The sequence below is a fragment of the Microtus pennsylvanicus genome, chromosome X, assembly GCF_037038515.1.
Source record: "Microtus pennsylvanicus isolate mMicPen1 chromosome X, mMicPen1.hap1, whole genome shotgun sequence".
NCBI classification, from domain to species: Eukaryota; Metazoa; Chordata; class Mammalia; order Rodentia; family Cricetidae; genus Microtus; species Microtus pennsylvanicus.
This window is the reverse complement of record NC_134601.1, coordinates 2,623,099-2,767,277: the sequence shown is the minus strand read 5'-3', so window position 1 is coordinate 2,767,277 and position 144,179 is coordinate 2,623,099. Positions and strand designations below refer to the sequence as shown.

Below are 144,179 nucleotides of genomic sequence, written 5' to 3'. Positions count from 1 at the left end.
TGAGCCTCCACACCATTTTCTACTCTCTCTCCCTTCCTCCATCTCTTCCTCTCCACCCCCTCTCTCTTTCTCTCTCTCTCGTGTGTGTGTGTGTGTGTGTGTGTGTGATGCTGGAGACTAAACATGGGGCCTCAGACATGCTAGTCAAGCACTCTTGGCCATGGAACTGTGCCTAGCCCTGTGCATTTGCAGTTTTGACAGACACTGCCAAAGTGAGTGAAAACTATCACGACCTGCTTCCTTCCTCCATTCCTTCTTTCCTTCCTTGTTTTTAGTCATGGTCTCATATAGCCAAGGATGGCCTGGAACTCTCTCTATATGAAGATAACCTTGACGTTTTGATCTTCCTGCCTCCCTTCCCAAGTGCTGGGATTATAGACATGTACCATGCTCAGTTTATGGGGTGGGAACTGGGATTATAGACATGTACCATGCTCAGTTTATGGGGTGGGAACTGAACCCAGTGCATGCCAGGCAAGCACTCTATCCACTGAGCTCATCCCTGACCCTACCATGATTTTTTTTAAATTATCAATTACTGATGGATGCTTCGGCTGTTTCCCATTTTTTTCACTTATACAAGCTCAGACTATGAAGCACATCCTCAGAACTGAATATTTGCAAAGATCCCTGGTTATTTACAAGGCAGAGAAAAGATTATAGAGAAATGAGGGTAGAGGTGTAGCATGTAGGGAAGAGTTAAACTGAGTAACACACGAAAGAGAAGCAGGCAAAGGATGGAGCTGGAAAACACTGGAACCAAATCAAAAGGACTGTGAACGGCACGCCACCATCATTCAGTCAGCTGATTGTGAGATAATTACCGGTCACTTTCTACAGGTCAGATGGCATTTTAGATATTTTGTTCACTTCCTGAAACAAAACAAGAAAATATTGCTGCCAGAGGGGGCTTCCATTCTATCAAAGAGAGGCAAACAATAAAAAGGATAAAAAAAAGGATAGGTAGGGGGCTGGGTAGGTGATTCAACGGGACAATCTCTTACGCTGCAAGCCTGAAGACCTGAGTTTGGAAACACTGGGCATGGTGGCGGCACCTGCAACCCCACTTTTGGGGGTGGCATGCAGAGAGGGGAGGAATCCTGGAACTCACTGTCCAGACAGCTTAGTCAAACTGACGAACTTCCTGTTCACGAAGAGTTCCTGTCTAAAAAAGTAAAGTTCAGAGCAATTAACCACGACACCTGATAGCAACCTCTGGCCTCCACACGTACAGGAGGACTGACGAAAGTTTGAGGTCAGCTCTACGTAGAATTTCAGACAAGTGTGGAATGTAGCTTGAGACCCCTGTCTCAAAGCAAAAGAGAACAAACATACAGTAACCACAGCAACCAAAACAAACAGAAAGAAATGGGAGTAGAAACAGGGATGAAAGTGGGACAGGCAAGTAGTAATTTACAATAGTAATTTTTACAATTTCAATGCAGTGCCTATCAGGATCACTGTGAGACTTCATCTTATTCTAGCGTGGGGGTGGGGGCGGCGCTGATGCTGTCTGAAGCAAGAACCTTGCCCATGTTAGGCAAGTCTGTACCACTGAGCAACACCCATAACTTGAATTTATTCTATAAGAAGGAAGTGAATAATAATTTTTCTTACATTTATCACCATCTCTAACATATCTACATATGCCGTGCTACCCAGTGCCTGGTGATTTTAATTCCCTGCTATAATTTATTTTAAAGGGAACTTCACAACACTCACATGAATGAAAACCTAGCATTATAAGCCATAAAGGTCTAGGAAGGGACACTGAGAGACATGCTTAGCAGCTGTCTGTTCTCTTTCTCTCAGAGACCACTTTGTAAATCACAAATGCTTGCTAAATTGCATGCTTATTATTTCCTAGGCAGCCTACTGTTTTACACACAGAAGACGGATCCATCTTTACAATAACGCTACGAAATAGGTAACATCATTGCATTGTTCCCATTTTCTTAGGAAGAAACCTGGGTTGTCTTTAACCTTCCTTTGCCACTGTTTCCAGCAAACAAATAGAAACAGTAATAGGGATCTAGGAGAGAAGCCAGTGTCTGCCCCATTTCCAAGCTTCGGCGAGGCTCTCCAGGGCAGGGGTGGGGGTGGGGAAGGGAGATGACAGAAAATCTTGACGATGTCCACTGCTGACTCTCCCAGTGACTGAGAGCTAAGGCAGAATGTGGCTTCAAAACACAAATGCCTCCCCCCCCACACACACAGAGTTACATTTACTGGTCATTTTAATTGTCCTGTGAATAGCCTAATTGGAATGTCCAAACTGATGTCAGCCTTGTTAGGACGGAGGTTTTGATTAGACGACACTGTGCTGCTGGAACACTGGCTCCTCTGGGAAGAGGCCAGAGCAGGGTAAATACTAGTTGAGGAGGAGGGCGAGCGGCTGGAAGGAAAGAAACAGCAAAGAGTAAGGGAGGGAGAAGCTGAAGATAAACTGTCCTGCTTATTTGTCTCAAATTCAAGTTTTTTGAGGAAGAATGCAACTAATGATAACACGTCAGAAGAGAGAGGCAGAAATGAGGCCCTATTTACCTCCCGAGGCTCACAAGGCCTAGGTACTGCTCTTCAATTTCCTGGGAATTCAGCCTGATATTTTAAAAAGGAAAAGAAAGACTTTGGGGGAGGGGAGGTTGCTTGTTTGTAGATAGGTTTCATATAGCCTAAGCTGGCCCTGAACTCTCTGTGTCACAGAAGCCAGCCTTCAACTCCCCCTGCTCTTATCTTCTACCTTGCAATTTTGTAGATTTTGGAAGTTCATTTTTTCTCCTGAGATAAGATTTCACTATGTTGCCCTGGCTTGCCTTGAACTCACCAAGGTCCGTCTGCTTCTTCTTCCTGAAATACTGAGATTAAAGGCGTGTATCACTACACCAGCATTTTTGTAGGGGTTGCTTTTTTTAAGGCTACATGAGTACCTAGCCTGGCCCTAAACTCACTATGCAGCTAAGACCAGTCCTGAACGCCTGATCTTCTTGTTTCTACTCCCCAAGTGCTGGAATTTCAAGCATGGCTACTCCATCCAACAAAAAAAGTCATTTTCATTCATGCAGTTAACACTAGACTTTGTCATACTAAAGCAAAGACTCTGGACTACAGGTACGCCTTTCTCTGGTTCCACTTATCATTGCATACTGAGAATTCCAGAGTCACCCAGGGTTCATTAAAGGCTTACAACCAAAGGTCAGAGCGATGCAGGAAGCCTGGAATGTGACGTTCAGTGCAGTCCTTCAACCCTCAGCTTATAAAGGAAAGTTATCCTTTGCATAGAGTAACTATTGTTCAACTGCTCAGAGGAAACTGGAGACTAAACAAAAGCTTCTCAATGAACTAGAAAAGCTAAGAGTAAAGGGGGTTAATCTTGGTACAGAGGAGGCATTGCCTAATAGCCTCAGATGTTATGTGTTATCTAGACCCTATATCATAGCAGAAAAAAAAAGACTGTTTATGATCAAAATCCCCAAAGACTTATCCTCAAAGTAAGGATATAGCGAGATTCCTTTTGCAGACAGCCTGGAGAGAGCAAGACTACACTATCTGAACCACAAACGGCTTCTTTGTGCTACTCCGCATTTGCGAGGCTCCCAGACAGGACTCAGCCCATCCTGGCACTTATGCTATCATTTCTATTTGTAAATCAGGATTAGAAGAGGCTTGTCACTTGGTAACATGTGCTCTACGTAAACCCTTAGATCTTCGCTATGGTAAAAACAGAGCAAGTGTGTCTGCTGTTTTATTTAGCTTTGTGTTTTAATTTTTTTCTTGTCACTGATATCCAAAGGGTAATGCCATGCTTGGTAGCCTTCCAGATGACCAACAGGACACTGGCAAGTATCTATGAGGTCAGACTCTTTTCCTGTCAGTAAGTTGGAGTTCAGAAGGCCATGTGCATGTTGAATATGTTACTGGGACTTAATTCCTCTTTAATTGGGTCTGATCTACCTTGAATTTCATTTTTGTTTTGAGATATGGTTTCATGTAGCAGACTAGTCTTAAGTCTACAATCCCCTGCTTCAGCCTCCCACGTGCTAGAATTACAGTACGTCCTACAGTCCCCAGCTTGGATTTTCATTGTAGAAGTATGCTCTCACCAGCAATAGTGGCATATATCTGAAATTCCAGCATTTGTGAGGTATCACCCTGCCTAGACTATATAGCAAAATCTATATAAAAGACAAAAACAACAAAAATACAACCAGGTGTTGTGTGACACATGCCTGTCATCCTAAACTTGACGAATCAACAATTTGAGGCCTGCCCGAGGTACTAGTGACTGTAGACTCATAAAACCAAAAGCCCATTAGCCTGTCATTTTGAACAGTGATGGATAACTGTGTTTAACCAAATACTAAAACCCAACACGTGCAAGTTAAATTATTTGACAAAAATATAATTGGATTAACAATTCTGATAAAATAAACATTGAAACATAGTTTGCTGCCCTCATTGATAATTTTCTTATTGCAAGTGACATTAGACACTACATCTTTTAAAATTTAAACCTCAAAACAAAAACATTGTTCAGCCAGATCGCTCTTGTGACTCTAATACTCGGGAGGCAAAGACAAGATTGCTCTAGAATTTGAGGCTAGTCTCTAATTGCAGGCAAGCCATGAATACATATGAAGACTGTCTCTAAAATACACAAACAAAACAACATCAAAACAAGTGGAATACAATCAAAACTAAAAGCTGCTGTTTAAATAATTTACTTAAGAACTATATTAAAGAACATTCACTGTGGGTGGGAATATAGAAAGGTAAACTCACACTGGAAAAGATAAACTGCCTATTACAAGATTAAACATATTTGATGACTGTGTAAAGATATGTCACTCTGATTGGTTTAATAAAAAGCTGAATGGCCAATAGCTAGGCAGGATTTTCAGGCAGAGAGGATGCTGGGAATTAGACACAGAGCAAGCAAGATGAACACTATGGAGATGAGGTAATAAAGCCACGAGACAAAAAGTAAATTAATAGAAATGGGTTCATTTAAGTAATAAGAACTAGTTAGGGACAAGCCTAAGCTATAAGCCAAGTTTTCACAATAAGTCTCTGTGTCATTATTTGGGAGCCGGGCTGGTGGGACAGAGAAAGACTCACTACAACCATTCCACTACATTTTTTACTAACGAGAAAGTAAAAGATACATGCATGGGTTGGCAAGATGGTTCCATAAGTAAAGGCACTTGTTGTCAAGTCTGACCTGAGTTCGATTCCTAGGACCACATAGTGGAAAGACAGGAATGACTTGTGCAGGTTGTCCTCTGATCTCCCCACACATGCCATGGCACAGAAATGCCCTGCCCCTCATACACAGGCACATGCACAAAATAAATGTGATTTTAAACAAGATTAATCCATATAAAGGCTTGAACACAAATTTCACAGAAGCTTTACTAGTAATTGCTCTGAAGTGAATGAAGAGACCAATTGTACCCCACATAGATTCAGTAATAAAAAATAATGAGCAACTGATACAGGAAACAACACAGATTCCAAATATATTATTCCAAGTAAAAATAACCAGATACCAAAATTACACACTTTATGATTACATATATCAGATTCTACATGATGAAAAGGAGGTAAATAAGTGGTTTCTAGAGCCAGTGGAGGGCAACCAGGAGGATAAATCTCAGAGGATGCTTTATGTAGCAATGGAAATGATCTGCATCTTGATTGTAAGCTTCAAATTGGTGAAGTGTTTTGTTGTGTTTGTTTGAGTCAGTGTCTCTTGTAGTCCAGATGGGCCTCAAACTCACTGTGGAGCCAAAGCTGACTTGGAACTCCTGATGTTTCCTCTTCCACTTGTGGGTTGGCAAACGTGTAACACAAATCTTATTGTTCTTAATAATAAAAACCCAGAGTCAGGTATTGGGGTAAATGCTAAAAGATCAGAGAAGTAAAGGAGCCAGCCACTAAAGTGGCTCGACTTTTTACCACTACCGAATCCTCAGACCAAAAAGGAGGCAAGATCCTGTTCCCATGAATCCTCAGACTGAATACCATGAGCTCCTGTCTCCTCCCACCTTTTATTTCTCTCTCCACCCAGCTATATCCCTTTCTATCTCCGGGATTAAAGGTGTGTGACATCCAAGTACTAGGATTAAAGGTGTGAGCCACTACCTCCCAACTGTTTCTCTTTTAGACTGGATCAATCTCATGTAGCCCAGGTTGGCGTCAAACTCACAGAGATCCGCCTGTCTCTGTCTCCAAAGTACAGGGATTAAAAGTGTGTGCCACCCCTGCCTGAACTCCATGGCTAACCAGTGTGGCTAGCTCCGCACTCTGATCTTCAGGCAAGCTTTATTTGTTACAGCACAAACAAGATATCACCACAGGTGCCACTATGCATGCTGGAAAATCCTTAAAGAGTCAAAATGGTAACCACCTTTCTTTTAAATAAACCTTATGTACTAAGCATTCTGTATATGCTGTGCACCTGTAGCGTGTAAGATGTGGCAAGTGCAGAGAAGCCGCTGCTCTCTGGAAAACCTGAGCACACGGCTCGGTGGAAGAGACTAAGCTGTGTGCTGTTTAGAGCAAGGTCACATCATTTAATCTGGCTTGGGGGGCTAACAACTGTATGAGAGGACTGATAACAAATATAAAACAAGTTTTCATTAAGCTAAAAAGGCCAAGAAATAACAATCTGGAGTACCGTGAACCCTGACAGTGCCGTCTTAGGGAGTACATCTCAATGGAGAAGACAGCCTGTCTTTATGTGCCTTGACTTTATCTAACTGAGCTCTCATGGGAATTGAAAGTCAAAACAACAACAACAAGAAAAAAAACTGATACCAATGACTGGGCCAAGGAGTAAAAAGTGGTGTCTGGCGAAAGGTACTCCAAATTCTATGGCCAAACTGCAGGGCATCCCTTGCCTTCCTTGTCAGTATGAAAGCTCCTTTTCCACAGGGCCAGGCATGGTGGTGAACTCCTTTAATTCAAGCACTCTGGAAGCAGAGGTAGGCAGATCACCATGGTTTTCCAATCAGCCAAAGTTGTACAGTGAGACTCTGTTTAAATAAAAAAAGTTCTAATAATCCTTTAATAAATCTAGGCAATTGAATCGGGAATATGTTAGGATTTGGAACATGCGCTCCACCTTCAGAAATAAAGAAATGGAGCATAATGAGCATGGTGGAATACACCTTTAATTCCAGCACTAGAGAAGCTGAAGAAAGAGGACCCTGAGTTTAGATCCATGGGCTACATGGCAAGATTGCATCACTATTTTTAAAAAAAAAAAGGTGAATAGATAAATTTCTTTCAAATAATTATAGGGTACAATTCAGAATAGTTATACTCAAGTGGACAATATAGATAATGTTGAATTAGATTGCACTAGATCTTTAAGGGACTAGAGATGTAGCAGTTATGAAATTCAAGGACAATGCAGAAATCAGTGTGAAACTAGACATGGTTTCCAAGATTTGATTAAAGCAATTGGTACCCAATTGTTACATACATATTTTTATATGTAACTGGAATTATATAATAAGGATATTTTCTTTCAAAAATCATGGAGTGTTATGGTAATTTCTGGGTGCCACACATTGAGAATATCAATACTACTAGAAAAATGACAGGGGACTGGAGAGAAAGCTCAGTGGTTAAGAGTACATGGTGATCTTGCAGAAGACAGGAGGTGATTCTCAGGCAACTCACACCACTATAGCTTCAGCTCCGAGGAATCTGACACCCTCTTCCAGCACCTGAATACTCTGTCTGTCTGTCTGTCTGTCTCTCTCTCTCTCTCTCTCTCTCTCTCTCTCTCTCTCTCTCTCTCACACACACACACACACACAGAGAGAGAGAGAGAGAGAGAGAGAGAGAGAGAGAGAGAGAGAGAGAGAGAGAGAGAGAAATAATACACACAGAGATACACACAGAGATACACATAATAAAGAAAAATGATGGGAATGGTAACCCAAAAGACAACTGATTTATAGAAAGATGGTACAGATTGCTGGAGGTCTGAGAGTCTGACTGTGGGAGTTCAAGAAAGGGCATCTCCCCATCCACAAAAATACCTTCACATACAATCTGTCTATATATAATATAGCCAAATATAGTATATCCATATACATTTAAAAAAACAAGATTCTATTAACCAGTGTTTTGTAACATTGCAGTCAGAAACATCTTTTCATGTCAAAACTTCTTTACACATCAAGTGATACATGATGACATCATCATTCTGAGAATGTGTGGCAGTTCCCACAAAACGATGGTGCTGCAACTTATTGAGCCCAGCATTTCCCAAGGAGTATTCTACATAGCACCATTGCCACAAAATGAGTGCTCAGAAACGAGGATGCAGGTTAAACAGTTTGAGCATGCTCCATACCACATCCGCTGTCTTGGGCTCTCACAGTGACATAGAGGCCAGTCTAGGCTGCGGGCAGTGCTCTTGTTACTGACCAGCCGCCACCTCTGTGGTAGACTAAACTAATTTTTCTTTCTGTTGAAAAAAAAACGGGCAGGTTTAACCCAGTTGATTGAACTGACTTGTCCCTGGACTCTTCCTAGGTAACCTCTTCTTAATTTGCCAGAATACTGATTTACTCACATTTCATACCTAGAGAAATGCTAAACTAATGGATTCCAGTGTTAGACACCAGTTTTCATTTTATTGGGTTTCTTTTTCTACCTAAAACTTACTAGCCATTTTAAGTACGATACTAATTACATTTACAATGTTGTATGACCACCAGAACTATCTATTTCTGAATCATTTCTATTATCCCCAAGCAGAAACTGTACTCATCGAGAATAACTTCCTATATCCCCTTCCCAGCCCCTGGTAACCTCTAATCTAATCTACCTTCTGCTATTATTAATATGTTTATTTGAATTATTTAATATAAGTAAAATTATATAACATTTGACCTTTGTGTCTGATTTATTTCACTTAATATACCATTTCAAGATTCATCCATGTTGTCATTTGTATCAAGACTCAATTAGTTTGCCTGGCCAGCCATCATTATTTGAATATAGATTTTTTTCAGTTGCTCCAGCACGCCATTTGTTTCTTGTTTAGTTTAATTTTGGTTTGTTTGAGGCTTTGTTTTTTGTTTGCTTATTTATTTATTTATTTATTTATTTATTTATTTATTTATTTATTTATTTATTTATTTTCTAAGGCTCAGAAACTCCAGCCTGGCCTCAAACTTGCTGTACTGTAGCAAGGATAATCTTGAATTCCTAATCTTCCTACCTTGCAACTGTTACCTGTGCTACCACAGCCAGCGGAAAGATCTCCAGGTGGCACTTCTGAAATGAACCCAGGAGAAGATTAGAGGAAAGGAATTTGCTGCTATGCCTCGGTAGCCTCCAGCCACCGACTTTTTTTTTTAAGACTCCAATACAGAGATCAACATCTTACCTTGAAGGCAATAATCTTACATTTCTTTCACATTTACAAATAATGATATTATAATGAGCTGGGCAGTGGTGGTGCATGCCTTGAACTCATGAGGCAGGCAGATGTGAGTTGGAGGCCAGCCTGATCTACAGCCAGCCTGATCTACAGAACTAGTTCCAGGACAGCCAGGCCTACACAGAGAAACCCTATCTCAAAAAAACCCAAATAATATTATAATGAATATGCTTTTCAAACCATACCATATTTTTGGTTTTTGAGACAGCTTCTCATGTATCCCAGGCTGGCGTCAAACTCAACACGTAGGCAAGGATGAATTCTGATATCATCACCTTCCAGGTGCTGGAATTAGAGGGACGCACCACTCTGTTTATATAGTGCTGGAATTAGAGGGACGCACCACTCTGTTTATATAGTGCTGGGGATTGAATTTAAGGGTTCTATATGCCAGGCAAGTTCCCTGCCAACCGAGCTACATCCTCAGCCTTAGCCTCATATTTTTCCCTAAGAAAATCTAGATTTGCTGTATTGGAGAGTGAAGAGAGGAAGTGACACACACTGTGTAGAACACTTTCCCAGGTGTGAGACTCCTTGAGTTTTCTTGTCAGCACCAGCAGGAGGATGGAGAGGGGGAGGAGGAGTGGAGCATGGGGAGGGAGGGGGTGGAGAAGGAGGCGGAAAAACTGAAAAACTGTTCACTGCTTGAATAGTTTTGAGCAATATCAAGCTTCCACCAGAAAGAGCATTAAGGAACCCAGCATAGTGAATTTGAAAGCCACTTTGCCCAGGTTCCCAACAGCTTCGCATTTTATTAACATTTGAAAAAATTCTCTGCTAATAGCAGGCGTGGGAATGGACTGCAAAGCAAGCTGAGGGGTGGTTTAGTTTGAACTGCCTTTGACAAGCTGGCCCCAGTCCTTTCCTTTCCCAAGCTCCCAGGAAGATAACCCGAGAAGCAGGGTGTGGTGTAAACCCCTGAGGAGCTTCTCACAGGTCTACTTAAGGCAGCGAACTAAGCCATTCTTTACAGAAGAGCACCACTAGAAAAGGAAAGGATAACTAGGTTCCTCTGCAGGCTAATGACATTTTTGAAGTATTTCCTTCCTCAGCACAGTCACAAGCCAGCTGTTTGCAACTTTCAAGTGTGTCCTTTTTTATTTGTGTTTAATGGAGACTTACCAAGCAAAGGCCCATGCCAAGAAATAAACTAAATTGACCTTAGAGGGCTTTTCTTCTAGCCGTACGGTAATTATTGAGGAAAAGAAAAGGCTCATTTGCTGGTAGTTTCCTCTTTAGTGCAGGAATATCAGGACAGCATTTTTATAGCGGATGGCACTTTGGGCCATGACTTTCCTGATTCTCTGGAACAAACAGACCAAGCATAACTCGTATTTTGTTTTCTCAAGCTGTAGTTACAGTACAAAGGAAATGTTATGGTGAGCGCTCTGTCCATTGGAACTTGTTATTAATAAGAGGAGCCTAAGAGGATCATTTATTCACACAAAACAAGAAACCAGGGGGAAATTAGCTTTCTGTATTTCATCATAAATCATGCATAATTTACAGACTAGAGGCAACTATTGATGAGGCTGAACAAAATTAGTTTCTTGTTGCCAAGAAGAATAAAAATATTCACACCAAAGCTGTCTAATTTCCGAAATATTTTTTAAGTGTTCTGAAATTTCGTGCCACCACAACTTTTGCTGTCACTGTAGCAAAGACGGAGGAAGATATTTTCACAGACTCAATAAAAATTTAAGAGGCAGAAGGGACCTTATAAACATCCAGTCCAACTCTATTTTACAGATCAAACACCTGAAGTCCAGCCAGCTGAATGAGTAGTTCAAGGCCACTCAGACCCCTCAACAGAACTTGAGCTACAAAACTCAGGACTATTGTATTAAGAATACATTAAGAATACAGTCTGGAGGCAAGAGATATCTCAGAAGTTAGGAGCTCTTGCTGCTCTTACAGAAGATCTGGGTGCAGTTACTAGCACCTACAAGGTCGGCTCATAACCACTTGTAATTCCAGTTCCAAGAAATGCAATGCCTTCCGGCCTCTCAGGCACCAAGAATGGATTTAGAGAATGTCCATACACACAGACAAAACACTAAGAAACATAAAATAAAACATAAAGACTACAGTCTGGGCTGGGTGTGGAGATGCAGGCTTTTAATCCAAGCACAGAGGAAGCAGAAGTAGTTGAATCTCTAAGAGTTCAAGGTCAGCCTGGTCTACAAAGCAAGTGTTAGGTTAGCTGGTGCTATATACATATTGAGACCCTGTCTCAAAAAATATAGGCTGGTCTTTCCTCTCAAAGGGATCTTTGTTACTAGTTTCCTTTAAAATCGATAAAGCCACAGAGATTTCCAAATTGTATGCAAGCGGCTATTGGTCAACTCATTTGGATCCATCTAGCAAGATCATTCATTTAGTGCCTTATTTCCGAGAGACCATGGTCATTAAGTTTCCTACTATTAGACATTAAGCACATTTCCGAGATTTCTATATGATGGATGATGAATCTCTATACCTACATATTGCAGGCTTTTAAAATCAATTCTGTTGACTTTGTTTGAGATAGAATCTCACTATGTGACCCAGAGAGGCCTGGACTCACTGTGTGGAGGGCAAGCTGACCTCGATCTTGAATAGTCTCCTGCCTCAGCCTCCCCAGGGCTGGGCTTACAGATATGCACTACCATCCCTGACGTTTTTTAAATCAGAGACTCCCTGGGAAATAAGTTATCTTTTGGGGGCATTCATATGGCTTCCTGGTCTTTTCTCAATGCACAGTTTCAACGATGTGACAACAAAATTTATCTCTATAATAGAATTTTCAAGCGCAACTTTGAAGATTTTAAAGTAATTTAAAACACTCGAGGGGAATCATAATTAGTTTCCCCCCATAGATATCCAATACCATAGATGCATTTTCATCATTCATTTATATATAGTTGCTTCAAGGTGAATTAAACTTTTTCATTTAGGCGATGAGATTAAGTATATCCTGTTGTGGGAGTACTAATAATTCAAGGAGCAGGGACAAAGATTAATGCAGATTAGAATCTTAACTCATGTGCTTTTAATAGCTTACTTGATTTACCTCCGTTCTAAGGAGCCAATGAAACAAGCCACCCAGCTAAAACTCCAATCCTCAGCTCTTAAGGTAGATTTCTAATTGTGAGAGTTGTTTAGCAAGAAAGCTAACTGTTGTGACAGCTAGCTCATTATAAGATTTCCAATTGTAACTGAAAGATAATCTTCTAGAATTCTTTGGATTTTTTTTTGTTGTTAATTGGTTTGTTTAATTTGGTTTGGTTTTTCTTTTGTTTTCGTCTCTGTTTTGTTTTGATGCCTTTTTAAAGAGTCTCGTGTAGCCCTCTAACTAGCTTGGGCTCCTCAGCCTTCTGTCTTCACCTTTAGAGTGCTGGGATTTCAGCCATGGGCCACTACTGTGACTCTCTCTCTCTCTCTCTCTCTCTCTCTCTCTCTCTCTCTCTCTCTCTCTCTCTTCTCTCCCCCACTCCCTCTCCATCTCCATCTCCCCCCCTCTCTCCAGGGCCTTTCTGTGTTGCTTAGGCTGGCCTTTCTAGCCTCCTGTTTCACTCTCTAGAGCACTGAATTCTAGGCATGCACCACTATACTTAGCATCTGCCTGGAATGCTTACAAAAGTTCCTTTATTGAGAGATTAAAAACAATTCCAAAAATTCCTTAATTTTAAGAGTAGCTGAATGCAGTGACACATGCCTATAATCACACACTCAGGAGACTGAGACAGGAGGGTGGTGGAACTCTGACTGAAAAATATACAAACAAAAAATTAGATTCTAAAGAGTCTATGAGTCCAACAATCCAATAAATTCCACCCCATCCCTCTATCAAATCCAGGCCCTTGCACAGTCTATACACATGATCCTAGCTTTCTAGAAACGAGTTATAATAATATTATAGCTTTCCTCCCCACCACCTTTTTTGGTGTTGTTTTTGAGACTGGGTCTCACTCTATAGCCCAGGCTGGCTTTGAACTTGCAGCAACATTACCACTTTAGCCTCCTGAGTGCTAAGATTACAGCTGAACACCACGCTTGACTCCAACACATCCCTTCTATGCTGCCTTTGAAGAATAAAAACCCTTTCATACATATATCTGAAGTCACATTATCATAGCCTGCCTCACGTCCTTAATAATTTGTACTTCTCACTTGAAGGTAGCAGTGGTATACAAGGTAGCTTCCTTGTATATCCCACAATTTTGAGTACAGAAATTATTCCCCAAAAGTCATCAAGTATTTGTTGAAAATACTCAAAATTGCTACTTTGGTTGATTTAATTATCACAAATTCTGTTGTTTGTTGCTGTTGTTGTGAGGCAGGGTTTTAGTAACTTAGGCGTTCCTCAGACTTTAGATGTAGCCAAGGATGAACTTGTGGTCCTGATCTTCCTACATCTAGTCTCCAAGTACTGGGAACCTAGGCATGTGCCACCATGCCTGGCTAGTAATCATAAATCCAACTTATTAACACAGTGAGTTTTCTTCTTTAATTTCAGTGAGTCATTCAGTAAACATAGATTGCTATCCGTTTATAAAGTTATGAGTAAGATAACTTAATTGAATACATATTTTAGGCTTAAGCATTATGCTTTGAAATATTTGAGAGCTAGGCTGAGCTACGTCCCCTGTTCCTGTTTTATACTTTTTACTAGTGCGTATTAGTTACACAAAATGATGAGTTTATTGTAACATTTTCAAACATGTGTGGAGTGGACATTGATATATCCATCCCCTTTATTATCTTCGCTTGTCCCCCTCACTTACATGGTTTTCCATCAACTGGCTTCCAATGCATTGTCATACTATCCCTAGGACACGTCACTGTGGGGAATTAATATGACAGTTCTTGGGATGACAAAAAAAGCCTTAGTACAACTTTTTAAAAAACTGAAACAGAAAACATTGTGTAGAGGTTACAATTGCTGTACTGTGAAAATCAACAATGAAAACTCATTTAAGGAATGAGAAGGTGCAAGTAGGAGAATCAATGCTAGCCTCGACTGCATAGTGAGTTTAGGGCCAGCCTCGGCTGCATGAGAGAGAGAGGGCAAAGGGAGAAGAAATAAATATTCTTCAATGTACAAACTTAAAAGGAAAAAGAACGGAGCACCAACTACGTTATCTTTGATTCTTAGCATATTACAATGAGTTGTGGCGTCCTTGTGTACAAACCAGTTAAAACTGGCTGGCTATGCATCACAAGACTACGTTACCAGTGCCTAGAAGACCAAGGCAAGAGAATCAAGAGTGCAAGATTACATGGCAAACCCAGTTTTATATGACAAAAAAAATTAAATGAAACCCCCAAAGAAATGAAAGAGCTACAATGTATTCCCCTAAGGTGAGAAAAAGTTATTGAGATAGCTGTTACTGGCTGGCAGGAAATGTTCTAGCTCCATCTCCCGAGTGCTGGGATTACAGGTGTATGCACCAGTAGTGCATTTGAGTAGTGGTCTCATTTTCCATCATTTTGGGATCTCTCCCCTCCTCCCTCCATCCCTTCCTCCCTTTCCCCTTGTGTCTGTATGTGCGTATATGCGTGTGTAGAACATCTGTGGACTCTAGCAGGGTGAAACAGCTGTTTGCATACCCATGACTAAAGATTGTGTCTTCCTCTGTAGGGGAAGGCCATACTCTCTGTCCAAGCACACAGCTTCAGGAGGGCCATATAGGAGCAGTGAGGGAGGAAGGGTACATACACTTAGCTAGATTATCTGAATCAGCCCTAACAGTCAACGTGTTAGCAGAGGTCACATCCTATCTGTGTGTTGTGAGACACACTAGTAAAAAGTATTAAATAGAAGCAGGGGACGTAACTCAGCCTAGCTCTCAAACATTTCAAAGCATAATGCTTAAGCCTAAAATATGTATTCAATTAAGTTCTTATCTTACTCATAACTTTATAAATGGATAGCAATCTATATTTACTTGAATGACTCACTGAGATTAAATAAGAAAACTCACTGTGTTAATAAATTGAATTTATGATTACTAGCCAGGCATGGTGGTGCATACCTAGATTCCCAGTACATGGGAACAAGATGCAGGAAGATCAGGACTGCACGTTTATCCTGGACTCATGTAGCCCAGACCGGCCTTAAACTTACTATATGGTCATATGATGGTCTTGAATTCTTAAACTTCCTATCTCCATCTCCCGAGTGCTGGGATTACAGGTGTATGCACCAGACTTGGCTTGTCAGTCCCCATTATTCACCTCGTCATTAGTCTTTACACTTGAATATAAAGCCTTTTTATTGCAAAATTTGTTTCCTTTTTCTTTTTGTTTTTTGTGACAGGGTTTCTTTGTGTAGCCCCGGCTGCCCTGAAACTCACTCTGTAGACCATGTTGGCCTAGAACTTAGAGAGCTCCAGCTGCCTCTGCCTCCAGGGTGCTGGCAAAATTCTTTTTGGAGCCGGGCAGTGGTGGCGCATGCCTTTAATCCCAGCACTTGGGAGGCAGAGGCAGGCGGATCTCTGTGAGTTCGAGACCAGCCTGGTCTACAAGAGCTAGTTCCAGGACAGGCTCCAAAACCACAGAGAAACCCTGTCTCGAAAAAACAAAACAAAAAAATTCTTTTTGGCTAAATCACCAATGGCACATGCGAACCTTTTGGTTTGTTGTTTCCTACATTTTCAGGAATAAACATGGTAGCCTCAATGAAAATATTTTGTTCACTTGTCCTTCACCAATTTCTAGAATACTGTCTCATTTCAGGGGACTATCAACATCACACACCATATCCATATTCAACTGAAGGCCTGGAGATGTAGTCCGGGGGTACCGCACTTGCCTAGTTTGTGCAAGGCCCTTGGTTCAAGTTTCAGTCCTACACACCAAAACGTCAGTTGCATCACAGATGAAGATAATCATATGGATCAGGGCCACTGTTGAAAATATCTTAGCAGCAGGGCATGGTGCCTCATACCCGTAACCCTAACACTTGCGAGGCTAAGACAGGTAGCTCGCTGTGAATTCAAGGCCATCCTGTGCCACAAAGTGAGAAGGTGTCTCAAATAATAATAAACAAACAAAAGTAACAGCACAATCATTTCCTCACACCTACATCAGAGTCCTATCATTCAATTCTATTCAAAGGTAAAATGGGTTTCATTAATGTTTAAGGTTACTTTCTGTTTCATTGGCTGAAGCATTTTAAACATGCTCTTAGCTTCATTTCATGATGGTACATTCCCATTGTTCAAAGTGCTACTATTAACATCAACTTATTTAAAGCATTTCCTTTAGATGTGAAACTTTTAACATCATCTTATTCCTATTTAAAAACCTTCAAGATGTTTTAAAATGGAAATAATTGGTGTTTAAAAAATACAAAACACTCAGTAAACACCTATAAACATGATTTTTTTTTTGCAAAAAGTCCTAATGTATTAAAACCTGTATTTAATTGAGTGAGGAACAATAGCCATGAGGATGAGCAAAAAAATCCACACAAATGAAAAAGGTGACATTTGTTGGCATTCTCTTCCCCACCCACACACTTTAATTAGAATTTAAAGTTGATCAGGGCTAATCAGGTTAAATACGACATCAGTTTTTATTCAGTTAGCTTTTATTTCTCTCACTATTTCTCTTCCTACGCCTTCCCAACAAATTAAACACCCAAGGATTCCTGTGCAAAATACACAGTCCTTGGATCTGTGGTGTAGCTAACTGCATTGATTTTCAAAATTGCTTTCATAGATGACGTTTCCCTCCTCAGTGGAGACTAGCAATTACGGAAAGTGTTATTTAAAACTAGTATGGCCATTAAGAACCTAATTTTTTACAGTACTGGAGACCAGACACAGGTTCTCAAGCCTGCTAGGCAAGTGCTTTCCTACTGAGCTGCACTTCTAGATCTAAGCACACAATTCCTATTTGCCTTGGTGGCTAATTGAATAATTATACTTCATTAGAATCTATACTTTTATGTGTTCAATAATTTCATTTGTTATTCCCATGAGTAAATTCAGATCTCATGTCTTGAGCAAAATCAAGGTACCAGGAATGGAACTTGGTTTAGAGTTACCCCCTAGCATGAACAAAACCTGGTTATTTTCTCACAGCAACTGAGAGGTGGAGGCAGGAGGCATGAAGGCCACCCTGGGCTACAGGAGACCTTGCCTCAAACAAACAAACTAAAAATTAAGGAGAAAAGTTTTCTATGTACTAATACATATGACTGGATCTTTAGCATAGTTTTTATTTGGAAAAACATAAAGTATTACTGCAATGAATTTAAGGGCACAGGAATCAAGCATGCAAGTTGGATAGAAAAGCAGATTGGGAAACTGAAAAAAAAATGCCAAATAGGAGATAGTCTACATTCTACTATACAATTCATTATTGATCTAACATTATTGATCTCCACTCCCCTCCCCTACCATATGGGAGAAAATCTTGAACTATATAAATCATTTAGCAGAAATCTACTAGAAGTAATTAGAGAGTATCAGAAAGTAATGGATTGTGAGGGCTTCTTTTAGCAGATATGTTAGAAGAGGATCCGACTAGCCTAGTGGTGGTGGCACACACCTTTAATCCCAATCCCAGCATTCGTAGGGGCAGGAAGATCTCTGTGAGTCCAAGGCCAGCCTGGTCTACCAATTCCAGGACAGGCTCCAAAATTACAGAGAAACCCTGTCTTGAAAAACGAAAAATAAATAAAAAATAAACAAACCTGTTCAAATGGATGTTTAATAATAATAATAATAATAGTGATAATGATCAACTGGAGAAGAGAATGGGGAACACATGTGGATATCAATTACAGGCTTTAACATGTGTGAGCAAGAGCTTGGCCCATTACAAAGAAAAATCCTGTCCCCAAAAGCCTCAAAAAAGAAAAAAGAAAGAGAAGGAGAAAGAAGATCCATCCTACTGCTATTTCCATCAAGAGTGCAAGTGTCTGGATTAGAAGTACAAGCTACTCGTGTTACAGAATTCAAGAAACACTGCTTTATGTGCACAGAACACAAAATCCATGATGCAAACAGTTAGTATTTAGTCATAAAAAACAGTTTCACCCCAAGGTCCAAATCAGGAGCAGAAGGAGAGAGAGCACGAGCAAGGAACTCAGGACCGCGAGGGGTGCACCCACACACTGAGACAATGGGGATGTTCTATTGGGAACTCACCAAGACCAGCTGGCCTGGGTCTGGAAAAGCCTGGGATAAAACCGGACTCTCTGAACATAGCGGACAATGAGGACTACTGAGAACTCAAGAACAATGGCAATGGGTTTTTGATCGTACTGTACGTACTGGCTTTGTGGGAGCCTAGGCAGTTTGGATGCTCACCTTACTAGACCTGGATAGAGGTGGGTGGTCCTTGGACTTCCCACAGGGCAGGGAACCCTGACTGCTCTTTGGGCTGATGAGGGAGGGGGAGTTGGTTGGGGGAGGGGGAGGGAAATGGGAGGCGGTGGCGGGGAAGAGACAGAAATCTTTAATAAATAATAATAATAAATAAAATAAAAAATTAAAAAAAACAGTTTCACAAGAGCCGTATGAGAAAAATCAACATATCCCTTCTATTTCTCTTTCTATAAGTAAAGCACACTTTGTGAGGCATGCTTTTTATTAAAATTCTCTACCAACTGTAGTTTGGGGTTTGGTCATTTTGAGTCAGACTTTCTTGTATCCCAGGCTCGCCTTGAACTTTCTATATAGATGAGGTTTATCTCGAAGTACTGGTATCACGGGTGTACACTGCTCATGCCGGTTTATGTGGTTCGGGGTCTCATGCTTGCTAGGCAAGCACTCTTCCAACTGAGCTACATTACCAACCCAGCTTTTTTGTGCGGTAGTGGGCACTGAACCTGAGGCTCCATGCACACTCGCCATGTTCTTAGGCACTGAACTACGTATAGTCCTAGATCCAAGTATGCATTTTTATGTTTCTCTAAACTTCTTAACCAAATGCCCATGCAACCCTCCTAAAAGTGTATCCATCAAACATTAAAAATACTCGCGCTAGGAAATGAACAAAAGTTGTAATAGTACTTTGTAACTTTTAAATATAATAATGTATTGTATTTCGGGATATATACAGTAGTCACAGGATACTTTAAAACAAAGTGAAAAGTGTCCAATAATTAGTTGTTTATAACTCCCATGTTAATACTCACCAAACATTTTGTTGACAGCTGGGAGGATTGAGGAGGTTGTAAGATGGTAATACCTGCAAATTTTACTTGGCTGATCTTCATGCTCCATTTTACCTATGACAAAACAGTAGGTCAGGGCAGATGTGTCTTCTGTAATGTGATTTGAATTGTGAAAGTAATGCTTGTTCATTGTTATTTATTGACTTGTCAAACATGGAACGTGTTAATAGAAAGGCAAATTTGAAGCCAGACATGGTGGTTCACACCAGAGGTTGCAGCACAAGCAATGCCATGATTTTCAGACGAGTGCGGGCTTCAGAGTGAGATATTTCATTACTTTTAAAAATAGCTGCCATTTTAATGGATACTGAAACTATGGTATATAGCCAACACAATGTATTATTCAGCTGTAAGTAAAATTGAAACCATGGTATCTTCATTAAAATGGATGGACTTGGGAAGTATGTTAAGCGAGGTGACTGAGACTCCAAACAAACAAACAAAAAGCATATGTTCTCCCTTATATGTGCCTCCTTGGCTATAAGGTACAGATGTGTACATCTGAGCAGGTGTAAGTGTGGTATAGTATACGATCTAGAAAGAAGTCCAAGAACGGACACTATTAGGTGATGAGAACGAATGGAGCCAGCAAACTCTGGATGCATGACTTCTGAAAGCAGATACAAAGCTAGATTCTAACATTGCAATGTCTTTGTAGTTTTCTCTTTGTGTGGTAGATAGGGAATGAAAATGTAATTGATAGATAAGGCATCAGTCCTAAGGCACAGCACCAATTCTTCAGAATGGCCAGTTTTGACTGTGATTAAAGTTTGGGACTTGGCAAGTGTTTGAGTGCTGTGGTGGTTGGAAAGAAAATGGTCCCCAAGGGCATTGGCACTCTTAAGAGGTGTGGCCTAGTTGGAGGAAGTGTGTCACTGTAGGTGGGGCTTTGAGGTCTCTTTTTTCTCACGTCAGTAGATTTCCTGTTGCTAGCACATTTGCCTGCATGTTGCCATGCTCCTTGTCATGATGATAATGGACTGAACCTCTGAAATTGTAATCCACCATCTCAAAAATGGTTTCTTTGTAAGAGCTGCTATGGTCATGGTGTCTCTTCACAGCAATAGAAACCCAAGCCAAGTGCCTTCCTTAAACTAGCTACGTGATGTTGTTATTTTTGGCTTTGTTTATTTTATATTGTGAGTTAATTAGAACAAAGTGATTTATTTTTAAGAAAGTACCATTTTAGTATTAACCAAGGACTATAACATGACTATTTATTTTTTCATTCATTCATTATTCATTCATTCATTTTGAGAGTGAGTTCACTCTGTAGCCCAATATAGCTAGAACTCACTCTGTAGGCCAGGCAATCTTGGATTATAAACATGTGTGATTATACTTAGCTTAATTTTCTAAATAAAAATTATAACTAGATGAGCTCTCTTATAGCACAAAATGAACAGCATAAACATGTTCTAAAATACTGACCAGAAACATTTGACTAGAAAGAATGAATAACACTGCTAGGCCAGGGGTCTAACTCTGTGGCAGAGCATTTGCCTGGTATAGGTGAGGCTCCATGTTTAATCCTATTTCTACATACATAAAAGCAGAGTTGCTACAGTCATTACCTTGATGTAAGTGTTAATTTTTGCAGTTTGCATTCTTATAACAGTATCGTCCCATGAGAAAAACTGATGCTAGTGTCCATGCCATCTCAAGTAGAGTACATGTGAATGATAGATCACTAAAGCCACCACTTCAAAATGTCCCAAGAAGGGCTTAGACGTATTGTGCAGGGTAGGAATATTTGCCTAGCATTCGAAAGGCCCTGGATTCAATTCTTAGCAACACAACAAAAGTGCCCGTGAGATAGAGATTCAATAGACCCTCTTACCATGAACCCACAGCTCCTTCAGCACTAAAGAACTGCCTGATCCTGTTCCTTTCTAGACAATGCCTACACTGCTATAGAAAAATGACCCGTTTCTCCCTTTTTACTTAACTGTGAAACATGGAAAACAAGAATGCATTCCTCATAAAAGAAAATGTGAAATAAGCTTTGGTAATCTTAGCATTAGTTTAAAAGGAGTATTTTACAGCAGTCTAGTTTCTTCAAATTCCCTGGACTTGCCAATTGAAGCCTTGGCGGCTCTTGATTACCCTCGGGGAATGAATTGCTGCTTATCACACACACTTGAGAGACCAATCTTAATCTCATGTTCTTGTACTTTCCAATGTCCTCATTCTTTTTTAACAGTTTCCCCACCCAGAGCCTTCTTTTTGATTTTTATATCATCTTTCCCTGTATTTCATTTATCTTGAAGGGCTCCAAATCAGACAGAGGTTGTTTCCTAGCTAAATATTAATATTCCAAAATACACTAATGAGATTATATTTCAACTTACCTGCTGATTTTGATCACCAATGACCAAATTAATTTTGATCAGATTTGTATGGCACGTGCCTGAGAGAGTCTGACTTAACATACATACTATGTGGTATATGCAGAATTGACTTTGGAATTCCCTTAGGGATACACAAACAAATAAGACAGTTGTCTGCTAGAGTAGCAAACCCAAACAAGTTTATGAAGTGCTGAGGATTGAACCCAGAGCCTCATGCATGCTAGGCCAGGATTCTACAGCTCAACGGTACTGCTAGACCCTAAGAAAAATTGTAATCTCATAGAATTCTAAGAAAAAGTCACCATGTAATAAAATATTTTGTGTACAACTATTTTTCAAAGAATTCTTAGACTGTTGGCATATTTGAATATTTCTCTTTTTTGAGAAAATATCTCATTCAGTAGCCAAGGCTGGCATCAAATTTGTTATCTAGCTGAGGATGACCTTGAAATCCATACCCTCCTGCTTCTACCTCCAAAAGGCTGAGGTTATAGGCATGCAGGCACCGTGCACAGCCAGATTTTACCTAGTCTTGTTCTTAGAATATAAAAAGCACATCTGAGTTGGGTACATTGTCAGGAAGAATGTCATTAACTATTCTAAAATACATAAACCATTGTGATATATGCCAACCTTCTCCCTATATTTTTCTTCTCTTTCTTTACCTTAATTGATTTTCACAAACACAATGTTCATTTCCTTCCTACTTACCCTTTCTCCCATCAACAGTAGTTAAACCTGTACAAACATGTAGTTCAGTAGTTGTATTTACAAAAGAAGAACATAGCTTAGCGAGATTAACACTGGAAAGTGTGCGGTGTGCTGAGCTGAGTATTTCATTACATTCTCCAATGCACAGTTATGAAGAAGTCTACAATTTTCAATATGCCTTTAAATATATTTCTGTTGGTAAAAATGAAAGACCTCCAGTGACTTATCAAACATATTTTAAAAATAAATGCTTTAAAAACAATTTTTGAAGGTTAGAGCAATTCTTGGCATTTAAGAGCACGCCATGCACACGCAGAGGGACAGAGCTCAGTTCCAGCACCCATGCCAGGCCACTCACGAGCACCTGTGACTCTAGCTCCATGGTCCTGGTGTTCTCTTCTTGCCTCTGAGGACAGCAGTCACATGCATATACTTCCCCACAGATATGCAGAACGAGAGGGAGAAGTAGAAAGTGTGTAAATACAGTCCTCTCAGGGATGAACTTCCAAAAAATTAAACATTTAAAATTTAAAAAAGTTTTTAGTCAGGTTTGGTGGCAAACACTTTTAATTCCAGCATTTGGGAGGCAATGGCAAGTGGAACTCAGTTGGAAGCCAGCCTGAGCTATGTACCAAGTTCCAGGCCAGCCAGGGCTACATAGTGAGACTATGGTCTAAAAGAATAAAAACAATAACAATAACCAAGTTAAAAGGAAAAAATTGAATAATATTTGATATCAGCTAATTTTACAAAATAATTCAAAGTCATATTTATTTCTTACCAGAATGTAAAGGTACCTTTCCTTTTTGATGTTTCCAGAATGCTTGGTCTAACAGTTCTCATGGTCCTGTGAATTCCAAAATAAAGTCATCATGATTATTACAAGAAAACTTTTAAACAAAATCAATTGTGATCTCATTATAAACACTTAAGTCTATGTACTAATGAGAACTCTGTGTACTATATAATATCACATCACTGCATTGCCCTTCTCTAAATATTAATAGGAAATAAGATTAAAAACCAAAGTTCTTGCAGTGCTGGGGATGGAACCCATGACCTCTTGCATGCTAGTCAAGCACTGTGGAGCACTGCCACTAAACTGAAGAGCCCCAGAGATATTTTCTTTCAAGTATTTTAGAAAGCTGCGGGTGTCAGTCAGTTGCCAGAGTGTTTTAGCCAGATGTTAGATGCTCTGGGTGTAAACCCCAGCACTGTGTAGACTAGATATGATGCAGCACACCTGTAATTCCAGTACTTAGGAGGTAGAGGCTGAAAGATCAAAAATTTAAGGATATCCCCTGTTACAAATTAAGTTTGAGGATAGCCTGGACTACATGAGATTGTTTTTACAGTAAACAAATAAAGTGCTATAGATACTTATGAATAAATTTGAACTTGGTCAGAGAAAAATTATGGTCAAACCAGGGTTAGTGGTTTGCCGAATTCACTAGTTGGTCACTGGATTTTTATGTTTCGGTATATAAAATGATAAATTAAAACGAATGATATTTTAGTTTCACTAAAGCAAAGTAACTTCATTTTTACAGAACTTGAAACTCTACTTTCCTTTAAGCTATCGGAATACTTACTTGGGGGCCTGAGATAAGTTCAGTGATAGAGTGTTTGTCCTGCACGCATGAGACCCCGAGTTTTATCCCCAGCATTGTGAAAAAAAATTTATTTTACAAGCAATTTAGTATTTTCAGACAACATGAACTTAAATAGAAATATTGTCACATAGCCTGATAGGGCAAGCCTACCATCCAAGTTATCAAGAGCCAAACCAGGAGGATGGCAAATTCAAGGCCATCTGACAGACACATTGAGTTCAAGACTACCGTGGGCAATTTATCAACAGCCTGTCTCAAACAGTAAAATGAAGGCCAAGGAGATAGTTTACTGGTAGATTGTTGGAGTAGTATGCACAAGACCCTGAGTTCCAGCTTTAAGAAAAGGAAAGGAAAAGAAAGGAAGGAAGGAAGGAAGGAAGGAAGGAAGGAAGGAAGGAAGGAAAGAAGGAAAGAAGGAAAGAAGAAAGAATTTGAAAGAGAGAAGAGAGAAAGAAAATGGTCACATATGAGTTAGCCATGGTGGTTCACACCTGTAATCCCAGTACATGGGAGCCCAAGACAGGAGGACCATCACAAGTTCAAATCTGACCTGAGCTAGGGAGAAAGACCTTGTCTGATCAAACAAAACAAAATAGAAGCAATAACAAAAAAAGCTGAAACCATCACATGGACCTGTGAATAAGGCTTGAAGGCAAACCACTGCAATTCACACACATTTGCAAGGATGGAGAAAAATCCCCATTAAAACCAAATTTGAATACAGAGTTTTAAATCACTACTTTTCTCAGTGGCTTTCTAGGGTATGCTGGGATGATGAGAGAAGGCTGAGTAGAAAACATCACAAGGGAATTAGCATGAGGATCACTCTCAATCTTTACTATGACTGTAATTATACAATTGTATGTCATTCCAAAATTAGTCCAACTATATATTAAAAAGCTGCTGGATTTAGTTGGTAGCAAATAACATGTTTAAGAAATGAAAAAAAGGGTAAAATATTTCACAGGTCACTTTATGTTTGTGTTTGAAACAGTCTCACTATGTAACCCAAGCTGGCCTCATACTTGAGATCCTCCTGCTTCAGTCTTCTGAGTACTGAGATCACAGGCATGTGCCACTCACTATGCTTGACAGAAAAATGAACCCACAGAATCGGGTATATACAGTCATATATATTCCCCTAAAGACTTGAGTGGGTGACTATTAATATCCATTAACATTTCAAGGGACATAGGCTTTTAAGCACTCCTTTCTTACCTTCCCAGGTTCCTTGGTGAAAGAAGCCACTGGAGAGATATGAATTTGTTTGATGCTCCTTATAACAGATGGTTGCATGGTGGTGGTGTCATTCTGTGTAAAGAAGAAGTGTACAATTGCAGCACTGGCTGCATGCCATTCAAGCCCTTGGGAGAAATGACTGTTGATGAGCAGGGGAGTACTTAGTACAGGATCACAGTGCTACAGTGAGGGGCTCTCAGCACAAAATCAGTGGGGAACCCAAGATTCGTGTCAACAAAGTAAGAGCACACGATCTTTTGGAGGAGAAAACCACTTGGTCATTGAGGTGCTTACTTAGTACCCCCAAAAAAGCATTGTGAACACTCAATATTGAACAACATATACAATATACTCAGCCCCTTAAATTAATGTTTTCCTTAAGGTTGGACCTGAAAACTATAAACTAACATACATATTTGTGCTTGATATTTCATTTGTATCGTGATTCTCACTGAATTGTTTTTGGTCCTTTCCTGCATAGTGTTACTCTCATAATTAGGGATTTTAAAATTCATTCTTTTCCAAAACTGGAATCAAGTTAAACTTGTATAGTATGTGTTCTCTTCCAACTCCCAAAGCTCAGGTTCTCTTATTCACTCATGCCAACACCTAAACTAATTAGAATCTGCTTAGTTAAGGAACTCCAATAGCATCTACAAACTGAAGCCCGAAGAAGGCCAAGACACCAGAGGTTGTCTCCTCAGCTCCTCAGCACTCACCTGGCCAGTGACTTCAAAAGCTACTCTCAAATGAGTACCAGGTGCCCATCTAAGGCATCTTTCAAAGGAAAAGATGTCTTCCGCTAATAACCCATTTCCACATCTACTGACTTCTAAATCTAGAAATTGACATTAACCAGACTCCCCTACTTGAATTTCAGCTCAATTCTCGCTTTGTCATGGATGTTCACAGAAAAGAAGAGTAAAAGTCATACAACAATCACAATTAAAGACTGTTTGTTCAAACTGTTAGTGGAAATATTACAAATTATTGAAATAAAGGTCATATTAACCCAGTAAATATACTCCTTAACACTCTAACCTAGAGAGAATGCCTGCACTGATTAGACCAGGGGTGAGTGGCTGGCCTCCCAGCTGGACAGAGCAGTATCTAGGCCCTAGGCCCCAAGGCACACCCCATGCCCCTCCCCCACCCATTGCAGCCACACTAGCCAGTCAGCAGGAAAGGCTCCTATGATCTGGCTTCTCCACCACCCCCCCCCCCATCACTCTACCTCCCAAACCCACCCATCAGCCCTGAACTTAGCAGCTGCCCGAGACTCACTGCCTGCACTGATAGGACCAAGAGGCACAGACACTCCTGCACTGACTGGAGAAGATGGGTAGACACCAGTGCAAGAATACATTCAACAACCTAAAGAGTAATATGGCACCACCAGAACCTAGTAGTTCCACAACAGCAAGACCTGAAAAATCTCAGCGTAGAAGAAGCAGGGGAAAATAACCTTACAAGTAACTTTGTGAAGATGAGAGAGACCTTTAAAGAGGAAATGAAAAACTCTCTTAAAGAAATCAAGAAAAAGACAAACAAAAAACTGGAAGAAATCAATAAATCTCCTAAAGAAAGCAAATAAAACCAAGAAAAAGCAATCAAACAAGCAAAGAAAAGAGTTCAAGACTTGAGAATTGAAATAGAGGCAATAAAGAAAATACAAACTGAGGAAATTGTGGAAATAGAAAATCTGGGAAACAATCAGGAACTATAGATTTAAGCATAACCAACAAAATGTAAGGGAAGGATGAGAGATCTCAGGAGTTAAAGATACTATAGAGGAATAGATTCATTGGTCAACGAAAACATTAAAGCCAACAAAGTCATAACACAAAACATCCAGGAAATCTGGAACACCATAAAAGGACCAAACCTAGGAATAATAGGAATAGAAGAAGGAGAAGAATCCCAGCTCAAAGGCACAGAAAATGTATTCAACAAAATCAAAGAAGAAAACTTTCCCAAATTAAAGAAGAAAATGCCTATGAAAGTACAAAAAGCTTACAGAACACCAAATAGACAGGAACAAAACAAAAAGTCCTCTTGCCACATAATAATCAAAACACTAAATATAAAGAAAAAATGTTAAGAGCTGTAAAGGAAAAAGGCCAAATAACATATAAAGGCAGACCTCTCAGAATTATGCCTGACTTCTCAATGGAAATAATGAAAGCCAGAAGGTCCTGGACAGATGTGATGCAGACTCTAAGAGACCATGGATGCCAGCCCAGACTACTACTATATCCAGCAAAATTTTCAGTCACCATATATGAAGAAAATAAGATATTCCATGACAAACCCGGATTTAAACAATACCTGTCTACAAATCCAGTCCTACAGAAAGCACTAGAAGGAAAACTGCAACCCAAAGAAGTTAACAGCATCCATAAAAGCACAGACAATGGACAATCCACACCAACAGATTTCAAAGAAGGGAAACACACACATTACTACCAAAACATAGTAGGAATTAACAATCACTGGTCATTAATATATATTAATATCAATAGACTCAATTTGCTTATAAAAAGACACAGGCTAAAAGAATGGATATGAAAACAGGATTCATCCTGCTGCTGCATATAAGAAACATGCCTCAACCTCAAAGACAGACAATATCTCAGAGTAAAGGGTTAGGAAGTCTTTCCAACCAAATGGACCTAAGCAGCAAACTGGTGTAGCTATCCTAATATCTAACAAAATAGACTTCAAATTAAGGATAATCAAAAGAGATGAAGAAGGACATTTCATATTTACCACAAGAAAAATCTATTAAGATGAAATCTCAATTCTGAACATCTATGTCCCAAATATAAGGGCACCCACATATGTGAAAGAAACAATACTCAAGTTTAAGTCATACATCACGGCCCACATACCATCTTACACCTGTCAGAATGGCTAAGATCAAAATCACATAGGACAGCTTATGTTGGAGAAGATGTGGAGTAAGGGGAACACTCATCCATTGCTGGTGGGAGTGCTAACTTGTACAGCCATTTTGTAAATGAGCATGGCAGTTTCTCAGAAAATTTGTTATCAATCTACCTCAAGATCTAGTGGGCATATACCCAAAGGATACTCAATCATACTCAAGGACATTTTCTCAACAATGTTCATAGCAGCATTATTCATAATATTCAGAACCCAGAAACAACCTAGATGTTGCTTAACCAAAGAATGGCTAAAGACAATGTGGCACGTTTGCACAATCAAGTATTACTCAGCAGTAGAAAACAATGACATCATAGGTGAGGTAACCCAGACTCAGAAACACAAACACAATACTCACTCATAAACAAAGGATAACCAGACTACAATCCACAGCTCCAGAGAAGCTAGGTGACAAGGAGGACCCTACAAGAGATGCATGGATCACCCTGGGAAGGGAAATTAGACAAAATCTCCTGGGTAAACTGGGGATGAGGGGAGACAGTAGATGGGAGGGGATGGGGGAATAAGAACATGAGGGAACGGGAATGGAATGGTCAAGTTGGGGAAGGGATGGAGTGGGAGAGCAATAAAAGAGAGATCTTGATTGAGAGAGCCACTATCGGGTCAGGGAGAAACCTGGTGCTAGGGGAATTCCCAGGAATCCACAAGGATGACCCCAGTGAAGACTCCTAACATCAGTGAAAGGGTGCCTGAATTGACCTTCCCCTGTAACCAGATTGGTGAATACCCCAACTGTCATCCTAGAGCCTTCATCCAGTAACTGATAGAGCCAGATGCAGAGATCCACAGCCAAGCACCAGCCTGAGCTCTGGGAATCCACTTGAAGAGAGGGGGGAGGGAATATATGAGCAGGGGAGGTCAGGATCATGATGGAGAAATCTACAGAGACAGCTGAACCAAGCTTGTAAGAATTCATGAACTCTAGACCAACAGCTGTGGAGACTGCATGGGACCAAACTAGGCCCTCTGCATGTGGGAGACAGTTGTGTAGCTTGGTCTATTTGGGGGATTCCTAGGAGTGGGACCAGGTACATCCCTGGTGCATGAGCTGGCTTTTTGGAGTCCATTCCCTATAATGACATGCCTTGCTCAGCCTTGATGCAGAGGAAAGGGGCTTAGTCCTACCTGCACTTAATGTGTTGGGCTTTGTTGACTCCCAGTGGGAGACCTTACTCTTTCGGAGGAGTGGATAGGGAGTGGGATTGATGGGGAGGCGAGGAGGGACAGGAGGAGGGATGGGAGGGAGAACTGCGGTTGAAATATAAAATGAATAAAGAATAGAAATTTAAAACCAACCAACCAAAACAACAACAAAAAAACACTCTAACCTACAGTTGCTAAATTATATAGAAGGGAATACAAATGTTTTTTTTTTTTTCACCTAAGCACCTTAGCACAAATGAACTTGTGTGTGTGTGTGTGTGTGTGTGTGTGTGTGTGTGTGTGTGTGTGTGTTTGTGTGTGTGTAAGTGCATGCTCCCACATGCACACATGGAGCCCAAGGTCAAATTCAGATGTTTTCTTCAATTACTTTCAACATTATTTTTGAGACAGGGTCTCTCATAAATCTGGAGTTCACGAATTCATTTAGACTGACTGGCTAGCAAGCTTTAAGGAACTTCCTGTCTTTGTTCCCAACCCCTGCCAGGGCTGATATTATAGGCACACACTACTATGCCTGCGTTTTTTACAGGGGCACTGGGAATCAAACTCTGGTTCTCATGCTTGTATAGCAAACACTTTACCAATTAAGCCAAGTCCTTATCCTCAACCTTTTGTTAAAGACAGGGTCTCATGTAGCCACGCTGGCTTCGGCTTCAACTTCTGGACGACCTTGAACTTCTGATCCTCTTCTAACTACCCAGTGCTGGCAACAACTGGACTTTTCTTGAGTTAATCAGTAAAGAGAGCAAGCCAGTCCATTGGTCCACAACAGAGTCAACCTCAGGAAGTATCTCTTTCTCCGTGTTTCTCTCAATGTCTCTCTCCTCACCGTGTCTCGGTCTGTCTGTGTGTGTCTCTCTGTTTCTGTGTCTCTGTGTGTCTCTCTTTGCTTCTCTGTTTTCCTCCTCTGTCTGTCTGTGTCTCTATCTCCCACCCTCATCCTCTCTATATTGTCCAGGCTGACCTGGTATTTCTAGAGTCAAAGCAACCTCCTGTCTCTGCTTTTCCAATATGGCACCTGTAGAGAGACTTCACAACTCCCAGGTACATCTACAGTTTGGGGTCAGAAACTATTTCAGCCTCTCTTTCAGATGATGACATTATTTTTATGGGTACAACCATACAATGTTTCTTTTGAAGGATCATTTTGCAATTGTTGTGCATATGTGTGGACCTGAGTGAGTTTCTGTGCATCACATATGTACAGGAACCCGCAGGGGTCAGAAGGGGGTGGCAGATTTGCTGCCACTGGGGTTACAGGAGGTTGCGAACTGTCATGTGGATGCTGTTGACACAACACTATATTAGTGAAAATAGAAATTTTCTACAAAATTAAACTGTGAATACTGTACCATAGTTAGATTTGTTTCCCAACTCTGAGTTATCTGCATTGCAGTATGCATCTCCCTGCAGAAGAAAAGAAATTATTAGTGTTGTAGTGAGCCCATCTGAAGGAGAAGATACAACCGCACATACAGATGATCAAAATAGTAACTCAAAGTATGACACTCACCGTTCATGCATTGCTTCTCTGCTTGCTATATCCATCCTTTCTTCCTGGAAGGTAAGGAAATAAGAATAAACCAAGGGCCCAACTCCTACTGTTGTACAAGATTTCATTTAGTCAAATTTCACTAAGATGTACTTCATTGCTATTCACTAGGCTATGGAAGAGCGCCATTGCTTCATTATAAACAAATCTCTCTACAAGTGGCTGGTACTCTACTCTGTTATCCTACACATTACCACAGCAGTGGTCCATTCCTTCTGCATTACAACATATCAAATGCACAGAAACTGACTGGATGAGAAACTGTACCTGTCAGGAGCCAGAAGATTCACAAGTCCTTGCTTTTCTCTGCTAGTAGTACTATGATGGCCTTAGTCTATAGCACACCAAATGTCTATCAGTATGGGTTTAAGTAAATGATAGGAGTTAAAGATGATTTGGATCAAACCATTGAAGTTCAAGATATGTATTATAGGGGTGGTGACATGGCTTGGTGGTAAAGGTGCTTACCATCAATCATGATGACCTGGTTCTATTCTATTCTATTCTATTCTATTCTATTCTATTCTATTCTATTCTATTCTATTCTATTCTATTCTATTCTATTCTTTTCCACATGATGGAAAGGGGAGAACCACTGTAGTTAGTTAGGTTTATTTTTTTATTCATTTGGCTCTTTTAAGGGGACCCACCACCCATCTCCCAAATAAATACATACAGAGGCTTATTCTTTCTTATAAATACCTGGCCTTAGATTGGCTTCTTCATAGCCAGCTTTGCTTAACTTAAATTATCCCATCTACCTTTTGCCTCTCGACATTTATATTTCTCTATTTCTGTGTATCTTTTCTTTCACTCTTACTCCATTGCTTGCTGTGTAGCTGTGTGGCTGGCCCCTGGTGTTCTCCTCCTTTTCTTGCTCCTCAATCTTCTCCTCGCAGATTTCTCCTCCTACTTCTCCTCTCTGCCTGCCAGCCCCAACTATCCTTTCTCCTGCCTTGCTTTGCATTTAGCTCTTTATTGGACAAATCAGGTGTTTTAGACAGGCAAAATAACACAACGTCACCGAGTTAAACAAATGCAACATAAAAGAATGCAACACGTCTTTGCATCATTAAACAAACGTTCCACAGCATAAACAAACAGATCAATTCCAAACTAATATTTCTTAGCAAATCCGCTCCCCCAAATTGTCCTCTGACATCCACACTTGCACCTTGGAATACTCCCATCACATGAGCTCACACTAAATCAATCAATCAATAAATAAAATATAATAAAAATTTAAAGCATGCATTACATAAGTGAGGAAATGGATTGTTTATATAAGATAGGCGCTTAGAATATTTATCAAAGAAATAACAAGTATTAGTGAAAATCTGGAGAAACTATAATCTTTAGATATTGCTCTTGATAATAAAAATGGTTCAGATTCTGTAGAAAAGTCCCCAAAGAGATGAAAATAAGGACTCAGACACTTTTATAGCAACATTCATAACAGCACCACTCACAAGAGGTAAACAATCTCATCATGCGGACAGGGGGAAAATGTGCTGTGTCCACACAAAAGAATGTTGTTCAGCTCTCTATAAAAATGAAGGTATGAGTTCGATATGTAGTTCAGTGGTAAAGTGCTTGCTTAGCATGTACAAGGGCCTGGGTTCAACTACCAGTACTCTAAAACAATTAAATATTTTCTGCAGCATGAATGAATCTTGAAAACATTATGCTAAGTAGAAAAGGCCAGTACAAATATTACATATTATTTGGTTTATATGCAGTACCTAGAATAGTCAAAATTCATAGAGCCATAAAATAGAATGGAACTTACAGGATGGGGCTGGGGTGATTGTGGTTATTGTTTAAATGGATACATAGTTTCTATTGCGCATGACAAGACAGTCCTAGAAACAGAAACAATTGTCTAACATTGTGAATGTCCTTAATATCATTAACTGTACTCTTAAAAATGGTTGAAATGGAGCAAGGGTACAGTTTGGTGGCAGAGTGCTTGCCTACTATGTGTGAGGCCCTGTAGTACCAGCTGAGATACCAGGGAAGCTGAGGCAGGTAGATCACCCAAGCTGGGGAGTTCAAGACCAGCCTAGGCAGCACAGTGAGGCCTGGTTTCAAAACAACAAAATTCTACAAACCTCTGATTCTTTTGCCTATTTTGGGGACCCTTTTTCTTCTACTGGGTTGCCTCAGCCAGCCTTGATATGAGGGTTTGTGCCCAGTCGTATTGTAACTTGCTATGTCATGCTTGGTTGATATCCCTGGCAGGCCTGCTCTTTTCTGAAGGGAAATGGAGGAGGAGGAGTAGATCTGGGGAGGAGGGAAGTTCGGGGAGAAGGTCCAGGAGGAGTGGAGGGAGGGGAAACTGTAATATTTATATATGAGAGAAAAATAAATACAAAAAACTAATCCTACAAAGAAATCTTGGACAGAAGATAATACTAGTAATGTACATTTGAAGTAAATATTACAGAAATGATGAAATATTATAAATAGGAATTTGTATTTACTATCACTACTGAGCTTTTATTAATGATGCTTAAGAATTTCTAAAAATACCATTTCCTTTTTATCACATCCTTTAGCATTTTTTCTTTTTGTGGTGGAGGGTGACATATTGAGACAAAATTTCCTGTAGGTCAGGCTAGCCTCGAACTCCTGATCTTCTTGCCACCAGCTTCTGAGCATTGGGATTCCAGGCATACACCACCATGGTCACTGTAATTTTGTGTCTATAGTTTGGTTAGGTCAAGGATTCATACAGTGTGCTAGTACAGTGGCGTATACTTGAAATGTATAAATAAGCATGGCTTTCTATGTACTTTGTAGGCACGTATACTCACAATTTTTATTGATGTTGTGTGTGGTTAAAAAAGCTAAAGGGTCCAGGTATATCGCTGTATGGTAGAGTGTATGTTTAGCATTCACAAAACCCTGGGTTTAAACTAAACAGCAAATAAATAAAGAAAGAAATGTAAAGATAATGGTCTGTAATGTGAACACTAAATGTCTCATGTAACTCAAAGTGGCCCTGAACTCAACACATAGCTGATGATAACCTTGAATTCCTTATCTGCCTTCTTCTGTCTTCCAAGCCCTGAGATTCCTGGCCTGTGGTACCACCTCTGGCAGCTTACCTGTTTTGCTTTAGGAAAGCACTCTTGAATTAAAATTTTTCATTACATGTGACTGTTTTAAGAATTACAGAAACAGCAATTCGGATAAGAATGATGATGATAATGATGATAGAGGGGCAGGGAAGGTGGTTCATGACGCCTGCCTCCAAGCCCAATGAGGGACCTTTTGTTTGCCAGGACCTACACAGAGGAGAGAGCTGGGGTCTACGTGTTGTCGTCTGAAAGCCACACACATGTCACGGCACATTCATATATACATCCAGAAATAATTAAATAAATCCAATACAAATCATTCCATTTCTAATGAGCAGCTGTTAAGTTTTAAAATCCTCTTACTTGTTTGATTTGGAAGATTCGGTTGGCAGATGTACGAGTGCGGGAAGGCAGAAACTGAAAATTAAGATATAACAGTCAAGCTTGCTTTAATGTTTCCGATTCATAATTCAAAATATGAAGTTAATGTTAATAAATACTTATTGAGTGCCTAATGTACAGTAGCAAGGGCATTTGTTAACTTCAAAGCTGAAAAAAATGAAAATTGGATCTTGACTAAAGCATTGTGCTATTCAGAAGTCTATATATGTCAAAATGAAACAGTTGCTAACAGAAGAAACACGAGACAAAACAGCAATAACATTTTTGTGTACTTTGAAATGAATCTGTTTTTTTTTTTGGTTGGCCCTCATACCCCTCATATAGCTGAGCCCCTCCACTTCTGAGTGCTGGGATTTCAGGGTACACGACTGCACCCAGCACCACTGCCAGCTTTTCTTTCCTGAGACACTAGGGATCAATGTCATCTCAGTTCTCTTGCTGATTTTAACTAAGCACTAAAGCTTAGGGAGGGGTGTTACCAGAACAAAAAACACTCACACCGTTATTAAACCAGCAGCGAAGCTGCCACGCATTCAAAGGAAACATGAACAGAATAATTTCATCAAATATCCTAGAATCTTGCTGGCAAAGAGAAATTTTCATAGCATGGGTTGGCTTAAGAGCAAACACTTTCAAGTAGTTTCCAAAATTGTAGCCTTCGTTGCTAAGGTACTTGTTGCCTAGGTCCTTTCTCTTTTTCAGAACTGCTCTCTCTCTCTCTCTCTCTCTCTCTCTCTCTCTCTCTCTCTCTCTCTCTCCTTTTTTTTTTGTCTTGTCTCAAAGCTTAGGAAAACCCATGAAAGAGGAGAATGAAAGAACAAGGGAATTTAAGGCTAAGTACAGACACAAAACTTAAAATTCCCCTCAGAATGTATCTCTTCTATCTGTAGCCTGCTTGTTTCCTGAAATGCTTGGTAGTGAATGTATCTTTAACTAACTCACAGTCTGTTTTGGTTTTGTTGGTTTTTTTTCAGTGCTGGGGAATCAAACCTAAGGTCTTGGGTAAGACAGGCATGTGGTCCACCTGGGCTACCTACTCGGCCCCATTATATACTAAGATCCCAGTAAGTGGAGCATTTCGAAACTATCTAACGAGTACCTATTGTGTGCTACAGCACTTTGCTAGAAGCCAAGAATCCAGAGGTACACCTAGTTAGAAAAACCCCACACCGGAGGTCCTCACAGGCCTCACAGAGTAGATAGGAATTCTTGTTTTTAAAATTATCTTATTATTGTTAAGTGCATGAGTGTGTGGCCTGTATGCATATAAGTATCCAACACATGTAAGTCTGGTGCCCTGGAAGGTTAGAAGAGAGCTTTGGCTGTGCTGGGACTGGGGCTACAGATGGCTGTGATCCTCCATAACGGTATTGGGAAATGAATCCAAGTCCTCTTCAAAACAAGCAAGTGCTCTTAACCACTGAGCCAACTCAACAGCCTGAGGTAGGAATTCTTTTTTTAAAAAATTATTCAATTGACATACCAATCACAGTTCACCCTCCCTTCCCCGCTCCCTCTCCTCCCCACTTCCCCCCAACCCATCCTTATCCACTCCTCAGAAAGAGAGTGGGGAGTCAACAAAGCCTGGCACTTTAAGCTGAGACAGGACCAAGCCCCGCCTCCCCTCATCAAGGCTGAGCAAGGCATCCCACCATAGAAAATGGGCTTCAAAAAGCCATCTCATACACTAGGGATAGATCCTGGTCCCACTGCCAGGGGTCACACAGATTGGGGACTGCTCTAACTGTCATCATAGAACCTTCATCCTAGAGCCTTCATCCAGTAACTGATGGAGGCAGATATAGAGTTCCACAGCCAACCATCGGGCCCAGGTAAGTAGTCCAATCAAAGAGAGGGAAGAGGAATAATATGAGCATGGGCGCTCAAGATCAAGACAGGGAAACCCACAGAGACAGCTGACCCGAGCTACTGGGAGCTCAGGGACTCCAGACTGACCTCTGGGGATCCTGCATGGGACTGAACTAGGCCCTCTGCGTTTAGGCTGTAGTTTTATAGCCTGGTCTGTTTGTGAGAGCCCTGGCAGTGGGACCAGGATCTATCCCTAGTGCATAAGGGAGGAATTCTTTTCTTTTTTCTTTCTTTCTTTCTTTTTTCTTTTTTCTTTTTTTTTTTGAGACAGGGTTTAGCTTTGGAGCCTGTCCTGGAACTAGCTCTTGTAGACCAAGCTGGCCTTGAACTCACAGAGATCCTCCTGCCTCCACCTCTCCAGTGCTGGGATTAAAGGCATGCGCCACCACTGCCTGGCTGAGGTAGGAATTCTTAATGTGTACAGAAGGTATTCCAATGAATAAGACAGAGGCATGTTCCAGGCACAGAGAAGCTCAAGGTGTTGAAAACTTACTGGGAAGAAGTAGCAGGAAATAAAATTGGTGAGAAGTGACTGGAACTGGACTTTACACTTTGATCTTAATAGAAAGCAAAGTATAGGTTTCTCTACACTCTTAAATCTGAAAGGTCTTTTAAACAAGCAAGCTATGTCTGCTTCAAAAGGTTAAAAAAAAATAGCAGCAATATGTAGGAAAATTCAGTAGCACAGACACAGAGAGCAACAATTAATAAATGGGACCTCCGGAAGCTAAGAAGCTTCTGTAAAGCAAAGGGCACGGTCAACAAGACAAAACAGCAGCCTACAGGATGGGAAAAGATCTTCACCAAGCCCATATCAGACAGAGGTCTGATCTCCAAAATATACAAAGAACTCAAGTAACTTGAAATCAAAACAACAAAGAATCCAATAAAAAAAATGGGTACACACCTAAAGAGAGAACTCTCAACAGAGGAATTTAAAATGACTGAAAGACACTTAAAGAAATGCTCAACATCCTTAGTCATCAGAGAAATGCAAATCAAAACAACTCTGAGATTCCATCTTACACCTGTAAAATGACCAAGATCAAAAACACTGAACTTATGCTGGAGAGGTTGTAGGTGAAAGGGAACACTCCTGCATTGCTGGTGGGAGTGCAAGCTGGTACAAGCACTTTGGAAATCAGTATGGCAATTTTTCAGAAAATTAGGAAACAATCTAACTCAAGATCCAGCAATACCACTTTTGAGTATATACACAAAGGATGCTCAATCATGCCATAAGGACATGTGCTCAACTATATTCACAGCAGCATTATTTATAATAGCCAGAACCTGAAAATAGCCTAGATGCCCCTCAGCTAAATAATGGATAAAGAAAATGTGGTACATTTACACAATGGAGTACTACTCAGTGGTAAAAACATAATAACATCTTGACATTTGCAGGCAAATAGATAGATAAAAATAATAGAAAAAACATCCTGAGTGAGGTAACACAGACCCAGAAAGACAAACATAATGCATACTCCCTCATAAATGGCTTTTAGAGATAAAGCATCAAAATATCAGCCTGCATTCCATAACCCCAGAGAACCTAGACAACAAAGAAGACCCTAAGAGAGACACACATGCATCTACATAAAAAAGAGAAAAAACAAGATCTGCTGAGTAAATTAAGAATGTGGAGAGGGGAGGAGGGGAGAAGCAAGGAAGGGAGGGAAGCAGAGAAAATTGTATAGTGCAATAAAAAATTAAAAATATTTGGGAAAATTTCAAGTGAAGGAAGGGGGATTAGAAGTAGGGTCTAAAAAGATAGTCATATATAATATAATATAATATAATATAAATATTGGGTGTGATGGTGCACACCTATAATCCCAGAACTCAGAGGCTGAAGCAGAAGTATGGGAGTGCCAAGCTAGCCTGGAACACATAGTGAGATTCTTTTTGAAATTAATCTTGCCCCTACTGTACTATATTTATTATTTTGGAGTGAAGAAAATAAAGTTTTACTTAGTGCAAATATGTGCTTCAAATAAAAACATTTAGAGAGAGCTTAGAGAGACGGCTTCACAGCTATGAGTGTATATCGCTCTTGCAGAGGTCTTGAGTTCAGTTTCCAGCACCCAGGATGGATCGATGGCTCACAACTGCCTGCAACTCCAGATTCAGGGGCTCGGTGCTTAAGAGCACTGGCTGCTCTTCCAGAGGACCTGGGTTCAATTCCCAGCACCCACATGGCAGCTCACAACCATCTATAACTCCTGTTCCAGGGGATCAGACAACCCTCACACAGACACGCAGGCAGGCAAAACACCAATGCACATAAAATTAAAATAAAAAAAAACCCTTTAAATCAAAAAAAGAAAAAATAGACAAGGAGTGAATGTCCAATGGACAGAAAGTATAATGGGGACAAAATCCAAGTGTGAGTGGACCCTTGTAGGAGTAGGGGACAGAGAGGAAAGGTTTAAGGTAGCACCTGATTTGAGTTGGGCCTTGTAAAAGTGAGGAGTTTGGCAGCATATCCCATAGAAAAGTGAAAATGTTTGTAATATTTCAGGCAAAGTATATTAGCCTGATGCGCAGCCAGGAAGGGAGAGAAAGAAGGGAAGGCTCTGTTGCCAAAAGCATTGAAAATGATGGAGAGTTTTATAAGCTATGCTCAAATTCTTAATTGCAGAAAAATAATCTATTCCAGAGGAGCAAGCAGCAGGTTATACCTAGCATCACTATTTATTAGATTGGAAATGGGCATAAGCAGATATTGAGCTCTAAGCATGGCTAGGATGGATGCAGACAAGGAGGCCTGTGACAGCTGTTAGCTAGTAACTCAAACCAGTCTTTTCTAATCATGTTCTTGGCCTGATGTTTCAATAGGAGAGGGGGGAGGGGAGGGGGAGGGAGGAGAGAGGAGAGGAGAGAGGAGGGGAGAGGAGGGGAGAGGAGGGGACGGGAGAGGAGGGGATGGGAGAGGAGGGGACGGGAGAGGAGGGGACGGGAGAGGGGAGGAGAGGAGAGGAGAGGAGAGGAAAGGAGAGGAAAGGAGAGGAAAGGAGAGGAAAGGAGAGAAGCAGAGATGGAGAGGCAGAGGCACAACACAGAGAGATTTTTGGAGACAGAGTCTCCTGATGTAATCCCAGTTAGTCTGGAATGGGCGATGGTGGCGCACGCCTTTAATCCCAGCACTCGGGAGGCAGAGGCAGGCAGATCTCTGTGAGTTCAAGACCAGCCTGGCACACAAAGCTAGTTCCGGGACAGGCTCCAAAGCTACAGAGAAACCCTGTCTCGAAAAACAAACAAACAAACAAACAAAAAAGATCAGGTTGTGTTTGAACTCACCTCCTTTTGCTTTCTGAGTGCTGGGATTATATGCAAGCACCATCAAGCCTGGCTTCACTTCCTGAGCCATCTCACTGACCCATTTGCTAGTTTCTTGATGCCTGGGATCATTCTATCTTCCAGAAAGCTTACAAAATATCTTGCTTCTATAATTCAAATTACTAGAAAGTTCACAGTATGTGATGTGAAATGTCAATGTTTGTGAGATTTATAATCTAATTAAAAAGTCATGGTAGCATGAACTTAAATATATACATCTCCTCTATATAGAAATTTCACACTAGCTGAATTATCGTTAGACATTACTGTGGGAGAGGAGAAAGGGGTGGAAATTACTCCAAACTCATTCTAAAAGACTTCTTGAAAGATGTTTTTTATTGATACTTAATAGATGGTGACGAGCCAGTTTAGTTTGAGGAAAAGATCTAAAGTTTTTTATTGGAAAACTTTTATTAGGAACTCACAAAAAACATTGTGTTGAGTAGGACGAATGTGGACCTTTAGAACCATAAGGCACTGGAAGACTTTTAAAATAGATACATAGAACTTAAATATTTGATTGGATGGCTCTTTTAGTAGTACCAGTGTGGAAAAACAACTAGGAAAAGCAAGAACTCTGGAAGTAAGTCTCCCCCAAAGTTAAGTACTGCAAATGGTGCTTGCAAGGAAATTGCCTTGTGTGGTTTTTTTTTTCTAATGTGAAACAAGATATTGAAGTTGAAACAGAACAGGGTTGTAAAGCTCAGTGCTAATAGGCCTTGCTTAGCCTGCACAAGGCCCTAGGTTCAACCATCAGTAATGAAGTCATTTTCTGAAGTGCTGATAAAACTCTATGAGTATCTATCTTTTGTGTAAATTCTCACTGTGCCTTTTTCCCTAGTCTAGGGGGATGAATTCCTTGGAAGGAAGCAAGAGGATCAGGGCCAAGAAGTGATGTCATGAGGGTGGAGCATGTGCATGTGTCTGGATTTTTCAGGGAAGTAAGTGGAAGGGGCTGGAGTGTGTGCTAGCTAAATCTGGTTCCCAAGAAGTATATTCACTGAAGAAATTAAGAAGAAAGGCTGGGATTGATGTTTCTTTTTTTTTTTCAAAAAGCACAGCTATGTATGGTGGCCTATGAATCTCAGCACACTAGAAGTTGAGGCAAGGTCCTGAGTTTGAGTTCAGCCTACATTACATAGAGGTAAGAGAGATAGATAGGGGACAAATTTAATGTGTATGGATATTAAAATTTGTAAAAATTAATTTTGATATGTCCTAGTTTTACTATTTTTAACCCATTTCCTATTGCAGTTGCTACAGATAAAAATGCTGAGACAATCCTGAAGGAAGAGTTGTAGGCTATGTTTAGAGATCGCTCTGCCTGGTTCCAGAAATGACTCAAGGAAGCTTATATTAGTACTTAACAGGAATTAATATGGGCTGCAGACAGAGCACAGAACAGTGCCAGGAATGAGATGATCCACTTGCTACTAAGGGAGCATAAACTGATTTGGAGCCTGTGATGCCCAATGTGCAAAGCTACTGTCCCATCAGACAGCTCTGAGAGTTGTACAGTTAAAACCTTTGTGCCCACTGCTAGCACATGCCTGAAACTCCAGCACTTGGCAGAAGACCTCAAGTTTGAAGAAAGCCTGGGCCACACAGATAAAAGGAAAATAAAAGGAAAAAGAGGAAAGAAAAGAAGGGAGGGGGGAAGGAAGGAAAGAAGGAAGAAAAGGAAAGAAAAGAAAGTGAGTAGGTCAATTAGGAAAACCGACACACTCTTTAAGGCATTTTACTAAAGGTTTGCTATTCTGTGAAACCAAGAATTCTAAATCTATGCCCAAAGTTTGAAGATCTTTACAAAAGGGCTAGTCACTTAGCAGAGCTATGCTTTCTCTGAGGATATTTAAAATTACTGAAGTGGAGGCAGAAGAACCACAAGTTGGACGCCAGCTTCTCCTATATAGTGAGAATCTATGAAAACTGAAAGAATAGTGGTTGTGAGGTGCTGGGAAGAGGTGGGTAATAAAACTTTATTGTTCATACTTTGTAAAAAAAAAATTTTAAATACTATCAAAATGTACAAAGTATAAACCAAATTTGTCCTAAAAGTGCATGTTCCAGAGATAACTGCTAACAAACAGTTTGATAAACACATATGATCATGTAGATGTCTTGAACCCTGGGTCTAATTGTTTTGGGACACAGATTATTAGAGAAGCTACTGAGAAGAGGAGAGTGCAGACATGGAAGGAATTTGGGTCTCTGATGACATCACCAACCACTGAATTAACCAATCCTGGAACCTCCTCTGTTACTTGACTTCTTATCATCTAAGTCTCTTCTAACTGGATTTTGTTGCTTCTGTCTATCACATTGTAATTTATGGTGTCATTCTCCTGGATAACAGCATTTCTGTACTAATGTAAGCACATACCTACATATGGCTTGCATTAATAATGAAGTGATACTTGGACACAATAAAAACATATGCCTAGTGCTGTCATAGCAAGTTAAATCAATAAACCTTGAGATACCCATCATTAAGTAAATTAAATGACCTCAGTTCTTTGCAACTGGACTAGTTCTGTAAGATGATTTATTTAAAATACACATTGTATTAGCCTGAAGCTTATGGAAATTGAAGAGTCTATAATTTCTATGGAATTGCATTAAATGCTAGGTACACGGTTATTGTCTACACATACTACCAGTACTAGAAACCTCTTGGGGCCAGAAAAAGGGTTCAGTTGGTAATGTTTCTTATGCAAGTATGGGGACCTGAGTTCAGATCCACAGCGTGTAGATAAAAGCCAGGTATTATGGCATGCGCCTGTAATCCCAGAGCTGGGAAGACCAGGAAGATCCCCGCAACCTGCTGGTCAGGCAATCTAACTGAATTGGGGAGCTCCAGGTTCAGTGAGAGACCCTGTCTCAAAAAAACAGAGGGAAGAAAGATCGAGAAAGACATCTGACATTAAACTTCATTCTCCCCAATTATGCATGCACACTTACACACGCACCTACACATACAGCCTTATAAACACACACGAACAAAACATCAAATATTTACTGATCATTCAGTATATGCACATGTTATGCTAAATGCTTTATAATGATAGATGTGATTATCAAAAGAAGCCTATCATGTCAATGTTATCATATTCTCATCCTACAGATGATGCAGTTATGGCACAGAAAAGGTAATTTGGCACCAAACAACTGAGCTGAGCTTATACATATAGTGTTATTTAGTAGTGTCCTTGCATTTCCACCCTTCTTCAACAGAAACTGATCTGCCTTAGTTTTATTTCACTCTTTTTTCCAATGAAATTGCTTTTACAATTGAACCCAGGTCCTCTGCAAAGCAACAAATACTCCTAACCACTGAGCCATCTCTCCAGGCCCTTCATCAGCCTTTTGCCACAGTTACTGGAGCAGAGATCTCCCACTGAATACTCTTGCATATACCTTTGCCTTTTTCTAATCTACTTTTGACTCTAAAGGCAAGATAATTTACAAAAAAAACCTTTTAATGTATGTTATTTTTGAGATAGACTATCATGTAACCCCAGATTGGCATTGAACTTGCTGACCTTGTAGCTGAGGATGACTTTGAACTTCTGATCTTTCTGCTTCCACCTCCTGGGCTTTGGAATTGCAGGTATAAAGCATCCTATCCAGTTTATGTGGTACTGAGGATCAAACCCAGGGATTTTTGTACATGCTACAGGCAAGCACTCTATGAATTGGCTGCATCCTCAGCTCATGAAAACAGGGTGATCTTTAAAGTTATTATTTTTATTTTTAATTAAGTGTATATGTATGTTTGTACATATAAGTGCATTTCTCCCTTGGAGGTCAGAAGAAGACATCAGACCTCTAGAAACAGGAGTTGTACTGAGAACAAGGATGGGTGCTGGGAACTCCAATCTTCTTAAAGAACAGCAAGTTCTTACCCTCTGAGCTTTATCTCTCCAGCCCCCGGGTATTTTTTTTTTTTGAGACAAGGTTTCTCTCTGCTGTCCGTGCTGTGCTGAAACTTACTTTGAAGATCAGCGTGGCCTTGAACTCAGAGAAGTGCCTGCCCCCGCCTCCCGAGTGCTGGGATTAAGGGCATGCACCCCAAAGAGATTTCTTTCTTTCTTTCTTCTTTTCTTTTCTTTCTTTCTTTTGTTTTGTTTTGTTTTGTTTTGTTTTGTTTTGTTTTGCAAGACAGGGTTTCTCTGTGAAACAGTCCTGCCTGTCCTGGAACTCACTCTGTAGGCCAGGCCATCCCGGAACCACCTGCTTCTGCCTCCCAACTACTGGGATTAAAGGCACCCGGCCCAAAGTGATTTTTCAAAACTGAAAATTTGTTAATAGCAACCATTGCCTTAGAACTCTTTAGTGACTTCTCATTGAGCATAAAATAAGACACAGAATCTTTGGTATGACCTGAATGCAACAAAAAGGTCCTGTATTGTTGCATTGTTGGTTGGTTGGTTGGTTGGTTGGTTGGTTGGTTGGTTGGTTTTATGTTTTTAAGACAAAATCTTACAGTGTAGTTTAGTCTGGCCTTGCTCTAGAGCCCAGTCTGCCCTTAAACTCCCAATCTCCCTACTTTGACTTCCCAAGAGCTGGAATTATAGGTATGTGCCACCACAGCTCAGTCTATTAGATCCTGCACTAGTGTACTGGTCGCATGACTTCCCAAGAGCTGGAATTACAGGCATGTGCTACCACAGCTCAGTCTATTAGATCCTGTACTAGTCTACTGGTCACATGACTTCCCAAGAGCTGGAATTACAGGTATGTGCCACCACAGCTCAGTCTATTAGATCCTGCACTAGTGTACTGGTCGCATGACTTCCCAAGAGCTGGAATTACAGGCATGTGCTACCACAGCTCAGTCTATTAGATCCTGTACTAGTCTACTGGTCACATGACTTCCCACCTTTATACTGCGAGCTACCTTTCAAATAAGCGCATGCTTTATTTTCTCCACATTCTATTTCTTTTTTCTCCCAGCTCATCAAATATGCTATTTTCTTTTTTGAATTTAAAATATTTTATGTTTTTGAAATTAAAGTGTAATTACATTGTTTTCCTCTTCCCCTTCCTCTCTCCAACCCTTCCCATGCACTCCCATGCTCTCTCTCAAATTCATGGTCTCTATTTCTTTAATGATTGCTTATTTATTAATTTATTATTTGTGTGGGAGTATATGTATGCCATTGCACATGAGTCAAAGGAAACTTTCAGGAGCCAGTTCTGCCCTTCCTCCATACATGTTCTAGGAACTGAACTCTCAGTCATACACTGGAGGCAAGGAGAGTAGGGGAGTAGAGTGGGAGCAGAGTAGGAAGGGAGGGAAGGGAGGGAAGGGAGGAGAATGAAAGGAGGTAGGAGGGAAGAAGGAGGGTGAGGGAACAGGAAGTAGTGGGAGGAAGAGAGGAAGGGGAAGAGGGAAGGAAAGCAAAGGAGGTGGAGAGGAAGGAGAGGGAAAGGGTGTGGTTAGGAAAGGGAAAGGAAGAGGAATTAAGGAGAAAAGGGGGAGTGAAAAAAGATGATGGGGAAGAGAGAGGGAGAGGAGAGGGAGAGGGTGGGATAGAGTGGGAACGAGAGAGGAAAAGAGGGTGAGGAGAAAATGGGAGGATGGAGAAGAGAAAAAGGATGGAGAAGGAGAGGAAAAGGAATGGAAAGGAGAAGAATGGAAAGGGTAGGGAAAAGGAGGGGAGGAGGGGAGAAAGGAGAGGGTGGGGCTAAAGAAGAGAGGGAGAGGGAAAGGGCTTGAGGAAGTAGGAGAGGAGGGGAGGAGGATATAGGAAGAAGAGGGAAATGGGAGGGGGAGAGGGATCAGGTGACTGAGAGGGGAGTGGGAGGGTCAGGAAAGGTGGGAGGCAGGAGGGGAGGAGGGTGGGAAACAGAATAGGAGAGAAAGGGAAAAGAAAAGGGGAAAGAAGAGCGGGAGGGAGAAGGTATCGAGGAGGGGGGGGGAATGGAGGAGGAGGGAGGAGGAGGATGAGGTGAGGTGGAAGAAAAGGGGGAGGGGATGAGGAATGGGGCAGAAAGAGAGGAGGGAGAAAGAAGGAGAGAGATGGGAAAGGGAAGAGGGAAGGAAGACAGAGGAGGAAAGGGGAGTGGGAGAAAGGAGAGGGGAGGTGAAAGAGAGAATGGGGAAGATGTTAGGGAGAGGGAAGAATGAGGGGAAGAAGATATGAGAGAATGAAGAAGGATGAAAAGGGGGAGGTTGTAGAAGATAGGGGAGGGGAGAAGAATTGGGGAGTTGGGAAGGGGGTGGAGAAGGGGAGAGGAAGGAGGGGAGGAGGATGGAGAGACAGGAGAGGGAGGAGCAGGGAGGAGGGGAGCAGGGAGGAGGAGTAGAGGAGGGAGGGAAAAGAGAAGAGGAAGGGGAAGAGGGGAGGTTGAAGAGTAGGCTAGAAAGGGAGGGAGAGCGAGAGGAAGAAAAGTGAGTGGGGATGAGAAGGGGAGGATGGGAAGTGGGGAGAAGGAGAGGATGTAAAGAAGAGAATCTGAGGAAGCTAGAGCTGAAAGAAATGAGCAGTGGTAAGAGGAGAAGAGGGGTAGGAAAGAGGAGGGAGCAAGAAAAAGGAGGTAAGGGAAGAGGGGGTGTAGAGGGAAGAAGTGGAGGAAGAGGAGGCACTGGGGAGGGAAGGTGAGTTAGGGGTCTAGGAGAAGGAAAGAAGGATCAAAATATATAGCTTCCCAATGTTTTATGAGGCTAGCATTACCCAGATCCTCAAGCCAGTAAAAATATCACAAGACAACTGTAGACTAATGCCAAAAGATTTATCCCAGGAATCTGAAGGTGATTCAACATAAGAAAATCTGCATAATACACCCTATTAATAGAACAAAAGGGAAGAACACACAATTATTTCAAATGATACAGAAAAAGTACTACAACAATTCAAACAGGTAGGAGTAGATGGGAGCCTCCTTAGCATGACAAAGGCCCCTCATAGATTAGTCAATGGTGGGAGCCTTGAAAATCCACCCACCCTTCCAGCAGCAAGACAAAGGCAGGTGCTTGTTGAAACTAGAGAGGTGGTGATTCAAACACGGTCTGAAAGCCTAGCACAGAGCATCCTTAAAATAGTTCATTGAATGTTGTGTGAGCAACAATTTACATCACCTAAAAAAATTTTCTTATGATGAATCATTTATTCTTTTGACTTACTGACCTATAGGACTCTTTTCTATTTTCCTAGCTTTAATTAGCAGAAAAGGAGCTTATAATTTAGAGATTGCCTGGTAACACTATGAATAGGAAATTCTAACTATGATTCCAGATGAATACGTGAGATAAACGTTTAACTAAAAGGGGCTGCAAACCACTTTTAGGAAAGCCTGAGAAGGGAATGGAAACTCGATGACTTTACATATGAGAACCTAACTTCGTCTTCAATTCATCAGGGATTTAAAAGCTAATTCGGTTGCAGCTGCAGCAAAGTAATCAGAACAGCACTGGGTGTGTTTGTTTTCTGTTGGCAATGTTTAGAGAAGCTGTTTCCCAAAGCCAGGACTTTCTAGAAATGCACATTCTCAGGCTCCGTCCCAGACCTTGTGAGTCAGAAACCCTGAGAAGAGAGACCTAGCCGTGTTTTAACAAGCCCTCCGTGCTCCACACTCAAGTCTGAGGGCCACCGGAGGAGACGAAGAAGCACGTCTCCCGCAGGGATGGCCCAGGAAGCGTTTTCTTACCAAAGCATGGCGATTCAGAAATGGTAAGCTGTTCCTTCTCATTCTTAAGTTGTCCACTTGGAATCCCTGTGAGTTATCACTAAGACAAAAGAAAACATGTGGCTTATAAAATCCATTACCAACTTTTCAAAGAAATACAACTTATGGTTAAAGAGGAACACTGTGAGCTCAAATGGTGGAGACATCTGTGTGGATGTTTACACACACACACACACACACACACACACACACACACACACACACAGAGAGAGAGAGAGAGAGAGAGAGAGAGAGAGAGAGAGAGAGACAGACAGACAGACAGAGAGACAGAGAGACAGAGAGACAAAGAGAGAGACAGAGAGAGACAGAGACAGACAGGGAAAGACAGGGAGAGACAGAGAGGCTTACTCATCCAAGCTTAAACAAGTTGCATTGTAAGGTAAGAAATTCTCAGATACGCCATTTTACCCCTAAGTGTTCTCCTGGAAATAAGCATAATTTTCTGTAACCTTGGAAATACACCGCTTTTTTGTGTAAACCTGTAACTTATTTAATTTTAGGGTCGGAGCTATAATGTACAAGCACAAATTCTCAATGGCTGAACTGTTACATAAAGAACCACAACCAACAGCAGGGCTCAAAGAAACAGATGTCGGCAGGTCAGCATTGCCCTGCCCTGTTAAAATGGTTTTGAATTCATTGTGTACTCTAAAGAGGTTTCACATCTTTAAAAAAAAATCAAACTCAGTATTTCCAGCTTCAGTTAAAAATTTGCAAGTTTGTGCAACACTGGACCACATTCCCACACCACAAACAAGGGCAGCCAACCACCACGCACTAAAAATGGCATCTGTGTTCCCAGCTTGACAGTTGTCTACATAGGCGCTCTCAGCCCTAGTCACCTTATCACCCAGAAGAAGCCATCTTTTACTTTTTATGTTTCTTTTTATCATAACTTCTCAGTTTAACTCCCAAGAAGTCACAAAAAGAATACAAAACGATTCCCGTGTGTCATTTATTCAGCTCTCTCTACCGCCTCGAAGAAATCATCTTTAGCCAGGAGTGGTGGTACATGCCTATAATCCCAGCACTTGGGAAACCAAGGCAGGAGAACCAGGAATTCCTTGCCAGTCTTAGCTACAGAGTGAATTTGAGGCTAGCCCCTAGGCTATATGAAACCTTGTCTCTCTCTCTCTCTCTCAAAAAGAAACATTTCTAACACCTTCTTGCTGCTTATATCCAATCAAGCGCCAGTCATTTAGGCTGTACCCCTACACTCTATTTTCTGTCCATCTTCTTCTTTTTAGGATCGTTGCCAAAAACCACTTCAAAGCATTTTTCCTTATACACAAACTGCACAATAGTCTCTTTGGCCTCCTCACCTCTGTTCTTTCCCTATTTCAAGCTATTTAGCAGACTGCCGGGGTCACCTTCCTAAAGAACAGCTTGCTCTCTAGCTCACAATTTTCAGAGGCTATTATCTGCCACATTCAGGGCGTTATTATGACATTCAAAGCCCTCCGCAGTCTGGCTACAGACTTTTGGGTTTCAGGCACTAAGAAAATTTTAGAACGAAATCTAGACACAAACATAGCTTCTCTGGTTTTCTTTTGTCCAGTATAGCACAGTGAAGTGGGCAGAGTTCACAGCAACCTAGCCTGTACTTTAGAGCCAGACAAGAGGAGAACTTACGGGCTACAGACACAAAGCCGGTGAGAGTTAGAAACATTGCTACTCTTATGTGATCGGTATACATTACATACATATATTGAAATATACAGAGTGACAAATGTAAGTATTGGTGTTAATCTGATCTTTATAAAACTGTAAGGAAATTGGATTAGCAACCACCTTAATTGGATTATTAAACATCATACATATGTATTGAATGAGATTGCTGTACCCCACAATTATGTAAATTAATAATTCATTTTAAATACTATTGTTGACCACTATCATTAATTTTATCTATTATTTTACTGTGATGGTGGGGAGTGGAGCCAGTGCCCAGTATGTGGTAGCTCGCCCATTGAACTATATTCTCAGCCCTCCTTTGACTCACTGTTACCTAGGTCGGTCTGAATTCCATCTCACAGCTTAGGTAGGTCATGAACTTGAAATTTTCCTGCCTCGGTCTTCTACGTAGCTAAGAGTATAGGCCACCAGGCCCATTGGATATTTTACTGGTGAAAGGGTCGCATGTTATGTGAGGGACAAAGAACCCTAGAGTACAAAACAGTCCTGCCCGGGAAGGAACAATTGGCAACTGCCTTATAGATTTAAGTATGTTGAAGTTTCAACTAAAAATAGATTAGTGGGAGGAAAAGACCTTTGCTTAAGATCAACAGATCATTAAAGGAGCAGGCAAACATTTAAAGCCAGCGCTACACACAGATTTGACCGTTCAGCTGTCTGTATAAACCTATGCTTGTCTATTTCCAGGCTTATTCCGTATACTTGAAATGTTACCTAAGCTCTTCATTCCTATATTTTCTTTGCCTCCTTTAATTTTGGTTTGTTTCAGGTAGGGTCCTATGAAGTTGAGGCCTGTCTCCACCTCTTTGTGTAGCCAAGGTTGACTTTGAACCCCTGATTCTCCTGCATTCACCTCCCAAGTTTCGGAGTGCTAAGATTATAGTTTGCATAATACCCAGCTGACTTCTCCTTCCTCCTCCTCTTTCTGTACTTGTGTGCATTCCCATTCTCTCTCTCTCTCTCTCTCTCTCTCTCTCTCTCTCTCTCTCCCCCCCACATACACCACATACACACGTGTGTGTTGATCTTTAAAAACAGTCTCTCACTATGTAACCAAAGCTGGCCTTGAGCTCCCTGAACTCTGGAACTCCACTTCCAGAATGCTAGGAATACAGGCATGGGCCACCGCACGTAGCTGTCCTCTAACTTGGAACAAAGCAGAGGCAATATAACCGGATCATGTTCACATGTCCCATGTCAAATGTCAGTATACAACTTATCTAAGCACCAGTAGATCTGTGTTAATTATTCCTGAAACAACCCCTTAGTAGGATGAGTACTATTCTTCTAGGTTAGTAAGAATTCAATAAACTAGATAGTGGATAAACCTTGAAAGCACCACACAGTAAATATTAAGGCTTTGGGGCTGTAAAATTTCTGTTGTTACCTCTCTTCTATGTCACTGTAGAATGAAGCCAGAGGGCTGTAGAGGGGGAAGCCATTGGCAGGGAGTCCAAAATACTTAATATTTAAAGGTTTTGTTTTGTTTGTGTGAGTAGGGCCTCACTATATAGACCTGGCTGACATCAAAATTGCTATGTAGTCCAGGCTGGCCTTGAACTCACAGCAACTCTTTTGACTCAGCCTGCTACATCCTGTGATTACAGGAAGATGGCATCTGGTTAAGCAAAGGTTTCTGTATATGTTTGTCTGTGTGTGGTGATGGGGATCGATCCCAAAGTCCCATACATGCTAGGGAAACAGTTTACTAGAGAGTTACACCCCTATCTCAATTTCTAATCATTTAAAGAAAGGCCAGAGGAAAAAAAACAATTAAAACCTTCAGAGCTAGTTCCAGGACAGGCTCTAAAGCTACAGAGAAACCCTGTCTCAAAAAAAAGCCTACTTTATTTTTAAATATAGTATTAAAAACTACCTTAAATATAGTGAAGTGCTTAGTCTTACTGCAACTTGATATGCCATGTTTTGTTAATTTGATACTCATGGGAGACATGCCCTTTCCTGAACGGAAAGGAAGGAGTGGATTGGGGGATAGGAACAGAGGGGATGGGGGAGGGACTGGGAAGAGAGGTGGAATGGGAAACTGTAACTGGGTTATAAATTAATTTTTTTTAAAAACCTATCTTAAATATAGTATTTATATTATATACTTTGAATGTAGTATTGACGCTAGGTGTGGTAGCGCCTGCCTCTAATCACAACACTTAGGAGGTGGAGGCAAGAGATTACCAGTTGGAACACAACCTGTTCCATAAGACTCTGTCAAAGGTTTTGACATTAGCTATTAAGTTAATGAACTGGAGACTGCGAGTATAAAGAACTCATAATGATCCTTCGGTCCCAGTCTTCAGGGGCCAGGATTATGAGCATGAACCACCACACTCAGCTGTCCACACCTTTGACATAACACGGGAATCACGTGTGACATGCCTGAAGTCAGAGACCTGCCTATGTGAGGGCTTGTTTTCGTTTATAGCATATTGAGTGAGTTAGGGTGCAGTCAGAGACTTGCTCAGAAGGGAGAATTGGTCTAAAGTATTGAATCTCAAAACAAACAAATCAAAATACCCTGTTGTGCTTTATGTGCATCATGTATTAGTAAAAGTGCCAATGTCAAAAGTTTTGATGAGGTGAAATGATGAGATCCAGGTTCTACTGGGGGCGGGGATACAGTTTTGAAGTTTCAAGACTGAAGTCATTCCCAGTATGTCTCTTTCATTCTGCTTTCTGGTTGTGTCTCAGGATGTGAGCTCTCAGCTCTGCTCCAGTGACATGCTTGCCTGCCTGCAATGATCCCAAACTCTAAGCCTCTGAAACCATTAGCTCCAAATTAAATGTTTCTTTTTTAAGTTTCCTTGGTCATGGTGCTTTTTTCACAGCAATAAGAAATAAGTAAGACAACCACCTATATATTACTTATCTGCCCATATATCATATGTATACCTGTGCTTTGCACAAAAAAGTAAAATATACGTCTCAACCAATTATTTCCTCTTTTATGGCTAGGGATATTACCCACTGAGCGTGCATAAACAAGATATATCTCCAAATGTATTTGCTTGACAACTATTTCCATCTTCAGTGTGCAGGAGATAAAGGCCAAGCAAAGCGGGGGAGGACAGCTGAGAAAGTGAAAAGGCAATAGTCCTAACACATCTGGAGGCACAGGTGGAGGGATGTTCAGCTTCTTCAAAGGAGTGGCTAAGAGAAAAAGTGAAATTACAAAAATGTCATGTTCCACACCAACTGGTGGCGCTAGCTGGGTCCAGGCAGACCTGTCAGAAGAGAATGTTCAGGTTCAGGTATGTGTTAAGCTGAGATGGGATAGGGTGGGGTGAATGCTGTCCATCGGTTTGGCTCATCCACTCCTTCTTCTCCACTAGGCTGAGGTGGAGTCTAGACACCAGAAATATGGAAGATGCCTATAAGACCTTGATAAATAAAAGCAAGGAAATTCTACCAGGTGTCATTTTGTCCAGCACCCCCTTTTTGCCATCAGGTATGTCTACCCTGCTCACCCGAATCCATTGATCAATGGGATACTGCTGGATCTTCTAAAGAGGCTGGCATCTATAGTGGTGGGATCTGGTGGCAGGCCTAAATCCACTTCCATTTTCTCCTTTGCCACATCAGTGTTGAGGACAAAGCCACTACTTAGTTGGAAATTTTGAAGGGTGTCTGGCTCTTGTTGATTTAAGAACACATCGCTGTCTTGGTCCATAGATACTGTAAGGAGAAATGCAAATGGGGAAAGGGGAGAGAAGAGTGGCGGGAGCCCTTAGATGAGCAGAGGCACTCAGCTTTAAGCCCTAATGTCCCTAACACTTGTGAACATAAACCTGGGCAGGACTGGCCTCAAACCTTCTAGTCCCCACTTGGACCCCTAATTGCTGATGCAAACGGCTCAGTGAATTCTCCTCTCTTATTTTTCTAATCCATGGCAACAAGGAACTGTCAAAACAAAAACTATAGATTAACCATCCTGAGAAAACAAGGGCAGTTACACCTCCACCAGCTTCTTTTGTCCAGTCAAACAATGCACAGTAACTATGCAAGCAATTAGCATCCTTTATGACTCCAGCCAGACTCAGGAGCAGCAGTGGCGTGTATGTGCCATACAGGAACAGCCTTCCCATGGTTCTCCTTTCCCCTGTGCTCACCAGGAAGGGTGCTGTGCTAAAGGGTATTTATCTGCTCCTATGCTGACTGTGCCATTCAGGAAAGAAGCGAAAGGAGTCAGTTATTTAGGAAGACTTTGCCTTCTGCCCTATATTTCAGTTTTCCCGGGATGGGCCTGTCTTCTTTTATGACTAAAAGCAACAAGCTTGTTTAAAGGCATGTATGTTTCCTATAACAGCAGTCAAACTACATCCTTGTAACTGAAAAACACAACGAAAGTTCGAATGGGGTAGGTGGGAAGAGCAAAACGCTGTGTTTATGATTTTGGCTTTGATAAATCACTTTCACAACTGAAGCAAATGTGCATATAAAACATCATTTTCACCTTTTTTATGATAATCCTATATGAATATTTACAGTGCATTGAATCTGACTGTTAGTCCAAGTCCTCAGCTGATGTAAAGATATAACAGTAAAGTTTATTTTTTTAAAGCAAGCATCTCAGAATACATCCAAATCAATGTTTCTGCTATTGGTAGTATTGGTGCTTATACTCCTTTTAACGTCGATTCTACTTTACCTCTGCTTCCACAGCTCACAACACATAACTTCTCATTTAGAATTTTTTAGTACCATTTAATGAGACCTCCTCAGGGCTAAAACCTTAACTTCATGCTAATAATATTGGGGGTTTTGTTTGTTTGTTAGTTTTTTTTTTTTTTTTATGAGACAAGGTCTCGTGCTGTAGCCCAAGCTTACCTGGGACTTACCCTGTAGCACAGGCTAGCCTTGATCTTGTATCAATCCAACTACCTTAGCCTCTTGAATGTTTAGCAGCATGAGCCACCATGCCCTCGTTTGATTTTGTGTTTGCCTGTGTGTGCTTTTGTGTGTGTGGAGGGGTAAGGAGTACTGGGGATTGAACCTAGAGCATGGTGCATGCTGGGCAAATGCCTCACTGCCTGGCTATAACTTCAGCATGTTAGTAATAGTGTAAAGCTACAATTTTAGGAAACATATAGAATTGGCAGAAAAATGTAAATGAACCTAGTGAAATGGGATTTTTAAAATTAAAATAGCTCTAATATTCAAATATCATTTTGAAGTTTACAAAATGTTTTCACATGTCTCAATTGGCTCAATCAACAGCCTTGTTCAGCTCATCAGTGGTGAGCTTAAACTAATGGAATTGTCTTGAGATAGTTTGTGAAAAGTTATGACATGTAAGATCATAATCACTTATTTTTCATTCATTCTGGGAATAGAAGAAGAAAAACTTGATTATGCTGCCAGAATTAAATTATCTAAATCCCAGACATGAGGATGATTTGGAGTCTCCATTCCTGATGTAAGACAGGTTAATAATAGCTCCCATTTATTGGGCACTTATGTGCCTGGTACTATTCTAATCACTTTAAATATGTGATCACAGTTAAAGCTTACAATAATTCTGTGAGGTAGGCACCATCACAATGCCCTGATTTCAAAGGAAAGAACCGAAGCCCAGAGGGGTTATTCAAATTCCAACTACTAAGTGGCAAAGAGAAGATTCCTCAGCCTTTCTGGTTTGGTAAAAACATAACAGAAGAGGCACTTCTGAATGCTTGTCTGAACCCTATTTCTATACTCATAAACACTCACTACCTATTTATTAAATTACTATACGAATACATGCAAATTTAAATAACCTCTATATGGTAGTTTGAATGTCATTGGCCCCATAAGCCCATAGGGAGTGACACTATTAGGAGATGTGGTTTTGTTGGAGTAGGTGTGGCCTTGTTGGAGAAAGTGTGTCACTGTGGAGGTGGGCTTTGAGGTCTCAGATATGGCCACGCCATGCCCAGTGCCTCAGTTCAGCTCCTGTTGCCTTCTGATCAAGATATAGCCCGCATCATGTCTGCCTGCACGCTGTCATGCTCCCCATCATAATGAGTATGGACTGAACCTCTGAAACTGGAAGCAAGCCACCACAATTACATGTTTTCCTGATGAGTTGCTGTGCTCATGGTATCTCTTCGCAGCAACAGAAACCCTAACTAAAATATTATATTTCATAGTCATCTCATAAAATATATATATCACTACTATTTTACAGTACCTAGAGATCTCAAAAGATTAATGATACATAACTTGGTACCAGTAGAATCCAGTTTACCACCCATAATCTGAAAGGCATTGTTACAATTCCCTGGGTATGTGGAAAGTGTATAAAATATGGCTGCTAAGGTGATGAGAGCGAGCGCAAGGAAAGGGTAGTGCTTAAAGACAGAAGAGAGGACAGCGTGGCCAAAACCATGGAGTGCGCAAGGGGACAAAAGGCTCTCGCCTGCATCTTAATTTTCATGTAATACACTAATATTCTTGGGGGTGATTTGTTTTTGTTCTTGTCTTTTCTTTTGAGACAGAGTTTCTCTGTGCAGCAGCTCCTGTAGACCAGGCTGGCCTCGAACTCAGAGAGATCCTCCTGCCTCTGCCTCTCAAGTGCTGGGATTAAAGGTATGTACCACCACTGCCCCGGGGGGGGTGATACATTTTAATGACTGCATTTTTAATAAATAGATTAAGTTTCATACACCCAAGCATTTTAGATCACTTTTAAAAAAATCTAAATGCAATGAAAATATGCCATCGAAATGCAATAACTAAGAAATAAGAATAGTATAATGACAAGAAAAGAGAATTGGGGACTGTTTATAGAAAAGGGTGGTACACATCAAAGGAAGGCTTGAGTGAAACCGTGTTTCTCAGACATGAAGGGATAGTTATACTCATGAGGTCACAGCAACTGAGACTGCCTGCACAGAGCAAGCCAGTCAACATTCCAGCGTGGAGGAAGGAGGGCCTCACCAACTCCCACCCCTTACTGAAGAGCTACTGACAATTCATGGCTGCTGACTGAGGGAGAATCCGTGTTCTTTAGCAGTGTGGTCCCTGGCAGAATGACCATGCTTTAATGGCTGGCCTCTCACCCGTATGAAGAGGGAGGGGCAGTACTAACTGGACTCAATGGGTTATAAAAAATAAGATGCTTTGATGTTGGGAGGGGCCCAGGGGGTGAGATAGTCTTGGGAAGAGCTAAGGGGAGGGGTAGTGTATGAGTATAATCAAAATACATTGTACATATCTATGAAATTCTCAAATGATTAATCAAGAACATTATACTTAAAATATAAACTGAAAAGGGTGGCACAGAAATATGAAATGACTAACCATATAAGATGGCAATGATTCTATTACTCAAAGAGGGGGACTTCTCTTTCACAAGAGAAGATTTACATCCCAGAAAATGAAAATCTTTAAAGACATAGACAAGACTCAGTACATCTACAAGTGAGAATATCAAAAGGATCAAGTACTGTAGTGATATTTCATTTGTATGTTAATAAATAAAACTTGGTGAAGATCAGAATGCAGAACAGCCACACTAGCCAGCCATAGAGGCCAGGCTGTGATGGCACACACCTTTAATCCCAGCAGCTACATCAATTAGCCATAGAGGCCAGGCGGTGGTGGCACACACCTTTAATCCCAGCAGCTACATCAATTAGCCATAGAGGCCAGGCGGTGGTGGCACACACCTTTAATCCCAGCAGCTACATCAATTAGCCATAGAGGCCAGGCGGTGGTGGCACACACCTTTAATCCCAGCAGCTACATCAATTAGCCATAGAGGCCAGGCGGTGGTGGCACACACCTTTAATCCCAGCAGCTACATCAATTAGCCATAGAGGCCAGGCTGTGGTAGCACACACCTTTAATCCCAGAACCCACATTAGTTAGCCGTAGAGGCCAGGCTGTGGTAGCACACACCTTTAATCCCAGAACCCACATTAGTTAGCCGTAGAGGCCAGGCTGTGGTGGTGCACGCCTTTAAACCCAGCACTAGAGCGGAATATAAAGTGGGGTGAGACAGGAACTCACTCTCAGACTGAAGACTTCAAAGAGGTAAGGGCTCTCCAGTGGCTTGGCTGCTCTGCTTTTTTCATCTTCAGCTTGAACCTCAATATCTGTCTCTGGGTTTTATTATTCATGACACAATACTACAAAGCCAGAGGAATTCTATATACTATAATGGCAAACATGGCATCCAAAGAGAGTTTCTTACTTCTTTATAGCTATACATTAATACACTCACCGTCAGTGTCTTCTCTTCCACCACAGGCCATGCTCTCAGAGCAATGGTTTGCTTGGACCTTTAGCTTAAAACTTATACTATCTTCTGCTTTGTCCCAGTCTGCGCCTACCTGCCAGTGGCCTCATCTGAAAAAGGTGTCTCACAGGCATGTCATAATCAGACATGCCATAATCATATCCTTATTTGGTAGGTAGCCACAGCAACTTTAAAGTTACAGTTGAACCTTTAGTTCCCACAAGAGCAAGTCAAAGGGAAGTTAAATCCCTGGCCATAAACCACAAATAACCCAAACATCTTAAAAGAGTCACATGGAAGGCACCAAAATCTAGGTAGACAACAATGATGTGAAGGAAACTGGAGATGGGGGCTATAGAGAAGGCTCAGTAGTTAAAAGTCTGTACTGCTCCTAAGTTCAGCTCCTGACACTCAGCTCACAACTATCCAGACCTGAGGTAACAGATATCTCTGGCCTGCTTAGATATGTGAACACACACACACACACACAATAAATATATAAATAAATCTCAAACATTACAAGCTCTTGCCATTGCTCCTGGTCACCCTTCAGAATTTGACGCTAAGACCCTATTACTGAAAACAGCATATACTGGTATCACAGAACATGGGGCAATCAAGCTGTACTGACTATTGGCTATCATTCATAGTTCTGGAAGGTACTATGTATATTATCAGGGGAGAAACGGAATCATCACTCCTACCCAGCAGTGAAGCCTGTGAGCTATAGTAGTGACCAGCCTGGCAAGATATGCCCATTGGTACAATAGAAACAAAAATGCCGCAGGAGTAACTGTGCTGGTTTGGATGAGAATGGTACCCATAGGTTCATCTGTCTCGTATGTCATTTGTCATCGGTCTCCAGTTGGTGGAAGCATTTGGGAAGGACTAGAAGGTGTGGCCTTTTTAGATCTGTGTCACTGAGGGAAATCTTTGAGGTTTCAAAAGACTTGCACTGTCTAAATTACTTTACTATTGTTGGGGTGAAACACTGTGATCAAGGCAACTTATAAAAGAAAGCATATAATTGGGCTTACACTTTCAGAAAGTTAGAGTCCATGATAGTAGAACAAAGACATGACATCAGGAGCAGCTGAGAGTTCATATCTTGATCTGAAAGGAATTGGTTACACTTTCAGAAAGTTAGAGTCCATGACAGAACAAAGACATGACATCAGGAGCAGCTGAGAGTTCACATCTTGATCTGAAAGGAGGAGGCAGGGAGCACACTGGGAATGGCTAAAGTATTTTGAAAACTCATCCTCATTGAAACCACTACATTCAACTCCCTGGCCACTGTGGGCTCATGGCTATATCTTTTTTGGTTGTTTGTTTTTGTTTTTCGAGACAGAGTTTCTCTATAGCTTTGAAACCTGTCCTGGAACTAGCTCTGTAGACCAAGCTGGCCTCAAACTCACAGAGATCTGCCTGCCTCTGCCTCCCGAGTGCTAAATAAAAAAAGATTTATTGTGTGTGTGTGTGTGTGTGTGTGAGAGAGAGAGAGAGAGAGAGAGAGAGAGAGAGAGAGAGAGAGGGAGGGAGGGAGGAAGAGAGAGAGAGAGAGAGAGAGAGAGAGAGAGAGAGAGAGAGAGAGAGAGAGAGAGAGAGCCAGAAGAGGACATTGGACATTGGACCCCTTGGAGCTGAAGTTACAAGTAAATGAACTGCCCGACTTGGTTGGTGGAAACTGAACTGTTCTTTGTAATAACAGTGAATGTTCTTAATCACTAAGTCATTTCTCCCATTTCTATTTTTCCTAAAATAAAAATACTTCATTTTTAAGTGTGTGTGTGTGTATGCCACATCCCTGCCAATGCCCTGTGAGTCGAGCGCTTGGAGTTCTCTGGAGCTGGAGTTACAGGCGGTTGTAAAGCCTGCTGAGAAGTCAACTGGGGGCTCCTGAAAGAGCAGCAAGTGCTTCAAACCACTCAGCCAACTCTCTAGCTCTATTTTGCTATATGTTCAAACTAATTGCATAATTATTATATTTCCCATACTTTTTAGCTTTGGATGATTGAAAGGATGCTGTATCTTGGAAGGGATATTCAGTGACGGCAAGTGAGATGGTTTGCTATTGTTGCAGTTGGTATAATGCTGCCTAGCATGTAGTTAGTGCCAATGTAGGTGTTTTTAAAACAATACCAGCTTCTCAATGCATCGTATTATGATTGTTAGAATCTCCTTAAGCCTTGGGAAGAAAACGAATCTTTTATTTTTGCCTAGTGCAGTTAAAACAAATGAGCTGAAAAACAAAGCCGACCTTGGTAGGCAAAAAATAAAAATAAAAAAATACTGAAGGAATTTAATAAATGAATAAGGGAGGCCTAAGAGATGGCTCAGAAGTTAAGGGTGATTGTTGCTGTTACAGAGTGCAATCCTCGCACTCGCGTTGAGCAGCAGCTCAAAACCACCTCCTGTAGGGGATCCAGCGACCTCTCTGGCCTCCTCGGGAGTGCACCGCAAGACATGTACAAGCGTGTTAGAGAAATGACTGGGGATCATAGAGGTCAGAGTACAAATTTGGAGTGAAATAATGTGAAAATCCCTTTCTCTTGACTATTAGTCTAAAAACTGATACTTCAGTCTCCAAACGATTGGCTCTTTTCGAAATACGGCGCCAGCGTTCCCGGACCAATGCCACGCAGGAAGATTTCGGGCCCCCCTGGAAACGCCCCTCCCCTTTGAAGGCGGATCGCTGGGAGAAGCTCTTACGCATGCACCTTACCCGCTGGTCCATTGGAGCGGCTGCCAGGCACATGCGCAACACCCGATGGGCGGCAAGATGCGGAAGAGCTGGCCCTGTGGAGGCTCCCATTTCTGAAGCGTGGGAGGCAAAAGAGGCGGCAGATCGTAGAATTCAGTTTGCAATCCAGCGGGTCTCGCAGGTCATTAGAACCAATAAGAGAAAGAAGCAGCGCCGTGGTGGCGCAGAGCCGACCCCTTTTCCGAGTCCTCCAGGCGGGCAGGGGCCAGGGAGCAAAAGGCGCCATCCCTGCGCTGAGGGGCCCTGGGGGCCGGGTCCCGGAGCATGGCGGACTGGACAGAGACCCTGAGCATGAGGAGGTGGAGCTGCCGAGGCCGTCTGGCCAGCTGTCAAGTCCTCATTGCTAGCGCTGCAAAGGCGGCCACAGCAACTGTAGCCGAGCCGCGCTTGCGGTCTTAGGCGGGAAAAATGACAGCATGAGTTCTGCCACTGCCTAGTTTCCTCCCTTTTCTTCTTTTGTGTTTTCCTCTTCCACACATTCCCTCCTCCTTTCCCATCCCTGTACTCTTCTTCCCCCTGACCTTTGTGCTCTTTTCGCACTTCGGTCCTCTTCCATATATCCTATGCACTGTGTTTCCATCTTTCCTTTATCAACCTCTGCGCCTCTTTCCTTCTCCCGTCTTTGTCTTTCCTCCATCCTTTTTTTCATCCTATTCCCCCTCCCAACACAAGCTCTCCATCCTCCTCCGCCCCCCACCCACCCCCACATCCTGCCTCATCTGCATCCTCCTCTCCCACTTTTCTCCGCCCTCGCGCCCAAGCCTCCGCCCATTAGCCCCCGCCCCCAGCTGCCAGTCCCCAGCAGCTCAGTCCTGCAGTGAGTCCATAGCAAAGCACCAGGAGCTGAGCACTGCTGGCTGTGCGGGCTAGCAAGTCTCCGAATGGCTCAGGAGAAAATGGAGCTGGATTTTGAGGCTGACACATCTGATGGGGGCACCCTGAGACGGGCCAACAGTGCTCCCCTGATCCATGTGCTCAGGTGAGCTGAACTGGGGAGGACGGAGTGTGGGGTTCAGAGATTTGTCCCTGGGCAAGAAGTCTTCCTTCCCGAAAGTGGCAGTTCGAGTTCATCTGGACTCCAAACTGAGGGGGTTGAGGTCTTCTTTTCTTCACAGTGGCTTGGCTCCCTAGATGGAGGGAAAGTTTGACCTCACACTTTGGCCACGTCTGAGAAAGGGGCCCTTTCTACCTGGGGGCCATGTTGTCCAGTTCTGAAAGAGAATGTAGAACCTGCCTCTGCTGACAGGTTGCTTCCCCCTGGCTAATTTCCATCAGGGCAAGTGAAGCTGAACCCCCTGAATTAGGCTTGTAACTTGACACCTGTGTCTAAGAGCTGCTGTTTCTATGCCGAGTTTAGGAACCCTGGCATTAACAGAGGTTTGCGTTAAGAAATCACAGTTTATCTAATAACTTGGGATTACATGGTGCGCTTCTATCTTATTAAGTGATTTGGATTTGTTACAGTGTTTTCAGTTTTTAAAGCTGCCTGAAATGCGTTTCAATGCCTAAGAAGAGAAAAAAGAGATGGTTTGTGGCTTAGGTCTGTAAACACTGGTTTGAGAAAATAATGGGGGAAAACATCACTCCTTTAATTTTAGTGGCAGGATGTTGTCTCTTGCAAACAGGGAATTTAAAGCGAAATTGTGTGATAATGAGGGCTGGTTGGCTCACCTAATGAAGCTATCACACTTGACTTTCGTGAGTAGGCGACCCCCTCCTAGAGGGCATGAATACAGCACACAGGGAGCAATATTTGCCCACCACAGTTTTTCGAGCACAGCTGAAGGCTTGATAATGCTTTGCTACCTATTGAACTGCTTATAACATCTGGATTTTGCAGAGGGGCGAGTATTTTTTCCCTGCATTTAAATATGGTTTTGAAACGGAGGGAATGACGAAGTGACTGTTGCATTTGTGATGTTGTCCTTGGCATCAGCAAGTAATGTTTGGATGTTTAAGAGGAAACTGTCTGTTTCGTCTCATCCTCCACCCCACCTTCTCTCTCCTTATCTTGTGAAAGTCTGGTAAGCAAGCAATTGCTAGGGCCCTGGGCTGTCCCACTGACCTGCATTTAGACAATTAAGGGAGAAAATCCCACTGTTTCGAGAACCACAATTTAAGTAATTACTTGATAGCATGATGTGACAGCCAAGGGGAAAAGAGACCAGGCCTGGTCTCAATTGTCACTAGCTAGCTATACTGAGTGAGTTATTTCTTTTTGCATCTGTTTTCTCATTTAAAAACGAGGATAACTGAAATAGGTATTGTCGGTGGTCTCTTAGAGCCCAGTACAGTTCAGTTTTGAAAATCCTTGTGTTCCTATCATGGCAGAACAGACTGCTAGGCACTTCAGGGATATCGTACAAAGGCGAATAAAGCACCTCGCCTGAGAGACTTAATAACCATTTACACTTATTTTCTATTTATTTCCATTTTTCCCTTTTCTCCTTTTGTTGTGATGCTGGAGAACCTTTTTTTCCTTAATAGAAGGTAAAATGTGAGCTCTGTATGTAGCTGTTTAACAGTGTCAGTCTGTTAACGTGTGGGGGCCATGATTTAATCCACATGGACATACAGACATACAAATGTACTGGGATGGTAGTGTAGCTCAGGGTAGGACCTTTTGATGGGGGTATACAACATTCTTCCTTCTGTCTCCAGCCCTTCATTAAAAAATAAATAAAAAGGAAGTTTTTCCAACTGTGGTGGTATATGCTTGAGCCCAGGAGTTCAAGACCAGCATGAACAACAGCAAAACCATGTCTTGAAAAAGCAAGGTGTTGTCTCAAGAAGCTGTCATCTCCCAGTTCCTTTAAGTTTGGAGTCGGGAATGGTTGCCTTATGTTTGTGGAATGAGGAGAAGGTTGTGCTGTGCCTTCAAGGAAGCAAGGCTCTTGAGATAGGTGTGGAAGGAGAGGGTGAATTTTTGACAGATGATGGCAGGGCGTGGGAGGTCAAAGGGGAAACACGAGCAAAAAAGGGAAGAAAAAAGCAAACTCTTCAGTTCTCTCTATTCACTTGGACCTCAGGATCCAGAGACAGAGCAGTAGAACTGGTGCACGGGCAGAAATGTTAGGACTGCGCTCTTAAAAACAGGACTCCCTGCTTCTTCTCAGGTGGTAACACGGGCAAAGCAGTAAGTAATCCTCATGGTTCTCTGGGGTAGAGAGATGAGCTACTCACATCTGACAGGAACTGGTTTGGGGGTGTAGTTCTGACCTGAAGCAGCTGGAATGAGCCAGTCTGGAGCTCCGCCCTCCACCTCTCAGAGCTGTCCCCCAACCACTGAGGAGATCAGTATCTAGCAGAAGCCGAGGCCGCAGCAGCACTCGAGCCTGGCCTGCCAAGAGGCTGGTAAGGAGGTCCTCGTCTCTAGGAAATGATGAGCCATTGAAGATTTCATTGTTAATTGCGGATTGGAGGGTGTTGAGCTCAGCTGATGGATAGCTTCCTTTAGAAGACGCTAATCCTTTTATTTTTTACTTTTCAGTGACCTTTCACAGGTTTTTGAGCCATATCCACTTAGACCTCGGAGGAACAGTGCGACAATTATGAGCCATCATAGCTTGGTAAGTATCAAAGTAAGTATGGGCAGTGATTTAGATGGGCGGGAATACTTTCAAATATAGCTCTTTCTGGGAAATTATGTGCTGTGCACATTTTTTTCTCAAAAAAAAAACAAAAGATTTATTTTACCCATCTTGTTTATTAATTTTGCAATAATGGCCATTCTGCTTTGGGTACATACACACAAGGGTTGGGGGTGGGGCTTAAAAAATTGCCTTCCTTGCTGTAGGACTTTGTATTTGTAAAAATCATTCTTTGTTATTTATTTCTACTTGCGTCACAGTCGTGAGGTAAATCAGGAGTAAATTCCAAATATAGCTGAGAACCGTGGTCTTTATTTGTCCTAGGATGTAAAAAAAAATCACCTAAATAGTGGCAGAATGTTTCTGACACTCATCTGTCAGATAACACTGGTTGTCTAACATAAAGACCCCTGGAAAATCTGTGTCTATATTCCCAGAAGAGCGGACGAGTGTGGATTTTTCTCTGTGGCAGAGCTGTTGGGAATCACCGTATTCAATGGCTGCACTGGGGAAATGATGAAGAGGTTTTTATATAGTAGCACTTCACATGCAGAGCTCACTCTCTCGGCAGCTTTAGCCATCGGAGATGTGAGCACACGGGCCTCTAAATGGCTGAACTACATTTCCATAGTCTGTGCACAAAGGTTCATCCATTTATTTATAGGACAGCCTCTCTGACCCCTGAATCATCTAAAATTTATACACAATTATAATAAGCTTCCAACTCAGTGGTGTGGTAGAGGCAGCAAATCAGAAGGGGTGCATTTGGGTTAAAGGTCTGCTAATAGTTGCTAGCAGGGGAGGAGAGAGAAAGGCAGAAAAGCAGACAGGATTTTCCCCTCCCAATAGTTTGTGGTTTGGCACAAGAGCTAAGAGCCTGTTGATAGTCCCGAGGGTGTCGCTAGTATAGAAGCTTATGGTAACGTTCTTAAGGATCCCTGGTCATTAACCTTTTCTTAATTTCCAGCAACATCTACCCTTTGATTGTATTTACATGGTACAAAGTCCTTTCACTTTAGTTCGTGTAACAGTCTCCACAAAGTAGAAAAGAGACAAGACGACACGAGGTGGGATTTCCCCCAGTTACAGGCAGCAGCAACTGACTCATGACACTTGTGACTTGCTTAGGATCACACAGTAGTAGATGGCAGAGCTGATACTGGACTAGAGAGCTTCCAGGCCATTCTGTTTGGTTTAACCTGTTTGAGAAAGGGGACACTAGAACACATTTTAGAAAGATTTCCACTGAACTGGGTAAAAATACTTAAAGAGGGGACGTTAGCTATCTAGAGGTTTGATTCGCTTCACCTACTTCCCTGACAGTACTTGAAAATATAACTACTTATTTTTGTTGGGTGTATGAAAAATGTTCTTCCGTGTTATACAGCTATGCTCCTGATAAGAGAAGCATAGCAAAGACGGGGAAAACGAATTTGCCTCTCTGCACTTCACTTAGCTCTTTTCTAAGAGGTGAAGATTCTTATCCACTCTAGTCTAGGCTCATCTGTCATTACTCCACATCCTTTGCTCTGGCTGCCTCATTTTCTAAAGGGCCATGGTAATTCACTGAGCCTTGTGCTCTCCATCAACCCCATCCTCCTCCTTTCTTGCGTTTTTGCTCCTCCAGAACCTACTTTAATCCTTCTATCTCCTTTGTACACATTCCCACACCATCATGATATTAATGACACTCTATACTAATATTACAGCACACTGTATAAATCTTAATGTGCTCATCCGTGTCCCATAGTAACAAGGAAAGAGTGAGACATTGGCAAATGAAATGGAAAGGAAGAGATGGTAAAAAGACAAGCAGAGGGGTAGGACCTCCATAATTTGCCAACTGATTAGCTATATGTGAATCGTCTAAAATTTATACACAATTATAATAAGCTTCCAACTCAGTGATGTGGTAGAGGCAGCAAATCAAAAGGGGTGCATTTGGGTTAAAGGTCTGCTAATAGTTGCTAGCAGTTGATTTGGAGGCCAAATTACATTCCTTCAAAATAATCATAGTCCTGTCACAAAATGTAAGATATAATTCAAACCAATGTATTTTACAGGATTGTAACAGTCATAATGTAAAATAATTGCTATTTTCCATAAGAAATACAAATGAGTGTGTAATAGTACAACATCAAACATGACAATTATTCTGCTTAAGCAGCCTTATGCTATTACAACTTTTTCAAATAACAATTTTGGGAGAAGGAGGATTCCAACTGACTGAAATTGTGTTTCATTGTGACCAGGGGAGTGGTGCTGTCTTGATTACAAGGAGAGAAGTTGAAAAGGTGGGTAGTTTGAAAGGAAAGATTAGTTCTCTCAGGGGACTGAGGTACCACTGATGCCATGCTGTTCTCCAGAACCATATTCTAAATCTTTTTTGTTGTTTAGTCTCTACGAGCCTCCTGATTTAGCACTATTTACTTCCAGCCAAAGACACTTCTCATTTCACAGATAAAACAGACCCTTATCTTTTAATTTCTTAAATGATATATTTATTTTAGTATGGCTTGAGTCTGCATGAATATACATGCACATGTGCATTCAGGAGCCTGTGAGGGGCCAGAAGAGGGTGCTGGAACCCTTGGAATTGGAGATACAGACAAGTGTAAGCTGCCATGTGACTCCTGGCAATTAAACCCAGGTCCTCTGCAAGAACAGTAGTTCTTAACCACTGAGCCATCTCCAGTCCTGACACCTGTCTTTTATAATACCAGTTTTCTTCACCTTCAAATGCCTTTGTCTTCACATATGGTGCTACTCCCTGGTGGCTAATACGTTTTCTGGTGCCCGTGTCACTTGGGGTCGCTATTGTCTCCTGTCTTAGCCTCTCAGTCTTTTCCTCTCTAAACCTTTGGCTCCCACCTTTCTTCCACACGTATTGTAAGGGACAATAGTCTTCTTTCATGTAGGTCTGTCCTTCTTTTCTGTTCCCTTCCCTGGCCTTTTTCAAAGAAAAATCTAGCCTTCACCTTATCTAGCTCCTTGTCTCCTAATTTCCTGCTAGTTGGTAATCTTGCTGCTTCTACCACAACTCCATTAAAGGCCGTCCTTGAAAATGTCACTAATGCCCACTTAATTGTCTGTGTCAGGGGGCTCATTTCTTATCCCACTTGAGCTCTTTGCTTTCCTTAACACCATTTAGCCAGCATCTTCCTAAAGCTCTTAGAACATCTTTTTTCCAGCTCATACATTATTCTTGTTTCTGGTTCTAGACATCATTCTGTTTTTCTCTCTCTCTGTTTCAGAGCCACTCTATAGTTTTGTCTAGATTGAGAAGTTGTATGTTTAATCAATGTTGCGTTTCAATTTCTGACTTCCTCCACATTTTTGGGACTATCCTCATTTTGGCTCTGTGGATGAAGGTCACTACCTTTTGGCATTCTTGAGTTCTCTGGATGACGCACACGTATGCTTTCTCACACCAGCTTATTAGAGTAACCCTGTCTTATTTTCTTACCTGGTAGTTTAGAATTTTCAGTGAACTCATTAAAAGTTCAGTTGTGTTGCTTTCTTAATGCAAAAAAAAAATGACATTACAAAGGATTTTACTTGTAAAATTTTTTCTTGTTTCAAAACTTAGAAGAGAAAAATACAAAAAGGGTGGGTAATGGAGGCATATCTTTTAAGGTAAAATCATGTCTCCGTGGATACTTTTACTTGAATTAGCTTTTGCCTAAAAAGCCCATTTTTGTACTTCTCACATTAGAATTTTTTTTTATTTTTTAGTTGTAATAGCATAAGGCTTCTTAAGCAGAATAATTGTCTTGTTTGATTTGAAACTCTTACAAGCTCATTTGTATTTCTTATGAGAAAATAATAGTTATTTACATTACAACTGTTAACAATTTTGTAAGATCCACTGGTTTGACTATATCTTGCCTTCTGTGACAAGATTGTGGTTATTTTTGAAGGAAAATAATTTCGCCTCCATATTAAAAAATGAGGGCTTGAGACTACTGATAAGAGTCCTTGTCTAGCATGCATGAAGCCCTGGGTTCAGTCCCAGAACTCCATATACCAGATAGTCCAGAGGTGGAGACAGGACGATCAGAAATACAAGGTCATCATCAGCTACCTAAACAGCGAGTTCAAAGCCAGCCTGGGCTGTGTGAAATCCTGTCGGAAAGAGAAGAAAAGATGATGTAAAGGAAACAGCAATTCTTTTGAAGGTTAACCATGCCGTCTTTCTTTGATCCTAGCTAGGGCAGTGTGCATGCAAGGCAAATGCTCTTTCCCTTAAACTGGTCTTGCTTTAGCTGTTATGGTTTGTGGTGATAGCATTAGAAATCAGACCTTAGAGATGATTTATAGTATGGAAGCAAGATGTTCTTCTTGCCATTTTAAAATATTTTTGAGAACATTAATCATATATAAAATGTTATGTCAAGTTTGTTAGCCTATCTTTACTCATTAGTGCATCAGTAATAAAAATTGATATCATTGGCATTTTTTTCTTTCCCATTTCACATAGCTTCTTATTTTAGATTAGTGGAATAATGAATACTTCCAAGGCCCAGTCTTTTTTCCCTTAAATTTATACAGCTTTCCATTCATTTGGGAAAAGTGCTAAAGTCAGGGCCTGTCTGGCAACAGATGGTGCTTTGAGGTTGGACACCTGGTGTACTTTCTAAAGACTGCATGCATTGCCTCTAGTGTATTAATGTTTAGGGGTTGAAGAGCAAAGTTTCTAAGAATATGAAGAACTATGGAGGAAGAGGTGGAACACTAATACTGACAACGACGGAAGCTTGATGACTCACACAGTAGGAAATGTTTACATTTAGCTTACTAGCTCAGGTCAGAAATTTAAGACTGAAATCTTCAAAATTAGCAAGGGTGCCACTCCTGGCTAGAAGCATCATACTTCTGAGTCTGCTCTAAAATACAGGTAAAGCATGGTTGCCAATCTCAGAATGGTAGTTCTGATCACCGGGGATTATTTCAGTGTTATTTGAAATAGACACATGGCGGGAAACTATGATTTAGCACATGTGCTTCTCCTTATAGGAAGAAGGCCTGGATATGATGAACAGAGAAACTTCACATGAAAGGTCAGTGGTTAGGAAGGGCAGGGCCTAACCTACTGTGTCTTGTTTGAAACTCTAATGGCTTTTTTTTTCTTTTTTAGGGACACTCAAGCAGGAATGCAGATAAGCCAGTCGTGGGATGAAAGCTTGAGCCTGGTAAAGTGTTCCCATGTGTGCTTGTTTTGTAACTTCCCAGAAATTTTTGTATTATTCAACTGTCTTGGTAGATTCTTTCATAGACTAATGGATGGCCTTCCTGCTTCCAGAGTGATTCTTAGTTTTGATCTCTGCTTTACCAGCAAAATGTTTGAATGTGTCCATTTCTGTTCTTCACAATATAGGCATGTTGTTGTAGTAGTACATAGGATTCGTGACATGCCGAATGAAGGTAATATTTTATGTTTACAGAGTGATAGTGACTTTGACAAGCAAGAGAAGTTATATTCTCCAAAGAGAATTGACTTTACTCCAGTTTCTCCGGCACCTTCCCCAACCAGGGAATTTGGAAAGGTAGGATATTGTCAACCAGATATTAACTGTCTCTTGCACAGCAAGCTGTTTATTCTAAAATATATATACACAATTCAACTCAACTCACCTTCAAAGTCTCCATAGATTTGAAGAAGCAATGAAAATCTATGGTAGTGAATTGGGAAAATGTCATGTGTATGAGGCACTTGCATAGCTATACTGTTTCTGTCATGTTTCAAAAGAACCTTTTAAAAACAACAAAAGAAAAGCATCTTTGGAAAACTGAAGTGCTGTATCAGTTTCGATAGTGCATGTACTTTCTCTAGCAGAGTTTGTCACCATCCTTGCAAATGTTCGTGAGTAGCAGCGGTATGCCACCGAGTCCTGTTCTGAATGCAAGACATTTTTCAAGGTAAGAGAATTTGAGTGTTAGATTTGGGGACTGGAAAGATGACTCAGTGGGTAAAAGCACTTGTTAGCATGAGGATCTGAAGTGAGACCCCAGAACACATGTGTAAAGCTCATCATGGCCATGAACACCTATAACCTCACTGGGAGACTGAGACAGGAGGATTGCTCAGGCTTGCTGGCCACTTAGCCGAGCTCTAGATTTAGTGAGAGACCATGTCTGACAGGAATAAGGTAGAGTGTGATAGACCATCTTGCTCTGGACTCCAAGAGCATCAGCACACAGGCACATGAACTTGGACATGTGTGTGTATATGCATGCATCTCACACACGAGAGAGAGGGGGGGGGTATCTGGAGTATCACTCATTATTTTTTCCTCGAGTTAATTTTACTATGGAATTTTTTAGACATACATCAAAATAGTTAGAACTTCATAATGAACAACCATATGCTCACTCACCACTTAACATTGAGGCATTAGCATTTTATAAGATTCTGTGTTTGAGATTTAATGCTGATTGATGGATTGATTGTGATACCAAGTCTTGAACCAAGAACCTCGTGAGTACTGGGCAAACTCTATCACGAAGCTACATCCCCAGTGCTTAGTGTTGATTTATATTCAGAGAAAATACACACACACACACACACACACACATATACACACACAGACATACACACACACTACCATGCTAACACCCTTTTTAAAGATAAAAGACGTTATAGATCAAAATCCAAATACATTTTTTAGTAAGACACATTTCTTCAAGCAATTGTGGGTATTTTGCAGTAGAGAATATTTTTTAAATGGCTTAAAATACCCTGTTTTTTCATATCTTCGTATGTTTGAGTCTAATCGCCCTATATATAAACACTGTGTATTTCTGACTATATGACTGTCGATGTTGCTTATTTGCTAGGTTGGAATGCTGTGGGTCTTTCATCCTATTTGTTTATTTGTCAAAGCAGGAGGAATCAGAGTCCAGTCAAGTGCATCAGACCCAGTGTTCTTGGTCCTCTTAAGAGAAAAGGTATGTGGCAAGTATAGTTGACAGGACTGTGCTACATACTTCAAATCTAAGAGGGCAGACCTTAAATGTGCTTAGACCACCCCAGAAGAAAAGCTAAATAGGTATGGTAATTAATGTATTTGTATATGTACCGTTGTACACCTTGCTAAATACATATATTCATTTTAATAATATTGGGGGAAAAGATTCATCATACTTCTGATAATGAATTTAGCCAAGCTTGAATTAGAAACTAGAATTCTCAGCCGGGCGGTGGTGGTGCACGCCTTTAATCCCAGCACTTGGGAGGCAGAGGCAGGCGGATCTCTGTGAGTTCGAGACCAGCCTGGTCTACAAGAGCTAGTTCCAGGACAGGCTCCAAAACCACAGAGAAACCCTGTCTCGAAAAATCAAAAAAAAAAAAAAAAAAGAAAAGAAACTAGAATTCTCATCTGAAATGAATTCACAGAATTAATTTTCTTTTTTTTTTCTAAAGAAATGTTAAATATTTTCAACATATTCTGCACAGGATCTATGTTACATAAATTATTTTATGATATATATTTTTATAATTCATATCTGAATTATATTCTTATATTCATATTATTGATGTATATTCCAAAACAATTGCCTTTCAGTGATATCAGAGATGCATACCAAATACATCTGTAAACACGAAGTTTGCCTAGAAGTGGGACTCACGTTCCCATCAACAAATTATACCTCAGCAGAGTACAAGTTGTCCAGTAGTCAGGTCTGGAAAGTTTTCAGTGTACGTGGGTGCTCTCTCAGTTACTTATTTTGAACTACAAAGCACTAAAGTTTTCTCAGTCTGCAGTAGACTTAGATGTTTATGTAAACCCTTGATAGCATCTGTTTCTTTAAACATGGCCAAGATATTTGATAATTGGTTTAGTCATTATTCCTGGCAATTTGACTGTATAATTAAAAGTGCCAGGTGCCATTTTACTTTATTTTTTATTATTCGTTTTTTGTTTTGTTTTGATACAGTCTTATGTCACCAGGCTGGCAATGAAGTCACTATATATATAGCCAAGACTGGCCATAACTTTTGGTCCTTTTGTTTCTGTCTCCCAAGTGGTGTGATTATACAGAGGCGCTGTCACATCCATCTAGTTTTTTTCTTTCATTTTTTATCAGCATAGAAAATATGGTTTTTTATGGCATTTCCTTGTATAGTTTACACTGCCTCATCCCTTTCTCCTCCTATTGCCCTCCCTCAATGCTTTTGTGTTCCCTGTATTTTTAACCTTTTTCCTCTCAAGACCTCTTTTTCTCTTCTTATGAGCCCACATAAAAGCACATATATAAAAATTCAATCTGAGATCTTCATGTTTTATAGACCCACATAGTTATTTATAATTTTTAAGAGATTTTTTTAAATTTTATGTGTACGAGGGTTTTGCCTGATTGGTGTGCATCACATGCATACAGTGACTGTGGAGGGCAGGAGAGGGCACTGGATCCTCTAGAACTGGAGTTTGAACAGATGGTTGTAAGCCACCCTGGGATTCTGAGACCTGAACCCAGCTCCTTTGCTAGTACAACAAATGCTCTTAGCCACAGTGCATCTCTCCAGCCCGCATCTACATAATTTCTTAAAGGTATCAAAAACATACATTGAGGGAAAAAATAACAGCCTCTTTAGCAAGTGGTACAGGGAAAACTGGATGTCCACATGCAGAAGGATGAAACTAGATCCCTCTCTTTCATCCTACACAAAAAAGCAATTCAAAATTGATCAAAGGCCTTAATATAAAACCTAAAATGCTAGAATTCCTAAAGGAAAACACCTTAAGCTGCAGGTATAAGCAGATGTCATTTTAAAGAAGAGTTTTTCCAATTGCCTTAAGAAAAAAGCCTGGACAGATGTTTCAGTGGTTAAGGGAGAATGCTGCTATATTGTAAAGGACCTGAGTTCTGTTCCCAGCACACATATTAGGTGGCTTTTAGCCACCTGTAACTCCCGGTCCCGAGGGATCTGACACCTCTGGCTTCCAAAGGCTCCTCCACTCATATGGATATACCAACACAAATGCAAACACACACATAATTAAAATGATAAAATAAATCTTTAAGACTTAAAAAAGATTCCCATGACCGAGGACAGAGAGGAAACAGCGCTTGATCTTACTGTGCGGACACTCGAAGTCAGACCTCAGCAGGAGATTGCAGTAGAACGTATTACTTTACAGAAGTGTCTTATAGAACCTGATTTAAATGGTGTAAATGTTAATAAAATTGCTTACTTAGTTATCTAAAAAAAAAAAAGACTTAAAAAAGAGCAGTTGAGCTAAGTGTGATGGTTCATGACTGTAATCCTAGTATTTGGAAGACTAAGACAGTAGAATTACCAGGGCTTGAGGCTATACTGCATATAATAGCGTGGTGAGTTTGAAGGCAGCCTAGAGTATAGACTGAACTGTCTCAAAAAACATTATATATATGGCTGAAGAGATGGCTAAATGGTTGGGACTACATACTGCTCTTACAAAGGACCTGGGTTCAGTTCCAAGCACCTACATGGTGGCTGCCAATCCTATTTCCAAGGGATCTGATACTTTTCTTCTTTTGGCCTCTGCAGGTACCAGGCACACATGTGGTACCCATGTATATATGTAGGCAAAACATTCATACACATAAAAATATGTAAGTCTTTTTTATAACCCTCAAAAATAAAGCAATTCAGATCACCTTCAGGACCACTAAACTACACTAGGAAAATGGCTTTGGTGAATCTTTGTAGCCCTACACTCACACACAAATTCAGAAATATTAAATTTGATCCAACTTAGAATTAAGGATAGCTAGGTATGGTGGCACACAACTGGAAATCACACTTGTGTAGTGGAGACAGGAGACACGCTCAACTCAACTTCATGAGGCTCAGTCTCAAAAATATCAAAGAGGGCTCAAGATGTAGCACTGTTGATAGAGTACTTGTGTAACGTAACGTGTACGAAGCCCTGGGTTTGCTCTCTGCTCTAGCCTAACAGTTTGGCGATGCATGCCTGTAATCATAACACTGGGCAGGTAGAGGTAGGGGCATCAGGAGGTCAGGGGCATTCTCTGCTACTTGGGGAGTTCAAAACTGGAAGTCAGTGGATCACTGTAAGTTTGAAGACAGACTAGTTGCACAGTGACTTCTAGACTACCCAGGCCTACAGAGAGTTGTAGCCACTGGTAGTTTGCCCATACTCCAGTGGATGGCCCCAAACCCATGCACATATGAACACTAATGGATTTAGTAGGTTATAAAACAAGTCATAAGGATATGAAATTGGAATGGGGTCATGGGAGGATAGAGGACCCAGGGGGAGTAGGAGAGGCGAATTGGTGATGAATATGATGATATTTAATTGTTTACATATATGAAATTATGAAAATATTAAAGATGATGTGCTTTGGAAAGTAGGTCCTGATATAGTGATACTATTTATATTTAGTAAATCAAGTCACTTTATTTAATCTTGGAAGGAATCATTTATAACCTTAGGAATGCTCTTAGGAGTATTAGATAAAAGTACACTTTAAACTAAGGTTATTATTGTTATTGTTATTAAAATCTGTCCAGTAAGTTAATGGTTTTAGTATTTAGTAGCTATTCCAAAATCAACCAGTAGGTGGAGGGATTCTTTGCTAGAGTTTAAAACCCAGTTTTGAAGCTTCACTGAACAAAGCAAATACTATAACTTTTGTGTCAGTAACTTACACAGAAGCTCCAGAAGAAAAAGTCATATTATTTAGTTCATAACAGGGGAAAATGAAGTTTGCATGTATCCTCGTTTTCTCTTTTTCTGTCATAAGTAGTTCATACAGTTTTCAGTTCAGTTCCATAGTTCTACTGAGGTATAGCTAAACTCCTGAATTCAGTAGGTTTCTTTGTGCTAGTTTCCTTGCCTGTTTGAGACAGGGTTTCACTCTGTAGTACAGGCCGGTGTGGCATTCTGGGCAGCCCAGTTGCTCTCTACCTCACAAAGCCTGGGATTACGTGCTCACCACATTTATCTTAAATTGCCTTTTCCATTCTGTTTTCAAGCTCAGATAAAAACCATCAAATCCAAGTAATATGCACAACTGAAATAAAAACAGAGTTTGGGGCAGGAGAAGAAGCAAACAACCCTTACTAGTTAGTGGTAAAATGTGAAGCACGATTCCCATTGGTGCCATGTTTATGATTACAAGTTCAGTGAAAATCTATAGAGTTGAGCAAACCAGTACAGTTCCAAGTTTGTGAACTGGGCTACTGTTACTGCTTTCAGGTGTACTTTCAACTATATTTTTATATTTAGTATAGCATCTAATTCAACCTTCTATTTCTACACTATCAGAAAATACATCTTGTTGTTGTCTCAAGGATGTGTTAAGTTATTGAAAGATATAAAATAAGTACTTTTTGCAAGCCAAAGAATAGTCACCATGAGCTTTAACTGTTTGGGAATACCTACTTTGTCTGATAAAATCAATGTTTCTTATTATTGGAGAGAGAGAGAGAGAGAGAGAGAGAGAGAGAGAGAGAGAGAAAAGAGAGAGAATAACATGCTATACATAATGCATGAAAAATGAAAGCTTTTTTTGGTCAGTTATAAAAAACATATTTCTTTTATGTTAAAGTACACGAGAAAGTCATTGTTTTAAGGGGGAGGTGTTTGGAGAGAAGGTCTTATGTAGTGTAAGCTAACCTGGAAGTAGCTATGTAGCCCAGGTTTGAACTCTTGTTCTTCCTGCCTTTGTCTCTGAAACTCTAAACTCCTGGCACATGCAGGAACTTTTATATAATAGCTTGAAGTATTCTGAGCTTTGGCTATGCAAATATCCCCCTCATTTTAGCAGTGGTCCTGTGTTTGTAGAATTGTTTTATGGTAGCTATGTTTCTTGTGTTGTAGGAGAGATGGAGACAGAAAGCCAGCCTAAGAGACTCTTCCAAGGCTCTACCAGCATGCTGCCTACAGATGCTTCGCAATTGTCTGATCTCAGTTCATGGTAAAAATGAAATGAAAAAACTATTAGGGTATAATTCACATTACAAAAGAAGCACATCGAAAGAATATTGAGATAATATAAAATGTAATTCACACTCACACAGGCAAGTCTCCACAGAGGTGTAGATGGTTTTGAATGACCAGGTCCTCTGAAAGTCCAAGTACTTCTTTGGAAGTATGTGTATCCTTTTTGCACCTTTATTTTGTTCTTAGCCTGCTAGGTCAGACTTTCTCAAGGACAGTGTGGTGTCATGCCATCAGCTGACTGGTGTGAGAAAGCCTCTGGGTTGCTGTGGAGAAAATGCATATTGATTACCCCTGCTCTGCTTGCATTTCATGTTCCATGCTTTTGACTTCTAAGAGATGGCTGCGTTGTCGTAACCATGTGTGTCAGTCAAACTTTTGTTCACTATGACAAAATCCCTGGCATGAGCAAGGGGGAAAGGATTTATTTTAGCTCATGGTTTCAGAGGCTCCAGTCTGAGGTTCTCAGGCTCTCTTGATTCTGGGCCTGTGGTGATGCCGGTCATCGTGACAATAGGAATATCTGGTAGGGCTACTGCCCCCGGGGAAGCCAGGAAGCAGAAAGGAAAGAAGGGACTAGGGAAAATGTATGACTTTCATGTTCATGCTCCCAGTAGCTTCCTTGCTCCTAAAGTTTCTGCCACTACCCAAAATAGTGCCACTACCCAGGCAAGCAGGCATTCAGCACATGAGCTGGGAGAGGACATTTCATATTCAAAACATTATACTTGTGGTATTTGCTAAGTAATGTGATCTATTATAATAAGATCCTTTTAGAAAATTTATAGTTGTCAATCACAATGCTAATTAAGATTGCAGTTTCTCGTTGCATTTTGAAACATAGTCTTACTGTGTAGTCCAGGCTTACCTCAAGCTCACTTGTGTAATCCAGAACTTACACCCCTCCTGCTTTAGCCTCCTGAGTACTGGGACCATGGGCATGTACCATCAAATCCAGCTTAAATGTGCAGTTTTATAGTAACAGTTACTAATTCTTATGGTCCAGGTCACATGATTCTCATTCTAGTTTAGGCCTGAAGCATCAGTTACTAATTCTTATGGACCAGGTCACATGATTCTCATTCTAGTTTAGGTCTGAAACATAAGGGTTTTCAGTGTTTGATGAGAGAATTGACTTCCTGTTCTTAAAATTGAGCAATTGGATGCCGACAGACATCTTGGAGGAAGGCATAGTAGCAGTTCCTAGGTAATATTTTGAAATCTTTCAGGATATTTCAGTCAACTTGCCAAGTACCCATATTTTATATACAGTTGTGTAACACCTTTGAGAACTTTTTGATTCCTCGGTTTTTTAGCTGAGAGTCCTTTTTTTAAAAACCTCACAAGGGCATTCACTTTAAAAATAGAATGGAACCCTCTAAATGGAAGAAATATAAAAGCCACTCGGTGCTGTAAGGGTGACAATTTCTTTTTCCCAAATTGCATGTGCATCATTTTGTTTAAGCTAACTTGTACTTCTAGGTGAGCAAGTCCTAAGTTATTGTCATTCATGAGGCTTGCTGACTGGTACTGTTGGAATACCTTTTAGAGTTTTCCTATTTGTATCTTCCACTGTCTCTCTGTGGCCTTGGTAGTTCAATTGCTAATTTTAGTACAGTGTGTCCTTCCAGATATGTAGAGATTGCAAAGAGCAATTCCTGGAGCTTGTCAAGGGGACTAGTGGGTGAAACTATATACCTGGTGCACAAAAGCATGTGGCTTTTATGGTAAAGTGTGAGTATAGGCACATGACTATAAATAGATTGCTTGCCCAGTTATTTATCAAGTGATCCAATGAGGAAAACATTCACAAGGATAATGAGGAGCTGGGTATGTAGCTCAGTGGTAGAGAGCATGTTTAGCCTGTACAAGGCTCTGTTCTGCCTTCAGCATGGCAAAAAAATGCATGGTGAGACTTATATATATTTATATTTTATGTCTTTTTTTACATTACCACAAAATAGGAAAAGAAGTTCATGCAGATTATAAAGCAAAGATAGGGAGCAGGTCATGGTAGCACATTCCTGTAATCCTAGCACAATGAAGGCTGAGACAGATTGCAGTGTTGGAGGCCAGCCTAGGCTGTAGTGCAACAGGTTAGCCTGAAGTATTTAGTAAGGCTGTATCAAGCAAAAGAAAACCAGAAGGAGGTATAGCCCAGTGTCCAAACACTTCTCTAGTATGCTTGCCACCTGGGTTTTATCCATAGCAAGACCAAAATCCAAACGGAAACAAAACAGAACAGGAAAGGAAAAGACACAGTATTTGTTTGTGGTTCCCATTCCTTGCCTGGGCACTCGTCTTTTATCAGCACAGCCTTAGCTGGCAATGGCAGTGCTGTAGTGGAACTTGAGCTGTTGTTACAAAGCATGGGTGTACCTGTAGGACTGGGAGGCTCCTAGAGACATGGACATTAATGCTAAATGAAACCTAAACTGAATGAATACTGAGTTGAATGGGTCTGCCTGAGCTACACAGTGAGACCCCTTCCCCGCAACAAAACAAACCAACAACTGGGACAATGGCTCAGTGGGTCGGAACACTGATTGCAAAGATGAGGACCCAAGTTTGGATCTACAGCACCTATGTAAACGCCAGGCAAGACCACACACACCTATAACTTCAGTGCCAAGGACTGAGGGGAGAAATAGATGCAATACTGGAGCTTACTGATTAGCTGGCCTCGCTAAGAAAGCTGGGAGCCCAGGTTCAGTGAGAGCTTTTGTCTCAAGAGAGCAGGCCTAGAGAGACCCAGCATCCTCCTCTGGCCTCCTCTGGTCTCTATGTGAGCAGTGACAGACATGAATATTCATATGCACACACATGTATGTCCTACACACACAGCCTTTCAAAAGATAGTTAATTAACTTTCAAGTAACGTTTTTAGATGAATTGGTGACATCTCAAAGGATCTTAAAGCTTAAATTTGTGCTAAGATCTGCAAGACACCATATATACTAAAGATGCTGACACTTAGGTCTACAGGGAAGAAATTTTGTGAGTTACTCTGAATAATGAATCTGGATTCTGCTTTTACAGAAACTTCTGTCTCTTAATGCAATTCCATTGGTCAACATCATATATCCATATTCTTAGAAATGGGGCCAGATATAGGAACCACCTGTGTCCTGGTTTCTGTTGCTAAAGATGGCAGACTACTTAATAACAAAAGCAAGGAAACTTCTTTTGCTGTCAGTTAGAGAATGGCTCAAAGATCTGATAACTAGCAGATATGAGCCCATCTTTTTAAACTTTTCTTTATTTCCTATCCCATCCCACAAAGAGAAGGAAAAAATACATTTCATAGTCTTTAAAGTTTATGTGCTAGTTAATAATCTTTAAAATCTGACATCTTTGAAGTATAAATTAAATTAGGACATTGAATGTGAACCCATTTAGGGTTTGTGTCCATTTGGGCATACTGTTTATTTTCTTTTTTCCCTAAAAAATTCCTGAAATTCCTGTCAACAGAATGTGGGGAACATTGCCACTACAAAGCTGGAATTACATCATTTTACATCTAGTATTTGTGAACATCGAGAGTTTGAGCATAATTCAGAAGTAAGCCCTATTTGGCACTTCAGCTGTTTTTTTGTTTTTGTTTTTCATATTAAGAGCTCCCCTTCTGTTCCTCATCCAGCTGGGAATAAGAGTGTATGTGTCTACAGCACTTCAAAGCAAACAAAAGTATTTTCAGGGACCCTAGCCCTGTGGTGAAGATTAAGTGCTACCCTGCTTTGCCTGTAAAAGGGAAAAATTCTCAAGTTTTCTTGCCCAGTGCATCATTGTTTGATATGATGCTTAATTTTAATATTTGGAGTTAGATTTATCGTTTGAGTCTTCTCATTATATAGTCTAGACTGGCCTAAAATTCAGTATGTATCCCAGCCTAGTCTTGAACTTCAGATCCCCCTGTCTCGTGAGTTCTGGGTCTACACTTTAGCTATCATTATTTTTAATGTTTTTGATTTGCTTTTTGAGACAAAATTCTACTCTGTATCCAAAGCGAGCCTTAAACTCACTATGTAGCCAACGATGACCTTGAACTTCTGATGCTCCTACTTCTGCCTCGGAAATGCTGGACGCTCCTGTGTGTCACCATGCCTAGATGATTTTTCTACAATTTTTTATTTGTTTGTTGTGTAAGGCCATACACACGGGGAGATCAGAGGACAACTTTCAGGAGTTAGGTCTGTTCTTTGAACTCAGGTCATCAGGCTTGGCAGCAAGTGCCCTTACCCACTGAGCCATATTGCCAGTACTCCTAGCTTTTTAAATATATATATATAATAGTATGAATCAGTTCACTTTCAATTCAGATAGTCCTGTGTCTAGTCTGAATTTTCTTTACTTTCCTATCATTGTCTGGCTTTTGGCCACTAGTAGAAGTAAGACTCGTTATCATTGGCACTCTCATTAGATATTATATGAGAAAATAAGAAACTCAAATTGGACTGTACTCTGTTGCTTTTAGAAGTGCTGGTGTAAGATGAGATGGTGACCCACAAGAGTTACTTTCACACAGTGATCTCTGTGGGTTGCACAGTTACACAAGTCCTGTTCTACATGGGTCTAATGATTGGCCCATATGACCTGTGGCTTCTGCTTCCATGACCATGTGACCAGATTAACTAGAACAGAAACCAGGTCTTAGTTCAGTGGCAGTGAACTAAGTTAAGCTTTACTAAGTTGTGAAGCTAAATTGTGGTGGAGACAAAATGTAGCTGTGCCAATTTTCCAATAGTGAGAAAAATTAGAGACTTTTGTGTGTAATAGTAAAGAAGATATTTTGAAATGTTCAATTTTTTTCTAATTGGTAATGTCTCTGTCATCTTTTTCTCTTAAGTAATCAACAAATTAGAAAAACATTGTACTACACAGTCTTATTTTGTATCTTGGAATAAATACCAGTGTCGCCTAAGCAAACAGGTCTTGTTACAGATGAACTCTTCTAATCCTGAGCTCACTGTAATTCTGGTGCTTGCAATAAAGAATTCTTTATTTATCTTCAGATTATCTGCATGGTGGCCAAATGTTAATCTAAGTCTCTTTCTTCATGCCAAACGGCATAGAGCATGCCCTTGTGCTGCCCAGGCAATATGTGCTTTAGGAAAGTCAATTCATTTTAATATTAGTCTAGGCAAAATGCTACAGAGGAAAATTCACATATGTTCCAAAGGCAAATAGAAAGGTCCTTTTGATTTTCCAATGTCTTGGATTATCTGTAACTTTTTTTCAGTTGTTGAATAATTCATATTTTTGGACCATTTTGCCATGTGGTTGAACAAATATCAGAGCCAACTAAGTTTTCCAGACTTCTTCCTTAAAAGTGGTATTATTAATGATGCATTTGACAGCAGTGTACATAGTGTAGGAGCAATGTGGAATATACTGTTTCCATTTTTTATTTTTAGTTTCCAAAGCCTATTTGTAATCTGTCTCCACCTAAAAGCAACCTTCAGGCAATAGAAAGACGACAGAGGGGACTGTGGTATAGCTCCAGTGGTAACGTGTTTGCCCAGCCAATGTTTGAGGCCCTGGGTCCCATCCCTAAATGACATTTTAAACAATAGACCTAAAAAGGCAGAAGAGAAAAAGTTGCCCTTCGTGGAAATAGTATAGGCCTGAGATTTACAAATAAACTAAACACTTCTTTACAATGGAAATATATCATCTTGGAAACTTACAGGAATAATATTAAAGACAGTGTTTCGATTGCCTATTTTAGAACAAAACAGGGTTTTCCAAAGACGCTAGTGACAGACTAGAACCCATATTTCCTTGAGTCATAATTCCTTCTCTAATTACATTTTTCTTCCCGTTCACAAAATAAAAAATATCTGTGTAAACTTGCACTGCTGGACTATTCCAGCTTGGCTCCCACCGTGTTCGTTGACTCTATACTGTCTCCGCACTTGTCTGCTTTTAATTCCCAGAAAGGTCCTTGCTTCTTCCTACACCTTCCCAAATTAATGTCTATTCATCCTTCCCGTCAAAACCCAAACCTCACCTCTGAGAATCCTTTCACACTTCCTCCAGGTTAGATCAGGTTACCCATGTGTCAGACTCTCACAACCCCCCTTCCTTCCCTTTGTTACTCACATCGCCGAGCGTAATTATTTTTTATGAGCCTGATCATTTCAGTCCCTGTCTCCTCCACTATCCTGTATATTCAGTGAGGCTCAGGACCTTGTCTGTCCTTCAAGTAGCTACATACTTTCTACACTTGGCAGGCACTTGGTAAATATTAGAATAAGTGAATGAGTAAGTTCAAGGCAAATAGAGAGCATAGATCCATGACCCCTGGGAACTGAAGCAAGAAAGGTGGCATGATGTTCTCGGCTCCATGTAAAGTACGAAGAAGCCAGGCTCAGGCGGGCCAAATTCATTTCTGGGAACACTGAGCATCTGGGCTGGGTGGGAAGCATCTTCCTGTGCTGGCTTATGGAGACGTTTGGTGTCCGGATCAGTTTTAGTGGCAGGATGAAAACAGGCCAGTTGTTTGGATTAAAGAGACGTGACGGGGACCATGAGGAGAGAGAGTTTTAGAAACTTAACTGAAGGGTGGAAGGAGTCTTTTACGGATAGCAGGGAGACCTTTGGGTCTGAAAGGAAACAGTATAAAGAATTCATAAAGTGAGAAAAATAGGAAAGACATGTAATTAAAAAAATCATTTTTAAAATATTTGCATTGAAGCCTCTTTGGGAGTGGGCAAACCAAGCGGTCAGTTTTAGGACAGTTGGAAGACTTTCCTCAAGAGTAGAAGTAGGATGTCTGCAGACACACTTAAGCTAGTTTGCGAATAGGTACCTTAGTAAACCAGTTTTCCTTCCTCTAAGGCTCTGGAAAAGTAAGAAGATAAATATAACAGCAATATTTTAGGCAGGAGATCAGGAACCCCCTTTCACAATAACCATGGCATGTCAAGAGGAACACTTATCATATGCTACATAGTCAGGTGCCTCCAGGGGGATGATCAAATTATATAGAACATCGCAAGTCTTCCTCTGGCTTTCCATCGTTTTATAAATTTCACAGGTCCCTCAACATAGTACATTATGCATTTCATTGCTGTGGCCTTTATGCTTCTTATTATTTACCAATGCTGTACTGATGTGTGTGTCCTTGAAGTCATATCATTGCATGTTATGTTGACCCTGATACATGCATTCGCTTACAGTTCTTTTTGCTTTGTCCTCAGTTCAGATATTTTGGATGGCAGTAGTATCAGCAGTGGCTTGTCCTCAGACTCACTGGCTACAGGCAGCGCTCCCGCAGAGTCTCCAGTAGCATGCTCCAATTCATGCTCTTCGTTCATCTTGATGGATGATCTCTCACCCAAGTGACTTAACCATTTCTGATTCAGTGTTTTAACTATTTCCCACATAAAACATTCAGTGAGGAATGCAGAGAACTTTGATCCACAGTGGGGATTAAAGTTCGGCAGATTGCAGCCATTCCGATGCGCCCACTTCTGGGCATCTCTGTCTTCAAAAGTTCAATTTGGCAAGCATAGTCACCCTACTAACATCTGTTTTGGCTGATCTCATTTTGCGTTTGATGACTAAATCGCAATACAGTTTCGATTGCTCGGAGAATTTCTTCTCAGTGCCTCAAAGAGCACCTACTTTCAAGCATTTAAGGGGGCACTGATGTGTATCTTCCGTGATTGTTCCTTTCCCTAGCAGTAACATAACAGAGGTGATCAGAAATTCTCTTGCTTGAGAGATTTATAAAAATTACTGTTGACTACATACTTTCCCATCTCTTTATTTCATAGCAATATTTAAATTGCTTTGGATTATGTCAAATTTTCATTTCTCTGCATCAGCTTTAAGTACATTATTTTGTTTTCCTTTTCTGTCTGAGCTGCTGATTTGCCATTTCTCACAGAGGGGAGAAAACCCATAGTCGCTTCCATCACTCCCCTCATTGCTTTGCTGTTGGGATGTGTGCAGTGAAGACTGATCTTAGAGTGGAGACTGACATGGGCTTAAGGGGGCCTGCAGCAGTCACCTCAGCTTCTTAGGACGTGGCCACCACAGTTGCTATGTGAATCCCTGAGGAATATATAAAATATTGTTGATATTTCTAGGTGGTGTTATCAAGGAGAAGAAATTCCTGCCTTGACCAGATGTGTGGAGCATCTACAAATGAACGAGTAGTTATTTACACAAACCACTGTACAAAAGTAAGCGTCCAGGAAGCTGTCAGTGTCTCGGGTAGTATGGCGAGGCCTTGGGTGCCATGCTGTAGGGACGTGTATCATAAGGTCTTGTGGCAAGTGGAAGCTTTCTCTATGTCAGTGCTATCTTCCGTTTGTCTTTGCCGTTTCCTTTTCGTCACTGAGTTTGTTTTGTCACGTGACTGGTGGGTTCTTTGGTTATCGTGTTGTGCTAGAGTCAGAGCCCAGTTCTTGTTCTTGTTTCCTATAGCGAGCAGTTTAATATCTGTAAGGAAGCTTTGAGGTACTGAAAGGGTCAATGCTCCCGTGCCCTCTGCTTCCACAAGCTTTTTGAGCTCTAAGCAGTATATATGCAGTGTGACGTAACATATGCTCTGTCATTTTTACAAGAGGAAACTCCAACTAAAATATTTAAGAAATCCAAGTGTGATCTATTGTGACATTATTTAATATTTATTACACTACGTACAGTATCCGTACTGTTAGATTTCTTTTCATGTTCAACATGGTGGGTGACAGTGTTTGATATCCACATTTACCTGCTAGAATTGTGGTATTCTATTTCTAAGTGAATGGAAGAAGCAAACAGAAAATGATTACACTTAAGTCTTTTGAAATCTAAAATTCTTAGAGGTGGTTTGAAGGAATTCCCAGACCAGAAATTAGTGTGCTTGATGCAAAACCTCTCTTCTGATCATTAGAGAACATCACTCAGCTTGCAGCGGTCCATTAGAGAATCAGGTCTGTTCTTCAGTTTACATTCTAATCACTGTCATAACAGCTGTTAACAGCTTTCCTTCCCATGTTGCTTTAGCCCATGAAAAGCTCATAATCCTTCAGACCTAACATAAATGTGCTGTTCTAAGAATCGCCCCTTGTGTGCCATTTTAAAGAAACGTTTCTTTGATGGCTCTTGGTATATCCACTCTGTTAATGAACCATATTCAAAGGCTTTTGCCTTCATAATGATAAGAGATGGCTTTGTCTTTCAGGACATTTGTCATGTTCCCTCTTCTATCTTACTTCCTTAAAGGGGAACTTCTGAGTTCAAATTTAGGGTACAAATTTAGGACTGTTAAGAAATAACCTTTGAAATGGGATGATATTTAAACATGTTAAAAATTCAGTGGTGAGGTAAAGCTGGAGCAGAGAACTGAAATTGTCCCAGTGGTTTGATGAGATCAAAGAGGCAGGGACTTCACTTTCCTGTTTTAAGCCAACTCTTTTATTAATGAATTTAATTCAATGTTTTCAATTTTCTCTGTCAATTTCATACATGTATATATTTCATTCTTATTGCTCTCCCTCCCCACCCTCTCATCTCACTCCCACCCGTCAATCCCCGCTTCTCTCTACAAATTCCTTTGCCACATTTTTGTCTTTTCCTTTGTAAACTAATCTTTTGTTATTGTTGTCCTCTATGTTTAAACGAACCAGAAAGCTAAGTTTGTGCAGGGATTGTTTTGAAATACTAGATAGGCCATTCGCAGAGAAACTTTGTTGACAGTACCCCTTTATTTTTATATAAAGTCTAATATTTGCAGTGTAGTTATTGTTATAAAGTAAAATTCTTTCTTCCTATTCTCATATTATATCATATATTTTAAGCTTCTATTTGAAAACTAGTACAAGAAATGAAACCATAATAAAATCCTCTAGATACTGGTTTTGCTTGACTGACTTATAAATCACTGTTTTATGATACCTGCTTTTGGAATAATAGAAAGTTTTGTGAAATGTTTACCCAGTGTATATCTTAAGAATGTGAATTTAATAAAGCATAATACATGTACAAAAAGACAGTAGTTTGCAAGTCTGCCTCTCTTATTCCTGTTGATAATTATTTTCCGTCGTCATACCCCAGGAGCTTTTTCTGTTTCCAGGAGTAGGTCAGGTTCTGAGGAAAGGGCTGTTCTGCAGAGAGGAGAACTAACAGATAGCTATGTTCAAGTTCACTCTGGCTGGCCCAGCAGAGAAGCAATCTGTCCACATGATCTGTCAGCTCTTCAGGGGTATTTTGTTGTGTTTAACTGTTTAGATGCCTTTTACCATAGTCACAGATTTCTTGTTTGCTTTCAGTTGATTTTTTTAAAACATCTATTTATAAACTTGCATAAAATTAAGACTTTAGTTCATGACTCACATTATAAACACTTTTTTTTACTTTCAATATTTTTTTAAAAAATGGACTACTTACTTTTAAAAGACTTTACATTTTTGAAATTGTTTTTTAAGTTCAGAGAAACTCTAAGAACACCCAGAGATAATCATCTCAGTTCCCGATTTTAACATTTTAACACTGAACCACACTTGTTTCACCACTCTTTCTAAATGATGCCTCCTCAGCCTTTGCGTGTGCGTGTGTGCACGTGTGTATAATTTCTGAGCCATGCAGGAATATGTTCCTGTGTTTCTTACATGGATGTGTGTATATACACCAAATGTGTGTGGGGGCCTGCAGAGGCCAGAGAAAAACATTGAATCCCCTGGAACTGGAGTTACAGGCTGCCAACAAAACTTGGGTCCTTTAGAAGAACAGTAAGTACTCTTACTGCTCAGTCATCTCTCCTGCCCCTGCTATGGCCTTTTGCCCTATGCTGGTTTGGAGTTTTGTTTTTAACTCTTGGTTACAAGATATCCCAGATTCATACTTTCCTTGTCCTAGGGGATCAGCCATTTCTCCAAGCAGCTCTGATTCAGTTAGAGAATGATGGTAAAATCTAAGTAACCAGGTATCATTTTTGCCACCAGGACATAATTGTTCAGAGGCCTTAGGACACAGAGAATACATGCATATGTATGCCACATAAACAGACATGTGCAGACATGTTTATCTGTCTAATCGAAATCATGTGTTCTGTCGTGCACACTTGAAATAGCAGCATTCAAGAGACTAAGGCAGGAGTATTTTTGAGTTCCAGGCCAGTCTAGGCTATTTAGACCTTGTCTCAATAAAAGAAAAACCGTAAGTTCATACTAGTACCCCTGATTTCAGTTCACCATCACGAGTCATTCCACGGCCCTCACTAAACATTTGGAACTCTATTTCCTGGCAGTTAGACCCCTGATTCTTTTATCCCCCCAAATCGTTTACTCCTTTCTGCTATATGTAGCCGGTTTCCAACCTTGCCAGCCACCACTTGGACTTCTTCAGGAAGAACGCTCTCCTAGGACTAACCCTTTGTGGCTCCCTACATTGCTGTTCCTACAGAAGGAAGAAAAAAAGAAGGGGGTCTGAAACAACACAAAGCAAAAACTTATTTTAAATTCTGGTGATTAACTCATACACCTACAAGTTTCTTTTATGTCTGATTGTTTACAACTCAATTTTTTTTTCCTGTGGTTTGTTAATTTCTTTTGAGAAAGATTTCTTTCTGGCCATGGAGCTTAGGCTGGCTTAGAATAGATATCCTCCTTTCTCAGCCTCCCAAGTGCTGGGATTACAGGTTTGTGCCACCAGGCCTAAAGTAGATCTTATCTTAAAAAGTGTGGGGGGGGTAATTAGGTGAGTTGACCCATAAAATGCAAACACCGTGGTTCCAGAAGGCATCTCAGAAGGTGCACAGAAGGCTGGAGCTGAATCTTCCATCTCCTGCTCCCCTAATTGATGTATCCTAGTGGTTTGAGGCTGAATCAGGTAGATGGAGCTAGACACAGGCTGAACAAAGCTCCATTACAAAGATGTAATAATACTATAGTGCTTAAGGAGGCTGGAGAGGCTTAGGCGGTGGCGGGGAAGAGACAGAAATCTTTAATAAATAAATAAATTAAAAAAAAAGGAGGCTGGAGAGGGACTGGCTTTGTGTGTTTAGGATCTGGGAATGTAGCTTACGATGTAGGTGGAAGCTGTGTGTGCAGATCTCAGCAGGGAAGGTCATAAGGAGAAGGGGGGGGCGGGAGGGATCCTGCCAATCATCAACTTTTAGGTGTCTGGTTAAAGAAAAGAGAAGGTGGCAGGGAGGTAGGAGAAAAATCTGCAGCCGACTGCTTCTGTGAAGCAGAGGAGGGAGTGACTCACAAGGTCAATTAACAAGAGGCCTGATAACTTCCCACTGTATCTGATATTTGGAAGTTCCTAAGACATTTCTGCCACCGTGCTTTTGGTCGCAGTTTAAATAGATGCCCCCGGGACATGGACCCTGTGTGGCTAGTTGGTCCTACGTCTTCTAATCCCACCCTTCTCACCTTTCTCGATCTGTGATTGATTCCAATTTGTTCCCCCCTTTTATCCTGTGTCCTAAGCAGTTAATGCTGTAGCTGAAAAAGAATAGTCACTCAATAAAATCGTGCTGGCTGACACTCCCACACTCCAACCTATAGAGGGAGCTGAAGGAATGTCGCTCTCACTGATAGGCGGGGCTAAAGGAAAATCACAGGGGAATGGTAACCTATAGGAGAAGCTGACACAGAATCTCCAGGAAAGTATTTCCCAGACATTATAAACCCTAGGAGGAGCATTGGTGGCCCGCCTTCCAGACATCTCTGAGGAGGACTTGCACGAGGAGTCTTTGTCAAGGAGTTCCATCTTAGGTAATATTTATTAATATTCTCTTTCTCTCTCTGGTACGTGATACTGATTTTCCATTTACGTGAATGATACGGTTTTCTATTGGAATAAATGTAGAAAATAAGATTTCTAAAGACCTGTGTTTTAAAAATTAACAGCAAAGAAAAAGCTGATCTAGAGAAACGTGTTAGGGACACAATGGTTCTAAGCGATATTCAGATATGGTCCAAATCATAGGGATAAAAACTTTGATACAGGAACCCAATGGGTCATGCTGGCATGTAGAAATGTGAGGAGCTGTTTAACCTGTGTGGAATGCTCTTTTGGGGGGGTGTATATTTTTGGATTTCCTTTGGGGGATTCTGCTCTTTCCTCTGCAAAGTGTGGTAGGAAAGGACTGGTTGCCTCACCTTTAACTTCTTGGAAAACAACCCCATCTTGTCTTCAAGAACAAGAGGGAACTTGTAGGAGGCTTAGGGGATAGGGGCCTAAAAGCCCTTCAGGGCTTTGCTTGCTTATCTCTCTGATTAAAGGAGAGCTAAGGTCAGAATGCATTCCGCAGAGAAAGAAAATTCTGGTCAAGTTCCTGAGGCCTGGTGCTTTGGGCCCCCACATTTTCAGGCAAACTCCTCTGACTACACTGAAATCTAAGTGGGGTGAATCTGTCCTCTGGGCTCTTCTCCCTTTGGGGCCTGGGGAGTTCTGGAAAGAGAGGGAACTGTGTTTGCAGATGAAGGGTCAAGAAGTCTAGGATTTCAGCCATGAGTGGTAGCCTGTACTTGTAATCCTAGCACGTGAAAAGCTGAGGCAGGAGGATGGGGAGTTTGAGGTTAGCCTGGTCCATATAGCAAGACTCTGTCTCAAACCATTCTTTTATTCCATATTCATTTTAATTCATTTTTAAATGGGGGGGGACCTCGGGTAAAAAGTTCAAATCGTAAAATTGTTGAAGAGAAGCTTCCCTCCCCCCACATTCTTTTTACAAATAGTATGATAGGTTGGTTTATGTAAATACATTCCTTGTTCTGTACATACATAAGCACTTTTGAGGTGGTTCCTCATGCACATATCAAAACACTTTTTGACGTTTTGAAGACAGAGTCTTGGTACATAGCCTAGGCTAGTCACAAACTTGCTGTGTAGCCCAAGCTGGCATTACACTGAAAATCCTCCTGCTTCATCTTCCTACCTACTGAGATTATAGGGCTGAGCCACCATGCCTACCTTAAATTCTTTTTGAAGTGTCACATACATATAAAAAGTATATCGTGAAGCATTATAGCTTTGTTGTTATATGAAGTATAACAACATTTGTAGTTGTGTTATATGTATAGAACATGTGTGTTTTCTGTATATGTATGTGTATATATATTTACATATATATAGCAATAGTTTTATTTACTTCCTGAGGCCTGGTGCTTTGGGCCCCCACATTTTCAGACGAACCCCTCTGATGACTAGGGTGACTACACTGAAATCTAAGTGGGGTGAATCTGTCCTCTGGGCTCTTCTCCCTTTGGGACCTGGGGAGTTCTGGAAAGAGAGGGGACTGTGTTTGCAGATGAAGGGTCAAGAAGTCTAGGATTTCTGCCGTGTATGGTGACATGTACTTGTAATCCTAGCACGTGGAAAGCAGAGGCAGAAGGATTTATTCAGTTGTGATCATTCCTAGAGAAAGAAGAACTAGAAGTGTTCGTTGAGAGATCAAGAATATTCTGTTAGCCTGGTGTGGGGGCTCACACCTTTAGCCCCAGGGAGGCAGAGGTAGGTGGATATTTGTGAGTTCAGGGCATGTCTAGTTTACAGAGTGAGTTCCTCAGCAGTCAGGGCTGCACAGGGAGACCCTTGTCTCAAAACAAAAATGTGTTTTATGTTGAGCAAGGTGCTAGACTGTGTTCATTTTTCACATTTTTAATTAATTCTGAATTGATAGTCGTCTAGATTTTTCATTATTTTTACATTTATTTATTTCCTATTTCTCATGTGGATGCACATGGTTGAGAATGCCACAGTATGTCTGTGGAGGTCAAAGGCCAACCTGAGGCAGTCAGTTCTCTCCTTACACCACGTGGGCTTGGGGATTGTCTCAGCTCATCAGGCGTGGTGACAAATGTCCTTACCCACTGAGCCATCTCACTTACCCCGCTAAATTTTTTTTATAATGTATTAGTGTATATAACTAAAGGACCTTATATCTTTGTCTTTGTTTCTTTCTGTATTTCTGTAAGAAACGTTTGGGGGAGCATGGATTGTCACTGTGTCTCAGAGGCTGAACCTCAGCTTCTTATTCTCCTGCCTCAGCCTGCCAAGTAGCTGAGATTACAGGTGTGCGCTGACATGTCTGGGAGAGATTCTTAGGAGTCCTAAATTGCTAGGTCAAAAAGCGGGCGGGTGGGCGGGCATTAGCCCCCATTTTCCCTTTGGAAAGGTGACACAAGCTCAGGGCATATGCATGTGACTTGCACAATAAACCAGTAAATTTCCAGTCCCCACTTCTAGCCGAAGCACTATTGATGATTGATGGCTGCTGGGGGAGGGAGACTCGGTTTTCTTTAAGGGTGTGGCCCCTGCTGGGTCGACTGCACTCCAGTGGACACGCGGCACTCAGAGATATATGGGCAGCACAAACTGGACCTAGTGGGTGATAAAAAAGGGGGGGAAAAGAGGGTGCTACGTTGATGTGCATAGTGTGGAAAGGTAGATTTGAAAGGAGTTTAAGGGGAGGATTGGAAGTGGATATTATCAAAATACATTGCTTGCATGTATGAAATTCTCAAAGAATTCATAAAACATATTTAAATTTTAAAATTAAAATCAAACTGGCCAAAGGGTATAATATATCTTTCCTCAGAAGAAACCAATGGCAACAGTGTCTGCAGATTCTCCGAGGGGATAGCTGGTGGATTGCATATGTATTTCAATATTTTATAGGCACTGCTTAAGTCATGCCTCCAACCTACAAAGATCATACCAGTTTATGAGCTCCTATTTTCCCCAGAAATTATTCAAAGGTTCTAGAAATACCTGATTTAAAAGAATAGATATCATTCATTCATTGGATATAAATTCAGATGCTTCAAAATTCTAAATGAATTCCCTGCCACCTCCCACATCTACCATAGCACCTTTTCCCCCAGAAGCAATCATTTTCTGTTTCCATGCATGCTTATAGAGAAAGTTTGCATGTACCAAAAACTATATCCACATATTCTTTTTCTCCCCCCAAATTTTGCACAATGGGTTGCATATTTATCTTTGCATGGTGGGGGACATTGTTTTCGAAAAAGAATCTCACCCCGTAGCCCCATCTGGCCCGCTCTGCAGCTCAGGCTGGGCAGTAAAAGATCCTGTTGTCTCTCGAGCAAGTACTAACCAGGACCAACCCTGCTTGGCTTCTGACAGGGGTGGGGGTGGAGAAGGACTCAGTTATCTTTAAGGGGCTGGCCACTGGGAGTTTGACCATGCTCCAGTGAGTATATAGGCATCACAAATTGGAACTGGTATATTTTTTTCTTCTTAGTCTTTTGAGGGGAGCCAACACAGGGGGGTAGACCTGGGAGGACTGAGAAGTGAATATGATCGAGGTGCATTATGTGAAATTCCCAAATAATCGATATAAATATTATGTTAAAAAAAGAAGTAAAAAATAAAAAGTCTCTAAAATGGTCTAGTGGAAGATTGGATTTTAAAAATGATACACAATAAAATATTATTTATTCAAAAAAATTCCTGTTGTCTCAGCCTCCCAAAGACTGGGATAGGCCATCGTGACAGCTAGCTTACATTGCCCCCTTCCCCCTCAAAATAACAATTGTTTATTTTCCTTATTACTCTGTGTGGAAGCTGGATGGTTCTTTTGTTCAGGGGCCCACACAACCGATCTTAACTTATCAGTTAAGTCAGTTGGAGAACCGTTGATCTGTCCTGGCTCCAACTGGTATTATCAGGCCCTCCCTCCAGGTCTGTTAGCCTCCAGACGGCTAGTCTAAGCTATTTCTCATTGTGATGCCACCAGGCAATCTGAAACCTCCTGGCTTCCCTTTTTATGACACTTACTTTTTTTTTGCTCTTTTCTTTTTCTTCTTTAATTGTGCGTGTGTGATTTAGATAGGACCTTATGTAGCCCAAATCATCCTCCAACCATGTAGCCAAGACTGGTCTTGAACTCCTGATCTGTGCTACCTGACTGACTCCTCCTACCCCGATTTATTTTTCTTTGTTTTTCTTTTCTTTTTTTTTTTTGAAAATATGATTTTGCTTTGTAGCCCAGACTGGTGTTTGACACATTTTTAAAAAAAAATACAGAATCTTACTATGTAATCCTAGCTGGTTTAAATCTCACTATATAGACCATGCTGGCCTTGAACATGTTTTGTGGTGATCCTTCTGCCTCAACTTTCCAAGTACCTGGGATTACAGGTGTCATTTTTGTTTATTTGCTTGTTTTTCTTCTCTCTTATTGTTTTGAGGCCTCCAAATTCATGTAGCCAGGGAGATTTACTTGGAATGATACTATTTGTTTCATGTCTTTTTCCATACTGGATGAGCAGATATGTTAGGATAGTGACCAAGACTTCTTTGCATCATGTTAATACTCAATTAGTATTTGCTGGATGAATAAATGATAAAACTGCTCGGTCCTCATACTCACCAGAAACAGCCCACCACCTACTTTAAAAAAGAAAAAGGAATGAACAACAGGGAGGCAAGGAGTAGAATCTAAATACATATTTTCTCTAGTCTCTTTCCACTTTCAATTCTTGCTCACTTTCCATGCCAGTATCTCCCTCCTATCCTTTCTCCCAAATTTATGTTTTCATTTGTTAAATAAAACCTTCAGCAGTGTCTGTGTGCATAAACTATGCGCCCTCATCAAAAGTCAGAGAAGTTGGAAGTTCTCCGACACTAGCATATAAAGTGTGTTGAAACACCCTGCTTCCTTATCTTTCTGTAATGATGTCCTCACGGAGCAAGACTCAAACCCTGAGAAATAGCCAATGCTAAAATCATTCCAACATAGGCTTCATCTTCCTGCTGCAACTGTTTCCTACCATCTCACTGCGAACACACAGGATCTTTACTTTTGCTAACTAACTTGCAACTCTAACCACTATTACTTCATTTCTTTAAGAAAATGTATTCTGGGCACCAGAAATAAATATATCAATAGACGTTTGAAATGGAACACGTTGCCAGATTGGCAACTGCATATTTATGAGTGCCTGTTGGTGGAATTTATTAATGAGCCCTTAAGCTAGCAATTATCCGTGTGGTGTGTGTGTTTTCATTTCCTTTCTTCCCTATCCCTCCTTTTCTTTTTTAAATCATTTTTTGATACAGGGTCTCACTTTGTCACCCCGATTGGACTGGAACTCACTCTGTAGATCAGGCTGGCCTCAAACTCACAGAGACCTGCCCATCTGTGCCGCTTGAGTGCTACCATTAAAAGCAGGAATAGCATTCCCGACCTTAAAGGGGTTTTTTATTTGGTTTGCTCTATTGAGATAAGGTCTTTTTTTATAGACCAGGATAGCCTTGTGCCCATGATCCTCCTACCTCTGTCTCCAGGCTACTGGTATTACAGGTGTACACAACCATACCCGATCATCATTGTCTTTTGTTTTGTTTTTCTCCCACTAGAAATCCTTGATGCATTTTATATTGTTTTCAATGTGGAGAATAAGGCCTTCTTTACATGTTGATTTTTGCCTTGGAAGTTGAATGAGTCACTTGATTTTACAAGCCTAGAATAACAGACTTTCCCTAAGATGGTCGTTGTAAAAGGACCTCTTGGTAACAGATCCCATTGTCACTGATACGGCAATTATAAACTGACCTGATAAACATTGCTTTGTCATTTTGCCCAGTCAAAAGGCATTTTAGAAAAAAGAATCACATGCGTTAGACAGACAGAGCAGCTTGATCCTGCAAAAATGTGTTTTCTTCCTATTTTTATAGGTGGTTTAAAGTTTTGATGGACTATATAAATAAACATGCTGATTAGCAGAGATGTATTACAGTAAAATGGTGTGTGTGTGTTTAAATTCTTTGATGGATGTGAGTTTAAGTTAGGATAACTCCAGATTTAAGTTTAAATTTTGGGGAATAATCTTTCCATAAGGTAACAAGAATGTACTGCCTGCCACTTGGAGACTATGTGAGATGCAGGGGGAGAATTGTCTAAAGTGGAAATAAAAAGTCTCTGTAATTGCACCAGGTGGAGACAGCTGTGCCGTGGAATTTTCTACACAATCAAGCACATATTCTATTTGCTGCTCTAATTTGTTCTATGAAAGCGCTTAAACATTGAGGATGTTTTTGAAAAGAACTCAGTGCTGTCCAGGATATTTATTAAAGTTTTATGGGTTAGCACCCTACTGTGATGAGCTGAACGGGGGTGCTAAGCGAGGATTCAGAGTCTAGAATCCAGTCCTAGAAGCCCTGTTTCAATTACCTGCAGATGTCAGTGTGGGCCTGAGTGTGATTCAACGGCGTGTTCCAGGATGTGGTCAGATAGCTTGAAGCCCAGTTGTGAACCAGTTGCTTATTAAACAAACACCAGTTCCTTGTGGATGAGAAATATGAGCTGTGAGGGCCTTTATGCACATGAAATCAATCAACCCCCCTCTCTCTCAAAATTTAAACAGGCATGGAAACTCTACTTAAACAGTTTGCAGATTATGCCCCCTTGTTCCCACTCCTGATGGTCCGACCAGCCTTTCTTTGATTAGTTGTAGTGCTAGACAAGCGGAGTTAATGTCTTTGGGTTTATTAAGTTTGACTTCAAACCAGATGGCCAGCCTGAGGTTGCATTATGAGCCGGGTTGGGCTATTTTTTGCTGTTAAAATGTGTTTAAGCACAAAGCTAAAAACACGATTGCCACTGTGAAAGCAAATCCATGTTGCCACTGCTCGTGGCCCATCCTTTCTCTTCTGCGGGAGTCTCCTTCTCATCCATCTCTGGGACATGCGCGGTCAGAGCATTTATTTAGCTAGGAAACTCTCAGATATACTTGTGTTGCCTTATAATGTCAAAACACCTTTCATTTCCAGGCCATGACCCAACTCTATGTGCCATCTGCTTCATAGCTCACAAGCTTCCTCTCAACTATGATTATGTATTTATATATTACATGTGTGTGCATATGTATGTGTGTATGTATGTGTGTGTGTATATACATAAGTTGCTGGTAGCTTATGTTTTCCTAGCAACAGAATCGGTTTGGCAGAAGACTGAGAGAAGGAAGTCTTTCTGAAACAGTAAGTTTCTTTTGAAAAGAATCAATTTATGGGTTTTCCTTTTCTACTTTTATTTTACCTCATTTTTATTTATAATTTATTCAGTTAGTTTTGAAACAGTGTCTCACTGTGTAGCACAGAACCAAACTCCCATGTAGTCCAGGTTGCCCTTGAACTCATAATGGTCGCCTTGCCTATAGCCTCCTAAATGCTGGGGTTACAGACTTGAACAACAAAGCCTGGTTCTTCTCTTTTCTCTTTTGCTATCTTTTATATTTGTAAAAGACATTTCTTTATCTGCTGAGTTTCTTCCAGTATAAAAAAGCTTTGTTACTGGCCCAAACAATCTGCCTTTTATATAATTTTCATCTAAATTGTCCAGTCAAGGTTCACTTGGGGAGTTATTTTTATTACTTCGATTATTTTGTACATAACTGAACGCTCTCTTAAATATGTTTGTCTTTTATAAGCAAACTATACAAATCACTGTGAAAAACTACCCTGACCTGCGGCTGGAAAAGGGCACAGAGTATCAGGACGTTCCACATCTGTCCAGTGTAAATTTCTCCTGTGTTTTTTTCCTGGTCTTCTTGGTGTGACTTATGGGTTTGAAATATTGAATTTATACTTTGAGAACATTTGTCAGAGCCCGCTGGTCTTTCAAATCAAGGATCTTATTCCACCTTGGCAGCGTTTCTCTTATTTTCGCCAAGGCGAACGAACTACGTGTTCCTAAGTATCCACGTTCTTAGCTTTCTGATCAGCCCAGCTGCCTGTGTGCTGAAAGTGGTGGGGAGGCAAAGGTAGAAAACAGTGTCTGCTTTCCCTCTCGGTTAGCTCGGGGCAGCTCGTGTAGTTGAAGGTTGCTGTGGACTTTCTGCACGCATCTTGGGACAGAAACAAATGCTATCCTGTCAGCTTCTTTCACATAACACCCACATCTAATTTGCTTCGGGCTTATGGCATGGTATTGCCCTGGTGAAAGTGACTGGTGTTTCATTATCGTCTACAACAATTGTGGGGGTCTCTAGGAAGAAGCAACACAGAGGCTGTTTACCCACTCCCTGTCCCCTCAAAACAAAGGGAGAGACAATGAAAGGGGGAAAGAATTTCCGTGCCGTCCTGAGAGACTAGTGTCAAGAAAGGAGTGCGGTAGAGCAGTCCCTTTGACCAGGGATGCCTCAACACTCCACACAGCTTCCACAGAAAGGACAGAGTACTTCTCAGAGTTAACTGTCCCCCATGGTGGCACAACGGGCAGAGTTAGCTGGATGTGAGAGACAGGCTTCTGCGTTTCACTGACGCCATTCATGGATAATATAAATATTTATTCTTGGCGCTTTTTCTGTAACGTCAGTCATATAGGTGACAATTAGTCACTTAAATGGTAAGATTGAGACTCAGTTTTGTTTGTTTGTTTTTAAAGATTGATTCAATTTTTTTATTCTCCAAAATGACTTTTTGAATTTTTATGTATATAACTATTTGCCTGTGTCTATGTTTGTATATCATGCCTGGGGCCTGCAGGGGTCTAAAGAAGACATAAGATCCCCGAGGGGAAAAAAAACCTATGATTTTTTTTCCTTTATGGCTGCTTACCATTTCATTGCATATATGGGTCATATTTTTGTTAGCCTTTCATGTATATCTAGTCTGTTTTCATATCGTGCCGAAAATAATCACAAAACTGACCGTTCCCATTGCTTTCGTTTCAGTTGCCTTCCATTTGAATAGGCATGTAGAGTCACTGGCTACCATAGAGGATAGTGTAAAACTAGAGCAAAAAGATAGAGACGGAAGCCAAGTGTGGATAGGGAGAGATTCTAGAGCAGATTGGAGGTAGGTGATATCCAGGAAAAAAATCATCTGGGAACAAGATGGCTCAGTGGGCAAAATGCTTGCTGTGCAAGACTTGACTTTACTCCCTGGAACTAAGGACAGAACCAAGCCCATTAAATTTTCCTCTGACCTCCACATGCATATCATGGTGCATGCATTTTCTCCCACCCACACATAAACAATACATTTTTCAAAAACAAATTAAATCTTTACCTATGCCATGCGCTCTCACACTTCTCACCGCTAAGGGCATGGGGGAGGGGGTGTGACCTGACCACAGTTTCAAATTTTCATCAATCTGATTGTCAAGTTGCGAGGAAGAGGCTTGGAGGTGGGCTTAAGGAGGAAAATTAGAATCTGCACAATATAATATGTGTAAAGAACAACAGGCGTGTGATGGAAAGAAAAGCGAAGGCAGCAGCGTGAGCTGGAGGTCTAAATGTCCTAACATGGCTCAAATTACCATGAAGTCAAATGGGTATCATTCCAGAGCAAGTTTCTCACGGCCTGAGAAAGAAGCTTAAAGAATCTGGAGGAGGGTTGGTCTATAGCTTAGCCTTAAAAAGCTATGCTCAAGTGTATCCCAAGAGCTGTGTATCATAAATTAAACATTTCCTAGCGAATTCTATTTTTTCCCGGTAAATCTAAGCCTTGGTAGTACACGCTATTTTTAAAAGAATCTCACCAGACAGGTTGGGCCCCTCCTGCCTTGGTGGTGTTTGGGTAAGGCGACCTGACAGATTCCATTGCTTGCTCACCTCTTAATCGCACCGCTTTAGGGCTGCTCCCCTACTCATCTCCGGTGATTGGATTAGGGCTGGCAGGGACTTCCTTATAGACATAAAGAGTATAGTATTATAGTATAGGGGAGTGTAAATCCATTTCTGTTTGACAAGCACCCTTCCTAGATGGTCTTGGGGTGGGAGACAGGGTCAAGAGAAGCTTTTGACAATATGAAAACTTTTTGTGGAGAAGACAAGTGGAAGGAATGAGCAAATAGAAACCAACCAGACAGGATTTTTCTGTTATGTTTCAAAGAATTATGAACTAAAGGGGGGTACTTTTTCAAGCTTAGGTATCAAACAGCAATTTAAAAACCTGGATTTTTTTTTAAAAAAAGATAAAAATGTCTCATCAGTCTTTTTCTTGCTTTTTCTTCTTCTTCTTTTTCTTCTTCTTCTTCTTCTTCTTCTTCTTCTTCTTCTTCTTCTTCTTCTTCTTCTTCTTCTTCTTCTTCTTGTTTTAATGTCACATACATGCTAAGCAACTGCTCTGGCCTGTCTATATCTCCAGCTCCTCTTTTACCTACAGTCTTGAGACAGTCTCACTAAATTGGCCAAGCTGTTCTTGAATTCACTCTGTGTTATCTAGATGGGCCTTGACTTTGCATCCTCCCGCCTCTCCCTCCTGAGTATCTGGGATTACATGTCTATGCCACTAAGCCTAGCTCAGTTTCGTATTTTTAAATACAGAACAAAAGTATGCCCTTCAATTAGGCTTTTTTATTAGGCTTTGCAGCTCATTTCCTTTGCATCCACATAGTCTTGGAAGTGGCTAATTTTCATCAAAAACCCATGATGAGTAATCCTTATTAGAACATCCCCTCCGATATAAGGCTGAAGCTAAGCACACATCTCATTTATTACAGTCTGGTTGCCAGAAAAGAGCATCGTGGCCTCTCCATTCTTTATCATTCTAGCCAAGGCTTTAAGGGAAATAAAACAGATATTGGCTCCTCAATTTGTCCATATCAGACCTAAGTAATTTTCTTTCTTGCCAGTCGTTTTATCCCTAAAGAAAAGTAGTCCAGGGAAGCAGGAGGACTCCATTGGTAAAAGTGCTTGACATGCAAGCTTGACAACTTAACCCGAGTTCAAACACCAGATCCTACAGTGGAAGGAATGGAACTCAGTCTTCAGAACCTAATCCCTGCATGTGTTGTGTGCACATGCATTCCTACACGTACACACACACACACACACACACACACACACACACACACACACACACACTGTGCTGGTTTGAATGGCAATGGCCCTCACAGGCTCATGTATTTGAATGCTTTGTCCCCAGTTAGTGGAACTGTTTAGGAAAGATTATGAGGTGTGGCCTTGGAGGAGGTGTGTCACTAAGGGTGGTCTTTGAAGTTTCAAAAGCCCACACCATTCCTAATTAGCATTCTCTCTGCCTGTGCTTGTGACTACTTCTCCATGCCTGCCTGTGTGCTGTCATGCTCCCCACCATGGTGCTTGTGAAACTGTAAGCCCAATAAACCTTTCTCTACAAGTTTCGTTGGTCGTGGTGTGTCTTCGCAGCAATAAAAAAGTAACTCTCTCGCACACACATCAGCATGTATTCATGTGCACACCCAAAATAATAAAATGAATAAGAGAATTTTGAAAGGAGAAGACATGCAACCTGTTATAAAACATCAAGATTCCTCCATTTAACTCCTGACAATAAAAGTAGCTACTGGAGTTACTAAAGCAGATTGAAGATAAAATTTCTAAAAGTAAAACCCAGCATGTTTCTAAGATACAAAGAAAAAGTCATCTGAGAAGAAAAGCTGTTTCAGTTGTTCAGAACCACTCAACATTCTTTGATATATCTTTGTAGTCTCTTTCCTATAAATTTTTTTTAAAGTAGACCAATGTGAAGCAAGTTTACAAAAGAAAAAAAGAACTTTGAGTATCATATTCCTTTTATGAGGGAAAAATGTCATTTTTGGTTGTTATATTTACTTAGTCTTAAACCAACTTTATATTTAGAAGTTTACTTTTAAAGATACTAAGTAGCTTGAAGCAAGGCCAGAAAACAGGATTATATTGTGCTACGTTGATAAAAGCAGGAAGAGAAACAAATGACATGTCTAGTGATAATACCTGCCATTGGTAATAACCTCCTTCAAGTAGGTGATAGATATTCTTTGAAGTCAATTTACTCTTCTGGGAATAAATTTAAAGACCATGAAGTTCTGTATTGCATTGAACAACAATTTTTGTTTTAATGTATCAATAGACTTTTAATATTTTCATTTAATTGGCCCTCAATGTGTACAAGAGTTCATTCTAAAGTGTAGCTTTGGGGATCATTATGGCTTGACATATGCTTTGTTTGTTTGTTTGTTTTTCTATCAACAAAAACACATCCCTTAAACATAAATTCTCTTTCAATCAAGCATTTTTTTTTTTTTTTTGCTTTTCTCAAGACAGGGTTTCCTTGTGTAATGGCCCTAGCTGTCCTGGAACTATCTCTTGTAGACCAGGTTGACCTCAAAGATCCACCTGCCTCTGCCTCCTGGGTGCTGGGACTAAAGGCATGTGCCACCACCGCCTGGCTCAATTAAGCAACTTTTAAGGAAACTGCTCAAAGAAGTTCTATTGGATACCTTCAATGCTTGTCTTTACATATACAAAAGTGTCAGCTGACTTTCCATGTTTCCTAACTATAGGGATGGGTATGGTGGAGCACACCTGTAATCCTGGCACTTGAGAGACAGAGGCAGGTAGGTCATGAGTTCAGTGCTAGCCTGGATGATGAGGACAGTTCAAATACGGCTTGAACAAAGTGAGACCCCCATCTAAAAAACAGGAACAATAGGTATCATGTATTTTGTTAGTTGTTTAATAAGAAGTAATATCCACATAAAATTTTCTATAAATATAAATCTTGAAAACAAAAGAAAAGAAAAAAGGAAAGACAGAAAGAGAGAGAAGAAAAACAGCTTAAGCTAAACATGGTAGCATACATCTGTAATCCCAGCACCCACATCAGGGGGCTCATAATTAAAGTTCCTGTAACTTCAGCTCCCGGGGATCTGATGCCCTCTTCTGACCTCCACGGGCACATGTGCACATCACACATAGACACACACATACAGACAAAGAAAAGTAAAAGAAATCTTTAAAGAGAGAAAGGGGATAGAGAGATGGCTCAGTGACTGAGCCCTGGCTGCTCTGTCAGGGGATCCATATTCAGTTCCCAGCATCCACAGCGTGGCTCACAGCATCTGCAACTTCACTCCCCGGGATCCAATGCTCCTCTGGTCCCAACAAGCACTGAATGGACATGGTATGCAGACACAAATGCAGACAAAACACTCGTACACAAAACACAAATAAACAAACCTTTTTTAAAAAAAGAAAATCCTTCTTTTTAAAAATGTTATTTATTTGTCCTTTCCTTTTCCTTCCCCCAATCCCTCCTGTATAACCCTCCTTGCTGTCTTTCAAATTTACAGGCTCTTTTTCATTACTTGATATTATATGTGTATATGTATATGCATATATATTTCTAAATATATAAATGCAACCTTCTCAGTCTGTATTTTTAGGATTTATTTATGTGTCTTAAATGTCATCCCCCCCCCCCCCCGCCACGCCACCATGCAGTGCCCAATGAGGCCAGAAGAGGGCATTGAATCCTGGAATTACAAATGGTTGTGAACTACCTGGAAGGTTCTAGGATTGTACGTGGGTCCTCTGGAAGAGCAGCATGGACTAGAGACTGTAGAGACTGTGTTGGCTAATTTCTTCTCTTTCTGTCTTCCCTCTCTCCTTCCTTTCCCCCTTTATTCCTTTCTGCCTTTAGGAGACATTGTCTCTGCATGCACCCCAGGCTGGCCTCTGCTGCTACCCTGTCACTCTGTTAGATGCTTCCACTCTTCTTTCCCACGCTGTGGAGTCGATGGTTTTATGGTAGAAAATGGGAAAGTTGCTTTTAAAGAGTTAAGTGGCCTCGCGAAAACATTCATGCCATTATTGTTATTATAAATGTCCCCAGTAGGTTTCTAGAAGCTAGTGTTTTCCCTACATCTGCTAAATGGGCCCACCCATAGGAAATTTCCTGCCTTTCAGGCCAGGGCTCTCTTTTGACCCCATAATGTCTCTTTTGAAAATGAATAAGCTGAGTGAGCAGCCGAGATTTTCTTAAGGAGGCCCTACTCTTTCCCCACCCAACAGACATTTATTTTCTCTTCGCTGGCAGAGTGCAAACTTCACTACAGGCCACCAAACAACACAGCGTCTTCTTTTCAAACCATTAAGCTCAGTGACCAGGCAGCTCGAAATATAGCAGGGTGTTTCCCAGGGAGGTCCGATCAACATTCTCCCCACCCTGTACACATTCATCTTTCCTTCCCAGCAGAGAGCAAGCTGTCATAGAAACCACTGGGTCCGCGCTATTTTGGCTTCTTGGACAGCTCAGCTCTAGCCACAGCAAGCCAGTAACTGAACTTTTGGGTACAGAGTAGCCATAGGTTAATGAGAGGTTTCATTTAACTCTAGATGGTCAGTGGTGTTCCATCCCAACTCAGGGCAATGCTTAGAAATAAGCTTAATGTGTTCTACATCAACTACAGACAAAGCCCTGTGCTTCTGTGGTATAGTCCTTTCCATACCATTCCTTGTGATTTAGCATACACAGTCTTAGGTTGTTCAGAGTCACTTCAGAGTATATAGTACAGATCGGTTTGCTCCAACCCTGTAGTTCTTTCAACACTGAGCAAAATGTTCTGCACACAATATTCACATGATTTTAAAAACAAATTCCGAGTCATGTTGAAAATACAATTTTTGAAGTATTTGCAGTCCAAGAGCAATTGTACTGTTACTATCCTAAAAGCCTGGAAGGCTTCTTTGTTTCACTCCTTCGCCTCAAATCACATAGATTGGTTTAGCAGCCCACCGTGTCTCCCTAACGAGGATGTATGCAGACCTCTTGGCAGTATTGATGCTGGGGCCCATGAGTGGAGTTTGGGCATTGGTCAGCTTTGCCAATGACTGTGATAAATTATCTGTAATATATGGTATGTGATATGGTCAGTGGAGCCAAGCAAGTCACTTGGAGAGTGAATTATTGGCATTCTGGACAGAAAAGGTATTGGGTCAAATCCAAAAACAGCACTGAATTTTCCTACTCTGTAAGCAGCAAGAAAAATGAGGGCCAAAGTGACCACAATCCTATCTAACTTCACTATCTCCATTTACTAATATGTTTTTAAAGTCGTTGATGTGAACTCCAGAAAGGCAGTGAAAATGGAGCCAACACAGAGAATTGTAAAGGGTGTCTTCCTGTCTCTTGGGATGGCTGGGCAGTTAGGCAGACAGGCCAGGGGAGACAAGGCAGAGGTGAGACAAGGGACTGAAACTACTCCATAGGAGGTATGGAAGTTTAGAAAATTAAAAACAGCTCCAGGAAGATGCGAGTGAGGAGCGCTGCTCCCTAAGGTCCACGGGCCTTTCTTTGGTGGCACATCCTCTAAAACCATGGGTCACACTGAGTTCTGCAGCCCCTTGCCTGTGACTGAGTTTTTGCAGCTTTGCCTGTGTCTACGTACATTGTCCTCAGCCTTGTCTCAGATGAATCTTTCCTTCTCAAGGCTGATTCAGTTCCAAGTTCGCAGAAAGAGCAGAGGAATGGAGAAGGGAGCCGATTATAGCCACCCCCCTGCTTTCCTCTGAAACTAAAGCTGGTGTTTTTTAGCCCAGCACCTTCAAACAAAGGGAGAGCGAGTTAGTTTCCTTCTGGGAAAGGAAGGAACCCAGCTCCCTATGGCTTAGGTCGTGCTCGCTACTGAGGCATTAATCAGGGTCCTGACATAGCTGGAAAGGGCTGGTTTCCTATTCATGTATAGAATCATAAAGGGGCACAGAATTCAAACAAAAGGCCAAGGAAACCTCTCCCAAAGATCCTATCAACTCAAGTTATGGACCAAGCGGTCTGGCCAGAAGGGAAAGCCCATTTTAGAAAAGGAGCCTGTTTTTCCAGGCAGTGGCATTCCTGTTACTCCGGATATGACTAGAGTTCCAAAGAGGTCACTGGGGTAGACCTTAACTTCAGCTGGCTCTCAGGGAGAGGCCAATTGCTTGCAGCAAGGGCTATTTTTTGACATTTCTAGCATTAGGGAGCTCGGCTATACTAAGCTTAAGATGGTGGCCATTGTGGTCTGATTGCTCACCATCCACTTAAGCTCTCCATCATTGTTTAGCAAAATACAGTTTTAGCTATTGCTTTGAGCTCCAGCAGATGGAGTCTAATTGGCCCGAGTCAATCTTAATAATTGTATGCCCCTGGGATGTTTCAGATATACCTGGCTTTAGTACATAGCAATAAAAGCTAAAGGAACATTTGCTGTGGGTTTCCAAGGAAATGTTTTTCATCTCACATACACACACACTCACACAAAATTTTTAAGAAAAAAAAGAGGAGGAATGAGCATTGGCTGTACAGATCTGTAATCCCAGCTCTAAGGAGACTGAGGCAGGAGCTTCAAGAGTTCCAGGCCAGTCTGGGTTACATACTGAGAGTCTAGCTTTCAAAAATATCAAGAGGACAGAGGTGGGAGAAATGGCTCAGTGGTTAAAAGTACTTGTTGCTCTTCTAGAGGACCCAGGTTCAGTTCCCAGCATCCACATGGCTGCACATAGCTGTCTGTAACTCCAGTTCCAAGGTACCTGACACCCTCTTCTGATCTCCACGGGCACCAGACCTGCACACACTGCACATACATAAATGTAGCCCAAATACTCATATGTATAAAAAATAAAGTAAAGAAATCTAAAAGGTCATCAAACATTAAGGTTCTAAATACTATATAAAATGTAAACTATTTAGAACAGTCTTACTTAGTATACAACAGTAAACTTGGGGGACAGCTGCTTTGTGGTGAGCCTCGTGTTAAGCTCTCCACATATATTAGATAATATTGAGCCACAACCCAATGAGGTAGATAGAATGATGATTATCATCATTCCTGTTTTAGAGCAGTCATGACTGAGGCTTGTTAACATTACTTCCAAAGACCGACAGCGATGGTCTTGTTTCTGAGAACCTCGTTATCTGTCGTACTTGTGTCTTCAAGACCTGTTCTCACTGGTTTCAGTATTTTCTGCTGAGGAATTGCCTGTTCATGTCTGAACCATGCATCTTAGAAATAGATAATGTTTGCCTTCATTATTTATTTTTATTTTTAAAATTATTTAATTTTTTATTACTATTAGTGTGTGTGTGTGTTTTCATATGTCTGTGCACCCATTTCCCTCTATCATGTGGGTCCTGAGAATTGAACTCAGGTCTTTAGACTTGACCGCAAGTGCCTTTGCCCACTGAGCCATCTTACCAGCCCTGTGTTTTTCCGCTCTCATTGTTTTCTGTCGGACTCTTTGCACTCCCCACCTGGTGAGCTTCTTGCAGGTATCGACTGTGCTTTTTGCTTCCTACACTCTCTGCACAGCACCGAACAGAACGTTGAGCACACAGTCCGCATTCAGTGCATGCTGATAGAATTGAATTATGAACCATTGTCTCATGTTCCGACTTTTCCTCAAGGGCTTTTAGTTAGAACATTTGGCTGGAATGCCACACAGACAAAACTGAATTAGGGGAAAATGCACAGTCCATGTTGGAGTCGAGGTCTCAGGCTGAACATTTCACATTACCTAATGTTCCCACTTCTTGTCAAGCTGGCTACTTTATTATCTGCTCTCACGAGCACCGCTTTTCTTCGCCTACCTTCTGCGGAGGCGTTTTCTTCACGTGCACTCTTAGCCCACCCTTCTCTCTCTCTCTCTCTCTCTCTCTCTCTCTCTCTCTCTCTCTCTCTCTCTCTCTCTCTCTCTCTCTCATCCTCCAGCACAGCTTTTCATCTTGCTGAAGAAGTCGCTGTTGTGGCCATCCAAGAGTGACTTAATTCGGAACATGCGGCGTTTCATGTCTGTCTTCACTTTCCTTCATTTTTTTTCTGGTGTCCTTTTTTTTTTAAATATTAACAGCTGGTGTAGATGACAACAGCTCAGAGGTGACAACAGAAATAGGAGGCCCAGCCCTTTCTGTCTTTGTTGCTTATACTCAAAGAGGAGGAAAAGACAGGACATTCATACAGAACAAAACACACACATTTGGGGAGTCCAGCGTAGGAGGGAACTCAGAGGACTCATCAATTTGAACCTAATTTAGCCTCTCAAGGAAGTCAGCACCTAACTCATTGCCAAAAGTTGTCCTTACTCGTAGTTTGTCATTGTCCTTAGTTTTTAAATGTTCTTTTAATCTTATTTTTTAGGTACCTATTTGTTTGTCTTTCTAGGGCAAGGTTTCACTCCGGAGCCTTGGTTGGCTTCAAGGTGGCAGTGGTATTACTGCCTTTGCCTCCAGAGTGTTGGGGTTATCCGTACAGCACCACACCTGGCCTGTGACGACTCTGGGCTTTCAAAGCCCTCTCAGAGTTGAAAAAGAAAGCCAAAACTCTATTCTTTCATTTTTCTTCAGTGTCCCAATCAGTGTGATCACACTCTTGCTTTCTCAGCACCAGAGCAGGCAGTGACGGAGGGCCAAAGCTTGTGTGGAGGCAAGAGTAGGCCCGTGTGCCCATCTTCAGTGATGATCTCCCCTTGAACTTACAGATTTAATCATTGCACTTAGGCAGCAATGCCCCCCGCCAAACAGACATGCGTGAGAGCTGCCTGAGCGAGGGTGGGAAAACACCCTTCCCCAAAGCCCCTTATTGAAGCTTCCAGCCTGGCCCTCTCTGCACCTGTGACTGTTTGAAATCTGCACCCTGCCAGCTTTGTTCGTCAGTAATCCCTGCTGAGGGAATTTGGGCCTGCTCTGCACAGCCGCTTCCATCTGCACTTGGCTTTCTCCTTGAGTCCACAGTTCTGGCAAGTGCTAGCTTCTTCAAAGCCAGGGAGAGGAGAGTGCGCATTCAAAATCATCTGCCCGGGGTTGGGGGGGGAGGGGGGGAGTGGAAAATGGGAAACATGCTCAGTTTGGAGGCATTTCATTCTTTGGAAAAATATGAAACCTCCACTGGTTTATTGTTTGTCGGCTGCCAAGTGTGTTCCCCCCCCCTCAAGACAGAGGAAACTGTCTCTGAATCTCAATTTTTTTTCCGAGACAGGGTTTCTCTGTGTAGCCCTGGCTATCCTGGAACTCACTCTGTAGACCAGGCTGGCCTTGAACTCACAGAGATTCGCCTGCCTCCCGAGTGCTGAGATTAAGGTCATGAGCCACCAGGACCAACTTCTGGATCTCACTCTTAACCATACACAAATGATATGGAAAGTTTCTGCTCCAACCCACACCAAAGTTATCAGATAAGATGGAGTTAGGCAGGGTTCAGAAACAATTGTTGGTCATCACAATGGGGTCACGACTGCCCTGTTGGAGCAAACATAAGGTACTGGCCACTCTGAAGGTGTCTGCTCACAACTCAAAACTTTCAGACACTTGTCTCTTCACTTTTCTGCCGCCTACATCAGCCGAGAGAAAAATCTGTGTGATTTGGATGTTTGCACATTGCCTCTGGCATTGTGGTTTTATTGTGCTGGAGTGGGAGGAAAGAATGGTAGGGGGCATACTTTTGTGTGAAAGGGCTGGCTTCAGATGGAACCTAAGGCCTCATACCTGCTAAGCAAACACTCCACTGCTGAGCCGTGTTCCTAGCCTAGTATGTGTGTGTGTGTGTGTGCGCGCGCACGCGCGTGCGCATGTTCATGTGTGTATGTGCACACGTGCATGTGTGTGTTTCTTTTATTTTTTATTTGATAACCAGGAGTTTCTGAGGCTGGGGCTGCAGCTCAGTTAGTAGATAATCTGCCTAGCACACACAAAGCTGTGTTGAATTACCAGTATCACATAAACTGGGCATGGCAACACATGCTTATATAACCCAACAAACTGGAGGGAGATGCAGAAGGACCAAGAATCTAAGGCTTAGAGATGGCTACATAGTGAATGAGTTCGAGACCTCCACACCCCGGCCTATACAAAACCCTGTCCAGAAAAAAAAAAGCACAACAGGATGCCTCCTATTGTATAGAGCAAAGTTTAAACACAAACAACAAAACCTCATATAATTCAAAGGAAAAGGGAAAAAAAACTCGTAAAGCCAGCCTCTGTTTATTCAAAGTGTTGAGTACTTGGAAAATAGATTACAGAATCATCGACTTTTAAAATGGATTTTCACTGAAGTATAGAATACATAGGAAAAGGAATGTGAATCGTTAGTGGACAACTTGAACTTTTCTTTGCTTTAGGTGAAGTGTCCTTATGCTGTCCAGACTTGCTTCCGTCTCCTGGCTCAAGATATCCCCCTGTCCAGCCTCCCAAGTAGCTGGCACTGAAGGCACTCAGCACTGTGCGCCACTCTTTAGCTTGTTTGGAAATAAGCTGCTCATCTTTGGAAGGACTGTGCATAAATGTAAAACTCCATTTGGTGTATTCCTTTTTTAAATGGGCATACAAAATAACAGGTTTCATTATGGCATTTTCATGCATAATCATGGTAATTTACCTTCATTCATGTCCCTACTGTCCGAGCCCTCCCCACTCGATGGTCCCAATCTTCCCCTCCACCAGTCCCCACCTGCTTTCACATCACAAGCATATGTCTACATAGAAAAGTCTAGATGCTATCCACAAGAGGAAACATGGCATTGTATCTGTCTCCCATTCCGCTTACCAGCCCCCCCAAATTTCTTCCTCCTCTTCTAGTAGTCTCTTTTCTCCCTTCAAATCACATTTATGTTTATATTAAAATCCAGATTCTACATATTACAGAGCATGCAACATTTTTCTTTTTTTAGTCTGGCTTATTTTGCTTAACATGACTTGCCTAACATGCTGGATTTTAAAAATAAATGTAGCCATGTAACCAGAACAAGGCACAGGATTAACTTCCCTGCGTTAACTAATGAGCTGTGACTTTGGCAAAGCGACTTTCATTTGGTGTCTGGAAACAACAAAAATTAAGCTGGGTATGCAGTGCACACCTAGAATTCCAGCTCTTGAGGGGCAAAGGTCGGAAGGGTATCAAGGGTTTAAAGGTCGCTGAGCTATCTAGAGTTTGAAGCTAGTCTGAAATATACGGCCTCTTTACAAAACAAACAAACAAACAAAAAAGTACCAACAAAACCGAGAGGAGTGTAGACAATGCAGTGGTGGGAAGAGCTTCCTCACAAGCCCAAGGAGTTTTGAGCCTTGGAACATACAGTACAAAGGGAGAACTGGCTCTGTTTTGTTGGTTGTTTTTTGTTTTGTTTTGTTTTTTGGTTTCTGTTTGTTTGTTTGTTGAGACAGGGTTTCTCTGTGTAACCCTGGCAGTTTGGGAACTCACTCTGTAGACCAGGCTGGCCTCGAACTCAAAGATCCACCTACCTCTGCCTTCCCAGTGGTGGGATAAAGGCGTGCACCACCACTACCCTGCAAGAACTGACTCTTGAAAGTTGTTCTCTGACCTCCACATGCGTGTCATTGCGTGCACGCACACACACAAAGATAGAGGGAAAGAGAAAGAAAAAGGAAGGAAAGAAGGAAGAGAAGAAAAATGAGAGAAAGAAAGAAAGAAAGAAAGAAAGAAAGAAAGAAAGAAAGGAAGGAAGGAAGGAAGGAAGGAAGAAAGAAAGAAAGAAAGAAAGAAAGAAAGAAAGAAAGAAAGAAAGAAAGAAAGAAAGAAAGAAAGGTACTTATTTCATCACAGCTCTAGAGGCCAGAAATCTGAAATCAACTTTACAGCAAGACTTACTTTGCTTTCTCCTGGGACTTTAGAGAAATCTCCTTCCACAGCTCTCACGGTTCTCAGTATGCTTTGACTTGTGGCTACGTCAGTCTAAAACTCCCTGCCTCTGTTTTCTCCCTCTGTTGGACCTTTCCTCCTTCTGCCTCCCATATGAACCCTGAACATTTGAGCCAAGGGCCTCCTCGGATGATCCAGGATGATCTCATCTTGAGATCCATAGCTTAGTTACATCTGCAAGACCCCTTCCTCAGGCATGGGGGCTCGCACCTTTAATTGCACACCCAAGTAGAGATGGGTGGATCGCTCTGAGTTAGAAGCCAGCCTGGTCTACATAGAGTTTAAGGGCAGCCAGGGACTCAGCCTTAAAAATGTTCTTCCTCAAACAAGGTCAGCTTCACATTTGAGATGTGTATGTATCTTTCTTGGAACCACCATTCAATCTCCTATATCCCTCATCTGTCCTCCCAGCCATTCCCCTGTCAAATGGCATGACTGGCCTGGCCCCTAACAGATTACTTTTTCTCTAAATTTGAACTTTATTGAGATGGAATCATAATAAGATATTCCCTCTTGCTGGATGGCTTTTTTTGCTCAGCATCATGTTTGTAAATTTAATATATTATCTGTAGCTCTTGACCATTCTTCTTGCTGCTGCATAGTATTCCACGGGTATTTGCCACTACTGCCCTTTCTCTTCTTGATACAACTTTTGGTTTGTTTTCTGTCCTGACTAATATACTGTTAGGAACATTTCTGGTTTTGTTTCTTGAAAACCTAGGCATGCTTTTAGGTTTACCTGGGAATGAAATTCATGGCTCCTAAGACATGTGCATAGTCAGCTTAGACATACAATGTCAAAGAATTGCAGGTTGCCATTCTGGCTCAAGTATTTCATCAACATGCGGGCCCAAACTCAGGCTGGATTGCCGTTATCAGATGATGCAATTGAAAGAGAGTTCAGGGATGGGACGTGGGTAAGGCAGGAAGCATACTGCGTGAGCAAATGTGGAAGACAGGCTTAATCACTTCTTCCCTACAGTTAGGCCTCTCGTTTGCTGGCTTAGGATTAAGTGTCTCAGGCAAGCTCTCTCCCTCACTTGTGTGGGCAAGGGAGTATTATTCATGAAGGACTTATTTATTTGTTTATTTATGTATGTGGTTCTGGGAATGGTAGCCAGGACCTCACACATAGTAGACAAGCCTTCTATCACTGAGCTATGCTTCCAGCCTCTGAATGCCTTCATTTAAAGAAATATCTGTTTAAAAAAAAAATCCCCATCTTTTGTACCCTGAGCTATGAAGAGCCAAAAGCAACTTTAAGTTGAAAAATATAAACAACAATAATAAAATAATTTAGCAAAATACCTTTCCCACACCCTACTGTGTTACTTCTTAAAAAATGATTTGGTGTAGCAAAGTTATTACTTCCCAGAATCTTTTTCCCCAGGAAGAAATTTAAAAACTGAACATTTTGTGTCACTGTTCCCACGAATCTTTTTTTCAATTTGTCTTTAATAGTACAATATAAAACATGTTTTCTCGATGGAGTTATCTTTCTTTGGGATAACAAGACAATAAATCCATAATGACAAATTTTTATGCACAGTCTTACCCTGAATTCTTCATATAGATTATTAGGCTTCCTTGACTGCGGTCATATTTTTCACATAATAATTTCCTGTAAATTTCCTAATTATTCCATCCTGTCAGATGCCATCAGTCCTGCTGAGGGACAATTGTATCTAAACAAATCAACAGGTTTTGCGTCACTGTGTAAACATTAGGGAGAAACAGCCCTAAACGCTATGCTGGCACTTGGGTGGAAATGAAGAATTCTAAATCCCGCGCTGGGAATGCCTCTTTCAAGCTCCCTTGGAAGCTAACTTTCCTAACTGGTGGAGCCTAAGACAAAGCCAAATGAATTTTGGAAAGGTCAGTGGGAACGGGATTGGGGTGGGACTTTCCCAGAGAATGTTTTTGCTCCAGGAGCTGTCTGGTCACTGCACAATTTGTCCTTCCCAGAGTGGGTGGAGAAGGGAGCAGATGCAATTCTTCTCTCTTGGTACCTGGGCCCAGAGGGGCTGGAAACCTAAGATTTTCCCAACTGACCCCAGGGGGAGCCATCTCATCCTGGGAAAAAGCTTGTTTGAACCCCTTGAACAGTATACTTGTGTCAGGAACCTTGGGGAGGGAGCGAACATCTGTGGGAAGGAAAGCATGGAGAACTGTGCGCCGTGTATGCTGTCTCCAAAAGGGCTGCCCAAGCGTTTCACACAGTCCAGTTCTGTGCACTGGAGAAGCTGCTCCCTGAGGTCAGCTCCAGGAGCCCCCAAGCTCCAGTGCTTCTGCTGAGGGATCCCAGGCATTGCCGTCAGGAAACCCCTTTCCAACAATAATTGACCTTTCTCCTTTACTTTTTTTCCAGTTTTTCCCTTTTGCTCACATCCCGTCTTGTTCCCACTCTGTGCTTTTCCCTTCATCTCAGTGTTCTCTTTATTTACTTCTACCCTCGAAGACGCGGCCAAGGAACTCTGATGGCTCTCAGGGTTACAAGGAAGCTCAGGTCTATTGGTCTGCCAGTACTCAGCAGTTGTGAGAAACCAATGCCTCCCCAAAGGCGCTTCTCCCTGTTCGACTCTGTCAGCTTCACCCTCTTCTAGTCATCTGCTTTCACATTCTCTGTTCACCCATGTTCGTGTGTAAGTGAGTCTCTTCAGAGCCTATAAGCACATGCCTTCAACTACTTAACTCCCACTTGGTTTGAAGCTCAATCTAAAGGGAGCAGGATGAAAAAAAAACCGTACCTCCTTTTCCTCTACTCCCCTTGATTGTCCATCCACCCAGCTTGCTTCCTACAATACTTTGGTATGTACAGAGTTTCTGCACCTCTTCCTCCACATCCCCCTTGAAACGTCAAGCGGAAGTATAAAGAAACACACCATTGTAGTTGGGAATCAGGGGTGCTCCCCATCAGTTTTCAGGCACATTCATGCATTTCCTGGCTTCTCCACTGGCCCTGGTCCAGAGTGCTAGCAAGCGAGTCACAAGGAAATTGTGTGTACGTGAATGTCATGAGTGAACCAGCAGGTGACTTGCTTCAGAATTAGGCCGTGGCAACCCCTAACCCCCAAGCGGCCATCCAGTGTTGGCCAATGTAACCGCACTAGTTAACACCCCAGATTGGGTTGGAATTATGAATGGAAGGAAGGGAGATCCCCATGCAAAGGAGCAGCTGTCCCTTTGGTTAATTATTGGGATCCACAAGCCCATCCCCATTGCCAGGGCTCCAGTGTCGAGATGATGAAATAGGTGATTAAGGGACTTGGAGGCCAGTCCACACTGCAGCTTTGTCTGGAGTATTCCAACGACAAGTGTTATTAGTCCACTAATCATAACATTGCCTGCCATGGAATTTCCTTGGGAAGGAATGGGGCAGCGCCTCTATGCCAGAGGGCTGCACCGCGTGAAAATACTAGCACATCACAATCGGCTGTTCTGCGAGGAGAGTCCAGCATCCAATTCAGGAAATAGGTCACCGGGCTGCGAGATGCGCTGCTATTTTGATTTCCTTCCTCACACTCCTGTAGTTTTTATATACTTCCCTCTGGGGAGAATCAAGCTCCTTTGAGTCACTGGCTTTTTGGAGTACCATACAGAGGAAAATGCAAGGAGACTGTGAAGACAGAGGCATGGGGTTCTGTGGCCAGCCGCGTGGAGTCCAGTGGCTTCTAGGAGTGATGGCTCTCCAAGGCGCTCCTCCACTTGCTCCCTTTCAGCGGGGTCTTCCCCAGGTCTAGGGCCATGATGGCTTAGGCGGCCGCAGCTGTGTCTGCCAGACGACAAATGTTTAGTGAGATGATGAAGAGGTACAAATGGGTTGAAGGGTGCCAGAGCCTTCTCGTAATGAGCATAGCAAATCTTCGGTTTCCAAGGATCTTGGGAGGACAAGATGTTCTCATTTGGAGGATTGGGCTGCCAGGACTGTTAGTACCAGCTGTTGGATTTAGAGACCACCCCTGGAGGTGGGGTCAGGGGCCCAAGCAAGCTTTCCTTTTAGTCTATACTTCTAGTCACTTGGGCCTTCAGAAATAGGAATCTGGGGGGCCCCTAGGTTCTGCCGCCAAGCAGCTGCCTTTCTTTCCTGGCTCAGTCTAAAGTTCCCCCTGGCTTTTCCTAAACCCAAGCAGTTGGCTGTGGCTCTGCGGTGTCAGCAAAGGACATTTGCGAGCCCACAAGGATTTGTAGATTTCATATTACATCCCACCCCACCTTTTTTTTTAAAAGACAGACAGATGATCTGGCATTCGAAGAGACTACCTCGCCCCTGTTTGCTTTTAACCATTCCACTTCTGGGTGCTCCTGGAAGCACACTGTTGTGTTGAACAGACACATTTCGATTTTATTGTGGTATAGTTTCTGGGTCTCAGCTAACCAGCTCAGCGCCATCATCCCAACCTGGTCTTCCAGGAGCTGAGGCAACGAAGTGATGTGGGAAAAATCTGAAGAGGTTGCTTGAGGTTTAAGAGGAGAGGCCTTCCACGATGGCTGTTTTTCTGAGACCTCGCCTCTTGTGTCTCTCTATGTCTTTCTCTCCTTTCCTCAATTAGTAAGGACCTAGCTAGGTAAATAAGAAAGAGGGATCTCTGTGCTTTGAACCTCAGAAGAGTTTCAGTCTTTTAAACTTCGATCTACTCGGTTGCCAGGCATGGTGGTAAATTCCTGAATCCCAGTTCTTGGGATGCAGAATCAAAAAGATCATCGCAAGTTCAAGGCGGGTCTGGTTTTCTGGTGAGTCTTGGACTGACCTGAACAACAGGGTAAGACCTTGTCTCAGTCAAATTCTAAGTAATTGATGAACACAATTTCCATCCTTTAGCCATGTCTCTCTCTTTTTAAATGACCCTTTAGAGAGCCAGTTGTCAGAATTAATTAACGGAAGGCAAATCTCTAAGTACTACAGAATTCCCACATGGCTATGACTCTAGAGCCAGCAGAGGCCAGGCGTGGTGGCCTACATGACTGTCATCTCCACACAGGGAAGGCTGAAGAAGGAGGATTACTGGGAGTTCAAGGCTAGCCTGGACAACGTCATAAGTACCAGTCAAGTCAGGGCTATATAATGAGACTCTCTCTGAAATAAATAAGTAGATAGATAATAAATTAGTAAGGAGCAAAAGAAATAACGGAAAAGAAGCCTGCGGGCAAGCTCCTTCAAGGATGGCCCACAGGGCCGAATGTTTACAGTAGCCCTGCTGTAAGCTGTGTGGGAACTTGTTGCTCACTAGCTATGGAGTTCCTTTCCCTGCAGAAGGAAGCATGAGCTCTCAGGGCCAAACACTAAGCAAAGAAAATGTTTTCCACATCCTAAAAACTGGCAAAGTGGCCACTGAATATTGTCTTCGCTCGCACCGAAACTCACCTCGTTGGCTTTCTCATCCCATTTCCTGTTTAATAGCAACTGAAGGAGTTACAGGAGATGTCCCCTACGTGTGTGTGTGTGTGTGTGTGTGTGTGTGTGTGTGTGTGTGTGTGTAGCAACTGAAGGAGTTACAGTAGATGTCCCCCTACGTGTGTGTGTGTGTGTGTGTGTGTGTGTGTGTGTGTGTGTAGCAACTGAAGCAGTTACAGGAGATGTCCCCCTAAGTGTGTGTGTGAGTGTGTGTAGCAACAGAAGGAGTTACAGGAGATGTCCCCCTATGTGTGTGTGTGCCTGCACACACACACACACACACACACACACGTGCACACACACACACATGCACACACACACACAAACTCACACACTGGAGCCTGGCTATTTTCGAGGTTCCATTTGGAGTGGGAAGGCCCCAGCAGGGCTGGGGGTGGGGAGAGCTATGGGGAGGGAAGCATTATTCTCCAGCTTGCAGCTGTGGCAGCCAATACAGTATCCCCCACATGCCAGATGAATCAAGCTGAGGGCCAGATCTGGGCTGTGGGCCAGAGGCTCCCCACCCTGATTTATAGTGTGGACAGAGATGTGGGTGTTTTGTGAATATATTTTGATGATGATAAAAAAAAATGCGAGAGGGGGGAAAACACCATTCCTTAAAAATGTGCTGAGGGAGAGAAGCAGAGGCCTCGCCACCAGATTAGGGTAGCTCGGCTGTTAGCAGTAGCGGCTCCTTGGACTAAAGGGTCTTGAAAGAACGCTTCATGAGAGGCAGTACCCCTTAGAAGGCAGTGAATTGTGAATGAGATCCTGTATGCCAGTTACTGGGGGCAGATTACGCTTACTGTCCCCTCTGCAGGTGTGGAGTGGAGGGGATTTGGCCTGCATTTTAACTCCTGCCAGCCCCCCGAGAACAGAGAAAGGGAGCTGGCTTGCTGAGCTCTGGGGACACCCTGAGTCCCACGCTTTCCCAGACTCACGGTTATCTAGAAACTAGCAGGCTTTGCTTTTGGGATCAAGCCCAGGTTGTTGCCAATGGGCAGGGGACAATAGGTTAAGTGTGAAAAGGCCACCAGGATGGAGTCTGGGCAAAAACAAAGAGAAAAATAAAACAAAGGACAAGAAAAAAATCCACCTCAACTCAACAATTTATTATCAACCTTCAACTCAATTGGTTTGAATGGGGTCCCAACTAGGGCTGAGGAAGTGGAGTGGAAGCAGAGAGGCTGAGCAGGGTCTGGGAATGGAGGCTCCCACCACAATGTTTCTCTCCCAGGCGAGGCGGAGCCAGGCACAGGCTTCCTTGTTTTCCTCAGGAAACACCAGGCGCAGCTGCCTGGCTTTCTCTATTGCATCTGGTCAGGAACCTCCAACAGGTTTCCTAGGACCCACACGGGTCTTTGAGGATGAGAGATTTATTCTACAAAGGCGAGGCTACCAGTCGGGCCTTGTTGTGTTGGTCTGCAACGATCAAAATCACATCAGTCTGCAACCCCCCAATACACACACACATTCACACATACATTCACACACTCACACATACTCACACACACACTTACTCATACAAACACACTCACAGTCACACACAATCACACACACACACTCACATACACTCACACAGTCACACACACTCACACTCATTCATACACTCACACACTCTCACATACACACACTCACTCATACACACCCTCACGCAGTCAAACAATCTTACACACACACTCACACACTCATACACACACACTCACACACTCATACACACACACACACACACACACACACACACAGGAGGAGCAGTGGACACTCTCATACCTGAAACTTGTAGTTTCTATCAAGAACACCCTGCTCTCTTCTCCGTCCCTCACACTCCTCCTCCTGGCCTCGGGTCCTCCAGGTCAGAGGGCGCCCTTGTTCCTAACACCCCTGCCACCTTGCCAGGCTCCTGCTTGTCTTTAAGCTGCTGCTCCTTCTGGAATGCTCCCTTTAAGTCACGTCTTCTCCATTCTCATACACGTTCTGCTCTCTGAGGAAAGAGGGTCTCACTAGCCTCTCTGGATTACCCAGCCTAGGTCTTTGGACATTCCCGCCAACTCCAAAACTCCCCGCTAGTCAGAAGACCCCCCCCCCAAAAAAAAACCAAAACAAAATTGAACAGACAAAGATGTATGAAGGAAAAAAAATCTGCCTCTGCAGACTTAGCAAGAATTGGTGACTGGAGCTTTTTCTTTTGTTAGTTTCCTCACCAAAACACAGACAGACCCACGGCACCCACAGGGCAACTGTGGGGTTATTGAGCCTCCAGGAGGCAAATCTCCTGCCTTTAGCCCTGGAAATTTTCTGTTTTACATCCAGGATGAACTCGAAGAGTCCGTGAAAGGGACTCTGGTCTATATCACTCAGGGCTGACTCCTTCGGCGGATGGCAGGAAGCCCCCTTTTTTAATTTCCCACTTCCTGCTTCAGAGCTTAACAAAGGACTTGTGTATAGGATGCATGTGTGCGTTAATGTGTGTGTGTGTACCATGGGAGAATGTACACAGGACCTTTGTCAATTCATTCCATTTTGTGGGGAGAGGAAACAGAAGTGGATGTCTATTCCTGGCACTATCAGGGAGCAGCAAGGGGGCCCCTCTCACTAGCTAGCTTTCCTTGTAGTTCATTCCAAATGTCTTTTTTGTAACTCTGGGGTTTGAAGCCACATCCCTGCCTTATGGCTATCTCCCACCCCTCACCAGGCACCCCCAAAGCTGGACTGTACACCCTGGGGCCACGTTCTCGAAAACCTGGGAAGACACCATTGGCCAGGAGGGCGAGGAGTAAAGCGAAGCCCATTTACAGACCGAATGTGCTAATTGTAAATGTTCTTATCTTGTCATTAAAGTGAATCTGGCAGGCCCAGTACTTGGCAGCCCCTGGTTAGCTATTAGTTCTATGCTACTGTACTGGCTGGGCAGTCATAAAAATGTATCTCTTTGAAAAACGATCCATCATGTACACCAGCCTCCTCTGCACCCATTAGACCAAATTGGGATGACTAGAGAGTTCAGTCTTGGCTGGCCAGGTGTTGGAGTTCACGTCCCTCTGCAAGAGTAGACAGACAGGGGGCTACAGAACTGCCTGCCCCGTGGGGCACAGTAGGAAGACAGGCCACAGCCCAGGCTCCACCTACATCACTCCCCTGTCTGCTAGAAGTCAGCTTTATGGTTCCAGTCCCAGGTCCGGGCCACCCCCACTCTGTCCATCCAGCCTTGGTAAGTAACTCACTAGTTGGGAGTCCTTGATAAGGACTTAGGACAGGACTTGCAGACACTGCGGCGTTTGAATAGGGACCTCAAGGGAGGTAAGAGGGCCCCCGGGGGTGGAGGCCAAAGTGCTCATCTTATGGATATTTTCTTAACTTTCTCCTTAGGAGACACTGGGAATTCCCGGCACCAGGAGAAGTGATCGGGCCAACAGGGCCAGGGCTTTCGTGTGCCTCAGAGATCTCACATAATACAGTCTCTGTCACATGGTGCCAAGCTCTCTCTTCCCTCAGACAATGTGCTAGGCATATGGCCTTCACAGGGGACACTCGGAAAGTGTGGGATAGGGCATGTGTCTGTGCATACCCCCGGAGGAAGACAACACTTGAATTAGCCTTCGTTTGATTTAAAAGTCTCAATAATAGAGAAATTACCTAACCTAAAGACACACGGAACTTGGAAATCAAACCTGGCCACTGCTGATTTGCTTTTTTTCAGTTTTTAGGTTTTTGGTTTTCTGAGACAGGGGTTCTCTGTGGCTTTGGAGCCTGTCCTGGAACTAGCTCTGTAGACCAGGCTGGCCTATCATCTGCTCACTTTTAACAATTGAGTATTTTAGGCTAAGTATTAAGCATGCGCCAGGTGTACTGCAAATCCCCCGTGTGCTATGTAGGTACAGTTACAGACTCCTTTTGTAGATAAGTAAGCAGAGGCTCAGACACATTTATCTGAGTCACACTGAAATTCAAAGCCAGAGGAGCTTGGAGCATAGATTTCAACATCAGGCAGCAGGAATATGCCTTGTTTTATGGACAGGTGTATGAAGTTAAGCCTTGTCTCATTTTGTAAGTGTTCTCTGGGAGAGGCCGTGGCCTGGCCTGAGACCAACGGCTCTGCAGCTCAGAGAGGCTTAGGGAGAGGTAGACGTGGGAGCCGTTAAGGAGACAGCAGGAAAAATGAGCAGCCAGAAAGACTTGTTCAAGGTCATGGAAGCTGTCAAGGGCAGCCCCCCCTCCCCCCCCTGCACAGCTCTCACCTCAGCCTGTGCACACACCCGGAGGCTACCCCGCCTCTGCCTCTCCCCTTCCCTCTCCCTTTGCAGTCAGATGGGACCTGTTTCCCAGGTAGCAGTGACAGGCTTGATTGACACTTCAAGGGTTTTGCTGAGTCGCAGTTCCCAGCCAACCGAGTGAATTCTGAGGTAAACAGACAACTCTTGGGTGTCAGCAGTTATTCCCCTGGGGAAACCTTGCTCCAAAGCTCCCACAGAAAAGTCTTTCCTTGGGAGAAACTCAGTGTTGTCTGGGAGGATGAGCTGATGAGCTTCCAGAACAGTGACTGGCATTTAACAAGGCTGAGCTTATCCAGAGGGGCATTTCTGTGGATTGCGGCTATCTGACTTTCTCTTCTGTGGATCCTCCATCTTCTTGCTCTCATTGTCCCTTCATGACTACCCCCCCCCCATAGCACTGCGTCTTCCATTGTCTGCCTGTACGCGGACAATAAAACCATCTCTAGCGTATCATAATTCCTTCATTGCTTTCTTGGGCCTGGGTTTCGGGAATCAGGGATATTAAGCCAAAGGAACAAATCTCTGAGAGAAATTGTAGACCTCAGTCAGTAGGCCAGTGGGATAATCAAGAGGTAGTGAAAGTTTTCTTGAAATTCTATTCCTGTGTCTGCATGCCCGCACCCACACCCCATTCGAGAACTAGGATCTGTAGTGGAGGTCACCTCAGCCAGGACTGACATGATCAAGTAGAAAGGCTATGAGCGCTGGAGACTGCCACGGATAAGTCACTGTGTGGTGCCTCTGTTTCTTCATCCTGTAGTGGGATCATTATTATTCCTAATTCACACATAAATTTAGATAACTTGAACATGCGTGCTCATGCATCTGTGTGAGCGCGCACACTTGTGGCACAAGGGGAGGCGCTTAGTGTGCGGTATCTAATCTTGCCATTTCTTCACTAAAATTACCTTAACCTCCAGGTTCCAGAAAGAGGTAAGCATGGGGAAGGGCCATTGGCAGGAACTATTGCGTATCTGTGGTAGGCCCCTACCGCGCTATGTGTGAAGAACATAACAAAAAGCCCAAAAAGCCATGAAGGAAGGAGCCTCTTTGGCGGCATGCTTTGAGCTTCCTCTCAAAGCCCCAGCTGGAAGCTTCGTGGAGAAAGACCCAGGATTGTTCCTTACATAGCACAGGAAACAGTTTCAAGGCTAGTTCTCAGCGGTCCACAGCCAGGTAGGTTTGTGTTCAGTCCTTGTCTTTCCTCTTTGACTGTGGCGTGCTCCTAGGCAAGCACACTACCTTCTCCTGTGTGCCCCTCTGGCTTTATGTATCGTGTGCTCCAAATAGATCTGTAACTTCCACTCTAGACAGGGGTCTCTTATAGTCAGGACAAGGGGATTGTGAATATAGATTTAAACCTTTTAATTAATATATTAAACTAATTTTGAAATTAAACTACGATTATATCATTTCCTCCTTCCATTTGCTCTACTCCAACGCCTCCCCTGTTCCTTCTTACCTATAAGCTAGATGTGGTGGCACATACTTGTAATCCCAGCACTCAGGAGGAGGAAGCAGGAGGATCAGAAGTTCAAGGTTATCCTTGGTTACACAGTGAGTTTGGAACCAGCCTGGCATATATGAAGCTGTCTCAATAAACAAAAGAAAATCGCTTTTAAATATTATTTTTTACAAGCATTCTTTATTTCTTCAAGTGGGTTCTTATAGCTCTTTAGTATCCTTTTATTTCAAATGTATATATGGGTTTGTTTCATGATATAAGGTGCAAGCCGCGCTGTGTAGACCTCTTTCCCATTTATATATTTATTTTTGTCTTGGAGGTAAAAAAATAAGAACAAAATAAAGTTTACTATCTTAATAATTCTTTCTCGCTCTCTCTCTCATTCTTTCTTTCTTTTGTTGTTTTGTAAGACAGGGTTTTTCTGTGTAGCCTTGGATGTCCTGAAACTAGCTCTATAGACCAGGCTGACCTTGAACTCACAGAGATCCACCTGCTGCTGCCTGCCAAGTGCTGAGATTAAAGCTGTGCACCCCCACCGCCGAGAAGGTATTTATTTTATTATTTTTAACTGGACTTTAAATCTCCTTTACAATTATTTTTGCAGCTATCATACAAAGTAGCAGGTTTGTTTCACTGCGGCGTTCTCATACATTGAGAGCATTTGACTTCTTTCTTTTGTCTAAGCTCCAGGGACACCTTCACAAGTCTCCTGGCAGCATAATCTCTCCCTTTTTGAATATCCAAAATGTATTCATTTCTCCTTCATTCTAACGGATAATTTTGACTCGAGATAGAAGTCTCACAGTTCTTTTCTTTCTTTTATTATTTTCCTTTGGTTAATACTTTCAACATCTCTTCCCATTCCACTGCCTTGTGGCATGCATAGTTTTAAGGAGAGCTTTTTCAGGTAGGGTCTCATGTAGGCCAGACTGGCCTTGAACTCCCTATGTAGCCATGGATGACCTAGAATCTACCACCTGGGCAGTGGGATGACAGGCTTGGACCACCACAACCAGCTCCTGATGAGAAATGAACTGTTCGTGTTATTTCAGATCTCTTTTAGGTGATGCATGGCTTCTCTGTTTCTGCTTCTGAGGTCCTCTGCATCTTTGGCCTCTCACAATGCCATACTGTCTGAGTGTGGATCTTGCAGAGATCCTCCTTCTTGGAGCTGGTTTGGCTTCTTTCACATGTAGATTAATGTTTTCCATCCATTTGGGGAAAGTTTGGACTATTCTTTGTTCCAATAGTCTTTTTTTTAACCACTGTTCTGCCCTCTACTCTTTTTGTGATTGTTCGTTGTTGTACTAAGATGTGTCCCACGGGTCTCCTGCTGTCTCCCTATCTGCTTCTCACACTGGATTATATCAATATCTTCAAGGTTTTTAATTCATCCTGTTGCCTGTTAAAACCTACTGTTGAACAGCTCTGGTAAACGGTTCATTTCTATTATTATATTTTAATTCCAGATCTCCTACTTTTTTTATTCTAAATCTCCATGCTTTCCTGATTGTCCCTCCTTCCCTCTTTTCTTTTTGGTACTGGAAATTGAACTCCGAATCTTGCATGTTCCAGACAAATACCCTACCACTGTGTTCTATCCTGGCCATCTGCTTTCTTTTCTAAATGGGATCTCACTAAGTTGCCCAGACTGCTCTTGAACTCACTCTGTAGTCCAGGCAGGTCTGGAACTTTTGATCCCCTGCCTTTAGTAGCTAGAATGAAAGGTTTTTGACAATGGGTCTGAATTTATTCTCTTTTGGGTAAAATATTACTCTCATATCTTCTTTTAGCTCTTAGACATGATTCTCTTGAGCCTTTTTAACATTCAAAATAGGTGAATTTTAAAAATCTAAAAAATGGGCTTCTGAAGTATGTTTTTCTCCTTCCTTTCCTGTCTTTATTTTTCTTTTGTGCATACACTTTCTATTAATTAGTTCTTGATCTTGTGTATGGGCTGTTTATCTACAGGTAACAAATTCTTCGGAAACTTGACAGTTTGAGTGTGATGTGTTGCAATCCTGGAAGTTGGATTCTTCTCTCCCAGGTTTGCTGTGGGTGCTGCTTGTAGCAGTGGGTGCTTGTTTGCTCTGTGCATTCTATTTGAACTTCTAGCTGAGGCGGTAGGCCCTACCTCGTAGCTGTAGTTTATAAAGTAGAACTCTCCCTACTGTTTGCTTTGGCTGCTGAACAACTCTTTTGATGAAACTCGAGGCCAGTCACTTGGAGAAGAAAGTCATAAATATTAAGCTTTTCTTGATGCCTCTTAGATCTTAGCTGAGCAACCTCCATTCAAAGAATTCATAAATCACAAAGCCAATCAGTATCCATTATCTGCCTTCATGTCAGGAAGAGAAGAAAATAACAAGAGATTTATAGGCACGAGAGGAGCTCTCATTCCATTCTTCTCGAAAGCTAGAAAAGACCCCAATGAAAACAAACCACAATGAGGGAGGAAAAATAAAATAACCCAGGGAAGATGGCCCTACCCCATTTCCTTCCATTCCTGAGCTTCCCGAGTCATGAGGGACTATACTTGCCTAGAAACTAGAGTTGTGTGATCTTGCCAGAAACAGGCACGCAGACTTCCCCTCCACAGCAAAAGGGACAGCCTTGCTGTCAATATGGAGGGGAGTGTGTGCGACAGAAAGATTGGAAAGCGTGGTCAGAAAGTCTCCAACACTGGAAGATGGTGGGACCAGGGAGAGAAAGGGATTAGTGGGGACAATAATTAGTAGAGACAAAGAGTGGTCAAAAAAGATACCTTGCCTCTGAGGCAGGCTTAGAGTAAGAGTTAGTTGCTTTTTTTTTCAGTTTCATGTTCTCCCCAAGTAGTTTTTAATATTGTCATCTGGGTTCGTGTAATATTTCTCAACTATCACCTGTTAATACTCATTTAACAGATACTAGTCAGGCACTGGGAATACTGAAATGAATAAAACAGATCCTTCCAGGTTGTATGGGAAACTAGTATACAGAAAATAGTATTATAGCGAGGACAGGCTGTGGCTGAGGGAAGCCCGGGGAGCGGGAACCCTGGGGAGGCCCCTCACTCTGGCTCCGAGTGGGAGTGAGGGTGGGCAGCAGGATTCGGTATGGCCTCTGGCAGATGATAAACATGGACTGAAACTCATCTGACAACTTTGTCAACTGTTGCTGGCAGGAATGTGCAAGGGTGCAAGCACCCTAAAGAAAAGAAACAGTAAATGTAGACACAAGTCATGGGGAATTTCTCGCATATTCATTTGGGTACATTCTACAATGGGAAAAATAGTTTTAGAAGATGAATATGGGATATATAAAGGATTCTAGAAGGAAATGAGATTAGAAAGCTAAATAAGGCCAGATCACAAAATACTCTGCATGCTTTAAGGAGGCATCTGCACTTCATCTTGAGGCTCGTGGAGGAGTCAATGAAAGATTTCCCAGGGGAATGACCTGGATAATGGCAGGGAGGGAGTTAAGAGTGCAAACTGAAATCCTGTCATTTGCAACGGCATAGATTGAACCGGACGACATTATGTTAAGTGAAACGAACCAGATGCAGAAAGACAAACATTACATGTTTTCACTGGTGGAATATTTAAAAAAAAATATATATATATATATATAGGGAGTCAAATAGTGGTTACCAGAGACTTCAGAGAGCTAGGGCAATAGGATGGGTGGGGGAAAGTTGAACAGTGAGTGCTGTTAATAATGGAACAGTAACAAGATTTTCTGATGTTTAATTGCGCAGTAAGGTGGCTGTAACAATAAGAAATAGTTTTGAACATCATCATCATTAAGAAATAGTAAAAGTAGAAAGTGTTGGGTATACTAATTAACCTGACAGTATCTATCAAATCTGTCTGTATTTATTATTATTTAATAATAATTAAATCTATGATCCATCATCTACCTATCTATCAATCATCTACCATCTATCCATCCATCCTCCTTTGTGAATTGGACACGGGCTTTGCACATGCTTGGCAAACCAAGCACTTGACTACTAAACCTATGTCCCTAGCCCAGAATGTATGTTAATCAAAATATTATTCTCTACCCCATAAATATTATATAGAATAAAGAATATTGTTAAGAATCATAAATATACAAAAAACTTTTTAAAAGAACACAGAATTTGTGATTGTTGATTTTAAAAATGCGGTCCCTGTGCCAGCCGCCTCAGTGTCATTGGGAACTTGTTAAAATGTTAAATCCTTGGGGCGGAGATGTGGCCGGGTTGGCAGAGTGCTTGCCTTGTGTGCACAAACCTCTGGGCCTGACTTCCCAGCAGGTGTGGTGGCATGGCCTATGCCTAAAATCCAATCCCAAAGCTTGTGAGATGGAGAGGCAGGAAGGTCAGAAGTTGAGGGCCGTCTTCTGCTACATTTGAGGCCACCCTTGACTACTTGAAACACTGTCTCAAAGCAAATTCGCAGGCTTGGACTCCATTCTAGTTCTACTGAATCGGCAGCTGTCAGTGGTGGGATCCAGGCATCTGCGAGTGAGCAAGCTCTCCAGGTAACTGTGACGCCTCCTCAAGTGGGAGAACTGTTTCTTGGAGAGACTCCCTAGGTCAGAATTCTAGCCCTCCTACTGGAAAATCTCAGGCAACTTTGAACCTTTTAGCGTCCCACTTTCCTCTACTATAAATTCGGGATTTTAAAGTTGTTATGGCAATTGGGTACATCCATTCACATAGATGCTGAGGGTAATACCTGCTCCACAGCAAGTTATGAACAGATGTGATGGTGAATGAATATTGCATGGTTTTCCGCACCTGCAATCCCAGTACACAAGAGGTAGAGGCAGAAGGATGTCCAGTTAGAGGCCAGCTTGGCCTTTGCAGTGAGGTCCTGTCTGTAAAGGCCAAAGTTCTGGGATGAACTTCAGTGTAGAGTGCTTGCCTGGCGTGCACAAGGCTGTGGGTTTGAGCTGCAACACTACAAAAACAAAAAATTCCTTCTTAATGCCTAACCCTTTTTATATGGCGTATGAGCCTTAGTTTAGTGTCATAGCTCTGCCTCCCTCTCCTTGTCTCCCATTAAAAACATCTATTAAACGTTTATTACAAGCTAGGAGGTTGCTTAAGGGGAGTTAGCCTAGAGAGGACCATAGTACTATGGAGGGAATCCAGATCCATTCACTTTATAGAAAGGATAGAACTCTATTTGGCATTGGACAAGTCCCTGTCCTCCATATGCTCTGGCATTTGGTGACTCTGTTTGCCTTTCAATGAGTCACACACGACAAACATTTATTGAGGTCTGTTCTCATAACGTTAATTCAGGGAATCTGATCACAAGCCCCTGAGATAGCTATAATTCTGTTGTCTCAATACAAAAGGCAAGTGCAGAAACCTACTGAAGATAAGTTTGCCTGAAATGGCACAGCGCCCAAGTGACAGGGCTGGGGTGTAAGCAGGCCCTATCTGAATCTGGCACTGCATCTCTCCTGCCAGGTCACACTGCCTCTCGCAGCACACCGAGGATTCCTCCACAGAGATAAATCTTCACGGTCATGCCATTAAGCAAGGGGCAGAGGAAAGACTAAAGTCCAGATTTTCTGACTCCACGGCCAGTGTTTGGTCTACAAATCACAGTGGCCTCGAACAATGAAGGCTAACAGCATGTTAACTGTTGGACAGATGAATGGTTTGCCTCTTGCCTCCAGGCTCCAAGAACCTTAAGTTAATAGACAACATACAAGCTGTGTAATGAACAGCCACATGGCACAGAGGTCACCAGACCCCTGCAGGAGTCACTTTGAAATGCCTGGTGGGATACACGTAGTTTGAGATGGACTTCCTGCCCTAGGATTGAGTCAGGAGCAGTTTGAAGGTGTGGGGAAAACTGGTGTGCTGGCTTTCTTTCTAAGAAAGAAAATAAATAGAGCCTATTGGCCATATCCCTGTTTAGTGATTTTTTTTTTTACAATAGTGTGGAATATTGGTGTGCAGAAAGAAAATAGTGGAATCCCTTTTCCTGATCCTTTTCTTTTTCTTTGTATCAGAGTTTCTCTATGTAGCCCTGGCTGTCCTGGAACATGCTATGTAGACCAAGCTGCCATCAAACTAACAAGAGATCCACCTTCCTTTGCCTACTGTGTGCTAGGATTAAATGTATGCCACCATGCCTGGCTATTGCTTGTGTTTTGGATGACTTTTAAACCTCTAGTTTTTATATATATTTAATAATATACACACATAAATGACTCAGAAGTACCAGTTTATAATTTACAAATCACAAATGCACATGTAATATCTCATTTTCTGTTTTGTATATACTTTATGCTATTCACAGTTAATTTATTAGTATATAGTTATAATCCATTACTGTAATTGGTAAAGTAGAAACATGTATTCATAAGTTACGCATACATGCAGTGATGAACCAATATTACAATATCTATTTGTGGGTATATTCAGAAGCTTTTGTTCCAAATAGGGCTGCGAGTTAGACATAGTAGTCCTCCAGCATCCATGAGGAGTTAGAGTGTGCTGAGGCCTGGTTATGCAGCCGTGCAGTGGAAGCCTCAGCTTCTTTGGTATTTCCTAGCCACAGCTGTGCATAGGCCGTGCGGCCTGGCTCAAGAAGCTTCTCTGTGTGTAGAGACTGGCGGAAGAGAGCAAGTCCTCATCCCTACAGTGGCTGATACCTAGTGACAAAACCGCTCATGGGCTCCAGTACGAGTTTGGGTTGATCCACACAAGGGCATGTTCTCTCGTAGTTGAAAATAATGTTAGAGACTATCATGCGGGTTATACAGTCTTTTATGGTAGTGAGAAAAAAGTGGTTTGTAACTAAACAGGATTAGTATTTGTATCAAAGGTCCACATACAATTCTTATATATGGAAGGATTAAGAGGAAATAACCCAACGTGGGACCACTCCTCTTAGTCTGTTTTTTTCTTCCATGACATTGTTGCTAATTAAGATAATCTCAGCAGCCCCACTGTGGAATGTCCCTCATTTTACAATCTCTCTGGGGTTATGGCCTTTCTGGCAAGAATACCAAAGAAGTGACATCACGCTATCCGTGACGCTCCTTGATCTTTTAATAGCTGTGTCTCCTTGTAAATTTTAATCATGTAATTTAAAAATCGTAAGTGTAAATGGTTGCAAAGATGCTATTTTTCAAACTTTTATAAAGATCAGCATTTAAAATAAAATTGTTAATTTATTTGAAGTGAATTCAATGGCTTTAAGTACCAAAGTGAGTTTATCCACCATCATTTCATTTTAAAAACTTATGAGCACAGTATTTTAAAACATTTACAGTTGGGGGGGGCACTCGGTGGGTAAAGCATTTGCTGTGTGAGCATGAGGACCTGAGTTCAGGTGTCCAGCACCCACGTTTTTTTTTAATGCTGTAACCTCAATGCTGAATGGTGAAGGGTGGATAGGAAGATTCCAAAGGCTTGCTGGTGACTTCCAGATTCAGAGAGAGAACCTGTCTCAAAAAATTAGGTGGAAGGCAATAGAGGAAGATACATTTATTTGCTCTCTCTCTCTCTCTCTCTCTCTCTCTCTCTCTGTGTGTGTGTGTGTGTGTGTGTGTGTTGGGGGTGGTGAATGCACCTGTGGCAACCAGATGACAACATTCAAGAATCAGTTCTCTCTCCACCCTGTGGATTCTGAGGATCAAACTCACCCAGTCAGGTTTGGAAGACAAGCCCTTCTACCTGCTGAGTCATCTAACTGGACCATCTCTTGCATTTCTATGTGTTAGGGTCTGTATGTCAATTAATACATGAAATCCAGTTGACATTTTTAATTCAGTATTATATCGTACCTCTAGGTCAATTTCAAGAGATGTAGTATTATAGTAACATTAAAAGTCTATTGGTTAGAAAAGGCACATCTTTCTCTGTGTTAGTCTTCTTAAAATTGAAGTTAGATCACCCTAGAGATGCCTGCACATCCCTGTCTATTGTGGCATTATAACAATTGCCAAATTATGGGATCAACCTGGGTGCCTATTATCAAATTAAAAAAAACTGTAGTATATATGCACAATGAAGCTGATTCAACCATAAAGACCAGAATTGTGTATTTTTAGAAAAAAGTGATTAAAACCCTGCTAGATGAAATAAATCAGACTCGGAAACACAAATATCACATGCTTTCTTTTGTACGTGTGATACGCTTTCTTTCATACTATTGATAGCATGAGGGGAGGGTGAACATGAACGCAAAAGGGGTCTATTAGGGATATGGAAGGGGAAAACAGGGAATAAGAAAGCCTCAGGGCAGTGGACGGCATAAATATGCTCACAGAAACCTATGTGCACGTATAGAAATGGGGCAAAGACCGTTAGTTTGTATTATTAATGTGTGCTAAGGAAAAGTCTCCTTTAGTCTTCTCAGTGATACCTTGTAGTTTCCGCTTTACAAGTCTTCTGCTTCTTTTGTTAAACTTAATGGCATTGTTTTGGTCTTTTCATTGTTTCGTTCTTTTTATTGTAAACACAGTTGCTTTCTTGCTTTGTTCTTTTTATTGCTTTTTTTATGGTAAACACAGTTATTTCTTGCTTTGTTCTCTCTATTGTAAGCACAGTTGACTTCTTATCTTTACACTCAAACTGTCTGTTGTTAGTGTATAGTAATCCAGTTGGCTGGTACATTTTCTTGTATCCTAGAATATTGAGGAGCTTGACTTTGAGTCTTTGTTTGTGGATTCTTGGGAGTGCTTTCCAGAAAAGATCATGGCATCTCTGAGTAGAATTAAGTCCTTTGCTCTATTAATGTGTGTTTGGGGTGAAAATTCCCCTTCACATTTTGTTGAGGGCTTTTTTAGTCTTATGATAAAATGCATGTAGAATTAGAAAACTCAGTCTCTGCAGAGACTTCACGGTGAGGATTTTCCCCTTCGAGGAGGCTTCCTGGCTCCCAGTTCTCCAGACTCTAATGACATGTCCAGATTTAACGTGATGTCACAAGGGGATTTTCAGATAGACTTGTTCTGACCTCATGTGCTTTGTGTTCCCAGCTGAACTCAAACTTTCCAGAGCTCAAGTTAATTTACTTTTCACCAAAAATTCACTTTCTTGGCTCTCTTTCGAATGACGCATGCGCTTCTAAGTCTTCTTGGACATCAGGTACCAGCTGACCAAAAGTGTAATCCATTTAAGCAGGGCCAAAGTGGCTGGCATGTCTTTTGAAGTTCAAATAGATTTGGAAATGTGTGCCGTGTTGCTCATGTGATGTCAAATCTCACACTTCTGACATATAGTGTGTGACATTTGACAAACTCAAGCTCACAGTGAGGTGACCATTCTGTTTATAGAACCAAAAACTCCACTTAGGAATAGGGGCGTGTGTGCTGCCTGGATCCTGCTTCTCTGATGACAGCCGTCTCAGACTGAGGCAGGCTTTGATAAAGAATCAGAATACGGGCAAAGGCACTTGCCTCAAAAGTCTGGTGACCTGAGTTTGATCCCAGAACCCATGTAGAGGTGGAAAGAGAGAACTAATTCCATGAAGTTGTTTTCTGACCTCCACGCATGTGCTGTAGCATGCATGCCCAAACATATGTATGATATATACTACTAATAATAAACAAATCAATAAATAAGACATTTACAAAAGATTCCAACTCTTCCATAAGTAACAAGCTATTTGGCGGGTTCCACAGTTTTAGTAGGCCCCACTGCCCATGACCCTTGCTATCATTCTGAAGGGCAGCCCATTAAAGGCAAATCTTCCCCACGATCTGTGTATGCGGTTGATGAAAGCTACCAAGTGTATGCAGTATGCTTGGTAGCTACTCCTTGAAGACAACTTCCAAAGGGAGCTTGCAGACTGGGGTGGTAGCGCAGTTGGTAGAGTGTGTGCTGAGCATGTCCTGGCTTCATTCTCCTGCATTGTATAGCCTAGGTGTGGTGGTACCTGGCTGTATTCCCAGCAATCGGGTCTTCAGGTATGTCAGCGAGCACCTTTACCACCGAACCAGCTCGCTGGACCCCAGAGACTAACTTCATCATTTCACAGTGCCAATCTATTCGTTCTTCCACGTGTTCACTGAGGACTCGTTTTACTGTATGCCCTTCCAGGTCCTGGGGCTACAGCAGTCAGACAGCCTCACCCAACACAACTTTTAGTCATGTGCACCCTTGGAAGGATACCATCTGGAAGAAGATGTCATTACAGTTAATGATCTATCCATTTACTCTCAAGATGTGGGACTCTCAAAACTGTGAGACACTCAGACTGACACACAAGGCCTATATGAAAAGCTTAAGGCTTGGGGAAAAGAGGCAATGAGAAATTGATCCTGTCCTTGACCGGGCCTTGGATGCTTAATATAGCTTGTGACCCGTGTTCCAAAGCTTGAGGTAGATACCATGCCTCATTGATCTTCATGACTCTGTGAATTTCAGCCACCCAGGCCCCTCCTAGCCATAGGCCAGTCTTAAGTTTTCCAATCACGCCATGTCTGCCTGCCTTTTTTTCCTGTTAGCAGCTGAATGTGTGAAGTTCATGGTCCCCTGCAAGGAACCCTGGGGGTGGGTCACATGTAGGGCTGAGCTCACCCTTCCTATAGATCAAAGGACATCTGGGCCTGCTTGCTTGCTAAGGAGACCCAGGGGAACTAGAAAGGAAGGGGCAGGAGGGGATTAGGGCAGGCTGGAGCCAGCCTGATTGATTGACTTGTTTTGCTCTTCTGTTTACCCAGCTGGGCCTGCCCCCGCCACTGCCCACTCTGGCCAACCTCTGGAGCAGTGTTGGAAAGACTGTGGCCTTAGCCAGCAACTGGCAAAACGGAGGCAGGGGACTTTCTATCTATGTCTGCAGCTTTCCTGCCCTGCTGGGCCTCTTTTTCCACCACCAGGATCCCTTCCCTTATTTTCAGCCATAAAAATCCTGCAGCCTTTCTTCCCATTTATGGAATTTAGTGTCACTCAGACATCAAGACACTAATAGGTAAACATCTGCCCCAAACCCCCAGGCCTGATTCTTCTAGCCTTTTAAAATGCTGGTCACCTCTGCAATTAATTACTTCATTTAAGGTAGGCAAGAGGAGAAAGCTGCAGGAGAGGAAATGGGACAAAGAGTTTCGGAAAACTTGCCCATCTGAGAACACAAATCAAGTCCGCTCTCTCCTATGTTGGCCTCTTCTCTGCTCAATGTTGCAATGAATCCTGGTTTTCAGTACTGAGCTCTGCATGCTTTCTGCATCGAAAGTTGGACAGTTGTTCCTTCTAGGCTCATAAAGCTGGTGGCTTCTTGGTGCCTACAGTCAGCTTGACTTCTCTTAAAAACTAGCTCCAGGAAACCTTGCCTGGCCATGCCACCCCTGTGCTCCCAGGCCTAGTTCAGGTCGAGGATCACCCAGCCTGGTGAGCTCATCAGGGCTTCACCCTGGCTGCCAAGGAAGGAGAATCAGACTTCTACAGGGATGAGTCCTCTGACAGCTTATCCCACCTCAAGTGATCAGCCTTAAAACAACTAAAGGGACTCAGTAGTGTGTGTGTGCGTGTGTGTGTGTGTGTGTGGATATGGATATGTGTGTATTTGTGTGTGCATGTGTGTATTGTGAGTATTGTGTATATGTGTGTATGCATGAGTGTATGTGTACATATGTGTGTATATGTGTGTGTAATATACCAATAAATAAGAGATCATGAATTTGAGAGCGAGGGAGGGAGACATAGGAGTTGGAGGGGCAAGAAGGTGGGGTAGAAATGATGTAAATACACTACTCATGTATGAAATTATCAGAAATAAAGTAAAAGTAACTAACTCTACTCCATACGAAACATAGGCAATTGGTGGCAGAGGGTCCCTTGGCTTTCTTCAGGCACTGCCTTGGTGGTCTAACATGGGGACTTTGAGGTGAGGAAAGGCTTTGGTTTTTTGCTGAACACTTATTTTTAATTGTGTGTATCACATGTGTGCGTGTGCCTGTGGAAGCCAGAGGTGCTGGAGCCCTCTGGAGACAGAATTACCATTTGTGAACCATTTGATGTGGATACTGGGAATTGAACTCTGACCTTCTATTAAAAAAAAAATGTGCGCTGTTACCTGCTGAGCCATGTTTCTAGTCAGAGCAAAGCCTTTGTAACTGTTTGACCCTGGGCATGTTGCTTAGCTTTGCTGAGTCTCACCAACCTTCTTCATGCTGTAGGAAGTAGGAAGTGACCTACTCACTGCCTTATTAGGCAGATAAAGGAGGCTAAAAGCTTAGCAACCAGTCTGTATGACCGGTGTCTATGTGACTGTGATGACCAGACAGTAGGACCGTGGGGACAAAGGTGAGGCAACTAGCTCCTTCAATCCTTTGACTGCTTGTCCTGACGTGTTCACAGCTCAGAAGTTTGGGAGACGGAAACAGCCCAGCAGTCCTTCAAGGGAAGGCTGGTGTTCTCTCTTCACTTCTGTTGCTGTGGTAAAATAGCGCAGCCTGAAGCAACTTGGGGAAGAAAGGGTTTAATTGGCTTACAGTACTGTTATAATCCATCGCTGAGGGGAAATCAAGTCAGGAACTCAAGCAACTAGTCACACCACATTCATTCTTAGCCAAGAGCAGAAAGATAGCAAAGAAGCCATGGTGCCTGCTTGCTCGTGCTTTGTGCTCAGCTGGCCTTCTTCACATACTCAGTCCAGGATCACCTGCTGAGGGAACGGTGCACCCACAGTGGGGTGGATCTTCCCACGCTAGTCAGAAGTCTAGCTAATCTCCCATAGGCCAACCTGATTTAAGCAATTCCTCAGTTGAGAATTTATATATGAATATATATATATATATATGTGTGTGTGTGTATACATATATACACACACAGAGAGAGGGGAGTATTAGGCAGTTTTTGAAAGCAAGAAAATTCTGACTCATGCCTATAGACAGCACAAATGAATCTTAAAGCTACTATGCTAATCAAACTCTCATTAAAAAATAGTACATGATTCTACTTATTTGAGGTATGTGGACTAAGTCAAATTTATAGTGACAGAGAGGAAAATTAGGGTTGCCAAGGACTGTAGAGAGGAGTTATCTTTTACTGGGTTGTTTCAGTGATGAGGGCTGTGTGTGTGTGTCTGTGTGTGCATATCTCTCTCTCTCTCTCTCTCTCTCTCTCTCTCTCTCTCTCTCTCTCTCTGTGTGTGTGTGTGTGTGTGTGTGTGTGTGTGTGTGTAAGAAGGGGGAAGGGAGGAAAAGAGGAAACACTTGGAATGGCATGGAACTGTCGTTAAAAAATACGATAGGGTGGAAGTTTCTGAGCTCTGAAAAGGCAGCAAGCAACAAGTGTAGATTTCATCCTTAAACTCTGATCACCTGGGATGAGCCCTGACTCCATTTGGGCTCCAACTGTGGCCAGGCCCTGTGACAGAAGGAAAAGAGAGGGAATTCGGACTGGCTTGGGGTAAAAAGTGCAGAGATGTGCAAACACAATCAGCCCAACTCCCCACCACTTCCAGGGCAGAGTGGGTGGAACCAGCCTCCCCTCTTTCTCCAATCCCACTCCTTCCAGGCTCCACCGGGGCCCCTCAGAGCTGCTCTTCTTACTCGGTTGGGCTGCCTGATTTCCCTGGAGAGGAGGTTTAGGAGGTGGGCCAGTCTCCACAGCCCTAGCCAACCAACCTCTTCAGTGGACCACTCCAGGATCCTGCACACGTGGACCTTGTCTGTGTGGACCCACCTGAGTCCAGGAACGACAGCAGCCGCAGGGATCCTAGCATAGGCCCGGAGGTAATTAGGCACGTCTTCTCTGCTCCTGAAGTAATGTTTATTTATCTTTCAAATTCTGCCAACCAAAATGGCCTGGGCTGTGATTTACCATCTCACCATTATGTCATACTTCCTTATGGCTTTTATGACCAGAAAGACTCCAGGCACAGTAGCCATATTATGTCCCAGCGAACCCTTGCCCAAATTAAGTCACTGTTTCTGGTCCCTGTCGCTGGTCAAAAAAAAAAAATGACATCCCAGGGTAATTACTCTTTTAAGGGCACATTTTAAAGCAAATGCAAAAAAATGCATAATGAATGCACCTATTTTCTGACTGAAATTTGCGTGTGTCTTTCACTCTCTCCTGGCAAACATGGTTTATGTTTATTTAAACAGCCCTTAATAGAAACGTACAGCTGCAAAGCATCTTGCTGCTCTATGCTTTCTGGTCAAGAAAATTGCCCATAATCACAGTTGACTTCACTATTCATAATGGGATATTATTTTTGTTACTGCACAGCATGGTTCAGCCTAGGAATATTCTAAATGCAACTGTGAGACTTATCTGAAGTCACAACACTTCATTCATTCATTCATTCATTCATTCATTCCCTCAATCAACTTTTTGGAAAACATTGCTAAAAGTCTTTAAAATAGAGGGAAAGAGCGTCCACAGACGCATGAGATAGCATGGCAGGTCACCTGTGTGACAAGAGTAGCTATTGTCACACACAGCTACAGAGTAATTGGTTACACATAGTAGTTAAAGTACTGATGTTGCCCGATGGTTTACTTCAGTTATAAATTGAAATGGATTCAAGATTTTCCTGGTCATACATGCTCTCCTCTTACTTGCGTACATTTCAGTATTTTATAGTGGCATGTCATTTTTTGGTTTTGCATACAAGGCCTAATGTAGCTCACGAGGGCCTCGCTCTGTATAAATAAGGGTACCCTTGAACTCCTGATCCTCCTGCCTCTGCCCACCTGAAGGCTGGGATAACAAGCATGCTTGACCACTCTCAGCCTTTTCTCTTCTCTTTTTCCTTTTTTAAGGCAGGGTCTTGCTATAGAACCAATGCTGTTCTAGAACTTGATTATGTAAATCAGACAGGCCTCAGTCATGAGGTCCTCTTATGCCTTCCAGGTGCCAGGCATGTGCCATGCCCGGATCTCAGTTAATAGCATGTCAAGAATCATATCTTCCCCAAAGGCCATTTGAGGACGTGTTTAATTCCTGCATGGGTCATTTGTCAGCCATGGGCACCTGTGATATGTGGGAGCATGGAGAGAGGGATTCAGCTTTTCCTGAACCGCTTTTTAGCTTGATCGGACCCCAGTTTTGTGGTGCTGGTTGTCGTTTATATTATAGGGATACTGGTTGTTCTGTTTCCAGTATTTTTCCAAGTACAGAAGTGTGAACTTTGAGAATTCTGAATGCCTCTGAGTGTCCACCCTTCTGCTTCTCAGGACCACTCCTAGCACTGGCTTCACTATATGTTAAGCTCCTTAGAAATGAGAGTGGGATCCAAGGGGGAACTTTCATACTGTAATAGATCTCACATGCCAGCTTCAGAACAAAGACATGCTTGGTTGTGAAAAGGGAGTTAGTTACTACTGAACAACTAACTAAGCATGCTGTCCCCATGGGGGGGGGCAAATAGAGGTGTGTGGCTGTTGGATACAGAGACAAGGGTGCCTATGTTGCCTTGATTTTCCGATATAAAACAGATTTCTGAAGTTGATCAGAAGATACTAGGAGTGGTATATTCCAAGCAAATAGAACAAGCAATCGATTTGACATCCTTATCAAAAGGCTGCTAGCAATATTTCCCAGACCTTGAAAACACTTGCCTTCTCCTATCTGACTTTACCTGTGGTAGACGATGTAGTGAAATAAATACATTGCGCGTCAAAGCAACGCCTTGCCAATCTCGGTGACTATTATTCCAGCTCCGGAGAATCTCAGGCAAAGAACTGTAAGTTCAAAGCACGCCTGTGCTATGCGTCGCGAGACCTCATGTCAACACAACGAAATGAACTCTAAACCCATACTTTGTTCCTTTGAAGTCACTCTTTTTCTTTCTCTAACGCATGCTTTGCAAAAGGAGGCCAGTTCTTTTAGAGGAAAGAGACGCATTAAGGAAGAAGCTGGAATCCTGCTAGAGCTGTTAAGGAGACCAGTTGTATGGAGATGCAACCTTGGTAATTAATCAGTGAGAATCCCATAGCCAAATGGGGAGGGAGGAGGCCCTCTCCTCAGGGATGGGGAAATGACTCCTCCCTTCTGGCTGAAAAAGCTCCATCCCAGGCCTTCTGGCTGCCGACATGTAGATGTACATCTGGCTGTAATCTCTCACTCCCTGCTGGCCTCTGACAAACTGTGTGGAACAGAAATCCAGTTTCTCCCCCATGTAAAAGAGCAAGAGAGAAATTGACGAGCTCGATGGTTAAAATTCTGAGAGCTGGCTAGGAGAAGGAACATGCCCAAAGCAATAAAAAAAAAAAGTCTCTCGCTTGGAAACTGGAGCTGCAGAAATCTTAGAGCAGTGGCTTTGACTGAGGTGAAGGGAGTTGGAGCCTACAGGCCACAGACGAGCCTTGATACTCCACAGATGAGTGAGAAATATTTAAATTGGCTTAACTCTACCCTGGCCTGATGACCAAGATAGAGAGGATCTTGATAATGTAGGAAAGGATTTATTTGCACTTAGGTGTCCGCATTTCTATAAATCTCACTCTAAATTTTATGTGTGGGTGTTTTAAGCACCACTTTATTTATAAGAGATGAAAGCAGAGTTGAGGAGGGAAATGTGCTCTGGTCCCTCTCTGTGTGTTTCCGTTCAGGGGATGCTGTGGTTCTAGCAGAGGAGTGTCAGCTTACCTAAACTGCAGAGATGCCAGTGGCAGCAAGGGACACGATTGGAAACTCAGCCTTGGAAACTCACACTGCGTACATGACAGCAAACACCACAGGGCTCCAAATTTTTGAAAATTATTTTATTTTGTTTCATTTCTTTTTTTTAAATCAGCAGATCGTGTCTGGTACCATTAAGTTATTTTTTGAACAAATCAAGTTTGTGTGGCTCTCCTTCCTCCATCTTCCCTATCCCCTGCTAGCCCTGCTTTTCGTTTGTCACCTCCCACCCCCATATTCTTCTTCTCTCTCCTGTCCCATGTGTCCTGTGCCCACTTCACAGCCTTTCTCATCACTGAGGCTCTACTTTTGCAGCCAGCATTACAGCCTTTGTGTCTTCAGGTTTTTTGGTTTTGTTTTCGCTGTTTGTGGTGTCGGCACTAACACCGGACCTCAAGACATCATGGTCTACCAGCTGAGCTCTACCCCCAGCCCTGAATCTTTCTTTAAAAATTAAAATGTCTCTGGGAAGGCCAGCATCTAAAGCTACTGGATATTTAGTCATTGAGTACTTAACACACCTTTCATTTTTAGCCAAAACTCAAAATATATATTAAAGTTCTGAGAAGAATATAGCAAATTACTTAAAAGTATGTTGCTGCATTTTTCTTGTTTTCCATTTGTAAAACTTTCCTTTCATAATATTATAGAAATTAATTCAATACCCAGTGTGTGTATGAGAGAGAGAGACAGACAAACAGATAGAGACAGAGAAACAGTGACAGACAGAAGAAAGAAAGAAGGAAGGAAGGAAAGAAGGAAGGCAGGCTGGCTTACTTCCAGGCCATGGAAGGTACATGGTTTTGTACATTTGTTTTTGTTTTAACTCTGTACCACATTCTTGAGTATTCTTATGGTTTAAGACACTTTTAGTTTTACTTATTCCCCAACTGATGAATATTTAGGTAGTTTTCAATTTTTTAGAAACAATATGCAGTATACACAAAATAGGACATTCCACAGAAATTCTTCTTTTAGAAAGTTAAGATTGGGATTAGAGAGATACCTTAGCAGTTAAGAACACTTCCTGATCTTTTAGAGACCCAAGTTTGGTTCTTAGCACCCATATCATGTGCCTGACAATGACCCATAACTCTAGCTCCAGGGTCCTGGATATCCTTTTCCAGCCTCTACTGGCACCTCGTACAAGTGGTGCTCACACACACTCACACACACACACACACACACACACACACACACACTCACACACACTCACACACACACACACTCACACACACACACACTCACACACACTCACACACACACACACTCACACACACACACACACTCACACACACACTCACACACACTCACACACACTCACACACACACACAAATCCATAAATAATCAAACAAAGAAATAAATCTAAAGATAAAAATGAGGATATTATTGGTCTACAGAATCTGCACATTTCTACATTTGAGTCTGAAGATTGACAGATCTCTTTCCAACATAGTTCACCTGTCCACAGTCTTTGCAGCGGAGGATGAGTTGCCATGACACCGTGACACTGACACATGGTTCAGTGTTTGAGTATTAACTTTGGCCAATCTGATGAGTAAGATAGCATCTCATTTTGGTTGTGGTTGTTTATTTCCCTGAGTACATACAGTATTTCATATTAGAGACCACATGCAGAGGGCCTCGGTCGCTCCCATGCAGGCTCTTAAGGGCCATTTTTACAGAAAGTAATTATCACTTTAACATAATGAGCATGGTGAATGGGACCACGGTCTGCTAACCAGGATCATGGGGGTTGACAGGCTGGTAGCGTATACAGCATGGATATGTTGGACAAAGGGACGACTCATGTCCCAGGGAGGATGACACAAGACAGCAAGAGAGTTCATCGCAATACCCAGAAATGTGAGCAACTTAAAACTTACAAATTTTTCTCTCTGGAATTTCTCATTTATGACTTAGAGTATATGTTCATAACTCACCAGTCAACCAGCGCTGTCATTTTACATGCTAGAACAAAGTATCAAATCTTTACCTCCCTTTGCATTCATTTTTCCTCTCCAGCTTATAATTATTTTTAAATGTTTCCTGCACATGCACTGAAAAACATATCAGACAACTTTTATGTTTTTCTCTGTCAACAATAATTTAGGAACCTCAACAGTGGAGGAAAGCCTATTGTATTTGCCCGTTTTTTTTTTGTCCTTTCTTTGTTCTTTCTTCCTTCCTGACCCTCTAAGATTCTTCCTATTCTTCATTTCTGTTTGGAGAGCTTCCTCTAGCTATTCTTTAAAATTTTTTGTGTGCCGATGATAAGTTCTTTGAGTTTTCCTTCATCCAAGAATGTCTTGACTTCCTTTCATTCCAGGAAGTTGTTTTTTTTTTTCTGGTTGTAAAATTCTTCACTGGAAATTCTTTTCTCCCAGCCCTGGAAACAGGTTGTCTGCTTCCTTGTCCACTCCGTAGGGTCTGATGAGACATCCGGTCGTTGCTGATTATTCTCACATTAGTGAGGAGCTGCCATCTCTTGCTACTTTCCGGATGTCTTTCTTTTTATTGTCAGAATAGTGATTGTGATGGGTCTTGCCCTAAGTTTCTGTGGGTTTATTACCATATGGGGTTCATGCGCCTTTTTAAATCTGTAGCTTTATTCTTCTTGCCGAAGTTGTGAAAATTCCAGCCGCTGTTTCTTTGAGGGCTTTGTAATCCCTGTCTTTTGTCTGTCTTGGTTCTTCTGAGAGAGGAGACAGAAGAGAGAGACGGAAAGACAGGAACTCACTACAGAGCCCAGGCTGGCCTAGAATGCGTAATGATCCTCCCTAGTCTCCTGAGGTCTGGGATTGCATGCACCGCTCCCCCTGGCTAAGATCGCTGTATCTTTTGCTAATAGTGTCACAGCTCTCTGGTGCTCTGTTCATAGTTTTTCAGCCTACATGGTAATTTGTCTTCTTTTTATTATTATTGTTTTAAATGTAAGTAGATATTGTGCAATGAGCATATTTCCCTCGTCCTCCTGTACCATTCCTTTTCCACGCCCACTCCTCCCGGTCACTCCGCTGGTCACTTCATGCGCGTGTTCTGCCTGCTCAGACCTGCTCAGGCTTTTCTCCGTGTTCCCCTCTGCTGGTGAAGCCTACTGAGATTTGGCGCTTCAACTTTTTCTAGTTCGGAAATTTCTGTTTGGTTTTTCGTTATGTCTTCTCCTTTGCTCAAGACTTTTTTCCCTTTCTTTCAAATATCTTTAGAATGGCCTGCCTACACATTTTGATGGGCTGCTTACCACCTTTGTTAGATAATTCTCACGTGTCTTCTCGGTCTGGGTGTCCGTTCATTGTCTTTTCAGCTTTATGTAGAGATTTTCTTGGCTCTGGTACAATATGGTTTTTTTAATTAAAATTTTGACATTTGGAATAATTTATCAAGAGACTCTGGCTCTTACATCTTCTGTTTGAACAGACTTTCCTTGGCACTAATATAGTGGTAGAATATAGGAGAAGGGGCACCACACTTTGAGTCAGACTGAAGCAGAGAGAAACCATTGCTAAGTGTTTTCTGTCTGACTAGGTGGCTTCTTTTTTTTCCTTGCTAAAGGGAGTAGGATTTTTCCTGGTCTATACTTATTGATGTTCTTGCACTGCTGGCTTCTCTAGCACCCTACTTGGGATATATAAGGTTAAATAGAAACCCGAGGAAACTCAGTGTTTCCTCAGTTCCCAATATCCTTAGCTATGTGTTCTCTTTTCTAGGTCTCCTTATGCTTGCTCTATACACAGTGTTCAGGGTCAACTGTACTTGGCAGAAAGAACAGGGGGAAATACTTTTAATTTATCTCATCCTAGAACTAAAAGTACAAGAGCATCTTTTATGATTTTTTTCAACCATTTTCCTCATAAAATCTCCTATGATCATTGTGTGTTTAGCCGTATATTAGTGGAGGCTGAGTGGGCAGAAGTGGGTACCACTGTATAAGGCATGCACTAAGATGCCTAAAGCAACTTGTGACACTTGACTCAAACCTAGTGCCTTACTAAAAGCATACCGTTTGAATAATAGCATTCCTTTAAAATGTCTGTGTTCTAATTGGTTATTTCTGGGGATACACGACACTGGTTCTTCCTATTAGTACATCTAGTATCCATATTGGATGCTCTTGTTAGTTCTGCTTCCATCTTGGTCCTCTCACATTTTCTGTACAGGCAATCAATGTCATTCTTAGGCATGAAGTTTTTCTTTTTTCTTTTCTTAAACTAGTATGTTCGCTAAGATTTATTTAGTTACTTGGTATTTATCTATTTACTTGTGTTCTGGGAACCAAAGCAAGGGCCTTGCACACACCAGGCAAGCAGCCCACAGCCTGTCCCCATCCACAGCCTGTGCTCGCTGCCTCGATTCCAGCGTTAAACGGAAGCAGGGATGGCAGGCATCTTTATCTGTTTTCTCTCGCATTTTAAGATAAATGTTTGTAGAATCTTCGTTATGTATGATGAGTGTTGTACAGTTCTTGTGGATTTTTTTTACTAAACAAAGTAGATTTTCTAATGCCAATTTTTTTGGGATCTTCTTATTACACATGTGGATTGCATCATTTTTTCATACAGCTGTGCTGGCCATTTGCTTTCTTCCCTTTCACCTGCTCAGTGGGGAGTCCTAGCATGCCATTTTCTAACATGGAGCATTCTTGGAGCACATCTTGGATGGTCACATGCATGAGGGGATTTGGTGTCATCAGATTTTTTTTCAAAATTTGTCTCTGTTCATGGGAGGATTTGACCAATGCTTTTGTTCCTCGGACTGTTCTTGTCTGGTTTGAGGACCGAATTGCAATAGTCTTACAAATGTGAGCTATTTTCTTCTCTTCTGCTCTGGATTGTTTTATCCACTTTCAATTTTATTGGCATAGAATTATCCATAATATTATAAGACCTTTATAGCTACAGTGTTTCCATTGCCAGATACATAACATTTGGATTATTACACCATTTTATTGAAATTTTCTCTTTAATGGGTAATGATCTGTTTAATCTCAATGATACTTTGCCAAGATGTTTTAAAATCTGAGGTGAATATAGTTTTATGCCCTTTCTTTGGGTTAGTGTTTGCCTGGTTTATACTTTCCTATCTTTTACTTTTCGACTTTGTGTGGCGCCTGAAGGTAAGGTGGTCCTGTCTAGGCAGGATGCTTTGCACAAACTGTTCCAGTGATCTCTCTTTGCATTTTACTTTACTTCCTATCACTGCTTTGTAGAGTTTCTCTATTATTCTCTGGTTTTAATTGGGTTAATCAATTTTTTTCTCCTCCACCTCCTTCTAAATTTTGGAAATTGAATTCAGCTCTGTTATGTAATTATTCTCAATTTTTGCATGTAATCTTTAGATTACTTATAACTGTAAAGTGTAAACACTAAGTAATTGCTACAATGCATTGCTAATCGAATAATAAGACAAAAGTCTGTTCAGAATAGGTGCTACCATTTGAGACCTAGCTACATGGTATACATCAGTAACAATCTAATATTTTTTAATCCATGATTGGGTCAAATAAATAGATGGCAATTTTATGATAACAACATTGGAAATCAGTATCTTTAAGGAAACAATTAAATAAACTGTGGTACATATAAAATAGCAGGCAGACACTAAAATTAAACAATTAAAGATATTTTAGCCAGGTGGTAGTGGTGCATGCTTTTAATCCCAAGCACTCAGGAGGCAGAAGCAGGTGGATCTCTGGGAGTTTGAGGCCAGCCTGGTCTATAAGAGCTAGTTCCAGGACAGGCACCATGCTTCAGAGAAATCCTGTCTCGAAAAAAAAAAAGGTATTTTAATTGACATATGAAGACATCCATAATATATTACTACATGAAATAGGAGGCCCATATATAGTGTGTGCCATATATAATGTAAAATCATACATGTGTATGCTTGAGTGCTTTTGTAAATAGGATCATGAAGATAGGTGTTTGGGTGTGGTTTTGTTTTTGCTTTATTTATTGAGCATAAAGTGGTATTTGATGTCAATTGTGCACTGATATTTATTTGTTCAAGAAATAGATAAATGAATGAATGAGGGCCTATTATTACCAAAATGCTAACAGTGAATATTTAGAGCCAGGATGAGGGCTTATAGGGTAAGGCCACTTGTCTCAGAAGCCTGAAGACCTGTGTCACCCTGGAGCCCATAGTGGAAGAAGAGAGCTGACTCCCAACAGCTGACCTCTGACCTCCACGCATGCACTGCATCACATATGTATGCACACGCATCCATACAGACACACACATCATACACATGCAATGCTAATAATAGTAATAATGATGA

At 41.7% G+C, this 144,179-nt stretch overlaps 2 protein-coding genes across 9 annotated transcripts; one reads left to right on the top strand and one right to left on the bottom strand.

Annotated features, from left to right (window-relative positions):
• Nucleotides 1-30,986: 30,986 nt before the first annotated feature.
• LOC142841638 (uncharacterized) lies at nt 30,987-60,540 on the bottom strand. The gene is made up of 7 exons (XM_075958542.1): nt 60,276-60,540; nt 52,797-53,004; nt 47,584-47,662; nt 40,173-40,175; nt 34,681-34,734; nt 31,196-31,239; nt 30,987-31,089 (listed from the first exon to the last, which is right to left on the bottom strand). The coding sequence occupies exons 1-7, from the start codon at nt 60,538-60,540 to the stop codon at nt 30,987-30,989; spliced, it is 756 nt and encodes a 251-aa protein (XP_075814657.1).
• Nucleotides 60,305-85,842, top strand: Pabir2 (PABIR family member 2). Of its 8 annotated transcripts, none has more exons than XM_075957694.1 (9): nt 60,305-61,293; nt 63,805-63,883; nt 68,921-68,964; nt 69,042-69,096; nt 69,349-69,450; nt 69,741-69,823; nt 70,788-70,852; nt 75,739-75,835; nt 83,955-85,842. In XM_075957694.1, exons 1-9 carry the CDS (start codon nt 61,196-61,198, stop codon nt 84,022-84,024), a joined length of 693 nt encoding a protein of 230 aa, XP_075813809.1. In that variant the 5' UTR covers nt 60,305-61,195; the 3' UTR covers nt 84,025-85,842. The 8 variants fall into 8 exon arrangements, with proteins under 8 accessions (XP_075813809.1, XP_075813805.1, XP_075813803.1 ...); XM_075957690.1 differs by having other exon boundaries at nt 60,330-61,293; nt 83,061-85,842; XM_075957688.1 differs by having other exon boundaries at nt 60,349-61,293; nt 69,738-69,823; nt 83,061-85,842.
• Nucleotides 85,843-144,179: the final 58,337 nt, after the last annotated feature.

Excerpts from the sequence above, each read along its gene's own strand:
- Pabir2 (XM_075957688.1), top strand. The coding sequence starts at position 61,196 with ATGGCTCAGGAGAAAATGGAGCTGGATTTTGAGGCTGACACATCTGAT. Across the intron at positions 63,884-68,920 it reads TTATGAGCCATCATAGCTTG|GAAGAAGGCCTGGATATGAT; the intron begins GTAAGTATCAAA and ends TTCTCCTTATAG. Across the intron at positions 69,451-69,737 it reads CAACCAGGGAATTTGGAAAG|CAGAGTTTGTCACCATCCTT; the intron begins GTAGGATATTGT and ends TACTTTCTCTAG.
- LOC142841638 (XM_075958542.1), bottom strand. The coding sequence starts at position 60,540 with ATGGCGCCTTTTGCTCCCTGGCCCCTGCCCGCCTGGAGGACTCGGAAA. Across the intron at positions 47,663-52,796 it reads CCATTGATCAATGGATTCGG|TGATAACTCACAGGGATTCC; the intron begins GTGAGCAGGGTA and ends CTTTTGTCTTAG. Across the intron at positions 31,090-31,195 it reads AGAGAAGCAATGCATGAACG|GGAGATGCATACTGCAATGC; the intron begins GTGAGTGTCATA and ends TTTCTTCTGCAG.